General features: G+C 43.6%; 1 protein-coding gene across 6 annotated transcripts; it reads right to left on the minus strand.

Moving 5' to 3' along the window:
* Positions 1-1,013: 1,013 nt before the first annotated feature.
* On the minus strand, positions 1,014-68,252 carry cers4a (ceramide synthase 4a). Of its 6 annotated transcripts, XM_060846013.1 has the most exons (12): positions 68,163-68,252; positions 67,567-67,597; positions 34,576-34,749; positions 26,439-26,556; positions 21,710-21,828; positions 15,142-15,199; positions 12,927-12,977; positions 11,693-11,785; positions 9,166-9,294; positions 5,706-5,812; positions 4,086-4,242; positions 1,014-2,735 (listed from the first exon to the last, which is right to left on the minus strand). In XM_060846013.1, the coding sequence occupies exons 3-12, from the start codon at positions 34,746-34,748 to the stop codon at positions 2,562-2,564; spliced, it is 1,179 nt and encodes a 392-aa protein (XP_060701996.1). In that variant the 5' UTR covers position 34,749; positions 67,567-67,597; positions 68,163-68,252; the 3' UTR covers positions 1,014-2,561. The 6 variants fall into 6 exon arrangements, with proteins under 6 accessions (XP_060701996.1, XP_060701995.1, XP_060701994.1 ...); XM_060846012.1 differs by lacking the exon at positions 67,567-67,597; XM_060846011.1 differs by lacking the exon at positions 68,163-68,252 and having other exon boundaries at positions 67,513-67,574.
* Between the last annotated feature and the right edge of the window lie 75,927 nt (positions 68,253-144,179).

Below are 144,179 nucleotides of genomic sequence, written 5' to 3' on the forward strand. Positions count from 1 at the left end.
AACAAAAACAGTCTGAGCCTACTAAAAAATTTAAAACAAAAATCCATGACTCAATTCAAAGCATTCTCCTAGTATGCTGGTGACTATTCCTCAAAGACTAAACAGACTATATACTTGTCATGAATAATATTTGTTTAAGTTCACCCTCCATAAACTGGTTGCTGTAATTACCTACAGTGACAGGACTTCAAATCCATCTGTGTTCCACAATTAATGAAAAAAGTGCAAAATGTCAGTTTCAGTTCACCCCTTTTATTGGTCTAGACAGTATGTGAACTGATCTTAAAAGTGTGTTGCTGCAAAAGCACAGCAGGTCAGGCAGCAAAGGAACAGGAGAATCGACGTTTTGGGTATAAGCCCTTCTTCAGGAAACTGATTCTTGAAGGGCTTATGCCCAAAGCGTCGAATCTCCTGTTCCTTTGATGCTGCCTGATCTGCTGCGCTTTTCCAGCAACACATTTTTAAGCTCTGATCTCCAGCATCTGCAGTCCTCACTTTCTCCTAATATTTGAACTGATCCCAAACTGTCTAAAGATTAGCTCCAGGCAATGTATGATCAGTCATTCACTCACCAAAATACACCTAGGCAGTGACTATATAGCTGACAAACTCAACATGTTCAGTGTTACTGATGGAAAAAAAAACAAAATGTAAAAATTTTAATTTATTCAGAAATTTCAAAACAAGACTTATGATGATCAAATGACAGAGTCAGACACTATGTCAATCAGTTCCAGTAATTAATTCTTAGTGTACAGAGATTGGCTTTATATTTACAAAAACTGTAACCAAGACTGTCATTTGTACAAAGTCACTCAGTCTGGATTAAATTTAACTCCAAAAAAGATTCAACAAACATGAACAAGTACATGAGCAACCTAACAAAATGAGAAAATCGCTGCTGAAAATGTTTTGCTGGTTAAAGCACAGCAGGTCAGGCAGCATCCAAGCACCTTGGATGCTGCCTGACCTGCTGTGCTTTAACCAGCAACACATTTTCAGCAAAATGAGAAAATCCACAGGATCATTTCAGTCGTTTGTTATATTTCATGCAGTTCTTGGCTTTGTTCATAATTGCAAAAAAAGTTTTTCAAACTGTCCTGCAACAAGCCATCTACTGTTCTAAATTCAGATAATATTTAATTTTATAAAATTGATCATAAAGTCACAGGGGTTTCCAAACTTAAAACATGATTTTCTTTGAGCCCATTGTCCTCTCCCACACCATTGTGCAGGTTACATACAAAATATGCAGAAACGGATGCAATTTCCATCTTGAAGATATCCAATTTGAGGATTAGATGTGGCGAAACCAAACAGCAGGTATACTCAAATGTCCTACACATACATGCCATGGGATAGTGATCTATCATACCCCATCTTAAAATTTCATTTCTGGAAGACATTGTGTTACTGCATCATTTCACAAATATGAATTACTGTTCTTAGCTGAATTTTGCTATTTCTGGAGGCAGACTCATGTACACTGTGATAATGCCACAGAAACTGGAACACTAATGTTGTAATATTCTAATCTTTTTGATGAGCCAAAGTAATCTCCATGTGATGCCATCTTACCCACAGTGCACTGGAAGTAAGGGATAATGATCCCTCTGGTGCTGACATATTTCAGGCTCTCTACAACCTAAACCATTGGGTTGGGGGAAGGTGGAGAATTGCAAGAATTAAAACTGTCAAAGCACACATCTTTCCTTTGTGAGGACATGCTAACCCAAGTGCAAAAGTGGTGCAAAATGGATCTCAGTTGTATGACAGCACTTTGATCATTTCCAAACTGCATCACAGAAAACTAACCGAAACAAAAACTACTCAAATCTAAAGCTAAATTCAAATTTTAGCACGCCTTTTTTCAGCCCACTGATACACAAAATGTGATGTTAAATATTAACCATTCAAACACCAAATAAATTCATCAGTTCTGCCTCCTGAATAAAAAATAAATTGTAACACCAAACATTGCAATTATTTAGCTTAAGACAAAAATAGTTTAAATTGGGATCTGGATTTTCATGCCTTAGTGTCCCATGGAGTACCCCCCTCAGTTATTCAAACTTGTCCAAAGAATCCACCCAGACTATAGACGCACACCATCTAGTGTCCATTTTGAGAATTACACAGGAAGGTCCAAGAGAATTGATCACACAAAGGGCTGGAATACAAGAGTCGGGAGGAAAGCAAATTTTTAAAAAACTGTTCAGTTCCATAAAAATGTTTAAATAACTCCATCAATATCAAAAGGTTACTTAGATCAGTTCCCAAATTTTCCATCCATACGAAGGTTTCAACAGTGAATTGAGAACATGGTGTTAGGCACGTTTTGATAGGAGACAGAAGACCAATGGAAAATGAGAGGTTTAACAAAGTTCATGAAGGAGATGGGCCCATTGTCGCTGGCTTGTTGATTCTGCAACTCGGAGAATCTTTTCACAATGTATAGGGTGGATCTCAAAACTGGCAGATGTTAATATTCATCAGCAAAAAGCAGAGTAATTTTTTTTGAGTAACAGCTTCCAATCCATCCTTAGCGATGTAGCTACCTGCTACCTGGCTTTAGGCAATTTGTTCCTTTCATTTGATTTGCCCTTCATCCCATTTGTCATGTTATTTAGCACACCATTGTGATTGGATGATGCAAACTTTGTTTCCATTCTCTCATCTTCCTCATCCTCTGTCCCATCGCTTTCTTCATCATCACTCCTTTCATCCTTATCAATCTAAAAGGAGATGCAAAAATAAATGTTTCAGAGGGAGATTCTTCATTTTAAAACTCTATCATCTAGGCTACTCGTGCAAGATCCCAAACCCCACCCAATGTCCCTCTTCCAGAGGCTTTCTAGGATGTCCACACCATACTGTCAGTCTTCCTATTTCCATCCTGAAAACATCTCAGGAGGGAAAAGGAACTGCAGAGTGGAGTGGAGACATTCCTATTACTCTTCTTTTGGTGAGAGAATGATCTGTTCCTTCCCTTCAGGGAATCCAACATGGTAGTGGTGTGTACTAAACATGGAGTATTATTCAACCAAAGAGATCCTTGAGATCTCTCTGATACAATCTGCAATTTCTGAGAGAACTTTAAAATCTCAAGAATGACCTCTTGGATTTAAAAAGTCAAGTTCTTTGCAACCCTGGAAAGTTGCCTCTACTCAGCTCAGAATCCAAAGGGTCAAAGCAAGCCTCAGGGCATTATTCTTAGTTTTATCATTGAATAGGAAGGCATCACTTAGATAGTTGCAAGATTAAGTGTGGGGGAATTGGAGAGAGATCTAAATCACTCCTATAACAGCAGGAACAGTTCTGAACAGTACAAGCTCAGCTAAATCAGCCTTAAATCCAGCATGAGGGGAAGAAAAAAGTACTGGAAATGTTCAGAAGTTCAAGAGTTAGGAAAAGAAAAAAGGCAGGTGGACATCTCGTGCCAAATTGTTCAGGCTGCATTTTCACCGTTTCCTGCTATGGTTCCTATGGATTTCAGTTCCTTTTGTGCAGGAGTGAATATTTGCCATTAATTAGTATCCATTCAGAGGTGGGTGACATAAAAATGGACTAAAGGATGCTGTACCATTTGGAAAATAGTTTTAAAATGCAGTATGAACTGAATATAGGGTGGAGGGGGGAACTAAATCTGCACGTCATGAATGCTGTGCCAAGTTTAAAAAAAATTTAAGTCACCCAAGTCTTATTTAGTGACCTTCCCTGGCATTACAATTCTTGATGACAGCGCATCCTAACCCAATGGCAATTTATGAGTTGTCAAAATTGCTATGACAACTCTCACTAGGGCCTTTTGCTGATCTGTGGTTAACCTCAATGAGGACCTGGAGGTTTGAACAGTTACAGGATCACCTAACCTAATGTTGATCTGAGGCAATACTTTGAAGGTAGGGTCAAGCACCTTCTCCAAACTATGGTTCAAGTTGGTGAACAGCTGAGCCCTTTGTGTGGAGTTCAAGATCCTGTTGTGAAACAGACCAAAGTCAGTTTACCAACCCCAGTTGTGTTGCTGTCACCAGCAAAAGTCCACTTCGTATTTCTAATACATTTCAAATGTTGCACATCCTTACCTTACCAAGAAATATGAACTTGGCTACCATTCGCAGAATGAGATATGCCCAAAATATATGCAACAGCTGCAGGACCATCAGAAGAATATTGAAAAAATAGTAACCAAAGAAGGGCTGGAAAATCTCCATGGAGTGGTAGAAGGTGGTGTAAATTACCCTGCAAACAATAGTTTTCAACAGTTAACAAAAACAGATGGGCAGCAGGGAAAGTGTGTGTCAAACAAGCAAAGAGATTGAGAAATCAACTCTCAACTGTTGGCTCATGATTCATGGGCATAACATTCAGTTTAGTCTTGCCTTAAAAACTATACCTCTTTAGTGTCACAGGCTAATACGAAGGTCCGTGTATTCACAAGCATGTTGGTTAGGGAAGGAGTTAAAAAAGTGGCTGTGGGGATTCTGTAGAGCCAGACATGCACAAAAAGGTAAACTGGATATACTGCAGTTAAGTGCCATGTGGTTCAGAGTTAACATCTGCAGTTCCTTATTAAATTTGACTCCCACATGGCCAAGTATTAAATGGAGAGTTAAGAACCAAACACCTAATCACATTAAAGTTTGTAAACTGATAGTTTCCGGAACAGAACTGTTTCAATAACGTTTACCTGTCTAACCTCTAACTAATGCATTTGTCAACACCTGAACAGTTTCCAAAAATACCCACTACTCCTAAAATATAGGTTCACTTTATGGATGAATTAAGGCAAAAAAAAAACCCTTTCCCTAGCAGCACTATGGCTCTCAAAGTCTATAGCACCCATAATCAAATGAAAATTAATATTGTACAAAGGAACTGTGCCATCTAGCTGTGTTTTAAATATGGCCCAAATAGTTGCTGTACCAACAAGGGACTGATGGTGGCATCACCAAGCTTCCCTTGCCATTATACTCAACAGCACCACTTGAGACTTCAGTGCTATTGAAACCTCAAAGCAGCAACTTAAACGCTCCTCCTGCACTAACCACTGCCAAAGGCAGTAAATGAGCAGCATGGGCATCTTTGATGAAAGACCTTTACCCAAGGCATTAGCTCTGGTCTTCTCTCCACAGATGCTGCCAGGCCTTTTAATATTTCTCTAGTTTTTGTTTAATCTTTCAAGATTGGGTCATTTCAGGGAAGTAGCTAATTAGCACTTAGGGGATTTATTAAGATTTGCACTTCAATTTGAGTTCATCCTTAAATGGTTATCTACAATATTGACCATTCCTACTGAGCAATAAGCCAATGGAGACCTGTGTCTGTGTTGTATTTCACCTGACCTTGAATAATGCTGGTCAGAAATGTTAATCTATTTTCTGGGCTCTTTTCATAATTTGGTCTATGGCCAGGATACAAAACCAAGTACTGTCTAGCAAGAAGGAACCTGCAGGCAGAGGTCAGCATGCAGCAGCTATTATTCCAGATCAGTATATGAGGGGCCAAATACCTCTTTTTAAACTCAAGACAATATTGTGTGTGTCATGTCTAGTGTCCCATACAATGGTAATCAGCTTGGTTTTGTAGGAGAGGAGTTTTTAATCTCGAGTGATAAGCTGCATCCCTCATTGACACTGAGCCCTAGTTGACAATCCAGAATTACCCAACATGAAAACACCACACTAAGCAAAAGAAACACTCACACATTAGGAAAGATGATAAGTCGTGTAATTAGGAAGACAACAGCAAAGACTGCAAACAGCACGTCACAACTCCTGCGCCATCCTGCATAGTTCAACATTTTTGCACACTGCAAAGAGACAAAAAAAGTGGAAGAATGAATTCATTGAAACTAGCCTCAACGTTAGGATTTATTTCCACATTCCTCCTCCACCTTGATTTTGTCGATTCTAGTCTGCAGATTGGTCTTCAGTCTCTACCACAAACTATTCCTTAGCCACTGACTCCACACCCATCCCTGTCCAACATTTGCAACTGAACTGGACTCCTTGTAATGTTTGTTTGACCCAGAGAGGAGAGTTTACAATCTCATACCCTCTTATCGTGGCCACTTGATAAATGAAGAGAACAAAGATCAAGGGGTACAGGTCTGGAGTTCCTTGACAGTGGAGTCTCACAATGTGGTGAAGGCAGTTTTCAGCATGCTTGCTTTCATCAGTCAGAGCATCACGTATAGCAGTTGGGACACCTTGTTGCAGCTGTACTAGACATTGGTAAGGCCATGCTTGGAGTACTGTATGAAGTTCTGGTCACCCTGTTGTAGAAAGTATATTACTGAACTAGAGCGAGTGCAGAAAAGGTTTACTAGGATGATACCTGGATTGGAGGCAGAGAGTCGAGCGGCTGAGACTAGTTTCCCTGGAATGTCGGAGACTTGATGACCTTATAGAGGTCTTTAAATCATGAGGCAGAGATAAGGTAGCCATGTTAGGGGAGTCTAAAACTAGTAGAGCATAGGCTTAAGGAGAGAGGGGAGACACACAAGAAGGGTCCAGAAGGGCAAATGTTTCCACATGGAGGGTGGTGCGATGCTGCTGCTGCGCCGCCTTTAACAAGGTTGTCTCATCCTTGGTTTTTATTTTCAGGTGGTCATAAAGACATAGGTTCCGAAAGGTCTGGGAGTTCATCTAATTGAAGTAGCTTTTAAGTTTATGAAATACACTTGTACAATGAAGGGGAGTGGCCAATTCTCCCAGCTTCCTCTGGTTTGGTTTGGTTTGAGCAGGCAGTCAGTTGCAAAGCTGCTGGACCCACAGCAGCAGGTCCATGCTGATCCTCTCGCTGACCTCTCTCCTGCAAGACCCTGCATTTGATTTTGCCTTGTGTGCCATGGGGTGTTTATGGGGATTGTTGCAAATATTTGGGACAGCATCATTAAGTTGAGTTAATCTGTTGGGTTTTTGGATAGGTTAAGTTATTCTGTATTTTGCTCGGTTTCATTTGGTAATCTTGCAAATAAATTCTGTTTTGTTTAAAGCATGTGGTTGGGCCAGCTGCATTACTCCTGGAATATCCACTATAACTTTTCTAGTTGCTAAACTGGTGTAGAGTCCGGGCTACTTTGTAGAAATGTAGTGAGGGGGTCCGGCTGGTCCATAACAAGGAGTGTGCCTGGACCAGGCTGCTAGAAGTAACGATGGAGGAGTGTACAATTTTGTCATTAAGAAACATTTGGACAGGTGCATGGATAGTCTAAGTATGGAGAGATATGGACCACAGGTAAATGGGACTAGATTAATTGTGAAAACTGGTGACATGGACAAATTGGGTTGAAGGGCCAGTTTCCAGGCTGTAAACCTCTGACTCTGATTCTATGGCACTTACTTCCACCTCAGTGACTTCACTCATTTTTGCTTCACCTCAGCTCACTGACTGCTGTAAAACCTTTCAGATATCTTCCTGGCTGGCTGTCCACTCTCCTTTATCCAAATTCTGCTACTCCTATCCCAACTTGCACTAGATCCCACTCACCCATCAGCCCAGCGCTCACTAAAACTAAATTAGCTCCCAGTCTGATAATAACTGGCCTCATGGCACTTAGATTTGAACACAAGAATAAGAATTTCAAAGATCGGTCCATGGCTTCATCTGTCTCTATACCCCTCCATTGGGCACATTATCCTCTAATATCTGTGCTGCTCCGGTTTCCCCTCGCACCTCAGATCTTTGTTGGTTCCACCAGTGGAGATTGCGCTTTCAGCTGCTGAGAACCTAAAGCTCTGGCGTTTTCTCATTAAAACTGTCCAGTTGCTCCCAATTTAAGCCACCCCTTCAAACTTGAGCCTCTGACCAGGCTTTGGGGAGGGAAAATGGTATTTGACAAGTAAATGCACATTAATGCAGGGTGTTGTTTTGGAGTATTGCACAGGTCGGTCAGGAGGTTAGCCAACTCGGCATTAGGCCTTACCTGTTGACTCTCTGAATGACCCCATCACATATCTGAAAATTCTAAGATCTTCGATTTAGTGAATCAATCTCATTGCGGACCTTGTGGACGTTACAAAACTAATGATTTCTGGTGACAATTGGGGCCCGAGAAACAGCAAATATTGAGTAGACATGGGTATGAGCGAACTGTAGCTACCTTCTCCTACAACCCATCAACCCACCCTTGGGATCAGTCAATTCAGCACAAACTGGTGATCCAAACAAATATATTCTCTTCTAGGAGATAAGAATATTTGAACTAGGAGGAGGATTTGGCCAATCAGCCTCTGAAACCCGCTGCTCCATTTAGTATAAGCATGGCTGATCTCCTCACAGCCTCAACTCCACTTTCCTGCCCACTCCTCATAACCTTCAAGTGTTTTAATTTAAAAAATCAGTCTCACTCCATAAAAATGTATTCAGTGTTGCAGCATCCACTGTCCTCTGGTATGGACCAACTCCACAAATTCACAAGTAGTAACTGCACATTTTTATTGAAAATTTTTTTTTTTCCCCCAATCTATGACTTCATTCTAGATTCCCCCAGAAGAGGAAACATCCTCTGTAAATCTACTTTGTCAATCCCCTTTAGCATCCTTTAAACTTCAATTAAATCTATTAGATTACTTACAGTGTGGAAACAGGCCCTTTGGCCCAACAAGTCCACACCGACCCACCGAAGCAAAACCCACCCATACCCCTACATTTACCCCCTACCTAACACTACGGACAATTTAGCATGGCCAATTCACCTGACCCACACATCTTTGGACTGTGGGAGGAAACCGGAGCACCTGGAGGAAACCCACGCAGACACGGGGAGAATGTGCAAACTCCACACAGTCAGTCGCCTGAGGTGGGAATTGAACCCGGGTCTCTGGTGCTGTGAGGCAGCAGTGCTAACCACTGTGCCGCCCCTGAATGTAGGCCTAAACTCAAACTCTTCATAAGGCAAACGCCTCATCTCAGGAATCAACCTTGAGAACCTCTCTGACCTGTCTCCAAAGTAATCATACACCCCTCAAGGGGATCAAAACTGTACAATCTTACAGGTGTGATCTCACTAATACATTGTACAGAAGCAACACATCCCAACTTTTATAATCCATTCCTTTAGCAATGAATGTCAACATGCCAATGGTAGTTCAATAATCCACAAAGGAACCAGGAAGCTTGAATATGACACTTGCCCAAACTGACAGGTCAAAAGCTCACCTCCATAATATAGTCTGATGCATCATGGACCAGCATCACCAGTGTCCCCACCCGTATATAGTTTGCACAATAGGAGAAACCAATCAGAAAGATTGTGGCAATGTGATGAACGATCTGCTCCTTGAAGTCCTGCAACAGAAGAGATTTAAATTTAAGGTGAGAGCGCATCCGCTCAGATGGGGGTCTTAGAATCAAGTTAAAAACGGTCCATTGCTTTCAGTGATTGTCAATCTTACCAGTCAGAGATACTCCATCTCTCCTGGCAACTAGAATCAGCCATCCTTAAAGCATATACATTTCCCAGAGCTTCGGGCTGCTATCTGCTCAAAGGAGTTTGTATAATTTCCGTCAAGAAAAGGTGGGGAATGCTGATATACTTCAGCTTGGCAGCAGCCATGCAGGGAAACACAGGGTTACTACTTCAGACCAAGAACCGTTTAGCAGATCCTTGGTGAACCTGCTAAAATGAGCAGGAGCACACTCACTTGGTACAGCTGCAAACACGGAGTTAGTTTATTTTTAAGCCCACATTTATATAGCGCCTAAGTCACAGGGGCATGAAACAAAAAACAAACCGAAGATGCTGCAATCCAAAGTGGACAGGCAGGAGGCTGGAAGAACACAGCAAACTAAGCGGCATCAGGTGGTGCAGAAGTCAACATTTCAGATGTAACCCTTTCTCAGGATTGGTGTGGGGGGAGCTGCAGATAAAGGGGAAGGCGGGGGTGGGACAGTGAAGTGAAGTGGGGATAAGTGAAGACATGTAGAGGGTATGACCTGGTTGGTCAATGGGAGATGAATCCAGTTGGTAGCAGGGAACAGTGGAAGGAGGGGGAAGGGGTGAGAAGGGAATCAGGGGAGGAGGAGGGAGGTTATTTGAAATTGGAGAACTGTTCTCCATGGCATAGATGAGACAACATATCCAGTCAGATCTACATGAGACTCCAAATCCCCACAAAGCAACATGGTCGACTCTTAAATGCCTAGCAAGCTAGTTATATCTAATAGTTACAAAATCAGATTTAAAAAATTGGCTTGATGGCCAGCATTGACCACGGCATCAGAAATGCCAATGGTGCCTGCTGACCTTGCATAGTCATCCCCACTAACATCTGGGATATTTTCTCAACAACCTTTTCCTAAATGGAGGGAACGGTCTCTCAAGCTAGTCAAGTAGCAGCTAAAACAGTAACTATGTTCAAGACATCACTGTCACCATCCCTAGCTGTGTCTTGCCCTACTGATCAGACAAATCTACCAACGTCAACCTGGTGTACAGTCAAGAGGGAGTTGCCCTGGGAAATCTTCAGAATGGACCCCTGACCCTATGAAGTCACTGTACTCCAGAGCGAGCTGTGCCCCCGGCTACATTATCCCAGTACAGTTACAACATCCAGAATGAGAGAGAGAGATTGCCTAGATGGGTCTACAAGCAGCAGCACAATTCCAATGCAACCATTACTACCCCATCAGTTTACACTCAAATGTGATAGGTGTCACCAGTGGTATCAAGATACCCTTAAAAAACTGAAGGCCAGTGAGCAGTCTAGTGTTCTGCCAGAGCTATGCAATTCCTGATGTCATTTCAGCACAGGTCCAGGGATATACTCTGCTGGTCAGAGTCACTCCTAGCACCAAAGAAAGGTAGCTGGATCAATAGCTCATCCACAGAAGTTGCCTTAAATATCTTGGACTGATGAGAACATTGGGATTTGAAGCCTCAATGAGATTTTAAACGCGAGATCAACTGCAAACTTAGAATGGTTGACTTCAGCAAGAGCAACAGTCATTTGGACTGTGCAGTCAGTGGTAAAAAGGTGAAACTTTGTTCCAGTCACTGGCTCCATCCTTTGTGTAATCTGATGCTGAATTGGGATATTGATAGGTCACCTCATTCAATTGGTTTCTTTGGGGTTTTTGGTCTATAGAAACTAATCATGCCATGAAATTTCAAATATTCGCTTCCAAAAAAAGTTTTCACAAACTGTAGTGACCATTTGCCACAAGAGCAATTCAAACGATTGGGATCTTACTCCTCTAGGTCACAAGAGTCAAACGTAGAGACAATGGAATGATAAATAATTCTCTCTCAATCACAGATCCTGTTCAAGCTCATCAGATTAAGTCTATGAGCAAAGACCATACCTCCACCATTTCACATTTCCTCAAAGCTCACCAACCTGATGACCATCGCAGCAAGCTGATGCTGGTAGATAGCACTTCTCTCAACACCCATAGTCTCGTCAACTGACATCGCATCCTGCATGAATAGATTTCTCCCTCTAAATTATTGGGAAGCAGCGGCTCCACCACAAACACTGCTTCCTCACCAATTTCCACCAAGAGCCATGGACCAGGTGCTGGGGCTATGGGGAAACTCCTCCCCTGCTGTGCTCAGGCTGGTGAGGGAGGGACAGGTGCAGCACCGTCTTTACCTCTGCCTTGGGGTATCTATTACATTAAGGTAGCTGTATAAATGTCAACACGATGTTACTGTTGATTGGCAATTGATCAGGAAATCACTTACTTTCCTCTTCACATCCCATGAGACTCTGAAGAGGAGGGACCAGTAGAAAGCCAGTTCTATCATGTAGTACCAGTACTGGGAGGGCAGCAACACCTGAAACAGAATAGCTTCACTTTTTATGCTTTCAGAAGTTAAGAAAACAAATCAAGATGACAGCAAGGGAAGCAGCACACAAAATATTCTTTAGAAATAGAATGCAAATGAGAAAACAAAACTAAAAATACAAAACAATTGGACTTTATCCCCTGAAGGGGAAGAAAGTAATTGTAAAGCATTGACCAACTGGGATTGCCCTACGATTGAGCAGAGGGATGAGGCAGGAATTATGGGGTTTTCATGTTTTCTGTTTAATGGATTGGATGATAGATTGGAGAGTGCTAGAAATCATCCCAGCGCCTCCAAACTATTATGGCAGAAACAGTTACTGCGCAGCCTGTCAAATCCATGCTAGCTCTCCACTGCAGTAATCCGATCAATCCCATTCCCTCACTAGATGCCCATAGGTCTTGTAAGTTGGTTTGTGCCCAATTTCCTTTGGAATCATTGGCTGTCCCTCCTCCCACCACGCTCCAAAAGCATTTCAAATCACAATCATCCACTGTCCATCATTCACAGGATCCTCGCTTTCAAATAATTCCAGTTTCACACAAACTTTTCTTGACCAATTTCAATCCCTCTTTCCCAAAACGAGGCATTCTTCAGAGAGCACTCATTGCTTTAAATCAGGGTGAGTTGGAGTGAGCCCGACTGGGTGCCAGGTCATTTCCATAAAATAGGAAGTGGTTTGGGTTGTCACTACCAATAATTTTATGACCATCTCACTAAGTATTATAGAATTATGATGATCAAAACTAATGACCTGTACATTGGTTATGGGTCTGATTTTTAAATAAACATTCTATACAGCCACAAATCACCTCAAACTCTTTCTCCAATCTTCACCACAACCCAACCTTTTGGAGTTTGGTGGTCACCTTTGTGACTCTGCACCACTCCTACAGTTGAATCAGTCAGCGTATACATTGTACTCCAGAATCGAGATGCAGTGCAATTAGCACAGCACACAATGTAAGCTCAACATCCACTAACTTACACAATACGGATCAACAATACCAACTGAACATGCTGAGAACATTGCCAGGGGATGGGCGGCCTATGAGGGGATGGGGTGCAACAATTTAATCACCACTTTTTGGGTTGATGTATTTGCTTTGGAAAAGCAGGCAGTACATACTTGCTGAGGGTATCCTTTCCAGCATTCCTTTTGATCCCAAAACCACGGTTTCTGTAACAAAAGACAACATTGCAATAATTGACTGCTAGATTGAACATTTGGATGGAGGAAATGTTGATAAATGGATATGGTAAGTGGGCAATTGTATACAATTAGAGCCAGTATATTGGCTCAGGGCCAAAGAGTTACACACTTGAGCGAAATGACCCATTTCAGTGTTGAAAATTCTAGGAATTTCTACAATCCATTCTGGATGGCTCATCACAGCCACACCTTTTACTTTGACAGACACCTTCCTGTTCAATAACCTAAGTGAAGTTTAAGAACCTGTTACAGCCAACTGGGCTAATGCTGGAACCTTGAAGATTCCTTTCACAATATGGTGCTGCACAAGATTACACTGGGAAACAAACAACATACCCTCATCTTTTTGTCTGGTGTGTAGCTAAATTTGTTCAACAAACCCAGAGGAAGGCTTGTCCTATAATGTCAAATGTCACGATTTCATCTAGCATTAAGGTCTTTGAGATCCGTGCAATAATTCAACAATACCTTTCTCCCCCTTGAAAAACAGGAAACCTCTACTGATAAAATGTAAAATCAGCATATTATATTTTACATGAAACAAATTAGCAGGTGTACAACATGACAGGATCTATTTCTTATAGAATTATCGTGACATGGCTGTGTAGCTTCTCACTGCAGTGTGCTACCATTGTGGATGGATGTGTACCATGCATTATAAATATCTGGTGAAATACTTACAACAAAATCATTTTTCATGACAGATGATTGGCTACATGCAGCTGGGATCAGTACAGAAACTGACCCATCGGTCCAACCAGGCCATGCTGACCATAATCCCAAACTGAACTGGTCCCACCTTCCTCTGCTTGGCCCATATCCCTCCAAACATTCCTTATTCTTCATGTACCTATCCAAATGTCTTTTAAAACATTGTAACTGCAGTCAGCGCCTCCTCTGGAAGATCTTTCCACACTAACTACTGTGTGTAACAAAGGTTGCCCCTCATGTCCTTCTTAAAAATCTCTCCCCTCACCTTAAAAATATGCCCCTAGTGTTGAAATCCCCTATCATAGGAGAAAGATACCTGCCACTCATCTTGTCTATGCCCTTCAAGATTTTCTAAATCTTGATAAGGAACCCTCGACCTCTTACACCCCAGTGAAAAAAGTCCCAGCCTATCCCTATAACTCAAACCTTCTATACCCAGCAACATCCTGGTAAATCTTTTCTGAATGCTCTCATTTAATAATCTTTCCTATAACAGGGCAACAAGAACTGGATATAGTACTCTAGAAGAGGCCTCACCAATATCCTGTACAGCCTCAAAGTGACATCCCAACTCCTATACTCAAAAGGTCTGAACATTGAAGCAAGCATGTAAATGCCTTAACTGTCCTGTTTTCACAGGTTTTGTTTCATTGTAGTACACCACCACGGTTTGTGACATCATAATAAAATGGGCCAGACAGAACGCTATAGCATCTTTTCACAGACTCAAGTGGTCATTGAAAGATAACCCTTGATGCTGCGTCAGCGTTCAACTGGAGATAACAGTCTGCATGCTCTTGTACCATGCTCTCCCTTCATTCAACAATGCGTGGTGTATATGAGGTTGACTGGTAAGAGTGTGAGGTGGAAAAAGTGGCAAAACCTTAGAGGAAAACATGTTTGAAGGCAGACAATGCCAGCAGAGTTGTATCCCATTCCACAAAATTGCAAGCGGAATGATTTTCTTAAAAAGGTGAACACAAATTGGAGGAGAACAATCTATTAAAAATCAATGCATTCACAGTCTGCCATGCTCATGAAAGCAGACATGGTTAGCTTTATCCGAGCCTAATACAAAACATCTTATCGAGGAACTAAATTAGAACTTTGAACTGAATTTCATACAGTAAAAACTATAGTAAAACAAAACATGATAAAATGCTTCCAAGTTCCAAATGGTAGTACTAAAAGCCTGTCACTGACTTCTTGAACATTCTGCTTTGAAACATTCAGTGTTTGGCTGGGAAACAGCCGACGGTCGTGCTCTGTCACACTACATAAATAACCAGAAGTCACCCTGGTCTCCATAGCAATTCTAGCACAAGGGGGTGCAAGGACAGAATTGGAAACTGCCCGCCAAGCCCTTTAAAGCTTGGGCCTCTCTCCAACAATGCTGCCAAACAGTAGGATTTATACTTACATCAAGGAGCACACAGAGACCAGCAACAAAAGCAAGCAGGTAAAACGCAAACCTCCAACTGCAACAGAGGAGAAACAGTTAAGTGATTTCAGGCTGGGACTCAAGCACAAGACTCCAAGAGGCAAAAAAAAAAGCCCATTTGCATGGGTGTTAAACTTTTGCAAATAAACATTAAGCCGTTTATGTTTCACCGCCCATACTGCACAAGCCAAGGCAAATACAGTCATTAGTCAAGGATGTGGGGTGCTGGAAAAGCATAGGTCAGGCAGCATCCAAGGAGGAGAATCACTACTTCGGGCACAGGCCCTTCATCAGGAATGAGGGGGAGGTGGCTGAGAATGCAATAGGTAGATGGTGAGGGAGAAGGTGATAGGTTGGAGGGGAGATTGGGGCAGAAATATGGGAAAGGTGATTGACAGGTCAGGAGGGCGGTGTGGAGTTGTAGGCTTGGAACTGGGATAATGTGGTGGTGGTGGTGGGGAGGAGAGGGGAGAAATGAAACTGGCGACATCCAGATTGATCCCATATGGTTGCAGGGTCCCAAGGCAGAATATAAGGAGTTCTTTCTCCAGGCGTTGGGTGGTTAGGATTTGGCAATGAAGGTGGCCCAGGACCTGCATGTCCTTCGAGTGGGAAGGGGAGTTGAAGTGCTCAGCCATGGGGTTGGTTGGTGCGTATGTCCCAGAGATGTTCTGAAACGATCCGCAAGTAGACATCCTGTCTCCCCACTGTAGAGATGACCACATTGAGTACAATGGATCCAATAAATGACATTGGTGGAAGTACAGGTAAATTTCTGTCAGAAGTGGAAGGATACTTTGGGGCCTAGGCTGGAGGTGAGGGGAGTGGTGCGAGACCAGGTTTTGCATTTCCTGCGCTGGCAGGGGAAGGTGCCAGGAGTGGAGTGTGAGCTGGTGGGGGTGGGGAGAAGAGACAGAAAATAAATCTGGTGGTGGGGTCTGTTTATAGATGGCAGAAGTGGCAGAGGATGATCCGGAGGTTGGTGGGGTGGAAGGTGAGGATCGGGGGTTGTGTCGTGAGGGGTGGGGTTCAAGGGCGGAGGCGGTACGCTGGAGGGCAACGGTCAACAGTGTGGAAAGGGAAATTGTAATCTTGGAAGGTGGCCATCTAGCATTTTCTAAAGGTGGAATTGGTCAAATAGAGTCACTATCTTGATGGGGCAAATCTGTGAACTCAGGATGTAATGCAGATTGAATTTGATTTCTCCCCCACTTGCATCTCCATGACAAACACTTTAGTGACTGAAAATGGATCATAAAAATCACTGACAATTCCCTCCCACTGACCCTTTTATATCCTTGCCAACTTTGCGCCCAATCCTTTCCAATTTAAGAATGGAGGTCACAGATTGACAATCTTCTCATGAAAACTATTTCCATTATCCTTCTAGATTCATTTACTTGATATTTTTATCTTTCCAAATGGATATGGCAAGAGGTATTACTGAAAGATAGTGACACATGCGGAGGTTTGAGAAGGAGTTGCAGACAGATCACAGAGGGTGGAAAACGGATTGTGGTAGCATTAGTTGTCCCGAGACCCGAGGTTGGTGTGGGGAATGAACTTGGATATACAGCCAAGACAACAAGAGAGTTGGGGAAACAGAGCACAGGAAGGAGGTTGCTGAAACGAGTCTTTGTAATTTACTAGGAGAGATATTGGGAGAAACAGCAAGGAGTACAATTCAGTGGGAAGAAACTAGAAGAATAAACAGAAAATCAAATGATCAAATACAACATTCAAGTGCTCAAATAAATAAAAGACTTACAGAAAAAAATTCAAATTTTAGGATCAGACATTGAACAAAACTGTACATTAAAACTTCAGACAAGGAAATGGTTAAGGGACAGATTGTATTGTGGAAAGATTTTTATGGCCTTATTAACAATGAAAATTAAACCAACATTCATTCACTGGGATACCAGAAGGTAGGAATTTAATCACAAGAGAGATAAGATTCGTGGGCGGCACGGTGGCACAGTGGTTAGCACTGCTGCCTCACAGCGCCTGTAGACCCGGGTTCAATTCCCGACTCAGGCGACTGACTGTGTGGAGTTTGCACGTTCTCCCCGTGTCTGCGTGGGTTTCCTCCGGGTGCTCCGGTTTCCTCCCACAGTCACAAAGATGTGCAGTCAGGTGAATTGGCCAAGCTAAATTGCCCATAGTGTTAGGTAAGGGGTAAATGTAGGGGTATGGGTGGGTTGCGCTTCGGCGGGTCGGTGTGGACTTGTTGGGCCGAAGGGCCTGTTTCCACACTGTAAGTCTAATCTAATCTAATCTAAAGATACCAGGACTGTCAACTGGAGGTGAAGGAGTTTCATTAGAACTCTTGTAATGTTCAGAAACGACTGGGTCAGGCTAAACAAGAGAATAAAATCGAGGGTTAGTTGAGCTGAAATTTCCCAAACTCCCCCAAGAGGCTTTGGACCCAAGTGAGGTGCCTGGAAATTGCAAAGATATTGTATTCTCCGAAACCCATTTGTTTAAATTTAGCAGTGGCAAGTCATCAAATGCAAAAATTGACAATGGATTGAACTTTATCAGGTGGCACACAGACTCCCTCCCTCCTTTTACTGCTCCTCGGATGCTGCCTGAACTGCTGTGCTCTTCCAGCACCACTAATCCAGAATCTGGTTTCCAGCATCCGCAGTCATTGTTTTTACCTCCCTCCCTGGTGAGACAGCAAGGCTGGCTTCACAACGCAAAAGACAATATGCAATATGTTTGCATTTTTTATTCATCCACTGAGAATACCCAGCAATGTCCAGGTCTATGATGGGGAGGTGCTTAGGTGGACAAAGTTAAATCACAACACCACTTTATAGTCTAACCGGTTTATTTCAACATACGAGCTCTCAGCACATTGCTCCTTTGTCAGGTAACTATCTGTCGAAGGAGCAACACTGAAAAGTAGTACCCCCAAAGTGGGTGGCACAGTGATTAGCACTGCTGCCTCACCGCGCCAGAGACCCTGGTTCAATTCCCGCCTCAGGCGACTGACTGTGTGGAGTTTGCACATTCTCCCAGCGTCTGCGTGGGTTTCCTCCCACAGTCCAAAGATGTGCAGGTTAGGTGAATTGGCCATGCTAAATTGCCCATAGCGTTAGGTGAAGGGGTAAATGTAAGGGTATGGGTCTGGGGTGGGTTGTGCTTCGGAGGGTTGGTGTGGACTTGTTGGGCCGAAGGGTCTGTTTCCACACTAAGTAGTCTAGTCTAATCTAAACACGTTGGACTATAACCTGGTGGTTGAGATTTTTAACCAAGTCTATCGAAGCACAAAGCATCCCAGTGCAGCCACTTCACAGCAAAGCCAAAGCAGTTCCTGCAAATGAAAGCTGCTGGCCCCTTGAACAGCAATTACTGACGAGGCAACCAGTCATTGTATCCAGAGTCTGCCTTGCACAAACTTCCCAAAAATAGAACCTGGTCACCATCCTCAATTTGGAGGAATCAGCTGGATTTTAAAAATAAAAATTGGCTGCCCCTAGGAAGACCACACTAATGAGCATTCATTGCTACTTCTAGCAGTCTCTGTCCGAGAGCCTGGACCACAACCCTCCCAGAAATCTTCCACTTTTAAAAGGCTGGTGCAAAGCAAATTAAACGCTCTTGGAAAGAGGATGGTAAATAATGGGGACTCTTTGCGACAATGTATAAAGCAGTGACACCTGTTATTTTAAGGAAAAAGCAGACAAATTAAATCAGGTAAACGGAGTCCTCAGACAACGGAGTAATTGAATTCCTCTGGATTACCCCAGCAAAATCCTCTGCATAGCTGAAAGACTAAATGACTTCTTGCAGTAATCAGCCTTTACGAGAGCGGATTCGCACCTCTCCAACTCTTTCACACTGTGCAGTCAGAGACGTGCAGATACACAAGCCAGTCACACATCCTGGACTGCCTTGAAGAAACAAAGGTCTGTTGAGGGAGTGGAGCAAATAATGAAACTCAGCAACCTTGGAGATATTTATGAGACATGAACAAGCCTCAAGAGATTAGATCAGATTGGAAGTCATGAGCACAACTGATAAAAATAAACAAAAAGTACTGGGCTTTAAAGTAATTGGTTGCTGACAGTGAGGGTTAGTGAAACATCCACCTGACTTTGAAGCATACAGACAGCCAACCACAAAGCCCCAACACAGCAGGCTGGATTACTTGTTACACAGTGCTCCTTCCCTGGAGGGCACCGAACCCCTCCAGGCTAAATTCCCCCTAATACCAAAGTCGTACTGGGCTTAGCTTCATGGTCAGCTCGTATGCCAGGATCCTGCTCAGGGTTGCGCTTTTTCTCTCCCCCAAGATTAGATTCCCTACAGTGTAGGAAATAAGCCATTTGGCCCAACAAGTCCACACTGACCCTCCTAAGAATAACTCAGCTATACTCACTTCCCCCTGATTAATGCACCTAACACGACAGGCAATTTAGCATGGCCAATCCACCTGACCTGCACATCTTTGGACTATGGGAGGATACCGGAGCACCCGAAGGAAGCCCACACAGACACAGGGAGATGTGTGGATTTTGCACACAGTCACCAGAGGCTGGAATTGAACCTGGATCCCTGCTAACCACTGAGCCACTGTACCACCCTTCCGTCAGGTCCAGATACTGGCACATTTTTCAGCATTGGCATCACCAATCTATGATGTGGAGGTGTCAGCAATGGACTGGGGGGGGGGGGGGGGTGACATGGTCAGTCACATGACATCAGGTTTAGTCAGGTGACAAAGGAGCAGTGCTCCAAAAGTTTGATTTAAAATAAACCTGTTGGACTCTAACCTGGTGTTGTGAGACTTCTGCATCTGTGATGGTCAGTGATCGAGTGCCAGAATCCTGGAGATGACAGGCTGAGGCCAAATATAGCATCTTGTTACTGTGGTTGCATGGATTTTCAGGTTACAACCACCAGGATGGAAATATGCAATTTTCTTACCGCTTTGGTGACTTAAATCATACAATCCAGTTGGAAGAAATTTCCATCATGAAATATTCGCAGGAACTCTCTCCAATAATAGGAGCTTTTCACTTTACATATGGCCCAGTTTAAAGAATGTGAAACAGAATAAGGAACAGTATGACACTGAGAAACATTAATTTTAGGATCAGTTTGTAGACAGTCATTCCCAAGGGCCTACCACTCCCCACTCAGGTCCCCCTCCCACATTGCTGCTGCCTTTCCATGCTCAGCTTCCCCGCACCCTCCACTTAACACAGCAACTCTGTTCAGAATGCTCCCCACTTTGACAGCATCCATCACCCAAGACTGTACACACATCATCCCCTTCCTCCACTGTCCTATCCAATCAACACTCCATGCCCCTCATGCACACCTCTGCAACCCTAGCCATCCTACTTTTCTCAGCCAATAACCCTCTTCCCATTTACCCTGTGCCCACTCCACCAGCCAACCCCACCCCTCACTAATGCTGCTTCATTTCTATTCCTGTTTCCATTATGCTCTCACCCCTACAGTCCCCACACCCACTCTTCCCACAGCCCAGGAGCTGACCGTCCTCATGACCCTGCTCACCCCACACCCACTTGTCATAGCGTCAATTTCCTCTGCTTGTCTGTTGCATATAGCATTACACCTGCAAGCTTTCTCAGAAGTATCCCCCTAGTATTCCCCAAGGAAAGCAGACCACCCATTCAACACTTACACCACCATGGAGCCACAACACCACACCCCCTGGAAAAGGGGGCATGATAAAGGCCTGAGAGATTACACTGAAGAGACCAAATTAGAGCAAACTCCTACAGAACACATTGTTCATATTGCTCATTTAATCTTGCTCTGTAAAATCAGATTAAAATTTAATCATCCACTTGAACCAGGCGTTCTAATAGGGGATACAGTCTTTCCCTTGCCTGTCAATCCAATCCTCCACTGCAAGGAAATGCTGGAATGTCTTTTCTTTCTACAATAGACGTCAAATCTTGGAATAAATCTATCAAGAATCCAAAAACAAATATATACAACTTGGATTGATTGCTGCCAGACAAGTTCTTGGATACAGTGTATTTTGAATAGATCCATTCCATCAAATGAGAAGTTTTGGGGAAGTCTGGTCAAGGTCTACCTGAGCCAAGAGAGCGGGCAGGGGTGATCTCAACTCAGCATCTGATAGATGAAGGGTTTCAGCAGTAGCGGTGGAGGCAGGGATGGAGATGAGCAATCCCGTAGCATTGGGAGATAGGATCACTGCCTTCCCTCCACGAGCATCAAGTCAAATTCTAATCACTAACTCTGAACACAGATGGAACTGGATATAGTCAGTCACATAGCTTGGTCTCTTATCAGGCAACGTACTCCCTCAAGATGGTGCATTTAGCCCAAGTGACCACTTCCTTTCTAACGGTGTTTGAGTGTTACTCTGAAATGTGCAGAAAGATATGCATCCAGGCAAAGGAAAGGGAGCACTCCCACTCCGGAATGATTACAGATCTGTTATTCAAAGCTGATGTATCGGAGCCATGTCTATGTCTGATATTCAGACAAATCTATTGCCATTTGGTTTAAACTGTCTCAACATCATTCTCACCTGGCTTCGCAGAATTTCTGAGAGATGCTAGGTCGGTCCTGATTTCTTCGGTGCCGAAACCAAACCTTTAACTCCTGGACAGAGAGGTCGCAATGCTTGGAAAGGGCAAGGAGTTCATTCTATCATAAAACAGAATAGAACACACTGATTAACCTTGCTGCATGACCACTGGCTGTACTGGTAAGCAGTTAGACTCTGCACTGCCACGTGGCTTCGTACAGATAACGTGGCCACTCGGAACAAACTGGAACTTTGTTTCTTTGCCCCTCATTTTCATCACCATCGTATGGGAAAGCAAAGCTCAGAAATACATTCACGTGTGTGTTGACAGAGACAGCGGTAGGTGTGTTCTTGTGTTGGGTAACCATTTTTCCAACGGGATGTGGCATGCTAACTCAAACATCAAGGGGGGGGATCTCACAAATTAACTTAGAAAGTGCCGGGGGGGGGGGGTGGGGTCCTGTGGTGCATTGGTGTCCCTACCTCTAGACCAGGAGGTCTGTGTTCAAGTCTCATCTGCTCCAAAGTTGCAGAACATCTCTATACAGGTTGATTTAAAATACCTACACAGACCTGACTGTTTGATGGTTCAGGAAGAGTTTAGTGTTTCTCTAATGAAGGCCAAATTACTCCCAAATTCACTACAAATATTTTCTGATAAAAGAAAAACAGAAATCGCTAGAGAACCTCGGGTCTGGCAGCACAACAGAACTCTGCTTGCTTCTCAAGTTCTGTAGAGAAATCAGATTTCACACGGAAACAGACTCCGGTCCAATTTGTCTATGCCAACCAGAATAAATCTAGTCCCACTTTCAGCATTTGACCCATATCCCTCTTATACGCTTCCTTTTCATGTACCCATCCAGGTGCCTTTTAAATGTCTAAGTGTACCACATCTCCTGGCAGCTCATTCCATTCATGGAAAAGGTTGCTCCTTGGGTCCCTTTTAAATCTTTCCCCACCTCACTTTAAACCTCCACCCTCTAGTTCTGGACTTTCCCACACCAGAGAATTTACTCTATCCATGCCCCTCATGATTTTGTAAACCTCTAAGGTCACCCCTCAGCCTCTGATGCTCCAGGGAAAACGGACCCAAGCCTATTCAGCTTCTCCCTGTAGCTCAAATCCTCCAACCCTGGCAACATCCTTGTAAATCTTTTCTAAACCCTTTCAAAGTTTCACAACATTCTTCCTGCAGCAGAGGGGGCCAGAACTGCATGCCATATTCCAAAAGTGGCCTAACCAATGCACTGTACAGCTGTAACATGACCTCCTAACTCCTATACTCAATGCACTGACTAAAGGCAAGCATACCAAATGCCTTCTCAATTTGTTAATCTACTTGCAACTCCACTTTCAAGGAACTATGAACCTGCACTCGAAGGTCTCTTCGTTCAGCAACATTCCCAAGGAGGCAAAAGTGAGGACTGCAGATGCTGGGGATCAGAGTCTAGATTAGAATGGTGCTGGAAAAGCACAGGTCAGGCACATCTTAGGATGCTGCCTGACCTGCTGTGCTTTTCCAGCACCACTCTAATCTGCACAACATCCCCAAGGACCTTACTATTTCATGTACAAGTCTGTCCTGATTTGCTTTTCCAACATGCAGCACCTCATTTAATCAAAATTAAACTCCATCTGCCACTACTCAGCCCATTGGCTGATCTGGTCAAGATCCTGTTGTAGTGAGATAACCTTCACCTCCGGTGTTGGCATCATCTGCAAACTTACTAACAATGCCTCCTATGTTCACATTCAAATCATTTATATAAAAATGAATAGTGGACTTACTGATTCTTGTGGCATACCACAGATCACAGGTCTCAAGTCTGAAAAGCAACCCTCCATCACCTTGTCTGCCTTTCAGTCAGTTCTGTATCCAAATGGCTAGTTCTCCTTGCATTCGGTGTGATCTAACCTTGCTAGCCAGACTATGAGGAACCTTGTTGAACACCTTACTGAAATCCATTAGTTCACATCCACCACTCTGCCCTCAATCCTCTTTTTACTAAAAAAAAAATTAGTGAAACATTATTTTCTACACATAAAGCAGTGTTGACTCCTTAAATCAGTCCTTGCCTTTCCAAATACATTTGAATCCTTTCCCTCAGGATTCCCTCCAACAACTTGCCCACCACAGATGTCAGACTCACCAATGTACAGTTCCCTGGCTTTTCCTTACCACCTTTCTTAAATAGTGGCACCATGTTAACCAACCTTCAGTCTTCTGGTACTTCACCTGCAACTATCCATGATCCAAATATCTCAACAAGACACCCAGCAATCCCACCCCTAACTTCCCACAGAGTTCAAGAGTGGATCTGATCAGGTTCTGGGGATTTATCCACCTTTACCCATTTCAAGACCTCCAGCAGTTCCTCCTCTGTAATATGGAGATTTTTCAAGATGTCATCATTTATTTCCCACATTCTCCATCTTCCACGTGCTTCTCCAGAGTAAACACCGATGCAACATACTCATTTAATATCTTCCATTCCACACCCAAACGGTCTTGCTGATCTTTGAGGCCCTATTCTCTCCCTAGTTACCCTGGTCCTTAATTAGTTTGTAGGCTCCCGCTGGATTCTCCTTAACCCAAAGCTAGCTCACATCCCCTTTTTGCCTTCCTGATTTCCCTTAAGTATACTCTTCTAGGGAATCCCTATTTTTGTCTGTCCCTGACAAATGCTTTCTTATTCTTGACCAAAACCTCAATTACTCTAGTCATCCAGCATTCCCTCCACCTATTAGCACTGCCCCAGCAGGAAGGCCCCTGGGCTCAAAACATTAGCTCCACTTTCTTTGCATGGATGCTGCCAAATCTGAACTTCACCTGCCATTTCAGTTTTTATTTCAGATCTCCAGCACTTGCAGTTCTTTATTTTAGTGCGCTTTTTTCTCAAAAAGCGCTTTTATTCCTATGCTATTTCAACTCTCGATTTGTTAATCTGACTCCAAGTGGCTCTGGGAGATGTGTCTCATCCTGAATATTCAGATCCTCAGTAGGCCCACTCTGGCACACAGCCAACAAGTTGAATAAATATTTGTTCGAGGTCATCACAAGATCGACAGCTAGAGGCAAGCAGGAACTTCTCGCAATTATTCTTTTGTAGGGAGCACTGAGCTGCAACACTATGTTAAGAGCTGCCTATATTGGAATTCCAACACCCCAGGGATCCAATACCAATCCTGGGCCCAGAGAGCATGACATCTGGCAGTTCGTTAACAAAAATAGATCGGCTCAAAAGCAGACAAGACCACAAAAGTCAAAGCCATTCAGATACTGCACACCACAGGTGGCAAAACGCCAGACTTAAATACTCTCCCTCTTCTGTACAGTCGAGTCTCACATGGAATTCAGCTCCAGTTGGATCAGGTTACTCGCCAGGAACACAGGTGAATAATTTATCAAACAGAGCTAGGCTTTGAAATCGCCCCCAGTCAGACACGGTGACAAGTGCTAAATAGAAGCCACTCAAGTACAGCAGCCATACAGTCAACACTTCTGCTGATCTAAGCAAAACATTGCAACAAACACACCTCTTGATGCACCTTCTATACATTTTCCACAAAAGAAACTTACCGAGAGGCTATTTGCAGCCTATTTACTCGAGTCAATGAGCACTCAGGCCTGTACAGTGCGAACTGATTTCTTATTTGTATTGTCAGATCCTTTTTAAGAGCCATGCATCCATGGTGCCATTTTTGCACAAATGTCAGCATTCTGGCAACATGGACCAAAGTCCCTGAACTCAAAATATTAACAACTACTTCTCTGTAGATGCTACAGGACCAGAATTTCTCTCGCACTTTCTATTCTTGCATGTTCCCTGATGTTTCTCAGTTCCCCCAGTGGTCTGCCTTAGAGCAACAGTGCTGTGCTCCTAAGTCTCCTGCTTCCCACATTACAGGAGGAATGTGACCTTTTCAGAGCTCAGGGTCAATGTCACAGCCTTACATTTGGTTTTCTTCAAAAACAGAAATAGTACAATACCTGCTGTGTGCAATAACAGCTTACTTTTCGTCTTTATAGTCAGTCTTCTGGATCGTAAAACAAAAACATTTCTACTTTTGAGAGATGGGAGATTCCAAGTAACATCTAAGAGCCCACAATGATAATGATTTCAGTGAGTCCCTCTCTCACTGCACCCCCCAGGTCATCTCCTCTGCACAGAAGCTCTTCCTCATTTCCCCTCCCCCCACCTTGTCTCAGTCGGTTCCCTCAACTCAGCACCGCCCTCCTAACCTGCAATCCTCTTCCTGACCTCTCCGCCCCCACCCCACTCCGGCCTATCACCCTCACCTTGACCTCCTTCCACCTATCCCACCTCCATCGCCCCTCCCCCTAGTCCCTCCTCCCTACCTTTTATCTCAGCCTGCTTGGCTCTCTCTCTTATTCCTGATGAAGGGCTTATGCTCGAAACGTCGAATTCTCTATTCCTGAGATGCTGCCTGGCCTGCTGTGCTTTGACCAGCAACACATTTGCAGCTGTGATCTCCAGCATCTGCAGACCTCATTTTTTACTATCAGAGGTAAGCATAGTCCTCTGTCTACTAATCCATTTATGTCATTAATCAGGGTACACATCCCTATTCTGGTTATCTGATATAAAAACTGTTCTTTTGCTTTGAAGATTTTTGGAAGTGTAGAATAGAGAATTGCTTCATTAAAATGCAAGCCCTTCCCAAGCCAGTGTTTAGGTTAGAGTGAATAAAAAAACTTGCCCACCTCTTTCGGACATGTGCTCTGCGACGTATACACCTTCTCCAAGGTCGGCTTAGGAGAGGCTCTCTTTCTGGGTTTCTCCTTCACACCCATCTGCTTGCTCAGAGGCAAAGCAATCAACCTGGATATGCGGCAAAAGGTGAGACTTATCAATGCAATAGCTGCAGTTACTAACAGTTTAGCAGACATCCACAGCAGAGTGCAGGGTCACTTGTGTTGGAACAATAGAAAGTGCCTCACAATAGTAGAGCAATGACATAAGAGCAGGAGTAGGTCAATGAAATCACTTTTCACCATTCAGTAGGACCGTGGCTGCTGTCCTACCTTAGCTTAACCATCCCACAACATCTCCATTTCCTAAACCTTCAAAAATTTATTCATCCCAAACTTACCATTTAACGACTGAGTCTTGCGAAGGAGAATTCATAAAATCACAATCCTTTGAGTGAGGATATTCTTTATCTTAACTCTAAAATGGTCAATTGCTTATTTTAGAATGAAATGCCTAGTTCCAGATTCTCCAACCAAGGAGAGCATCCTCCCAGTGTCTATCCTGTCCAACAGCTTTGGCAGTGAGTACGCATCAAAAATAAAGCTGCATTTTCTGTAAAGCACTACATGGTGCTGAGGGGTTGTGGAAAATGCCATATAAATGCAGTCTTTTCTGGTCTCCCTCCCATTGGAAGGATGTTGTGAAACTTGAGAAGGCTCAAAAGATTTGCAAGCGTTGGAAGGCTTGAGCTATAGGGAGAGGCCAAAATGGCTGGAGCTGCTTTTTCTGGAGCTTCAGAGGCTGAGGGGTGATCCTATAGAGGTTTATAAAATCATGAGGTGCATGGATAGGGTAAAAAGACAAGGCCTCTTCCCTGGGGTGGGGGAGTTCATAACCAGAGGGTATATGTTTAATGTGAGAGGGGAAAGATTTAAAAGGGACCCAAGGGGCACCTTTGTCATGCAGAGAATGGTGTGTGTTTGGAATGAGCTGCTCAAGGAAGTGGTGGAAGCTGGTACAATTACATCATTTAAAAGGCATCTGGATGGGCATATGAATAGGAAGGGTTTAGAGGGATATGGGCCAAGTGCTGGCAGATGGGCCTAGATTAAATTAGGATATCTGGTCAACATGGACAAGTTAGACTGAAGGGTCTGTTTTCATGCCATACAGCTCTATGACTGACTCTAAACTCAGCTACCACAGAGCTGACTGTGATACAGATCATTCCCTGGTGTGCAGAGTTGGGATGCAATCCTGGAATTATTTTTCATTCTATCCAGAAATGACATCCTCAATGTCAGCTGTCCTGATAACCCAGATTAAAGTCAAAGTCAATAGTTCCTCAGGTCCGTTGAACAACAGCTCAGTGTTTGATGTTTCAGTAAATCACCTTTCATTCTAACTGAATAAATTATTGGCAAACTCTACTTGTAGAATCTACAGAACTTTGGTTCGCTCCTTCAAGACTGGGAAAGCATGCATTACCAAAGGGATGTAAAATACACCGTACTCTAGGTTGGAGGGGTTACCAGACAGTGTTAACTGATTTCTCTCCATAGATGTTACTGGACCTGCTGAGCTTTTCCAGCAACTTCTGCTTTTTGTTCCTGCTGTTGTGCGCTCTAGGTCTGGTCAGTCCTGCACAATTGAGGCAAGATTTCTTTTACTCATACTCCAATTCCTTGGTTTAAAGTAGTTATAAATCATTTGCTTTCCTAATTGTTCCCTGTACCTGAAGTTAGCTTACTGGGTTGTGCACAGGGACACCCAGATCCTTTTGAATACCAATGTTTCACTATCATTGGAATATCTTCTACTTTCCCACTTTGTACTTCTCCAGTTGATGGATTCCATCAGCAATGCTTTTGACCACCCGCCGAACCACCCATATTCCTTTGCAGCCACATTGCAGCTCACTTCTATGTATAAATAGCAAATCTGTAAACATTAGTATAGGAGGATTCTGATTAATCCATGGAGCACAGGAAAGATTTCTGGCTGTAACAGCTGCTCTTTGAGCTATTTTAGGTGCTGGAGGTGACTTCCTCAAATTCCAGGAGTAGCAATTACTGTTCTATCTGCTGTTGCATAGTTTTGGAACTTGGGGAGGCAGGGGTTGGGTGGGAAGGGAAGAGTCAAAACGACAGTTTTAAAATGGAGAAAAACAGACAAAGGAAGCACATGGTGAGGACAGTGCAGGGAAGAGAAACAGGCACAGCAATGAACCTGCACAGTTACTGCCTTTGCTGTTTGAATTCATGTAACGTGGGACTTGAGTGCACCTGGGAAAACTAACAAACAGTGAGATTCACAACTGACCTCAGGAACGGTTTGGATGAAGTTCAGAGCACAGAAGCAAACAAGTGTATTGTATTGTTTTTAAGTGACCTACAGAAAGTATGCAGTATTAAGTAGAGTGGGTTCTTTTTTGATTATACGTTTTTTGAGATATGGCTCTTGATTAAACTTAAAATAGAAGCCATAACTATTAATTTAACCTAGGACAGTGTTTTGTAGAGGAATAAGAGTTATTTTCTGGGTCTGTAGATTGTGAAGGAGCAAAAATGGTCTTTGGTAGAGCAATATGCACTTGTCAGATGTGGGAGTTTAAAAAGAGTTTAAGGGCTACTGCGGATTATATCTGCAATAAATGCTGTTGGTTGTGAATCTCATCAGATCAAATGGATCGGTTGGAGATCAATCTGAGACTGGTATAGTTGAGAACAGAAGTGAGTCAGAGACAGTCAGGGACAAGGTAGGACTAAAATTAAAACTGCATTTTTTTCAATGCAAGGGGCCTAATACGGAAGGCAGATGAACTCAGGGCATAGTTAGGAACATGGGACTGGGATATCATAGCAATTACAGAAACATGGCTCAGGAATGGGCAGGACTGGCAGCTTAATGTTCCAGGATACAAATGCTACAGGAAGGATAGAAAGGGAGGCAAAAGAGGAGGAGGGGGAAGGTGACATTTTTGATAAGGGATAGCATTACAGCTGTGGTGAATGAGGATATTCCTGGAAATACATCCAAGGAAGTTATTTGGGTGGAACTAAGAAATAAAGGGTTGATCACCTTATTGGAATTGTATTTATAGACCCCCTAATAGTCAGAGGGAAATTGAGAAACAAACTCGTAAGGAGATCTCAGCTATCTGTAAGAATAGTAGGGTAGTTATGGTAAGGGATTTTAACTTTCCAAACATCGACTGGGTCTGCCATAGTGTTAAAGGTTAGATGGAGAGGAATTTGTTAAGTGTGTACAAGACAATTTTCTGATTCAGTATGTGGATGAACCTACTAGAGAAGGTGCAAAACTTTACCTACTCTTGGGAAATAAGGCAGGGCAGGTGACTGAGGTGTCAATGGGGGAGCACTTTGGGGCCAATGACCATAATTCTTTTTGTTTTAAAATAGTGATGGAAAAGGATAGATCAGATCTAAAAGATGAAGTTTTAAATTGGAAAAAGGCCAATTTAGATGGAATTAGCCAAAAATGTTCAAAATTGGGGCAGATGTTCGCAGGTAAAAAGGACAGCTGGAAAATGGGAAGCTTTCAGAAATGAGATGACAAGTATCCAGAGAAAGTATATTCCTGTCAGGGTGAAAGGGAAGGCTGGTAGGTATAGGGAATGCTGGATTGTTAAAGAAATGGAGAGTTTGGTTAAGAAAAAGAAGGAAGCATATGTAAGGTATAGACAGGATAGGTCGAGTGAATCCTTTGAGTATAAAAGGAAGTAGGAGTATATTTAAGAGGAAAATCAGGAGGGCAAGAAGGGGACATGAGATAGCTTTGGCAAATAGAATTAAGGAGAATCCAAAGGGTTTTTACAAATACATTGAGAAGAAGGGTGACCAGGGAGAGAATAGGGTCCCTCAAAGATCAGCAAGGTGGCCTTTGTGTGATGGGGGAGATACTGAACAAGTATTTTGCATCAGTATTTACTGTGGAAAAGGATATGGAAGATATGTAAAGTAGCAAAATAGATGGTGACACCTTGCAAAATGTCCAGATTACAGAGGAGGAAGTGCTGGATGTTTTGAAATGGGTAAAGGTGGATAAATCCCCAGGGCCTGATCAGGTGTACCCGAGAACACACTGGGAAGCTGGAGAAGAGATTGCTGGGCCTCTTGCTGAGATATTTGTATCATCTATAGTCACAGGTGAGGTGCCGGAAGACTGGAGGTTGGCAAACGTGGTGCCACTGTTTAAGAAGGGTGGTAAAGACAAGCCATGGAACTATAGACCAGTGAGCCTGATGTCAGTGGTGGGCAAGTTGTTGAAGGGAATCCTGAAGTACAGGATGTACATGTATTTGGAAAGGCAAGGACTGATTAGGGATAGTCAACATGGCTTTGTGCGTGGGAAATCATGTCTCACAAACTTGACTGAGTTTTTTTTGAAGTAGTAACAAAGAGGATTGATGAGGGCAGAGTGGTAGATGTGATCTATATGGACTTCAGTAAGGCGTTCGACAAGGTTCCCATGGGAGACTGGTTAGCAAGGTTAGATCTCATGGAATACGTGGAGAACTAGCCATTTGGATACAGAACTGGCTCCAAAAGGTAGAAGACAGAATGGTGGTGGTGGAGGGTTGTTTTTCCAGACTGGAAGCCTGTGACCAGTGGGGTGCCACAAGGATCGGTGCTGGGCCCTCTACCTTTTGTCATTTACATAAATGATTTGGATGCGAGCACAAGAGGTACAGTAAGTAAGTTTGCAGATGACACCAAAATTGGCAGTGTAGTGGACAGCAAAGAATGTTACCTCAGATTACAACAGGAACTTGATCAGAATGGCCAATGGGCTGAGAAGAGGCAGATGGAGTTTAATTCAGATAAATGTGAGGTGCTGCATTTTGGGAAAGCAAATCTTAGCAGGACTTATACACTTAATGGTAAGGTTCTAGGGAGTGTTGCTGAACAAAGAAACCTTGGAGTGCAGGTTCATAGCTCCTTGAACGTGGAGTCACAGGTAGATAGGATAGTGAACGTGGTATTTGGCATGCTTTGCTTTATTGGTCAGGGTATTGAGTACAGGAGTTGGGAGGTCATGTTGCAGCAGTACAGGACATTGGTTAGGCCACTGTTGGAATATTGGTGTAATTCTGGTCTCCTTCCTATCACGTTTCACGACATCCTTCTGAAAGGGTTCAGAAAAGACTTACAAGGATGTTACCAGGGTTGGAGGATTTGAGCTATAGGAAGAGGCTGAACAGGATAGGACTGTTTTCCCTGGAGCGTCAGAGGCCGAGAGGTAACCTCAGAGGTTTACAAAGTTATGAGGGGCATGGATAGGATAAATAGGCAAAGTCTTTTCCCTGGGGTTGGGGAGTCCAGAACTAGAGGGCATAGGTTTAGGGCAAGAGGGGGAAGATATAAAAAGGGACCTAAGGAGCAACTTTTTCCACACAGAGGGTGGTATGTGTATGGAATGAGCTGCCAGATGAAGTGATGGAGGCTGGTACAATTGCAACATTTAAAAGGCATTTGGATGGGTATATGAATAGGGAGGGTTGGGAGGGATATGGGCTGGTGGGACTAGATTGTGTTAGGATATCTGGTCAGCATGGACAGGTTGGACCAAAGGGTCTGTATCCATACTGTACATCTCTAGGACCTCGATGACTATATGTGTTTGATCTGAGTGAACACAATCTGTGCAGTGGAGGCTGACTGCATCTTTGATATGGCTTATGTTATTCACTTAGACCATCATTGGATTCCTAAAGCTTCATCTCCAGGATTGCTCTCTCAATAACAGCTCAGTATAGACTGAACTCCTGACTGTGCTTAATATACCATTTGCAATATTGGATTCAGCCAGTTAAACAAAATAACTCAAGATAAGCCTTTAAATTATAGTGCATGAATTATTTGTTTGGGTCAACTTACTTACAAATTCTCACTAACAAGGCATTAATTATTCAAATGAAATTTTAACTAGTGCTGTATGGGATGGAAGTGTGTGTCATGGTCACTGGATGGAGTAGTAAAGCAGCAACTAAACCAAATATCCAAGATAATAAAGGCCTAGTATTTATATACAGGTCACAGCTTTCTATCCCGAGATGATCACTCTGTGGTAGCCAGTTCTATGAAGCATTGCTTGGTGAAGCCAGAGAGTGCCCTACTCTGGCATGGCAGAGTGTCACATATGCTGGAGGAAGACATGGTGTTAAAAAGGTACAGAACTCCTTGACCAGCCAGACAGTGACTGCCTTCCAGCTGTCAGTGTCAACAGCTGCAAACTTCACATCGGAGTTACAGGTGTCCTGATAGCAAAACATCCAAGTGGCCAGTTCACAATAGGGGTCTTTGAGGACATGCCCATCATCAGATGAACATGGCCAAACTAGAAATCGTTGCATTAACAAGAGTGTGTTTACTGATGGAATTATCACCCTCCAGGACGTCAGTTGGCAACTTAATCCCGGGCACCTTTTGGCAACACTTGGCTGCAAAAGATAAGAACCATTCCTTCTGCCTATCCAAATTGTCCAGGTCTCATCACTGCGGACAGAGTGCATAGAGGATGCAGGCTAGGGAGACCCTCAGTTTGGTGTTCAGCTTCTGCACTGTATGCATTGATTCCAACATAGTGAGACAGATTGCTGGTGATTGTGGAGCCTAGATATGAGGGGCCATCAACAAATCTCCACTCAGTCTCAGTCTAGGTTTAGTGTTAAAGTATTTTAGGTGGAATTTGAACCAAACACTATCCAACACAATTATAACAGACGTTTCTCCCAAGATGAAAATGCTAGATTCCACACTGCTTCTGCTTCCCTGCATCTTCATTTAAAAAAAGGACTATGGTGTATCCTATTCTAGCCTTCTCATGGTGTTCTTCTGTGGACTCAATTATTACGACACAGGAAGCAGCCCATTCTGTGTGCACACTGGCTCTCCAAACAGACATCTCATCCAGTGAGCAAATCCTATGCAATATTCCATTTTTAACCACTTAATTCCCTTTTGAATGCCTTGATTGAACCTGCCCCCCTCTCACACACAGGCAATGCATTCTAGAGCCTAACCATTCATTGCATGAGTAAGGTTTTCCTCCCATCCTTTTTACTTCTTTTACTAATTACTTTAAACCTCTGCCCTCTTTCTTAATCCTTTCTGGGCAGCCAAAGGTTTCACATTATTTACTCTATCCTGATCATTCAGGATTTCCAAAACTTTCATCAGATCTCCTCTCAGCCTTCTCCTTCCTGGTGTTATAACACGGGGTTAAACACCTCTGCTAATTTAAACCAGCAACACAGATAAGATTCATGCCATGCAGGAGCAATCTGTTAAAATTCAAGGGGCAAAGTAGTATCCTAAAGGTCGCTATTGAAAATATAAAAGTTTAAGAACTTTATTCTTTAAGTCTAACAAAATATTAACTATAACTCCTTTTTCACACCTACCACCTCCCCCTCTATAATGCTGATTTGATTAAAAAATCCAAATTATGATTGACAAAACAAATCATGTTTCAGAAACCAGTCAGCTTTGCCGTGTCTCCTCGGTAGATTTTCCTGTCTTTTCAGGGATTCTGTGTCCTCAGTCTTCAATAGATAAAAGGTACCTTTAAGAGAGCAGGTCTTTCTGCAAGCTGTCTCTCTAGTTGTTGGTGCTATCTGCTCTTTACCATTCTAACTGTTCAAAATCTGACATTTATTATACCCTAAAACACAGATCATTTAATTGATTTAGTCTTGTCAAAACTACCCCCCCCCCCCTCCATATTTGATTGGATTTTGATAAGTTTGGGCATAATTTAAACTGATTGACCAAATTTGAGTTTGTGTATCCTGGCAACACAGCTCTTAGTTGTTCCAATCCACTGTTACATTTTGAATTTACTCAAGTGTTTGATAGCTTTTCAATGCTCGTAAAAAAGGTATAGTACACCCACATCTTCATAAACACTGAACAGTCCCAACATCTCCAATCAATCTTTCCATCTGAAATGCCTTATCCCAGGAACAATTTTTGTAAATTCTTCTGCACTCTCACCAATGTATTCATACCCACCCTAAAATGTAGTGCCCAGAACCGGACTTAATAGCCCAGCTGAGGCCAAATCTGGTTTTATACATGAGGACAGGCCAAAAAATGAAATGAAAATATTGCATATTAGTGATACCTTTCAAACAGATAACGGACAGCAATAAACACAAATGCGTATGGGATCGAGATGAAAAGGTCACGAGGCCGTGGATATCGGTCATGATCTGAATCTTCCATATCTTTCCATGTGATTCCTGGAGGAAGCCAATACTCATGATGCCACAGCCACTTGTCCAGGAAAGACGACATCCTAGAGACAAAACAAAACACAGGTGGTCAACACTAACTCCTTCCAGTTCACTGTCTTACACTTCCTTGGAATCCACCTCAATCAGTCTTGGATTTTTGAAGTGTGAACCAGTTTGTATTTGAGTCTGAGTACAGGGCAGAGTCCTACTTATGTTGAAGTATGAAGGAGCTCAATCTCAAGTAGGCCACAAGAGAGTGCCAAACACCAAGGGTGGCTCAGTGGTTAGCACTGCTGCCTCACAGCACCAGGAACCTGACTTCGATTCCAGTCTCATTCGACTGATCTGTGGAGTTTGTGTTCCCTGTGTCTGAGTGGGTTCCTCCCACAGTCTAAAGATGTGCAGGTTAGGTGAACTGGCCATGCTAAATTGCCCACTGCGTTCAGGAATGTGCAGGCTCAGTGGATTAGCCATAGGAAATGCAGGGTTACAGGGATAGGGGAAGGGAGTGGGTCTGGATGGAATGCTGTTCAGAGGTGGGCATGGACTGGACTGAATGGCCTGCTTCCACACTGTAGGGATTCTACAATATACAAGCAAAATTCCTGGCTACATATCTGGGTGATGGCTCTAGACATTAGTTTAGGAGAGATTTATTTTATATAAATTACTTTTCCAGAAATATACTGATCTTCTATTTTCACCCTATTTGTTCCATACTAATGAAACCATGCAAAGAGACATTTCAGGACTTCAGCAGCAGTATTGACACTCCAGCACACTAGAGTGCTACACTTTCAGAGGTGTCATCATGCATTATTAAAACAGGGGCCCAATCTTGCTTACCTCAGAGTGAATGCAAACATTCCTGCAGAATTATTTTAAGGAGCAGGGGAGTCATTCCCACTGTCCTGATGAATATGTATCTCAACCAACGTTACAAACAAAAGACGGTTAGTTCACCACTACATTGCAAGTTGGCTTTTACATTTCCTGCATTTACAACAATGACTACATTTCAGGAAGGACTTCAATGGCTATAAACTGCCTTGAGATGAAGTTGTCATGAAGGATGCTAAATAAATGCAATTATTTCTTTTAAATATTCATAGTATCTTTAAACTATTTCTCTCCAATGGTTTAACTTCCAGTACAGTCACTCTGATTTAAAGAACATGAACATGGCAAATGTTCACACTGCCTAAAATGATGTGAATACGGAGTAGAGAGCGCAAATCTTTAATAGTTAAACCCTTGCCACAATGAACCACAAGTGAATACCCCAGAACTAGTGAGTTCACTCTTTGCCACACCTGAACGTTATTTGGGGTTCACCAACTAAAGAAATCCCAGTTGAGGAACACTACTGGGGAGATTTGCACCAACAGCTGACCAGGCTTTGAGCCATCCCACAGTGATGCCCCTCAACTGTCAAGAGTAAAAACTGAAACCTTGCTCAAGTGCCAGAGAGACTGGCACCATGGCATGATAACCTAACTAAGGCATTAGTGTCTGAAGGAGATGGGAGAGAGTTAAAAACCCAGGCGAAAAGGTTTAAACATTTGTTTTAAAAAACTGTGGATGCTGGAAATCGGAAACAAAATCAAATTGCTCAAAAAACTCCAACCAGGCAGTACCTGTGGAGAGGGAGCAGAGTAAGCCTTTGAGTTCCAAAAGATTTTGAAGGGTCACTGGATTAGATTAGATTACTTACAGCGTGGAAACAGGCCCTTCGGCCCAACAAGACCACACCGACCCGCCAAAACGCAACCCACCCATACCCCTAGCTTTACCCCTTCACCTAACACTATGGGCAATTTAGCATGGCCAATTCACCTGACCCGCACATTTTTGGACTGTGGAAGGAAACCAGAGCACCCGGAGGAAACCCACGCAGACACGGGGAGAACGTGCAAACTCCACACAGTCAGCCCCCGAGTGGGGAATTGAAGCTGGGTCTCTGGCGCTGTGAGGCAGCAGTGCTAGCCACTGTGCCACCGTGCCGCCCACTGCAACGTTAACTCTGCTTTCTCTCCAGAGATGTGAAACCTGAGTTTTTCCAGCAATTTCACACTCCGGTCAGGCATCTGTGGCAAGAAAAGTATTTCAGGTCTAGTGACCTGTCTTCAGAATCTTCCAGAACCAAAAAAAGGTTTACTCTGCTTCCTTTCCATGGATGCTGCCTGACCTGAGTTTTTCCAGCAATTTCAGATGTTTTTAAGAATGAGTTTTGAGAGAGACGCAATAAACCCATGCTCAACCCGCTTACAACAAACCCAAGGTCAATTAAAGCATGTTTATTCATTCAGTCAGGCTTAAGTACAATATTCAGTTCCCCATTCCCACCCACACCAATGCTTTTCTTTACAGTAATTAATTACAGGTCACTTTCTATTGGTTTCTTGCTGAACCAGTTCTCGTCCACATTTATTTCACAGCATCACAATACCTGCTGTTGAAACATTGCAGCTGAGGAGGAAATAAAACATTTCGGACTAGGGCGGCACTATGGCACAGTGGTTAACACTGCTGCCTCACAGCGCCAGGGACCTGGGTTCAATTCCCACCTCAGGCGACTGTGTGGAGTTTGCACGTTCTCCCCGCATCTGCGTGGGTTTCCTCCGGGTGCTCCGGTTTCCACCCACAGTCCAAAGATGTGCGGGTCAGGCGAATTGGCCGTGCTAAATTGCCCGTAGTGTTAGGTAAGGGGTATTGGTGGGTTGCGCTTCAGCGGGTCGGTGTGGACTTGTTGGGCAGAAGGGCCTGTTTCCACAGAGTAATCTAATCTAATCTAAACTCATGCTCATGATACTTCACTGCTCCATTGATTAAATATTGGAGACACTGGAAGGAGACCCTCTTATTTCCCATTCCTTAGATATACAATGGCTCAGTGGACAAGTATATTGCAGGATATGGCAAAGAGCCACTCTCAGCAGAGTCACAGGCTGCAGCCCAGATACAACTAGTGAAGCTTGGAGTGTGAAAAAGGCTATTTGACCTCTCAGGTTTGTGCTAGTTCTCTACTAGAACGATTCAAAATGCTCTGTTGGTTTCCTGTAGCCTATCTGCTTTCTCCCTTTAAACATAACAGTAGTTTAAAGAATGGGATGGTGTCTGCCTCAACCACTCGTTTGATCTGTGCAGAGTTAAGGCACATCAACCAGACAGGAAATACAAACAGGTAAAAACAATGATGCTGGAAACCAGATTCTGGATCAGTGGTGCTGGAAGAGCATAGCGTTCAGGCAGCATCCAAAGTACAGCGAAATCGACATTTCGGACAAAAGCCCTTCATCAGGAATAAAGGCAGTGAGCCTGAAGCGTGGAGAGATAAGCTAGAAGAGCAAGCACCCAGTACAGAACGGAAAAGGGAATCAGGCAGGGCTATGAAGACTGATAAGTGGTACCATCATACAGAGATAGGTGTGCATACATACAAATCGACAAAAAAAGAAAAACTAATAACTTTGAATTACATTGTACCAAAGAAAAACCTGTGTTGAGAAAAAAAGCATCAGCAAAAGGCACTTCTGTAATGGATTTGGGAATTTTAAATAAAAAGATTTTCAGATTGCATATGCAATTTAGTTTGTCCTGCTGTCAAAATGAAAAACCAAATTATTTTGCACACAAAACTGCAAATAAGAATCACATTGAAGGTGCAACTAGGCCCAATGGTCCATTAGTTGTGACACTGGGAAAGAATAACTGAGAAACCTGCAAGGTGCCACTGAGTTCAGCAATCTTTGAAGATGCAAGTCAGGTCGGGTCAAAATTTAGATCCAAAAATGTTTGTTCTTCTCCTTTAATACAGAAGCTTGTGAGTTCAGGCATGACATGCTGGAACTAATCCAAGCTGACACTGAAGTGCAGAACTGAAGGATTACTGCATTGCCAAAAAGATCACCTTTTTAATGAGGTACTAAAATAAAGCCCCACCTGCCTGCTCACAGATTGAAAAGAAATTTAAGTACACATTCTTCCTACAACCTAATATTCTTCAAATCAATGACTAAGACAAATTAGCCAATCATTTGTTTAGTGCTGCTATTACGCTCTAACCAAAAAGGCAGTGGTATTTATACATAAATAATGACGGAACTACAGAACGTAATTCACACAAAGAAATAAAAGGTGGTACATTATCTCCTGATTTCACAGCATCCCACTTGCTCTTTAAAGATTGTTGACGTGTTGCCTTTGCATCTCATTTAAATGTTTTCCATTGCTGCTACATGAGCAAGTACAATTTTTCCTTCCATTTAATCAGGGCAAGGTCACCAAACCTCAATTTCCTCTGTGCCAAGCCCAAAAAAAAAAGTCACTTTACCCAAACGCAGCTATGTTTAGGCCATTCACTTTGTCACTTAGAAGTAAAACTGCACTTTTCTTCATTTGACAGAAAACATTGTTCAGAACGTACCTCCCCCTTCACACCACAAACAAATAACTTCCGTATTCCAGTTTGTACATTTGTAATCTCTCGCAGCTATAAAACATGCTAAAGCACACCTTACTAATTTGAGAAGTTTAATTTCCTTTCCATTGTTTGGCATTCTCCAACATACTCCCAGTATGTTAATCAATCCCACAATATTCCTCAGCTCAACTCAAAAAGGGGCCAGTATTTGGATTACTATTTAAACCCTCAAAAAAAAAGTGACAGTTTTAAAACTCTTACTTCAATCACCTGCTGCAATAAAGAGGAAAAATAAGCAAAGTGTTCAGAGCAGCCGTGATTATCTCTGTGAATGCAGCCAGAAATGAATCAAAACATGGATGCTGATAGTATGAACTGGAATCAAAACCACTTTCAATAACAATGATGAAAGTGCAAGAATTGATAATATTGCTGAGTTTAAACCACACCTGCAGACAACACAAGGAGAAAGATGGATCAAAATTCAAAATGATTCAAACTCCACATCCAATTGTCAGACTTTATCTCCTTATCACAGAGTTAAGTGTAGAGCAGGCAGGTACAAATTATCTACATGAGGGACTAAAGATTACACCAGCACCTTTAGTGATAGCACATTAAAATGGTGCTACAGAGAAACCTCGTTGCTGCCAATTGACAACGTTTCACTGGAAGAGTCGGATGGTGCAGTGGTAGTGCCCCTATCTCAGAGCCATGAGTCCTGGGTTCACATCTCAATCTGTGTAACAGCATCTCTAACCTGGTTAGAAAATCTAATACTTCACTTGCAGCAATTCCTCAGAGATAAAGGACATTTTGAGGAGTAAAACTTGAGCAGGTCAGAGATGCAACATTGAGAAATTGTGTAAGGGGCTAATGGTATGAAGTGGGACATCTCAGCCATATTCAAGATGCCCAAAGTCCACCTGATGAAACTTTATCAGCGTTGATCAAATAGGAATTTGATTTTGGCATTATTTCAGCTCAAAAATCAGCCAGCACAGCTGAGTATTTTTTCCATACAATAACTCAAGGCAGAAAAAAAAGGTACCTCTTAGATCCTTATTTGTTCCAGTCAAGGCACTTTCCTTTCCCACACACTATCCTCGGCTTAACCTCATTCCAGCAGCCATTATCTCCTGAGATTGTCTTTGGAGTCTGGGGCTACCAACCCTCCAGGACTGTACTGTAGTCAACATAATTATCACATTTAAAACTCCATGCATTTACAAAGTGACTAGTCTTTTTTATTCAAATTTGATTACAATGTAGTTATAAAAGTATTGGAGATGAGAAAAGTGACTGTTTAATTTGGTAGGCCTTTGGAGTTAGGAGATTACTTAATGAAACCCCTTGAAATATATCCTAAGGATGACAATCCGAACTTCAAGATTGCATAAATCCTCAAATAGATCAGCAAGTAGTGTTCTCTGGCGCAAATAGGCAAAAAAAGTTTACCCCTATTCCATGGTGGGGGCGTCCAACAAATGGCAGTTTGCACAATGGTAGGATGGGCTTGATGTTTACACCAGCTGATCATTTTCACTTTGCTACTTGTAACTGATAGACAAATGAGTTGAACGTTGTGTAATATTTAGTGCCCGGACTAATTTGTTTTGCAATTTCCTGCATGTATCCAAAAAAAAATTGTTACTGTGATTGGGTTAGGGTTAATAAAATTGAGTAAAGTATATACACAGTATGATAACTAGTGAAAAGCAACAGAAGGAAATTTAATCCTAAAAAGGTAGTGAAATTGCAATCCTGGGACCAGAGATGGAGTCAGATGGTTTAAAATGGAATGAAAATAGCTTGCGATAACAGGAATTCTGCACAATGTTGGATTCACCCAGAGCTTCTGTCCAATGGAAAATAAGGTCAAAATAAGGTCTCAATTCATAACTTGCTTTTGTATGAAATAAGGAGGAAGTGATTTGGTCCCATTCCTTATATAATAGGTCTTAAACTATGATATTTACAGCATCAGATACAGGACCCAAACCCAGTCACTCATCCATCATGCCATACAAGCCAAAGGACCTGACTTAGGTGAAGTAGATCATTGTTTTTTGGTGGCTGAGTTTTGTTTTTAGAAATAGAAGAACTAAAACCATTCTAAGTAATGAATCCACTGACCAAGTTTGGAGGTATTAGACCTCTACCTGCTTTTCAACCTCGCCAGAAATCTGTAGTCCTCCGATTCTAGTGTCTGGTGAGTTTAAGAAAATGGATTATCTTGGTAGGGTACCTGTATCTTAGTCACTAACGTCTGGAATTCTCTTCCTAAACCATCGTACTTCTTTCCTCTCTTCAGCTATTCCTTGAAACCTTCCTCATAGGCCAAGCCTTTTCACCTTCCTTAAGCAGTTCTGTTCATAACTGAGGCAGAATTTATTTCTCCAGTTAAATAAAGGTTGGAACAGTTCTCTCTAAAATTACAAAGATTTTGATCAATTAGGTCCATGGGCAGAAGAGTGGCAGATGGAGTTTTATTTGGATTAATGTAGGCATTGCATTTTGATAATAAAAAAGGCAGGCTTAAAATTAAAAGGCCTTGGGTAATGTTGTGGGATAGAGAGACCTAGAGGTTTAGGCACAAATACGGTAGTTATGTTTAAAAGACATTTGGATAATTAGATGAATAAGAAACATTGGAAAGACGTGGACCAAGTACAAACAGGTGGGGCTAGTTTAGTTCAGGATTATGGTCAACATGGACTCGTCATCCCAAAGGCTTCTTCCATGCTGCCTCTGATTAAAGAATTGTAAATTATCCAATTTTCTGTTGCAGAAGAACAGGGATTACAGTTTGAATGTTGGTCTTTAAAAGGTGGCCTTCTCCATTGGAGAATCAATCCTTTTTGTTACAGACAATGAAGATTTAAACTTTGCTGTTCAATTAAAAATTTGATTCAGTTAAAGTCAATCTGTGAAGAATATTACTGAAGTTAACCTTTACTGCAGGCTTGTACTAGTTACAGTACAAGCATTCACCTCCCAGAGTTTCATTCTCTTCCCTGGGACCTTTCACATTAGGCAATACATTAGTCACTGGGCTGCATTATATGCTCAAGTAAAACCCCAATTAATAGCTTTCATGGCATATAATTAAACAGTTTATATACAATTAACACTTCGAATGCTTTAGATTGTGAACATTCGTGAGAAATGTGTCATGCACCCAGCCTACAGCAGAAAGTTAGGAGGAAAACCAAAGTAACTCAAAGAACCAATGGTGTGCTGTAAGGATTGGTGCTGGGTGCGCTGCTTTTTGTCATTTATATAAATGATTTGATGTGAACATGAGGTATAGTTAATAGATTTGCAGATGACACCAACATTAGAGGTATCGTGGACAGTGAAGGTGGTTACTTCAGGGTACAATGGAATCTTGATCAAATGGGCCAAGGAGTGGCAGATGGAGCTTAATTTAGATAAACTTTAGGTGCATGCTGGTAAGGCAAATCAGGGCAGGACTTACACACTTAATAGTAAGGTCATGGGAGTGTTGCTGAATAAAGAGAGCTTGGAGTATGGATAGATACAAGAGTGACGAAAGTGTTTTGTATTTTGCCTCATTTGGTCAGTGCGTTGGGTATAGGGGTTGGGAGGTCATCTTGCAGCTGTACAGCACATTAATTAGGTGACTTTTGGAATACAGTATGCAATTCTGATGTCCCTGCTACAGGAAGGATATTGTGAAACTTGAAAGGGTTCAGGAAAGATCTACAAGGACATTGCCAGGGTTGGAAGGTCTGAGCCATCAGGAGAAGCTGAATAAGCTGGAGCTATTTTCCCTGAAGTGGAGATTGAGGGTTGAGCTTAAAAAGGTTTATATAATCATGAGGGGCATGCATCCACGTGGTCTTTTCCCCAGGGTGGGGAAGTCTAAAACTAGAGGGCGTAGGGTTAAGGAGAAAGATTTAAAAAGGGACCCAAGGAGCAACTTTTTCATGTGTGTGGAATGAGCTGCCAGATGGTGGCAGAGGCTGATACAACTACAATATCTAACAGGCATCTGGATGGGTCTATGAATAGGTCGGTTTACAGGAATATGGGCCAAATGCTGGCAAATGGGACTAGATTAGTTTAGGTTGGCATGGACAAGTTGGAGCAAAAGGTCTGTTTCTGCACTATACTATGACTAAGACTAAGATGCTGGAGACCTGAAAGAAACAAAATGGAGAAACAAACTCTGGCAGCATCTATGAGAAGAAAGCAGAACTGTTCTGAAGAATCAGACCTGAAACATTAACTCTGCTCTCTTCCAATGGTTGCTATCAGACTTGCAGAGTTTCAGAAGGAAACCCAACTCCACATTTTAAGAATCATCTTATATCCATCGTGTGTTGCCAAATTCCTGATTGCAAGAAGTCTGTCAAATCCCAAATGAGGCCAGTCAGTTCCCTGTGAAACAAAATATCCCATTATTAACTGGAGAAGATGCCAGTTTTACAGGAAACTTTGGCCTTGCCAACTTATGGTGCAGCAATTAATATTTTTATACATACACTCTGTGCCCTCCCCTCTGTGGAGATACAGCTCTTTGGGCACAGACTTAGTCCATCACTCTCCAGTTCAGAGCTGAGGTGAGAGAGTATTTACCAGAAAAGGTGTGGATAACCAACATGAGCTAGACAAAAGGCCATTCATTTATAATGTCCATTAGTTTGGTTTACTTCCCAAGATGTGATCAGGCTAAGGCTCTGTGCTAATGCCGAATCTGGGATATTGAAAGCAAGGTTATTTTTAAGAGGGAGCAGATTGGCGATCAGTCTAAACTGCTGGCTGTTTTCTTTTCCAGTTAGAAAGCATTTTTCACAAACTCCAGGCCGAGACAACGCAAGATCAGTTTTGAATCTGTGTGCTGGGGCCAAACCCTGTTTCCATCCCCAGCTAGGAAAGTCTTTAACCAGCAGGGTTAACACAACAAGCAGAAATCACAACATTGCAGTAGTCAAGGCACCACCCCGACAACCTTTGAACTATAACAAAGTAGCTGGGTTCAGTTAAGAATCTTCTAGAAGCTGATCTTAGTCTGTCCTTTTTCACTCTAAAACCCAAACACCACAACAGGTTCTTCTATCAAAAGATCAACAGAGTGGCATTTCAGACCCCATTCTCCTACCCCTCTTGAAATTGGGGTCTCTCTGGATTTGTTCTGGTACACAGACCAAGCAGTTTTCAGCATATAATGTCACCAGGCAACTGGGGATTGGTACTAAAACTAAACTGAATCCATCTTTCATCCAAAAAGAGATGTACACAGGAGGACCCCCCACCCCCCACACTCATCTCCTCACTCTCAAACAGATAACTCACTCCCCAATGCTGCTTTGCCACCAAAGTAGACAACACAAAAGACAGACTTTCCCAAAGTGAAATGCTCTCTTACTCTTTCTTCCCACTTGCGTCTCCCCATATTTGTTGAGGGAATAAAGCCCAGCCATTTTCCATCTGGTTTTATTTCAGTTTTCGTGTAAAGATTCATGTTAAAATGAGGCAAAGGGGATCACTAATTCATTAAGCCTTACAATAACATTTGGATAAAACAAGCCCTTAAATAACAAAGCCAAACAAACAAACAAACAAAAAGGTACTGAGCTGAGGGCAAAGAATCATTTAGATCACTTTAATGCTCATTTCAGAAACCTCGAATTAAAAAGCACTCTTTAAACCTCTTTGCATCTTCTGGTCAGTACTGGTTACTTGTCCTTTATTGTAGTTGACAAAGAAAAGGGCCTAGAAACTATTGGGAGTGGAGGAAAACAAATAAACCAAGCTTGGACTATTTTCTTCCAAAATTGGAATGTGAAAACATGGTGTGAATGAACAAAGATTTTTTGAAATCAATTAAAAATGTAAAAACAGAGTCCTGGTCTTCATTTATCCTGTACTGCCCCACTTCCTTCCCTACATATCCTGAGCATATTTCTGGAGTAACAGATTCAATGTACCATTATGCACATGTTCAGTTTCTAGTCCATGATATAAAAGCACATGGAACTGGGCTTCCAGATACATCTTGTACTCGTTTGTGCTCGTAGTCTGTTTACTTAATAAAAGATTGATGTTCATGAACAGGGGCGCACTTTTTAAAATCACCTAGATACAATATTACTAAAATGATAGCAAACCCTGGCCAGCAGTAAACACACTGTCTGAAGAGAAGCCTAGCAGTAGCTGAGAGATGTAGTGCATGAAGGTGGTGGCCAGCTCAGCATTTCACCTGCAGAAGAGAGAGAGAGAAAGTCTGGGAACAACAGAGTAGCACACAGACTTTAAAAATGACCCAGCCACCAGGCTAACCTAGAAATGCAAACAGTATTACAGGAGACATGGACTTCATTCTGGTGAGCAACAGGTTTTACCAGGCCCACACTGCTACAAGCTAAGGGCTACAATAAAAGTCATTTTATGACAGTGGACCACAAAACAAAAAATTGCATTCATAAAACACAAGGTATCCAACTTCAAATGCAACTTTATAAAACTACTTGAGGGCAAATCATAGACAATGATAATCAATATTGGAGTGGGCCAACATTAATGCAGATGAACACCATTTAAATTGGATGTCGGAGCCTGTACTGTCACATGACCTTAAAAATGGTTATTATCCTGTAGCCTTCATCTATCAAACACCAACACTCAGGGGGACCCTTTGACCAAGTTAAAGAGTCAACTTCAAGCAATGTTAAGACAAAGGCCAAAAAAAACCCAGCCACGTTCACTGCTAAATACATAGACGCTCTGCACAAATCTCTTCTTTAAAGTGGAAACAGTCAAACAGGAACCAGAAAATAAATTTGAATATCAAATTTAAAAAACTCATATGGAGAAACAAAACATTGTCTACCACATCACACTGAAAGTAGATGCTAATCCCATCTGCTTGATCACAAAGTCCCATACCTAAATTTTGAAAAAGGTACAAAGTAAGATGGAGTCTAGGTTTCAAAGAGTTACTTCCCTTCTCTCAAATCTGACCCAAGTGGTCCCTGCTATGGTGCCAGTTTTTAAACTGAATGGATCCACTATTATTTGCATAAACACAAATTTGAACAAGGTATTACAATGAGATACACTCAATGACTAACCACCTCCATTATCCCTTCTGGACGCCATTGTTTCATTTGTCTGCCTTTTGGAATCTCAGCTAGACCTTAGATTGACCATTGAGCAGTGTCCATATTATATGGAATGTGGCATTTGCCACATAATATTCTCAGCCATTGGCCCATTAAAAAGCACAATAGGAAGAAAGGGTGCAGGGTATCTTAAAAACATTACAAGTTGCTACATTTAATGGCAGTGTGAATTTTCAAAACCAACATTGAGTCACACTATTCGAAGGAGGGAGTACAGCAAACCTACAGAAGACAGGAGTCAAACAGGAAATTTCTGCTTCCCATAAATCATTGTTTCTGGGCATTGGGGACCAGGTGGGAAGATTCCTACCTAACCCAGGTAAAAATAACCTCTAGTGCAAGTTTTGATACAAGACCAGGGACTGGACAGTCACAGAAGGCCAGGTTCTTGGCATTGAGTCAGTGCTAACCACCGAGTCATCTCAATGTCAACTAAAAGCCAGTGGAAGTGGCAGCTTGGGATCTGCATTGTGTATTTCCCACCTTGATTGGGCATGGTACAAGTAAGTGACCAGATGCTGTTGCAAGCACAGGCACATTAGCCTGACTGCAGTTGACTGATCAGGAAGGGGTTAATGCACCATCTAACTGAACACATCAACTATCAGATCCACAGCAATCCAACAGTGGGTCAGAACAATAACAGCTACCTGCAACCACTCACCCAGAAGCACAGCTCCCTGGTAAAACATTACCTAAATGAACAGCCAACGACATCACCACAGATCATTAAGAGACATGAGCATGACAAAGGTTTTGTGAACAATGCGCACACAGATGGATTGAAATCAATTGCTAAGGCCTGATAACAGTTGCATATGATTGAGAACTTAGGTAACTAAAAACGATAAGTGGCAAGTGGTTTTTCCTTCTTGTGTCAGGAAGAGGATGTTTGGATTGAAATGCAATCACATACAAATGTCAGAGTCTGCCAGTCACATGACCTCTATGGTGGGGCACACACCCAGTGGAGACATCAAGATGCACTTCAACAGTCCTCATGTTGAACACACTGCTGAGTTGTAAACTTGAAACACTCATATATAGTCAGAAAAGTGCTCTTAATTATATACAAACAGTCCATTTTTAAAAAAAAACAGGTTTCAAACAGGACAATCACCGTCACACCTCATTAGTCTCACTGTGAATACAAAACAGTTTCCTGAATTAAGCTAAACAAATTGGGACTTTTAGAGATTTCATTTTACTCAGGCAGAGAGCAAGATCATGTGATATTGTGTCTCAGAAAGTAATGCATTGTGTCTCAGTAGCATTCTCACAAGGGCACTACATTGGACAGCATGGTGGCTCAGTGGTTAGCACTGCTGCCTCACAGCACCATGGACCCAGAATCAATCTCAGCCTCAGACAACTATGTGTGGAGTTTGTAAGATCCCCTCATGTCGGTGTGGGTTTCCTCCCACAATTCAAAGATGTGCAGGTTAGGTGGATTGGCCATGCTAAATTGCCCCTATTGTTCAGAGAGGTAGAGGTTAGGTGAATTAGTCAGGGGGTGGGGATGGAGGTGATAGGTCACAGGGGATGGTGGAGCAGATAGGTGGGAAGGGAGATTGGCAGATAGGATAGTCATGGGGACAGTGCTGGGCCGGAAGGGTGGAGCTGGGGTAAGGTGGGTGGGGGGGGGAGAAAGAACGGGGAATTGAGGAAACAGGTAAAGTCCACATTGATGCCGTGGGGTTGGAGTGTTCCGAGGCAGAAGGAGAGGCGTCCTTCCTCCAGGCGTCGGGTGGTGAGGGAGCAGTGGTGGAGGTGGCCCAGGACCTACATGTCCTAGGCAGAGTGGGAGGGGGAATTGAAGTGTTTGGCCACAGGACGGTGGGGTTGATTGGTGTGGGTGTCCCAGGGATGTTCCCTGAAGCGCTCTGTGAGGAGGCGTCCAGTATCCCCAGTGTACAGGAGACCACATCGGGAGCGATGGATACAATAAATGACATTGGTGGATGTGCAGGTGAAACTTTGGACGTGGAAGGCTCCTTTGGGGCCTTGGATGGTGGTGAGGGGGAGGTGTCGACGCAGGTTTTGTAATTGCTGCGGTGTTGGTGGTGATGGTGTGGCGGGGGGGGTGGGGGGGGGGGGGTGGAAAAGAGAGGGAGGGATGGGTGCATGGTCCTGACCAGGTAGTCACGGCAGGATCGGTCTTTGCGGAAAAAGTAGACAGAGGAATATATATCCTTGATGTTGTCCATTTCGAGGTGGCAGAAATGTCTTCAGATGATGTGGTTTACGCGAAGGTTGGTAGGGTGGAAAGTGAGGACCAAAGGGGTTCTGCCCTTGTTAGTTGGATGGGTGGGGTCTGAGGTGCGGGATGTGGATGAGATGCATTAGCGTGCATCTTCAACCATGTGGGAAGGGAAATTGTGATCTCTAAAGGAGGTGGTCATCTGGTGTGTTCTGTGGTGGAACTGGTCCTCCTGGGAGCAGATACAGCAGAGGCAAAGGAATTGGGAATACAGGATAGCATTTTTGCAGGAGGTAGGGTGGGAAGGAGGTATAATCCAGGTAGCTGTGGGAGTCGGTCAGTTTGTAAGAAATGTCAGTGTCAAGTCGAGACTTTAATGGAGATGGAGGGGTCCAGAAAGAGGAAGGAGGGGTCCGAGATGGTCCAGATGAATTTAAAGGTCGGGGTAGAATGTATTTGGTGAAGATGATGAACTGCTCAACCTCCTCGTGGGAGCACGAGATGGCGCCAATGCAATCTTCAATGTAGCAGAGGAAGAGGTGGGGAGTGGTGCCGGTGTGACTATGGAAGATGGACTGTTCTATGTAGCAGACAAAGACAGGCATAGCTGGGAGCCCATGGCTACCTCTTTGGTCTGGAGGAAGTGGGAGGATTCAAAAGAAGAAATTGTTAAGGATGAGGACCAGTTTGGCCAAACAGATGTGTGTGTCAGTGGAAGGGTACTGTTGGGGAACATCTGGAGAGAAAAACTGAGGGTTTGGAGGCCCTGGTCACGGCAGATGGAGGTGTTGAGGGATTGGGATGCCTATGCTGAAGAGGAGGCATTGGGGGCCAGGGAAACTGAAGTCTTGGAGGAGAAGGACATCATGGGTGGTGTCTCGAACGTATGTGGGGAGTTCCTGGACTAGGGGGGATAGGACAGTGTCGAAGTAGGTGGAGGGGAGTTCGGTGGGGTAGGAGCAAGCTGAGACAATGGGTCGGCTGGGGTGGTCTGGCTTGTGGATCTTGGGAAGGAGGTAGAACCGGGCAGTGCAGGGTTCTTGGACTAAGGTTGAAAGCTGTGGGTGGGAGATCTCCTGAGGTAAAGAGGTTCTGTATGGTCTGGGAGATGATGGTTTGGTGATGGGGGTGGGGTCATTGTCAAAGGGGTGGGAGGAGGTGGTGTCCTCAAGTTGGCATCTGGCTTCAGTGGTGTAGAGGTCAGTGCACCAGACTACCACTGCACTCCCTTTATCTGCTGGCTTGATGGTGAGGTCAGGATTGGAGTTTCATTTCCAACTGCCAAGACATTAACCGCATCAAACTGTCTACCCCCCCCCCCCCCCCCCCCCCCCACCTCACCCTCAACACAGAACCCACCACTCCTTCTGCTCCAATCCCAACCTCACCATCAAACCAGCAGATAAAGGGGGCGGTGGTAGTCTGGCACACTGACCTCTACACCGCTGAAGCCAAACGCCAATGCGAAGACATCTCCTCCTACCGCCACCTCAACCATGACTCCATCTCCCATCACCAATCACCAAACCATCTCCCAGATGATACAGAACACCACCACCTCAGGAGATGTCCCACCCACAGCTTCCAACCTTGTACTCCAAGAACCCCGCACCGCCCGATTCTAACTCTTTCCCAAGGTCCACAAGCCTGACCACCCTGGCCGATCCATTGTCTCAACATGCTCCTGCCCCACCGAACTCATTTCCACCTACCTCCATACTGTCCTATCCCCCCTCATCCATATGTTTCAGACACCACCCACACCCTCCACCTCCTCCAAGACTTCCGTTTCCCCGGCCCCCAATGCCTCATCTTCACCATGGACATTCAATCCCTCTACACCTCCATCTGCCATGACCAGGGCCTCCAAGCCCTCTTTCATCCTCTCCAGACATCTCCAACAGTACCCTTGACATTCGTTTGGCTGAACTGATCCTCACCCTTAATTTCTCCTTAGAATCCTCCCACTTCCTCCAAACCAAAGGGGTAGCCATGGGCACCCCAGCTATGCCTGTCTTTGTCAGCCATGCAGAAGAGTTCATCTTCTGTAGTTACACTGGCACCACTCCCCACCTCTTCCTCCGCTACTTGATGACTGCATTGGCACCACCGCATGCTCCCGCGAGGAGGTTGAACAATTCATCAACTTCAACACATTCTACCCCGACCTTAAATTCACCTGGACCATCTCTGACACCCCCCTCCCCATCTCCATTAATGACAACCGACTTGACACCGACTTTTTTTTTACAAACCCACCGACTCCCACAGCTATTTGGATTATATCTCTTCCCACCCTACCTCCTGCAAAAATGCCATCCCGTATTCCCAATTCTTCCACCTCAGCCGTATCTGCTCCCAGGAGGACCAGTTCCACCACAGAACACACCAGATGGCCTCCTTCTTTAGAGACCGCAATTTCCCTTCCCACGTGGTTGAAGATACCCTCCAATGCATTTCATCCACATCCCACCCTTCCAACTGTAACAAGGACAGAACCCCCTCACTTTCCCCCCTACCAACCTTCGCGTAAACCACATCATCCGACGATATTTCTACCACCTCCAAAACGGACCCCAGAGATATATATTCCCTCGCCACCTCTGTCCACTTTCTGCAAAGACCATTCCCGCCGTGACTACCTGGTCAGGTTCATGCACCCCCCCCCACCCCCTCCTTGCAGGAATTGCAAAACCTGTGCCCAATCATCCCCCCTCACCTCCATCCAAGACCCCAAAGGAGCCTTCCACATCCAAAGTGTCACCTGCACATCCAATGTCATTTATTGTATCCGTTGCTCCTGATGTGGTCTCCTCTACATTGGGGAGACTGGGCGCCTCCTAGCAAAGTGCTTTAGGGAACATCTCTGGGACACCCGCACCAATCAACCCCACCATCCTGTGGCCCAACATTTCAACTCCCCCTCCCACTCTGCCGAGGACATGCAGGTCCTGGGCCGCCACCACCACTGCTCCCTCACTACCTGATGCCTGGGAGGAAGAATGCCTCACCTTCCACCTCAGAACACTCCAACCCCACGGCATCAATGTGGACTTCACAGTTTCCTCATTCTCCCCCCCCCCAAACCCCACTTTACCCCAGCTCCAACCTCATGACCTGTCCTACCTGCCGATCCCCCTTCCCACCTATCCACTCCACCCTCCCCCTCTGACCTATCACCTCCATCCCCACCCCCCATTCACCTATTGTACTCTTTGCTACCTTCTCCCCAGCACCATCCCCATCCCACCTTTATCTCTATAACCTGGAGGCTGCCTGCCTCTATTCCTGATGAAGGGCTTTTGCCCGAACGTCGATTTTCCTGCTCCTCGGATGCTGCCTGACCTGTTGTGCTTTTCAAGCACCACTCTGATCTAAACTCCGGTTTCCAGCATCTGCAGTCTTCACTTTCACCCACTTCCAAAGAGTTTGATCGGTCTAAAACTTAAGATGCTATAAAGGCAAGTTCTTTTTGTGACAACCCCCATTTTTCTGCCTCATTCTCAGTGAAATGGGGAACTACCTGTTTTATTACACATGAAGGTTGTCAAATAATGAAACAACCTGGAAGATAGAACAGAGACTGAAACAATTTAAAATGAAACCCTGGAACCTGCCACATCGAGAACCATCTCAACTTCTCCTATCTGAAACCTCTGACATTATGTCCTTCCTCTTCCTTTAATCCTCCATCTTGACATTTGGACACTCACACCAACTTCTGCACAAGGGGTTCTGGGAACAACTGAAAAAGATTGGCAAGTTCTCCAGAGGTTTTTCTTTCAGCTTCCAGCTGGAATCTCCAAACGGTGTCCCCGAACCCATTGTTTGCTGATTTACTGCCTTCTCTCTCAACCTCTTTTCAAACCTGTGGGACTTGGCTCTCGCTAAAGGTAACTTCCAACACGATTATAGGGTCCAACTCCAATTGGGTAGGAGGGGCTGAAGAGCAGAATGCAATTGAAATTTAATTCATGCAGCTTTAGTAAAAGCTGAATGATTTAGAAAGGTCTTGCAACTTAATTGATTGTTACTTTTGAACAACATGCATTGTTCACACTGTTGACTTAATCTCAATGCTACCTCCTTTTAAACACTGTTGTACATAAGTATCTAAGGCTGCCATTCTCATGCTAAAAACAAATAATGATTATTCATACAAAGCTACCAACTCACCAGGAAGTATCAGATGTACTCATTTGTTTCTGACTTACTGGATCAGGCATTGAGCAAGCAATGGTCACACCCAGTGATTACCTGGAAAAAGGAATGATTTGGAGGTGCTGGTGTTGGACTGGAGCAGTTAAAAATCTCAACACCAGGTTTAGTCCAACAGGTTTATTTGGAAGTATTAGTGCAAACCTGTTGGACTTACATCCTGGTGTGGTGTGAGTTTTAAACTGGAAAAAGGAAGACTGAGTGGGGATGAGTGGTTATAACCACAGGGAAATAAAGGATAAAATGAAAACAAAAACGACAATTGGATGCAGCTCTGCCTTCCTGAAGCTGCTCTGCAGTTTAACCCTCTGCTTACACACCACTTAACATTCGAAGCATTGAACAGTAAACAAAACTCTAGAGTGGGATCTTTAACCTAAACTATGAACATGAAACAAGCTATGTTGTGGTTCTGTTCGCCGAGCTGGGAATTTGTGTTGCAGACGTTTCGTCCCCTGTCTAGGTGACCACCTCAGTGCTTGGGAACCTCCTGTGAAGCGCTTCTGTGATATTTCCTCCGACATTTATAGTGATTTGTATCTGCCGCTTCCAGTTGTCAGTTCTAGCTGTCCGCTGTAGTGGCCGGTATATAGGGTCCAGGTCGATGTGCTTATTGATTGAATTCCTGGAAACATGGCACTCATCCACAGATTCAATCAATAAGCACATCGACCTGGACCCTATATACCGGCCACTACAGCGGACACATGGAACTGACAACCGGAAGCGGCAGATACAAATCACTATAAATGCCAGAGGAAATATCACAGAAGCGCTTTACAGGAGGCTCCCAAGCACTGAGGTGGTCACCTAGACAGGGGACGAAACGTCTGCAACATAAATTCCCAGCTTGGCAAACAGAACCACAACAACGAGCACCCGAGCTACAAATCTTCTCCCAAACTTTGAACAAGCCACTTTTTAAAAATTCTCATCCACTGAATTAAAGATGTTTCTATGGCCTCACAGCTCCCATTCTTTAGGATCTCCTCCAGCCCCACAGCCCTCTAAAATCTCCTTACTCCTCCATATCTTAAGCATTTGATTCTTTACACAACCAACATTGGGGGTCAAGCCTTCAGCTTCCCACACCTGAAAGTCTGGAACTTCATTCAACATTTCAGTTAAATTACACAAAATCTACAAGTGCATGCGGTTTTTTTTAAAAAAAAGGAGAAAGTGAGGACTGCTGATGCTGGAGATCAGAGCAGAAAAGCGGAGCAGGTCAGGTAGCATCCAAAGAGCAGAAGGATCGACGTTTCGGGCATGAGCCATGCTCATTCCTGAAGGGCTCATGCCCGAAATGTCGACTCTCCTGCTTCTTGGATGCTGCCTGACCTGCTGCGCTTTTCCAGCAACACATTTTCAGCATGCGGTTTTTCGTATAACAAGCTGAAGACAGATTAGATTAGATTACTTACAGTGTGGAAACAGGCCCTTCAGCCCAACAAGTCCACACCGACCCGCCGAAGCGCAACCCACCCATACCCCTACATTTACCCCTTTACCTAACACTACGGGCAATTTAGCATGGCCAATTCACCTGACCCGCACATCTTTGGACTGTGGGAGGAAACCGGAGCAAACCCACGCAGACACGGGGAGAACGTGCAAACTCCACACAGTCTGTCGCCTGAGTCGGGTCTCAGGCGCTGTGAGGCAGCAGTGCCGCCCACAAAATAGGGGAGCAAAAGGAATTTTGAGATTCAAGGAAACATTGTTAAATGCTGCATGTCAGACTAGGAAAGAGAAAATATGACAACACTTAGTCTTACAAGGACATAAAATTAAAATACACTTTAACCAAATCTGGTTTGGATCATAATACAATGTACAATTCTGGTTGTAACCTTACTTAATGGTTTGGAGGACTTACAAGGGTATAACAGAACAGAGATCACAGCTACCAGGAAAGATTAAACAGATTGAGATTTTATAGAATACAATCAGAAAATCTTTTTCAAAGTTATCAGAGGCCACATAGTTACTAATAAATTCAACTGGAAAATTAGAGAAATTTCTCCGCTATGGAAGTGGAACTTGCCAGAGTCTTAGAAAAAGAAAACTACTAGAAAAGTGCAGGAGGTCTGACAATAGGTGCAGGAGTAGGCCATTCTGCCCTTCAAGCCTGCACCACAATTCAATATGATCATGGCTGATCATCCTTGTTCAGTATCCTGTTCCTGCCTTATCTCCATAACCCTTGATTCCACTATCCTTGAGCACTCTATCCAACTCTCTCAAATGAATCCAGAGACTGGGCCTCCACTGCCCTCTGGGGCACAGCATTCCACACAGCCACCACTCTCTGGGTGAAGAAGTTTCTCCTCATCTCTGTCCTAAATGGTCTATCCCGTATTTTTAAGCTGTGTGCTCTGGTTCGGGACTCACCCATCAGCGGAAACATGTTTCCGCCTCCAGAGTGTCCAATCCTTTAATAAATTTTATATGTCTCAATCAGATCCCCTCTCGGTCTTCTAAACTCAAGGGTATACAAGCCCAGTCGCTTCAGTCTTTCAGTGTAAGGTAATCCCTCCATTCCAGGAATTGACCTCGTGAACCTACGCTGTACTCCCTCAACAGCCAGAATGTCTTTCCTCAAATTTGGAGACCAGAACTACACACACTACTTCAGGTGTGGTCTCACCAAGGCCCTGTACAGCTGCAGAAGAACCTCTTTGCTTCTAGCCTTCTTCACTACCTGCTGTACCTGCATGCTTACCTTCACTGACTGGTGTACAAGAACATCCAGATCTCTTTGTACTACCCCTTTACCTAAATGAAATCCATTTAGGTAGTAATCTGCCTTCCTTCTCTTGCCAAAGCGGATAACCATACATTTATCCACATTAAACTGTATCTGCCATGCATCTGACCACTCACCTAACCTGTCCAGGTCACCCTGTAATCTCCTAACATTTCACCCTGCCACCCAGCTTAGTATCATCAGCAAATTTGCTAATGTTATTAGTAATACCATCTTCTAATGTCATTAATATATATTGGAAAAAGCTGCACTCCCAGCAGTGATCCCTGCAGTACCCCACTGGTCACTGCCTGCCATTCCAAAATGGAGCCATTTATCACAACCGTTTCCTGTCAGCCAGCCAACTTTCAATCCAAGTTAGTACTTCGCCCCCAATACCACGCACCCTAATTTTGTTCACTAAATGTCTGGCAACATCTGTGGAGAGGAATCAGAGCAAAGTTTAAGGTTGAGTGATCTTTCCTCTGGTAAAAAGAGAGGTCTGCAGATGCTGGAGATCACAGTTGAAAATGTGTTGCTGGTTAAAGCTCAGCAGGTCAGGCAGCATCCAAGGAATAGGAAATTCGATGTTTCGGGCATAACCCCTTCATCAGGAATGAGGAGAGTGTGCCAAGCAGGCTAAGATAAAAGGTAGGGCAGAGGGACTTGGGGGAGGGGCGATGGAGATGTGATAGGTGGAAGGAGGTCAAGGTGAGGGTGATAGGCCGGAGTGGGGTGGGGACGGAGAGGTCAGGAAGAAGATTGCAGGTTAGGAGGGCGGTGCTCCTTCCCGCTCCTCCGCCCTTGAGCCCCGCTCCTCCAACCGCCACCAAGACAGAACCCCACTGGTTCTCACCTACCACCCCACCAACCTCCGTCTACAACGTATCATCCGCCGTCATTTCCGCCACCTCCAAACGGACCCCACCACCAGGGATATATTTCCCTCCCCTCCCCTATCAGCGTTCCGCAAAGACCACTCCCTTCGTGACTCCCTCGTCAGGTCCACACACCCCACCAACCCAACCTCCACTCCCGGCACCTTCCCCTGCAACCGCAGGAAATGTAAAACTTGCGCCCTCACTTCCCTCCAAGGCCCCAAGGGATCCTTCCATATCCACCACAAGTTCACCTGTACCTCCGCACACATCATCAATTGCATCCGCTGCACCCGATGTGGCCTCCTCTATATTGGGGAGACGGGCCGCTTACTTGCGGAACACTTCAGAGAACACCTCAGGGACGCCTGGACCAACCAACCCAACCACCCCGTGGCTCAACACTTTAACTCTCCCTCCCACTCCACCGAGGACATACAGGTCCTTGGACTCCTCCACCGGCAAAACATAACACGACGGCTGGAGGAAGAGCGCCTTATCTTCCACCTGGGAACCCTCCAATCACAAGGGATGAACTCAGATTTCTCCAGTTTCCTCATTTCCCCTCCCCCCACCTTGTCTCAGTCGGTTCCCTCAACTCAGCACCGCCCTCCTAACCTGCAATCTTCTTCCTGACCTCTCCGCCCCCACCCCACTCCGGCCTATCACCCTCACCTTGACCTCCTTCCACCTATCACATCTCCATTGCCCCTCCCCCAAGTCCCTCCGCCCTACCTTTTATCTTAGCCTGCTTGGCACACTCTCCTCATTCCTGATGAAGGGCTTATGCCCGAAACGTCGAATTTCCTATTCCTTGGATGCTGCCTGACCTGCTGTGCTTTGATCTTTCCTCTGAACCACTGTCTTAGAGTTGTACAGCACAGAAACAGACCCTTCAGTCCAACACATCCATACCAACCAGATATCCTAAACTGATCTAGTCCCATTTGCCAGCATTTGGTCCATATCCCTGTAAACCCTTCCTATTCATACCCCCATCCAGATGGCTTTTACATGTAATTGTAGTAGCCTTCACCACATCCTCTGCATGAAAAAGTTGCCCCTTAGGTCCTTCTTAAATCATTTCCCCCCAACCCTAAACCTATGCCCTCTACTTCTGGACTTCCCTAGCCTAGGGAATGAGCTATTCACCCAATCCATACTCATGATTTTGAGCCTTTTTTAGGTCACCTCTCAGCTCTGACACTCCAAGGAAAAACAGCCCCAGCCAACTCAGCCATTTCCTATAGTTCAAACCTCCAAACCCTAGCAGCATCCTTGTTAATCTTTCCTGAATTTTCAGGTTTCACCTCATGCTTCCTATAGCAGTGAGACCTGAATTGAACATATTATTCCAAAAGTGGCCTTACCAATGTCCTATACAGCTGTTAAGATAATATTCCAACTTCTATATTCAATTCTCTGACCAATAATGGTCAAGTATACCAGACACCTTCACTAACCTATCTACCTGTGACTTCACTTTCAAGGAACTATGAACTTACACCCCAAGGTCTCTGTTCTGCAACACTCCCCAGGACCTTATAATTAAGTGTATAAGTCCTTGCCTTACCAAAATCCAACATCTCACATTTATCAAACTATAGACCAGTGAGCTTGATATTGGTGGTGGGCAAGTTGTTGAGGGAATCCAGAGGGACAGGATGTACATGTATTTGAAAAGGCAAGGACTGATTAGGGATAGTCAACATGGTTTTGTGCATGGGAAATCATGTCTCTCAAACTTGATTGAGTTTTTTTGAAGTAGTAACAAAGAGGATTGATGTTGGCAGAGCGGTAGATGGGGCGTATATGGACCTCAGTAAGGCATTCGACAAGGTTCCCCATGGGAGACTGATAAACAAGGTTAGATCTCATGGAATACAGGGAGAACTAGCCATTTGGATACAGAACTGGCTCAAAAGGTAGAAGACAGAATGGTGGTGGTGGAGGGTTGTTTTTCCAGACTGGAGGCCTGTGACCAGTGGGGTGCCACAAGGATCAGTGCTGGGCCCTCTACTTTTTGTCATTCACAAAGGATTTGGATGTGAACATAAGAGGTACAGTTAGTAAGTTTGCAGATGACACCAAAATGGGAGGTGTAGTGGACAGTGAAGAGGGTTACCTCAGATTACAACAGTATCTTGACCAGATGGGCTAAGTAGCAGACGGAGTTTAATTCAGATAAATGAGAGGTGCTGCATTTTGGGAAAGCAAATCTTAGCAGGACTTCTATACTTAATAATAAGGTCCTAGAGAGTGTTGCTGAACAAAGAGACCTTGGAGTGCAGGTTCATAGCTCCTTGAACGTGCAGTCGCAGGTAGATAGGATAGTGAAGGTGTGTTTGGTATGCTTTCCTTTATTGGTCAGAGTATTGAGTACAGGAGTTGGGAGGTCATGTTGTGGCTGTACAGGACATTGGTTAGGCCACTGTTGGAATATTGCATGCAATTCTGGTCTCCTTCCTATCAGAAAGATATAGTTAAACTTGAAAGGGTTCAGAAAAGATTTACAAGGATGTTGTTAGGTTTGGAGAATTTGAGCTATAGGGAGAGGCTGAACAGGCTGGGGCTGTTTTCCCTGGAGCATCAGAGGCTGAGGGGTGACCTTATAGAGGTTTACAAATTATGAGGAGCATGGATAGGATAAATAGACAAAGCTTTTACCCTGAGGTGTGGAGAGTCCAGAACTAGAGGGCATAAGTTTAGAGTGAGAGGGGAAGATATGAAAGGCACCTACAGGGCAACTTTTTCACAGAGGGTGGTACAGGTATGGAATGAGCTGCCAGACGAAGTGGTGGAGGCTGGTACAATTGCAACATTTAAGAGGCATTTGGATGGGTATATGAATAGGAAGGATTGGGAGGGACATGGGCTGGGTGCTGGCATTTGGGATATCTGGTCGGCATGGATGGGTTGGACCGGAGGATCTGTTTCCATGCTGTACATCTCTATGACAATGACTCTAAATTGCATCTGCACACCTCTTCCTCCTCCACCACACCCCCAATACTTCAATAAGAAAGCAGTGAAAGGACACTACATGAATAAGAGTCAAGTGAATAGAAGGATATGAAGATGATCAGAGTTCAGGTAAAGAATAAGGGGATGTGTGTGGATTAAGTGAACCATTTGGGCCCTTCCTCCCCTTCATGGTGCTACTGAAATTGCATTTCTGACTAAATTTTGGTCACCTGTCCCACCTCTAGTCAGGAAACACAATTGTATAAAATCAGTCCTGTGAAGCACCTTGGGACATTTTAGTTTAATCTAGTTAACAAAAGTTAAAACTTGTCCATTTCCAAACTGAAGTTTCAACCTACCTTGTGTGCTCACTCTGTTTTTCTCCCGAGATTTTAAGAAAATGATAATCCTGCAATGGCAGCACTTCTTGTTGATACCAAATTGCCATAACATGAACTCTCTCAAATCATTGCAGTAGGAGGCAGATCACTGCACTTGCTCACAACGGCCTTTGCCTATCATGAACAACGTGTATACATTGCCTATAACTTCTGAAAATCAGGGCACAGCCAATGTTAGTAAACAGCAGTCTCAAGCTGCATGTAGAACGGAATATTGTGCAAACAACCCTACTAATGCCCTTAAGGCAAGTATTCACTGAACCAATGGAAACACAGGACTTCAACTAACATACTCCTGAAGCAAGAGGCAAAGGTACAAACAACTCAGACATGTCGTGCAACCATGTTTTTGGTGCAAGTACGGCCATTGTTGCAATTTGAATGACTAATACACCATTGCTGCTTGACATTTTGAATTCAGTTTCGAAAATTCTAAAAATTATTTTAAAAAGTCAAGTCTCCTTTTGTGGATTTTGGTATTGGTTTAGCATTTAGACTATTAACACATTCTATTTACAGTCTGAAGAGTTTGCATACAATTTGTGAAGATTAGTAATAGCACATGCTGACAGAAGAGAACACTGGGGCCTAGACAGCAGGGAATCTCCAGGAAAGGACATTTGGCCTGCTCTACAATTACTCAGCTTTCCACAGGTACCAGGATTACTGACAAATTGTTATTAATGAATCCTTCTAATCCTCCACATCTCAAGACTATAAAATACAGGAACAGAAGTAGGTCATTCAGTGCCTTCAACAAGATCATGGCTGATCTGATTATTCTCGATTCTACTTTCCTGCCTTATTCCCACAACCCTGATTGGATATCTGGTCTATTGCAGCCATGAATATACATGACCCAGCCTGAACAACCCTCTGTCAAGAATTCCACAGACTTTATTAAACTCAAAGAAATTCTTCCTCAATTCATTCTGAAATGGGTGACCCCTCACTTGGGCATTTTACCCTTTGGCTTCTAGATAGTTTCCCCACAGGAGAAAAACAACTGTTCCGTATGTACTCTGTCAAGCCCCCAAAAAACCATGTTTCAAAGAGTCTCCTCTATTACAGTACAGGCCCATTTGTTCAATCCCACATCATAAGAAAACCCCTCCAAGCCCAGGATCAATCTTGCAACCTCTCTAGAAATGTTAAAAAAATCACAACACCAGGTTATAGTCTAACGGGTTTAATTGGAAGCACACTAGCCTTCGGAGCGACACACCATTAGGTGATCGCTCCTTCATCAGGTGACTATCGTTGCTCCGAAAGCTAGCGTGCTTCCAATTAAACTGGTTGGACTATAACCTGGTGTTGTGATTTTTAAACTTTGTACACCCCAGTCCAACACCAGCATCTCCAAATCATCTCTCTAGAATGCTTTTCTTATCCCAACTGTCTTATTAGGATTAGCCAGCCCTCCATCCATGCTAACACGCAACCTCCAATACAACGGGCTCTTATTAAGAAGCCCAATATGTACTACACTATTGAATGTTGTTTGTAAATATGTTTCATTATCCTGCCTGTTATTTCCTCAAAGGAATTCTAATACATTTTTCAGGTACAAGTTCCCTTTCCTGAAGCTCTGTTTGTTTGTGTGATCCTAAGTGCTTTGCTGTTTAGATGATATTTACATTACTCTAGTGAATTGTAAGATCAAACTTACAGGCAACCAGAGAGAAAAGATGGATTTTCACAGCATTTCAGTTACTTCCTAGTTGATGGATACAGACTTCCCCTATTTACAAAATGTGTCATCTAAATGGTATTTGTCCCATACACTTTTCTCAAAGATCATTCAATGGAATTGCACAGGTGGTGCTCATTCAGCCAAACCATTTTTGCTTCACCTCCACACAAGCAGTACAACATTCCTCAGGGTTTACTTTCAACCGGTCACCACATTCGCTTATTCTCATTACGGACAAAACTGCAGATAGAGTCAGAGTTACACCGCGCAGAAGCAGACCATTTGGTCCAACTCATCTGTACTGGCCAGATATCCTAAACAGATCTAGTCCCATTTTCCCACATTTGGCCCATATCCCTCTAAACCCTTCCTATTCAGTTATCCATCCAAATGCCTTTTCAATGTTGTAATTGTATCTGCCTCCACTACTTCTCCTGGCAGGTCATTCCATCCATACACCACCCTCTGTAAAACGTCCCCCTTCAGATCCTTTTTAAATCTTTTTTCCTCATCTTAAAACCTATACCCTCCCCTATTCTGGGAAGGCGACCTTGGCTATTCACCCTATCCATACCCCTCATGATTTTATAAACCTCCGAGAACCCCCACCCAGCCTTCCAAGCTCCAGGGAAAGTAACCCCAGCCTATTCAGTCTCTCCCTCGAGCTCAAATCCTTCAACCCCAGCAACTTCCTGGTTGTGAAACTTGAAAGGGTGTAGAAAAGACTTAGATTTTTCCTACAGCAGTGAGACCAGAACTGAACATAGTATTTCTGAAGCGGCCTAACCAATGCCTTGTACAGCCACAGTTGGAAAGTGTGGTGCTGGAAAAGCGCAGCAGGCCAGGCAGCATCCGAGGAGCAGGAGAATCGACGTTTCAGGCATCAGCCCTTCTTCAGGAAGGCGGCGACTTATGCCTGAAACGTCGATTCTCCTGCTCCTCAGATGCTGCCTGGCCTGCTGCGCTTTTCCAGCACCACATTTTTCAACTCTGGTCTCCAGCATCTGCACTCCTCACTTTCTCCCTGTACAGCCACATGACCTCCCAACTCCTATACTCCTGGAGATCTGAAACAAAAACAAATTGCTGGCAAACTTAAGTTCGTCAGCATCTGTGAGAAGAAAGCAGAGTAAATGGAGTCTGGTAACTCATTAGAACTTAAATAATTTACATCATCTCTGCTCCAACCAGCTGTGTTCATGTAATCCACAGCAGGAACATCTTTTTCCCATTCTCCACTTTAGTTTGCTTAGATTTAAGCTTTTATCTATCCCCTCATTCTAGGCCCTTCAACAATTGGAAGCATTCTGTTCTTCTATATACTCTACTCCATCTCTTCATAATTCTAAACACCTCCAAAGACACTAATGCTCTTCCTAATATTTCCAAGTCTGTCTTTTGCATTTCCTCATGCCAGACAGCATTGTAACGAACTGCACTGTATTCACGTTGTCTCATTCCTTTACATTGATGCAATACTCCCTTCATTAATGACTCTGCAAGTAAGTAGTCTCACATTCCAATAGTCTAGGATCCGAGTGCCAATTTCCCCTGCTCCTTCAGTTATTGCATTGACCTCGCAAAAATGTAAGCCTTTCCTATTGGGATTTTAAAACTTCATATAATAGTTGCTCCAGCTTTGACTCATTAAGCTAGATGCATCATCTCTCCTTATTGGCTAGCAAACAACAAGGAAGTCTTGAATCATTTAGGAATTTCATTTCCTTTTCTCTATTGATTCCCCATCTGCTGAATAGAAACTAGTTATCTTTGTTGCAAGAGGAGTTAAATGCACTGACTCAGCAGTAACTCCTGGAGTATTCCACATGGATGGCACCTGGATGGAGGAGCAGACTGGGCTGAGGGTGTGGAAAATGGGGAAAGAGACAAGAAAAAGTAGCATAACAAAAGGGAACATTAAAGTCCAATTGTGATAATTGGCAACAGTGGTCATGATATCCCATAGAGTGGCCTGGGTATGGTGTCGTTCAGAGGGCGAGAGCCTGGTGGGGCATTGCTCGATTGGGATGTTAATCCAGGGCATGGCCCTGCTGCAGCCTTCTACTCAACTTCACAGCAAAGCAGCTGCTTATTCCACAGAAGGAATTATTCTGTAAGAGGACTAAGTGAATCGTGCCCCTTGCTCACATCATAGGGTGCTGTGAAGTAGGTTTGAGAGACTTTCAATGGCGTAGGGGCTCTACCTTTTGCTACATCCCGATTCTCTACACCCTGCCACCCATGCTTTGCAACTGGCTATTGATCAACCTTCAAACTTGGAAGTTGCTCCAACTATCCATCAACAGACGAGGGTCTACAGGGAAGCAACTTGGTGATCCATAAGCCTTCAAACTGTATCCACTGTAAAAATGTTCCTACCTTCTCCACAGTTTTTCCAGACCATTCAAAGCACTAAAATGGGGGTTAGACTGTACAAAGTCTTTGTGCAAAATGGGATATAATCATTCAGCCAAATGAAATGCACCTCCAGATTTGCATTGATTTAAATGGTATTGCAAGTTTGGAGACCAGTATTAACAGAAAGCTCAACATCAATCCTTTTAGACTTTATCTAACATCAGTATCACTCAAGGGTTGACTGGATTGGTCCAATAGAAGCTTGCTAGCCTTCATTCCTTATCCTGAACATTGCCTCTCTGCTCTCAGCCCTGCCTTGGCACACCCAGCCCAGACTCCTCATCCATCTCCTCCTCCTATCTGAATGCTCATCAGAACTAATTGCTGATAATTCAGCCAAATTAAATCTCCCGGCAAAGTCCACTTCCCTATCTCTTCCCTGGCAGGGAAAGATTTTCTCCTGCACAGCCTTGTCTAGGTACTGAGTGCAGGAAACACAATGAACAAAAATTTAATGGTATTTCTCATCCACAATTATCTGAAAGACAGCACACAATTTGAATACAGATTCAATCTTCCTTGCCAATTGACACACTCAAGTGCATTGGGGCAGACGATCTGGATAGGTCTCCTTTCCTCACTGTTAAACGCTGGATGTCTTCAACATTAAATGAAGGTACCATTACTAATTTTGCTGGTGTCCTTGGAGCAGGAGCACACCATGAATTACTGAATAACAGCTCACCCCATTAAAAGATGCAATCCCTACAAGCTGATCCTGTGCTTGTGAAGTGGTTCCCTGATGGACTTGTTTCTAAAGTCTGCAAACTTGATCAAATTCCTCTCCATTCCCCAAGTAAAACAGGGAGTGATCTGTGACCATGGTTTAAAAATAATGACAAAACCTGTTTAATAACAACTGGCAACATTTCTGTGCTATGCACAGACAATGACTTGTGTCACAAAAACTCTGCATTTATATAGTGACTTAAAACATCTCAGATTGCCTGTTCCTCAGAGATCCTTCGAGGATTTTGTAAAAGTATGGCAAGAGCTGCTTACTTACAGCAGAAATTCAACAGATTAGCAGTCCACTAATCTGCTATTGGAGGAATAAGTGTAGCTACATCAGAACTGAGCACTTAATCTTTAATCATCTGGATAACTGGAACAGGCAGAGTGTTTTGTTTTAATTTTTCATTTCTGACTGCTGAGAGCTCCCCTCAGTGGGTCAGACTCAACTCTGGAGGCTGTTTAAAGTCTGGTTGAAGATTTGTAGCTCGGGTATCCGTTGTTGTGGGGGCTGTGTGTAGCATCTCATCTCTGCCACCCCGGATGCTACTAAGCTATTGGGAACTGGTGAAGGGTAGCCACATACCAAGCAGCACGTGCTAGTGCACAATCCAAACCTTCAGCGTGTTAACATGTAAAACACAACACACCCTAGGTAGGCAATGTATTCTGGAAAAGCTTCTTGCATTTGAGCGTGTTGAAAAGACAACACAAAGATTTCATTATCAGGATGCCAAATATCCATTCAACAGTCCAGTGTTTAATTAAAACAATGGAATGTCTCATCCAGAAGTTGTTTTTAGTTAACAAGGACCTTGACATTGAAGAAAAGAATTAAGTGCCATGATCTTAAATTCTTTGACCCTTAAATTGTCTGCCTATTGTGGAATTCTCTCTCTCAAACACCACATTGACTGCTTTGACCCAAATTTAGAGTGGTTCAGAATAACTGAGTTTCACAGAAGTTTTCAGAATAACAAACAGCCCACTAGAGACTGAGTTCACTTTCCAATGATTGTTCACGTGGGATAAGCAATGGGGCTTTAGCCCTGCAGGGATCAGGAGTGACTTGGCTACCTGAACTGGCTTCTCGCATCTACCAGCTCGTCTGATCTAATCATGAGCATGTTGTCCTAGTGGAGTTCTTCTGAATTGTGGGTAGGCCCTATCTCACGGTGAAGAGATACTGGCTCACAATGATGGTCTGATGGAAGATTGATGTTGAAAGCTGGGCATCAGAGACACAGTACCAAGACTCAGGGATGGAATTTGATTCTATTGTCTAGCAGTCTATCAGTTGAGCTAATGTCAATGTAAATAATCACTGCTTACCTCCTTTCCATCCATTCTTACAAAGTGATTAAATCTAACAAGCAGATCAGACATCAGACTTAAGTTGTCACTCAGCACACAGACATCTAAAGGGTTAACTCCACAAATTGCACAAGCCATTCCCTGAACATTGAAAGTTAAGGGGTGACCTAATTAAGTGCCAGTGATTGATGGAGTTAAAGTTGATAATCCTAGCAAAGAAACAAACCTCTCAGTGGGCAGTTCGAGAGCTAGGACTGCAGATGCTGGAGATCAGAGTTGAAAAGTGTGGTGCTGGAAAAGCGCAGGTCAGGCAACATCCAGGGAGCAGGAGAAGCAACGTTTCGGGCATAAGCCCTTCATCAGGAATGATCTCCAGCATCTGCAGCCCTCACAATCCCTCCTTCAGGAAGGAGAACATGCCTAAAACGTCAATTCTCCTGCTTCCCAGAGGCTGCCTGACCTGCTGTGCTTTTCCAGTGCCACACTTTTCACTTCTAGAGCTAGGTGATTTAGGGATTGCAGAAAGATCTCAAACAAAGGTTGTGGGAAAAAAAACATTTTTCCATCTAAAAGCTGTTGAGGCAAGGAGTGGGGCACTGCAATAGAGCTGTATTTGTATTCAGATGCTGCTTTGGAAAAAGAGGTAGGTTGCTGTGAATTATTAAAATGATCATAGCAAATGGTCAATAGAGTTAAGGTATAGAGCAGCCTCTTAATTTAGCAATGGAACAGTTTTAAAGCATTAGGTACCCTCCTCCTACGTTATGAGCAACACAGATTATGAGCAACACCCCTGACCATGTGGTTCACCCAATAGAGCAGTATCACAGGGGAGCCCAAGTTCAACATGAAATGGCAAATTTACAACCCAGGTTCAAATCTCACACGCTCCAAAGTGTATCATAGAATCCAGACAGTGTGGAAGCAAGCCATTCAGCCCATCTACTCCACGCCAACCCACTCAGACCCATCCCCATACCTCTGCATTTCTCATGGCCAATCCACCTAACCTGCAATCTTTAGACTGTGGAGGAAGCCCTCGCAGACACCAGAATGTGCAAACCCCACACAAACAGTTACCTGAGGGTGGGATCAAACCCAGATCCCTGGCACTGTGAGGCAGCAGTGCTAGCCACTGTGCCGCAGCACATAACATCTCTAAACAGGTTCAGTAGAAAACAGCTACATGCCCAGCTTTCAACATCAATCTTCCATCAGACCATCATTGTGAGCCAGTATCTCTTCACCATGAGATAGGGCCTACCCACAATTCAGAAGAACTCAACTAGGACAACTGATATCCCAGGAGTGCCAAAGAACAATATCCCTGATTAGGCTTACTCCTCAAAGTCTTCAGTTGGGGCTTTAAGCAAGCAACTTTGGCCAGTTTCCCCTTCCACAGGGTCAAAGCTAACACCCCACTTTCCCTGAAATTGGATCCTTTATCTTGACACCTCTATCATGGATTTAAAACAATAGGAAACACTCTCTCTATTTCTAGGGGTGTGTGTGTGTGTGTGTGTGTATTTGAAAAGGAGAACAAGTCAGAGACGTGTATACAATATTAACTGAGTGATAGCAAAGTGCCTTTTGCTCCTCAGCCAACCAGTCAGCTTTCAAGAGCTCTGGCCTCATACCAGTAGAGAGAGAAATAAGAGTTCACATTTGTATTCTGGTTAGAATGTACCTCATTACATACGCAACTGCCCTTCGATTGATGGCTACATCAACACACCCGTACCTTGGGACTCCAGGGCACACCAGTGCTGCCTCTGCAGGGAGAAAAGCAACTCTTGTATCTAACCATTTCACTTTAATATTAGGAACAGCGCGAATGTTCTATAAAGTGGGAGTGCAAGTACAAGGTTGAAAGGGAATCAGACGTAGCTTGTCTGTTAGTTTACCAAAGCTTCCAAAAGCAGCATTTTAAATTTACAATTCAAACTCAGGGTTGAGTAGGGGAGGGTTAATTCCCCAGAACTTCAGGTACAGGACTGAAAAAGGATACTCACCTTGATATTAAAACTAAATAAATACAAGGGGAAAATATTCACAACGCACATAAGTTAGAAACAACTAAACAAAACTATTACCCATCTGAAACTCCTTCCTTGCTTGCTCATTCTATTTTCCCCACACTCTCTGTTCTCTCCTCCCTCATGTCGATCATTTCCCTCTGTACCTCAATTTAACCTTTTTTTCGATTTTTTTCTCTCTCTTTTCACATACACCCTCCCCATCTGAGGCGAACTCACCCCGGCTCCAGCTGTTTCCCAAGTCACCAAAACAAACAGAAAGGTTACGGTCTGAACTGATGAGATGAAATTTCTTACTGACCTGCCGCTTCCAGCTGATGGAACTTCAGGACACAGACTGCTTTCTACAATCGAGAGGGCGGAATAAAATCAGAAGGCTAGAGACGGGAATGCAGGTAGGAAAACAGCCTGGACAATACTGAGCTAAACTCAAGCTGCCACCTAGTGCGAACTCTGTAACTCCCAACCGCCCACTAACGGGGGGAGGAGACATGCAATTCCCAATCATTATCTAACGGATACAGCTGGGACTGGGAGGACACTGACATTCACCTGGACCCGACAGTACAGACATACACGTGGAACACACACACACACAAATGCTTCGGGTATTCAGGAGCTCTGGCCTCATACGTGCAGAGAGAGAGAGAGAGAGAGAGAGAGAAACAAGAGTTCACATTTCTAATCTGGTTAGAATGTACCTTATAACATACATAACGGCCCTTCGATTTGGAACACTGAGGGGTACACCAACACACACCTGTACCTTGGGACACAGTACACCAACACACATCTGTACCTGGAGACTGAGGGGTACACAAACCAATACCTGTACCTTGGGACTGAGGGGCACACCAACACACACCTGTACCTTGGGACACAGTACACCAACACACACCTGTACCTTGGGACACAGTACACTAACACACATCTGTACCTTGGGACACAGTACACCAACACACACCTATACCTTGAGACTGAGGGGTACACAAACCAATACCTGTACCTTGGGACTGAGGGGTACACCAACACACACCTGTACCTTGGGACACAGTACACTAACACACATCTGTACCTTGGGACACAGTACACCAACGCACACCTGTACCTTGAGACTGAGAGGTACACAAACTAATACCTGTACCTTGGGACTGAGAGGTACACCAACACACACCTGTACCTTGGGACACAGTACACCAACACACACCTGTACCTTGAGACTGAGGGGTACACAAACCAATACCTGTACTTTGGGACTGAGGGATACACAAACACACAGCTGTATCTTGGGACATGGGTACACCAACACACACCTGTACCTTGGGACTGAGGGGTACACCAACACACACCTGTACATTGACACTGAGTGGTACACCAATAGGAAGGGGTTCCTTGGAACACAGGAGAACAGCAATATGACTTCCAACAAACATCTTTAATGAAAAGCTGTCCTAATGTTGACCATTTAAGCATTGTGAATCTTTGTAGAACTCCTCATTCATTATTATCCTTTAATCTGCCATCCCTACCTGGTCTGGCCTACATGTGACTGTAGGCCCATAGCAATCTGGTTGACTCTTATCTTCCCTCTGGGCAATTAGGGATTGGTAAATAAATGTTGGTCTGGACAGCATCACCCACATATTGTAAGATGTAGAAGTAGAAGTAGACAATTCAACCCATCAAATCTGTTCCATTATTCAATGTGAACAAATGAAAACACTCCTGTGCTGTGGGACTGGGGATAACACCAACATACAGTTGTACCCCATAAGTGGATAAGAAGGTATTTTCCTCCTTCCCACCTCCTGTCCAGGTTCCTCTTGGATTTTGCTGACTGTTGTTGGGGATCAGGCTGCGGGTGGCCATTTTCATGTGTGGGATTGCAGTGAGGAACTGAGGAGGTACTGCAGCAAAAACCTGTCCTGTTCTCAAATCCATATGCATCCACTTTGCAGCTCTGTTATTGAGCTGGGGCCCTAGGATCATTCTCCCCTCGCCTATGTGGTACTGAGGCCAATTGCACCAGTCTTACTTCATACCCGGTTGAAGTCAACCAAGGTCGTCACAAAGCTGGACTAAAAGGTGAGTCTGTTTGCCACGTGGGCCTCAATTATTGACTGTTCTGACCCAGTTTATGGATGTGTGGCCTTTTTAATCTCCGTGAACATTGAATAGGAATGCCACTCACTCAGCTGTTCGCTTTTCCCCATTATCCCATTCCTGCTCCATGAAATGCAATTGTCATTCCTGATTCACTGCTTTTCAACTTTACACGTTTTCCACAATCAGCACGCTCCTTCTATCCCATGTCCCTTAGGCTAACCTCACCAAGCCCTGTCCTATTCTATTACTGTTCTCCAGCTAAGAGGGTGATACTGAAAGGAAGTTCAAAGTGATGGTTCTGTGGGTTTTCCATTCTTCTACACTGTCACAAAACTTGAGAACATACACATAAGGAATGGCAAAGGCCATTCGGTCCATTGAGCCTGCTCCATCATTCAATAGGATAATAGCTTCTCTGATAGGGTCCAAATTGCAAATGGATTGGCTGTGCTGGGACCAACCCATACATTACAGGAGCAGGGAATACGAAGCTGAGTACCAAACATGGAGGAAGGTGTTCATGTTCAGAAATGATTAAACTCAATGAGAACTAGCTAATTGGATACAGAACTGGCACAGTGGGTGGTGGTGGAGGGTTGCTTTTCAGACTGGAGACCTGTGACCAGCAGTGTGCCACATGAATCATTGCTGGGTCATCATTTATATAAATGATTTGGATGTGAACATAGGAGCTATGGTTAGTAAGTTTGCAGATGACACCAAAATTGGAGGTGTAGTGGACAGCGTAGAAGGTTAACTCAGACTATAACAGGATCTTGATCAGATGGACCAATGGGCTGAGGAGTGGCAGATGGATTTAATTCAGATAAATGCGAGGTGCTGCATTTTGGGAAAGCAAATCTTAGCAGGACTTATACACTTAATGGTAAGGTCCTGGGGAGTGTTGCTGAACAAAGAGACCTTGGAGTGCAAGTTCATAGCTCCTTGAAAGTGGAGTTGCACGTAGATATGTTAGTGAAGAATGCACAAAATCAGAAGTTGCTGGAAAAGTTCAGCAGGTCAGGCAACATCCGTGAAGAGAAATCAGAGTTAACATTTCAGGTCTGGTGACCTTTCCTCAGAACTGGGAAAAATGAATAAGTAAGGTATTTGGTATGCTTGCCTATATTGGTCAGAGTATTGAATATGAGTTGGGAGGTCATGTTGTGGCTGGACATGACATTGGTTAGGCCACTTCTGAAATATTGTGTGTAATTCTGGTCTCCCTCAATGAAGGATGTTGTGAAACTTGAGATGGTTCAGAAAAGACTTACAAGGATGTTATCAAGTTTGGAGGGTTTGAACTGAACACCCTGGGGCTGTTTTTCCTGGACTGTCAAAAACTAAAGGGTGATCTTATAGAGGTTTATAAAATCATGAGGGCCATGGATAGGGTAAATAGACAAAGTCTTTTTTCTGGGGTGGGGGAGTCCATGAGGGCATAGGTTTAGGGTGAGAGGGGAAAGATATAAAAGGGAGTGAGAAGGGCAACTTTTTCACACAGAGGCTAGTGCTTGTATGGAATGAGCTGCCAGAGGAAATGGTGGAAGCTGGTACAATTACATTTAAAAGGCATTTGGATGGGAATGTGATTCAAAGGATTTAGAGGGATAGGGACCACATGCTGGCAAATGGGACAAGATTAGTTAGGATATCATGTCGGCATGAAGGAGTTAGACTTAATGGTGTGTTTCCGTGCTGTACATTTCTATGACTAAGAGTATTTTGCATCAGTGTTAGAAGATATAGAATGTAGGGAAATAGATGGTGACATTGTGAAAAATGTCCATATTACAGAGGAGGAGGTGCTGGACGTCTTGAAATGCATAAAAGTGGATAAATTCCCAGGACCTGATCAGGTGTACCCTGGAACTCTATGGGAAGCTAGGGAAGTGATTGCTGGGCCTCTTGCTGAGATATTTATATCATCAATAGTCACAGGTGAGGTGCCGCAAGACTGGAGGTTGACTCACGTGGTGCCACTGTTCAAAAAAGGTGATAAGGACAAGACAGGGAACTATAGACCAGTGAGCCTGACGTTGGTGGTGGGCAAGTTGTTGGAATGAATCCTGAGGGACAGGATTTGCATGTATTTGGAAAGGGAAGGACTGATTCGGGATAGTCAGCATGGCTTTGTGTGTGGGAAATCATGTCTCACAAACTCGATTGAGTTTTTTTATGAAATAACAAAGAGGATTAACGAGGGCAGAGCGGTGGACGTGGTCTACATGGATTTCAGTAAGGTGTTTGACAAGGTTCCCCATGGGAGACCGGTTAGCAAGATTAGATCTCATGGAATACAAGGAGAACTAACCATTTGGATATAGAACTGGCTCAAAGGTGGAGGGTTGTCTTTCAGACTGGAGGCCTGTGACCAGTGGAGTACCACATGGATCGGTGTTGGGTCCACTACTTCTCATCATTTATATAAATGATTTGGATGTGAGCAAATCTTAGCAGGACTTATACACTTATTAGTAAAGTCCTAGGGAGTGTTGCTAAACAAAGAGACCTTGGAGTGCAGGTTCATAGCTCCTTGAACGTGGAGTCACAGGTAGATAGGATAGTGAAGAAGGCATTTGGACTGCTTTCCTTTATTGGTCAGAGTATTGAGTACACGAGTTGGGAAGTCATGTTCCAGCTGTACAGGACATTGGTTAGGCCACTGTTGGAATATTGCATGCAATTCTGGTCTCCTTCCTATCAGAAGGATGTTATGAAACTTGGAAGGTTTCAGAAAAGATTTACAAGGATGTTGACAGGGGAGAGGCTGAACAGGCTTGGGCTGCTTTCCTTGGAGCATCGGAGGCTGAGGGGTGATCTTATAGAGGTTTATACAATCATGAGAGGCAATAATTTATAAATAGACAAAATCTTTTCCCTGGATTGGGGGAGTACAGAACTAGAGGGCATAAATTTGGGGTGAGAGGGGAAAGATATAAAAGAGACCTAAGGGGCAACTTTTTCACACAGAGGATGGTACATATATGGAATGAGCTGCCAGAGGAAGTGGTGGAGGCTGGTACAATTGCAACAGTTAAAAGGTTTCTGGATGGGTATATGAATAGGAAGGGTTTGGAGGGATATGGGCTGGGTACTGGTACGTGAGACTAGATTAGGTTGGGATATCTGGTCGATATGAATGAGCTGAACTGAAGGGTCCGTTTCTGTGCTGTACATCTCTATGACTCTGTGACTCTATGAGTCCCGGGGACTGTAATGAAGTAACTATGTGGAAGATGACATGTTGTTCCTCCAGCGGCAGTCATGAGACAGGAATGTGGTTTCAGAGAAGTGAATAGTTTTGTGTCCCATTGTTTAAAAGCAGCAGGTCGCTGGAGGTAAAATGAATTGAAGTGGGAGGGTACAGAGTGGGGGATGGGCAGTAAAACAGTGTCAGCACCAACAGGGAGGTGGTGGTGTCAACATGCAACATTGTGTAAACAAACAGCAGTCAGGTTTGCTGACAGAGACCAGTAGAGATTCACAACAGGGGAAGAGGTAACCTGACTGAGGTCTTAAAGATTATATTAGGTTTGATAGGACAGAGACGGGGAAGTAGTTTCCAATTATGGGGAGTTCAAAATCAGGGGATATTAGTATAAAGTAATGACCGATAAATCCCATAGGGAATTCGGGTGAAAGACTTCACCCAGGGAGAGTGGTGAGATTGTGAAAACTGCAGCAGTTGCAGTAAAAACGCACCGAATTCTGGTGAAACTCAGCAAATCTGGCAGTAGCTTCAAGACTCAAAATGTTAACTCTGCTTTCTCTTCACGAATATTGTCAGACCTGTGGAGTTTTTCCAACACTCTGTATTTGTTTAGGATGAAGCAGTTGCTGTTAACTGTAATCAGATCAGTGGAAGGGCCTCCTCCTTCTCTAGTTAAAGGTGCAGGAACAATAAACTAATTCATAAATTTACCAATCAGATCAATATGCTGTTATGGTGTTGATCACAGTGTCCAGTCAGCACGGTGTCCACCAATCGTAAAAGCTCCTATATTGAAGATTGTAGATTAGAGTTCACTGATGTGGTAATGGTATGGTCTACTCTACACTGGGCATCCGAACACAGAGTGAGAAAATGCTTTACAGAATCCCTTAACTTAATTCACAAGCATGAGTTCACAGGTAAAGAGACGGCTGAAGAATGGGAAGCCTTCAGAAATGAGATAACGAGAATCCAGAGAAAGTATATTCCTGTTAGGGTGAAAGGAAAGGCTGGTAGCTATAGGGAATGCTGGATGACTAAAGAAATTGAGGTTGAAAATGTGTTGCTGGTTAAAGCACAGCAGGTCAGGCAGCATCCAAGGAACAGGAAATTCGACGTTTCGGGCCAGAGCCCTTCATCAGGAAATTGAGGGTTTGGTTAAGAAAAAGAAGGAAGCTTATGTCAGGTATAGACAGGAGAGATCAAGTGAATCCTTAGAGGAGTATAAAGACAGTAGGAGTATACTTAAGAGGGAAATCAGGAGGGCAAAAAAAGGGGACATGAGATAGGTTTGGCAAATAGAATTAAGGAGAATCCAGAGGGTTTTTACAAATACATTAAGGACAAAGAGATAACTAGGGAGAAAATAGGGCACTTCAAAGATCAGCAAGGCGGCCTTTGTGTGGAGCCGCAGAAAATGGGGGAGACACTAAATGAGCATTTTGCATCAGTATTTACTGTGGAAAAGGATATGGAAGATATAGACTGTAGGGAAATAGATGGTGGCATCTTGAAAAATTTCCATATTATAGAGGAGGAAGTGCTGGATGTCTTGAAACACATAAAGGTGGATAAATCCCCAGGACCTGATCAGGTGTACCGTAGAACTCTGTGGGAAGCTAGAGAAGTGATTGCTGGGCCTCTTGCTGAGATATTTATATCATCGATAGTCACAGGTGAGGTGCCGGAAGACTGGAGGTTGGCAAACGTGGTGCCACTGTTTAAGAAGGGCGGTAAAGACAAGCCATGGAACTATAGACGGGTGAGCCTGACATTGGTGGTGGACAAGTTGTTGGTGGGAATTTTGAGGGACTGAATGGACATGTATTTGGAAAGGCAAAAACTGATTAGGGATAGTCAACATGGCTTTGGGCATGGGAAGTCATGTCTCACAAATGTGATTGAGTTTTTTGAGGAAGTAATAAAGAGGATTGATGAGGGCAGAGTGGTAAATGTGATCTATATGGACTTCAGTAAGGCGTTCAACAAGGTTCCCCATGGGAGACTGATTAGCAAGGTTAGATCTCATGGAATATATTGAATTAGCCAGTTGGATGCAGAACTGGCTCAAAGGTAGAAGACTGACGATGGTGGTGGAGGATTGTTTTTCAGACAGGAGGCCTGTGACCAGTGGAGCGTCACAAGAATCAGTGCTGGGCCCTCTACTTTTTGTCATTTACATAAATGATTTGGAAGCGAGCATAAGAGGTACAATTAATACGTTTGCAGATGACACCAAAATTGGAGGTGTAGTGGACAGTGAAGAGGTTTACCTCAGATTACAACAGGATCTTGACCAGATGGTCCAATGGGCCGAGAAGTGGCAGATGGAGTTTAATTCAGATAAATGTGAGGTGCTACATTTTGGGAAAGCAAATCTTAGCAGGACTTATACACTTAATGCTAAGGTCCCAGGGAATGTTACTGAACAAAGAGACCTTGGAGCGCAGGTTCATAACTCCTTGAAAGTGGAGTCGCAGGTAGATAGGATAGTGAAGAAGGCATTTGGTATGCTTTCCTTTATTGGTCAGAGTATTGAATACAGGAATTGGGAGGTCATGCTACGGCTGTACAGGCCACTTTTGGAATATTGTGTGTAACTTGAAAGGGTTCAGAAAAGATTTACAAGGATGTTGCCAGGGTTGGAGGATCTGAGCTACAGGGAGAGGCTGAACAGGCTGGGGCTGTTTTCCCTGGAGCGTTGGAGGCTGAGGGGTGTACAAACCTTATAGAGGTTTACAAAATTATGACGAATGAGACTCCAGGAATTCTTTCAAGGTGCCAGCAGTGATTCCAATGTGCTCACTGAACTGGAACAGTCATCACATGGATCTGTAGAGGAGCGACCAAAGAAGATGTCAACATGGACCCCACCGAAGGGCCGCTGCCCTGGGCTTGACATGTATGCTCAAACTGTCAGGAAATATATAAATGCCAGATTCGTCAGCCGTACCCACAAGGTAGAGCAAAACATCACCTGCTCACAACGCAGTGCCATCCAGGCTCTCAAAACCAATCACAACATTGTCATCAAACCAGCAGATAAAGGAGGAGCCATTGTCATTCAGAATAGAACAGATTACTGCAAGGAAGTGTACCGACAACTGAACAACCAGGAACACTACAGGCAACTACCAGCTGATCCGACCAAAGAATTAAACACATTGATCAGGACTTTGGCTCCAGTCCTTCAGAGTTCCCTACGCGCCCTCATCCCACGTACTTCTCGTGTAGGCAACTGCTACTAACTTACAAAGGTACATAAAGCCAACACACCGGGACGTCCCATCGTGTCAGGCAATGGGACCCTATGTGAGAATCTCTCTGGCTTTGTTGAAGGCATCTTGAAACCTATTGTACAGGGGATCTCCAGCTTCTGTCGCGACACTACAGATTTCTTACAGAAACCCAGCACCCACAGACCAGTCGAACCGGGAACATTCCTCGTCACAATGGACGTTTCCGCACTCTACACCAGCATTTCCCACAATGATGGCATCGCGGCAACAGCCTCAGTGCTCAACACCAACAACTGCCAGTTTCCAAACACCACCCTACAACTCATCCACTTTATCCTCGATCACAACGTCTTCACCTTTGGCAACCAGTTCTTCATCCAGACACATGGAACAGCCATGGGGACCAGATTTGCACTCCAATATGCCAACATCTTTATGCACAGATTCAAACAAGACTTCTTCTCTATGCAGGACTTCCAACCAACATTATACACCAGGTACATTGACGACATTTTCTTCCTCTGGACCCATGGCGAGGAGTCACTGATAAAACTACACAGTGACATCAACAAGTTTCATCCCACCATCAACCTCACCATGGACTACTCTCGACTACCTGCCTTGTTCTTGGACACATGCGTCTCCATCAAGGATGGACACCTCAGCACCACACTCTACCGCAAACCCACAGACAACCTCACAACGCTACACTTCTCCAGCTTCCACCCAAAACATATTAAAACAGCCATTCCCTATGGATAAGCCCTATGTGTACACCAAATCTGTTCAGATGAGGAGGAACGTGACGGATACCTGGAAGTACTCAAGGATGCCCTCACAAGAGAGGAGTATGATACTCAACTCATTGACCGCCAGTTCCAACGTGCCACAGCAAGGAAATATAATGATCTCCTCAGGAGACAGACACGTGCTGCAATTGACAGGGTACCCTTCATTGTTCAGTACTTCCCAGGAGCTGAAAAACTACGCCATGTTCTTCACGACCTGCAACACATTATCCATGAAGATGAGCACCCCACCAAGACCTTCCCCACAATTCCACCACTTGCCTTTAAACAACCGCCAAACCTCAAACAGATCGTTGTTTGTTTGTAGTAAGCTGCCCGGCTGTCAGGACAACTCCATACAACCCTGTCACGGTAGCTGCTGCAAGACGTGTCAGAGTGTGGACATGGATACCACATTACACGTAGGGACACCTCCCACCATGTACGTGGCAGGTACTCATGTGACTCAGCCAACGTTGTCTATCTTATACGTTGCAGGATGCCCTGAGGTGTTCACCATTGCACTATACACACACACACACACACACACAGGCACTCCTATACACACACATACACATGGACACACATATACACAGATACTCACAGACACCCTTACAGACACACACACACTCCCACATTCACACAGGCATCCTCTCAGAGACTTAGACCACTCTACACTCATGTACACACACATATGCACACTCTGTCACAGACTCTCACAACCCCCCACCTCAAACACACACAAACACACACACACTCCATACTCACACATACACCCCCTCACAGACTTAAGACACTCTACACTCACTACACACACATATTCACTCTCTCTCGCACTCACAACCCCCAACCCAGACAGGCCCACACACACACACAGACCCACATACACACATATATTTTGTGGGGTGAATTTGTACTTGCAGAGCTACATTGTACTTTGCTCAAAAACTGCATGACTAATGTAAAACTCTGACCTCAAAAACTGCATGAATTTATGTAAAACTCTATTATCTTACTTTTTAGATTAGAATCAATCCAAACATCATGGCACAGACAGAGAACACAGGGAGCCAACACCTTCAACATATTGTCTAGCTATCACCAATTGTTATAGTTAACCTGAGAATGCAACTTTTAAAAAAAGGTTTTGTGAGTTACACATGAAAGAAGTGAAACTATCATGGTATTCTAACAGATGAAAGACTCAACAGACAATCAAGGTATTTTTCAATGTATAATTTCAGTTACATCACACTGTAAATATTTGCTATAAATTCTGTGTTTTACAATCGTGTCCACTACAATCACCTGATGAGGGAGCGATGCTCCGAAAGTTAGTGTTGTGTGATTTTTTAACTTTGTACACCCCAGTCCAACACCAGCATCTCCAAATTACAAAATTACGAAGGGCATGGATAGGGTAAATAGGTAAAGTCTTTTCCCTGGGGTCAGGGAGTCCACTACTAGAGGGCATAGGTTTGGGATGAGAGAGTAAAGATATAAAAGAGACTTAAGGGGCAACTTTTTCACACAGAGGGTGGTACGTGTATGGAATGAACTGCCAGAGGATGTGGTGGAGGCTGGTACAATTGCAATATTTAAGAGGCATTTGGATGGGTATATGAATAGGAAGGGTTTGGAGGGATATGGTCCGGGTGCTGGCAGGTGGGACTAGATTGAGTTGGGATATCTGGTCGGCATGGACGAGTTGGACCGAAGGGTCTGTTTCCATGCTGTACATCTCTATGACTCTATAACTTCCAGTCATTTGCCTTTTTAAAATAGAGTCTCATTGTTTACATTTCAATCTGAGATCTGCTGCAGTCTCCAGTGGTGTTCATGCCAGCTGGAGGAACAGCACCTCATTTTTCATTTAGGTACATAAACCTTCTGGGCTCACCTTTGAGTTCAACCAGCATGAGCTCTATCCTTCAAGTTGTTTTCCCTGTCACCGCACTCCAGTGCCTGGTTTTCTTGGTTTTGCTTTCAACAGAGCCAACCTTTTCTGTGATTAACATCAATAGTTGCTACCTTCTCCAGACTTACACTCTTCTCTCCAACATACCACTCCTTTTACCTATTGTTCTGTGAGTCCTGTGAATCTCACTTTCCCCCACTCTCTAACCTTATCATTCCTTTTACCTTTGTTTCTGTACTACTTTCTCCTTCCCACGGTATAAATCCCATCACTTTTCCAAATCTCTCCTCTGTTCCAGTACTGTCATATTGCACTCAAAGTGTAAACTCTGTCTTTATCTTCACACATTCTGCCAGACCTGCTGAGTTTCTCCAGTAATTTCTGTTTTTATTTTGGATTTCCAGCGATGCAATATTTTGCTCTGGTCCCTTCAGCATCTTGTATAGATATCAATAAGTTTGCCTGTCATTCTTCTAAACTGCAGAAAATATTGGCTCAATTTACCCAGCGTCTTCTCAGGAGTGAAGGGACTAAACTTTAATTGTACTGCCACCAAAGCAAGTAAAGCCTTGTTTAAACATGGAGTCCAAAATTGTACGCTGTATTACAGATGTTGTCTCACCAAAACCCTGTACAAGTTTGGTGAGATTCTCCATTCCTATACTCTAATTGTCTTGCCAACATTAAAGGCCAACATATCATCTGCCTTTTTAATCTTCACCCTATCATTAATGATTGTACCTTCATCTCTCAAACTCTGGGATTCTCTCCCTAAACTTCTTTATCTTTTCTACTCCTTTAAGATGTTCTTCCAACCTACTTGCTTCACCAAGTTTCCAGTTGATGCCTGAATGTTTCTCTCTAAAATCGGGGCTAATGTGAAGTGTCCAAGGCTCAGCACAAAAGCTCTGTCATCAATTTTGGCTCTGTCATCAATTCACGGAAAAACCACAAGAGGGCAGGCTCTTCTCACATGAAGCAATCTTGAATGAAAGCTTCCTCACAGATAAAGAACGGGCACTTTCCTCACTCATTCCACTTGAAGGGCTGCAGAAATAACAAAATGACAGGATTATTTTGTGTACTCCTTCTCCAAGTTTCAGTGGAGAACCCTCAGGTGCAAATTTACTCCCTTAGAGAAGCTGCGTCATTAGAAGGTGGACATTATTGTGACTCCAATCAAATTCTGGGGAATGGTGTTATCGCCATGCCAGGGATGAGTGGCCGGCTTAGTAATGTTTTCCAGGGCCTTCCTGTCCCCACTGTCTGACCAAACAGCATGCTCTCTCTGCTGAGAACACTCAGGGGAAAGACAGGCCTCAGTCTGATTTGACTTCGAGAAATTACTCCCTCTGCAACTTCCTCTGCCAGAGGTTTACGAGCAACCTTGAAAAGTGCCTGAAACTGTGTCTCTGTGACCATAAGACAACTTGGGTCTAAAGGTGATGTGTGTGTCATGGACGTCTCAACTCCACACTACCTCAGGGTGATGATGTGCCTTTGTATGAAATAGATTCCAGCCTGAATACATTCACTCCCATAAAGACCACTCGGGGTTGGTTGGCTCACCAGCTGGTTTGCAATACAGTGTGATACCAACAGCATGGGTACAATTCCCACACTGGCAAAGGTAACTGCCCTTGCCTGAGGTGTGGTGACCCTCAGGTTAAACCAGGCACTCTCTCTATTGAGTAAGCAGGCTGTGGTCCAGTAGGTCTATGGTGACTTGATCATTACCTTAAAGAGCCTTGCAATTGCACTCCAGATAAGTTGTCAGTGTCTGGAAATGCAGCCCTTGGAAGGGTGGGGGAAATCAAAAGGGAATTGGGTAAAATGTCAATGCAGAAAAGATTTGCAGGGCTATGAGAAAATGTAGGAAAATAAGACTAACTTGATAGCAATCAGGCTGTTTTAGATTCAGTATTTTGTAATGAGAAAGGAATAGTAACCTTACTGCAAAGTAGCATTTGGGAAATGGTGACTATATTGTGGCATGGTGGCTCAGTGGTTAGAACTGCTGCCTTATAGCACCAGGGACCCAGGTTTGATTCCAGCCTTGGGTGACTGTCTGTGTGGAGTTTGCATATTCCCTCTGTGCCTGCATGGGTTTCCTCTGGTTTTCTCCCACAGTCCAAAGATGTGCAGGTTAATGAATTGGCCGCGTTAAATTGCCCATAGTATTAGGTGCATCATTCAGAGGGAAATGGGTCTGGGTGGGTTACACTACGGAGGGGTGGTGTGGACTGGTTGGGCCGAAGGGCCTGTTTCCACACTTTAGCAAAACTAATCTATTATGGTAAAATTTCACACAAAATTTGAATGTGATATAGTACTTTCTGAAAGTAGAGACTTTAATCTGACAGAGGAAATTGTTAATGTATGAGGAGAGGTAGCTAGGATAGTGAAGAAAGTATGTTTACCTTGATTTGTCAGTGCATTGAGTGTAGGAGTTGTGAGTTTATGTTGTGGCTGTACAGGACATTGGTTAGGCCAATTTTGGAATATTGCACTCGGTTCTGGTCTCCCTAGGACAGGAAGGATGTTGTGAAGCTGAGAAAAGATTTCCAAGGATGTTGCCAGGGTTGGAGGATTTGAGCTACAGGGAGAGGCTGAACAGGCTGGGGCTGTTTTCCCTGGAGCGTCGGAGGCTGAGGGGTGACCTTATGGAGGTTTAGAAAATCATGAGAGACACAGTTAGGGTGAATAACCAAAGTCTTTTCCCCAGAGTAACGGAGTCCAAAACTAGAGGGCATTGATTTAAGGTGAGAGGGGAAAGATTTAAGAAGGACCTAAGGGGCAACTTTTTCACACAGAGGGTGGTACGTGTCTGGAATGAGCTGCCAGAGGAAGTGGTGGAGGCTGGTACAATTACAGCATTTAAAAGAGACCTGGATGAATAGGAAGGGTTTAGAGGGATATGGGCCAAATGCTGGTAAAGGGAATTAGATTTATTTCAGATATCTGGTCAGCATGGACAGGTTGGACTGAAGGGTCTGTTTCCATGCTGGACAGCTCTTTAACTCTATGGCTCTTGCAGCAAGTTGGATATGGTAGATTGAGAAAATACAGTAGAACATTAGATGGTAGTTAGGCAATAAGTATTATTTAAAGAAATATGACCATGATTTATGTGTGAGTTTACTTCCAGCAGGGTGGAAGTGACGTGACATTAGCATATTAACCCTCATGATAGAAATTTGATTTGGATATAATGGTATTGTAAAATTAGTACAGGCACTCTTACACACTGCTTTTACAAGATCTGGAGATACTGGAGAGGCATAGTAAGGAAGTTGGAGGAAATCCTGGGAATTGAGGTCAAGGTGGATCCGGTATTTCTTCTCCTAGAGCTGCCAAACTTGCTGTCTCTAGGGGAACACGGGAAGAGGCTGTGTAACATTCTTACCCCTGTGCAAGGAAGAGCATTCTATTGAATTGGATATTGGAAAAGCACCCAGGTCTTATGGGATGGCACTGGCTGGTAATGGAGCATCTCCCCCAAGACTACCTTACAAATATAGTGCACCACAATACAGGGCAGCTCTTCAAGATGTGGCGGCCCTTTCTAAATTACATAGATGCAGACATATTGGCAATATTAACCAGGACTATGGTATAGCCGTGGGAGTTAGATTGGGCAGCCCCATGGGGCCCTGGGATGGGGAAGCTGGGAAAATACAGGTACAATGACCAGTGCTGTCAGGGATGGGAGCTTCGGTGGCGGTGCGGTGAGTGAAATAAAAGAAAGTAATGTGATGTAATTTAATATAAAATTTAACTTGAATTCAACTTAATTTAACTTTTATTTAATTTGATTGTAGTTTAGTTTAAGTAGATATGTTTGTTCTTTTGGAATAGTAGGTAGTTTATTATTAATAGTATTGTGATATAACACGTTGTACCACCTCTATCCTTTTGTATTCTGGTTTTGTTTTCTATATATATAGTTGTTTTTGTAAAAGATTTGAAAAAGTTTTTAATAAAAATAATTTTTTAAAAAGTATTAGTTACAACAGGGCAGCATGTTTCTAGTACAATATAGTTCTTCAAGTGGTCCAAAGTAAGATGAAGTATGAAATCTTTACACCCTTTAGGTTACACCTTGTGACACTGTGATGATATCATTACAGGGAGAAAGTGAGGTCTGCAGATGCTGGAGATCAGAGCTGAAAATGTGTTGCTGGAAAAGCGCAGCAGGTCAGACAGCATCCAAGGAGCAGGAGAGTCGACATTTCGGGCAGATTCCTGAAGAAGGGCTTATGCCCGAAACGTCGAATCTCCTGTTCCTTGGATGCTGCCTGACCTGCTGCGCTTTTCCAGCAACACATTTTCAGCTGATATCATTACATGTCTATTACAGGTTTACTGGCATGCTGACCGTGAAATATAACACTGTCTACAACAGATTTCTCTAGGGCACAAACACCCTATGGGAAAATTGAATCAATTATGTGGTTAGCAAAAAATGGTAACAATTGCATTAGACCAAAGGAAGTGATTTATACAGATGTCAGAAAAAGTGGTAAGCCTCAGTATTGGGACAAATGTAGAACCCAGCAAAGGAGGTCAGGCAAGTGATAAAGAGAGAGGAAAGTGATTATGAGTGCAGACTACCAAGGAACATAAAGACAGGCTGTAAATTCTTCTTTAGGAATATGAAAGAGGAAGGGTTAGCTTGGACAAATGTAAATCCATTACAGGTTGTTATGAGCCAGACAAAACCCCCTCAAAATATAATAAGGAGATAGCCTTGACCCTAACGTTTTCTTATTTTAAAGGTAAGTATAAACTGTTGCATTCCAGATGCAATTTGACTGGTCAAACTCCTAGGCTTGAAAAAAAAACACAGTATTATTTTCACAGTACAGTTAAAAAAGAGATAAAATAAAAAGAAAAGAAAAGAATTGGCTTAACCGTAATTCTATTGAAATGTTTGCTAAAATGATATTAATATTAACGACCACTAACTAACTGTTCCAATATAGTAACATCCCATGAACACACCCTTGGCAAAGGCAAATTCAGTAAAATAGATTGTCTTACATGCAATTCTAGCAGCAGGCAGAGAACCTCAGCTTTTAGTTGCAACAGATATAGGAAAAAGAGCTTCCATATCCAGCTTCAAGACTCCAGCAGCTGTTACTAAAGGCTAAAACTAAAAGTCCTGGTTCTGTGGTAGCTTGACCCACCCATTCAGGCTCCTTCTATTGTTCCTACTTAAAAAGAAACCCCAAGGTCTCACATGATGTCTACTTTATTGGCACTGCTGTACACCTCGGTCTTGACCTTCATAAAAATACCAGGACAAACTGCACTTTTTAAAGTCATAATAATGTCACACAGGTAGAGACAGGAGAGAATTTATAGTGCAGACTAGCAAAACAGAGGAAAAGCTAAATAATTACTTGTATTATTTGAAGATACAGAAGATATATGAAGCAGCCAAGGGACTTGTGAAACTGAGGAACTGAACTGAACCAATATTAGTGAACAAGTACTTCCTGAAATGTTTGCTACATCTTGAAAGTTGGTAACTGTCTTAAACCAGGCGAAAGTGAGGATTGCAGATGCTGGAGATCAGAGTCAAAATGTGTGGAGCTGGAAAAGCACAGCTGGTCAGGCAGCATCTAAGGAGCAAAACAGTTGATGTTTTGGGCATAAGCTCTTCATCAGGAATTTTTGTCACATTCCTGATGAAGGGCATATGTCCGAGACATCGACTCCCCTGCTGTTCGGATGCTGCCTAAACCTGCTGTACTTTTCCAGCGCCACACTTCTTAACTCTGCTAAACCAGATGAGCTATACCCCAGTGTAGGTGGGGTAAAGTGGGTGACTGTAGGGACATTGGATGCATTAATGATTATCCATCAAATTACTCTTGATTCTGGATAGATTCCTGCAATCTGGAGAGTAGCAAATGTAACCATACCCTTTAAAAAGGGAGGAAGAAGAAGACTCGGAGAATTGCAGAGTTGTCAGTTTGAAGGAGCTCTCAAAAAATGTTAGAATCTATTAGAGCAGATAGGATAACTGGACACTTGGGAAATACAGTAATGGTCGGATTGGGCAGAGGCAACGTGGGATTCATGTAAAGGGATTCCTGTTGGACAAGCCTGTTGGACTTTCTTTTGAGGGTGTTGACCATACCATAGATAAGGAAGAACCAGCGAATGTGATGTATTAAATTTTCATGATGTTTTTGATAAGGTCCAGCATTGGAAGTTAATAAATATAATTAGAGCGTGAGGAATTGGTAATAACATTTTAGAATGAATTGAGTCATAGAGTCATAGAGATATACAGCATGGAAACAGACCCTTCGAACCAACTCATCCATGCCGACCAGCTATCCAAAACCAATCTAGTCCCACTTTCCAGCACCCAGCCCATATCCCTCCAAACCCTTCCTATTCATATACCCATCCAAGTGCCTTTGAAATATTGCCATTGTACCAGCCTCCACCACTTGCTCTGGCAGCTCATTCCATACACGTACCAACCTCTGAGTGAAAAAGTTGTCCCTTAGGTCTCTTTTATATCTTTCCCCTCTCACCCTAAACTTATGCCCTCTAGTTCTGGACTCCCCCACCCCAGGGAAAAGACTTTGTTTATTCATCCTATCCAAGCCCTTCATGATTTTATAAACCTCTATAAGATCACCCCTCAGCCTCTGACGCTACAGGGAGAACAGCCCTCACTTATTCAACCTCTCCCTATAACTCAAATCCTCCAACCCTGGCAATATCCTTGTAAATCTTTTCTGAATCCTTTAAAATTTCACAACATCTTTCCAATAGGAAGGAGACCAGAATTGCATGCAGTATTCCAACAGTGGCCTAACTAATGTCCTGTACAGCCGCAACATGACCTCCCAACTCCTGTACTCAATACTCTTACCAATAAAGGAAAGCATACCAAACTGGTACATTAAAAGTGGAGAGTCAGGATTAACAGATGGTTCTGTAGTTGGCAGAATGTTATTAGTGGGATGCTGCAAGGATCACATCTCTTCATAATCTATATAAATGACCTGGATGCGAGGACTAAATGTAATTCTTCCATCTTTGCCGATGATGTAAATGTGAGCAGTGAGGAAACTCCAAGTAATTGTGAGATGTGGAGATAATGCGGGTAAGTGGTGTTGAGTTAGATATTCAGCCATGATCTGTTTGAATGGCAGAGTAGGCTTGATGGAATGAATGGCTAAATCCTGTTTCTGTAGTCTCCTACAAAGAGTTGGTAAAGGTATGGTGGGCCAAAGCACTTCCTTCTGTTCTGTTGATTCTATTCAGTTAAACTTGAATACATTGACCCTGACTTCAGGTCAACCTCTCAGGTTTGAAATAGGTAAGTCTGTTTTCTTATTTCCCTTTGCTCAGATATCCCCACGATGACTACGTGCAAACTTTTAGATTAGATTAGAATACTTACAGTGTGGAAACAGGCTCTTCGGCCCAACAAGTCCACACCGACCCGCCGAAGCGCAACCCACCCATACCCCTACACTTACCCCTTCACCTAACACTACGGGCAATTTAGCATGGCCAATTCACCAGACCCGCACATCTTTGGACTGTGGGAGGAAACCAGAGCACCCGGAGAAAATCCACGCAGACACAGGGAGAACGTGCAAACTCCACACAGTCTGTCGCCCGAGTCGGAAATTGAACCTGGGTCTAACCACTGTGCCACTGTGCCGCCCACAAAGCAGAGACACACCAGACAAATGACCGCACACAGGCTCAGCAACCTCACCCACAATCACAAAACTGCAGTGTCCTTCTGACCAGCAGGTGGCAGCAAATGCTCACTGGGATTACATACAGTTCTAGCTCAAGGTACATGAGGTTAAACAGATAAAGATAAGGTTGGGCTTTAGGTTATTTAATCAGTTTAAAATGTTGTCACTCAAAGGAAATAAAACACTTGTGGTTTTATAATCACTTAATAGTCACCTCTGAATTGTCCAAAAGTGCCTTAACAAACAAATCAATATTTGTTGCAGTTTATTCAGTTATAAATCAGGGGAAAGTTGCAACTGGTTATGTGAACGACGTAAAATCTACTCTGAGTCTGGCCAGCCCATCACCTGCCAGCCCCATGCTTCACAGATGTTCCCTGTTAATGGTGAACTCTTGCACATTAACCAAATGACTGACCAGACTATGTACTTACATTCCCTTTGAAGGGCTTATGCCTGAAACGTCGACTCTCCTGCTCCTCGGACCTACAGTTCTTTTCCAGCAACACACTCTCAACTCTGACTCTCCAGCGTCTGCAGTCTTCACTTTCCCCTATGTAGTAACCAGCCCAGAACAGGCATCAATCTGTCCTTCCGTTGATGGCTCTTTGGAGAGCTGGAGGGCACCATAAACATTGGCACCCAACTGGAATCCATGCCGTGCATCTTGTGCATCAGAGCTACAGGGCAGTCAAAGCTGCAGAATGTCACATACATTGTGAGCATGTCAGTGCAATCTTCCTGAGTGCTTTGTTGCTGTATCTGAACTTGCCTTGATCATTCCTCTCAGACCTTCAAATCCCTGAGCCAAAATGGTACTCATGAACGATGAGCCCATCGGGGCATTCCAACTCATGGGTACACTCTTCCCACTGTTGATGAAGAGAAGTCAGTATCAGCTTGTGTCTCCTCAGTCCCCTCTCCCTGCACTCAGCTGAGCAAGGCCATGTCTGTTCCCCACCACACCGCCCAACCCCCCGCCTCACTCGGGGCTCAGGGAAGTACCATGCTCTTCACCCAGTGCCCACCTACAGGACCCACCAGTGTTTGTGTGCCTGTTGGTGTAAGGTGTCTCTGAGTGAGTGTTGGAGCTGGCACTGCCGCTTCCATCTTCATGTGAGTTTCCTGGTGAACTCTCTCTGACATTGTCATGTTCTGCCTCTACAACTGTCATGGACGGAGACAGAACAGGATCATGAGGACCCTGCACAGTTGAGACATCCCAATGCAGAAAATGTTTTGCCAGGCTGTCACATGGGCAGAAATGCACTCTATCCCCTTCATCTACAGAATTCAACAGATTTTCACCATCTCTGATAGATACTCCTGTCTTCATCACCACTCCATCTGTGCCTATACTATTCGGCATGTCAAATGCCAACTCTTTTATCGCAGTATGGCTGATGGGATGGGGCATTCTCCCTCCTGTGTGAGCCATCTCCCTGGCATTGTGTGCCACCTTCTCCTGGTGTGATTGTGAAGAGAGCTCAACCAAGCTCACAAACCTATAGCTGAACGAGTAAAGATGCAAGTGACGATGTCTGAACTCAAGTAGTTAGGTCATATACTGCCAGGGAAAGGAGTTCACTTGGGTCCTGACAAGGTGAGAGCTGGAGCAGAGTTTCAGCAACAAACACATGTGAAAGCAATGGAACAATTTGTTGGATTTGTGACTTACTTGGCAAAGGTCTTGCCTAATTTATCATGGGAATGTGGACCTTTACTCAAGGTCACTGCTGAGGACAAACATAGGCAGTACAGGGGCACAGGAAAAAAAAAGCAATTTTCACAAGAATCAGGCAACTGATCTTGACAATGGCAATGCTGAGGCCATTGCAGTGTGACACAACAGGACTTGGCACAACCCTTATGAAGCCATGACAACCAATGCATTTGCATTCACAGCATGAAAGCAAGCAGAACAAAGATGGAGGAAAGGTGGTTGGCTATTGTGAGCATCACCTTCTGATAAAATCTGACCGCAAGCTACTTCCTTAAAGAATCTTCCTCAAGCTGATTCTAGCCATTCCAAACAATCTGCGCAAAATGTTTTTCACCTGCTCGGATATCAGCTGGATGTAAGATAGATTCAAGGGGCAGAGGGTTATAATGCTGACATCCTGTTGAGAGCAGCACTCCCTGTGAAACCAGTTGAGGTTGTTAGGACAGAGTGTAATACATTCCAGATTCAATGGGAAGCAACAGTTCAATATTCCCTGGAAGCCATCAACACAGCAGAGACATTTGTCTGACTCTAATGTTTTTTTTTCTGGCTAAGTGCGAGTTTAGATTAGATTCCCCTACAGTGAGGAAACAGGCCCTTCTGCCCAACCAGTCCATACCAACCCTCCAAAGAGTAACCCACCCAGACCCATTTCCCTCTGACTAATGTACCTAACACCCTGGGCAATTTAGCATGGCCAATTCACCTAACCTGCACATCTCTAGACTGTGGAATGAAACCGGAGCACCCAGAGGAAACCCACGCAGGCACTGGGAAAATGTGCAAACTTCACACAGACTGAGGCTGGAATTGAATCTGGGTCCTTAGCGCTGTGAGACAGCAGTGCTAACTACTGAGTGAGTTGTAATGAATTTTTTGGAAGGTAATTCACCATGAGATCTTGCAGTTTTCTTGTTGCACCCTATCCAACTGATCTCATTAACTACCTACTCTGGCCCAATGGTGTCCCTTACATCCAATTCCGGCCCCAACTTCCCCATGCACCATTCCTGGAATAACTCACTGCTCAGCAGATACCACTCAAAAGGCCAGCATTCCTTGTACCTGTGCCATCTTTGCACGGCCGCAGTGCACTCTATCGTGTATTCCTGTCCTGAAGCTGCCTTTCTTACTCAAGGATGTTCCTGGAGGATGTCAGAAAAAGCTCAACGTGTCACCGTGATTCTCCAACAGGAATCATGATGACTTGGTACAAAGGAGGGCCGTCCTCTTCCTGGAAGGAGGCAGAGGAAATCTTGTCACCAGAGCTTGACACCCAGGCCAGCGCCATCTCCATGATCCAGAGGAACTGCCAACAATGCTGTTAGAAGGTGAATCACCCTCTCCACCCTGCCAGGGTAAGTGTCTTTCTCTTTTATCTGCTATCTCACACTCACTCCATCCCTGCAACTGTGCCCACCTCCCATCAAATCTCATGGCCTCGCACTCTCACTATTGTCTGCCACATCTTCCCTTGTCCCCTTTCAGACTCCCTGATCTCTCACACCACTGACCCTGCATGGTCTCTGCACAGCACCCTCGCTCCCAGCTTCCCATACCACCTGGCACATCATCCACGTGCTGTCTCCTTACTGCCTCGGAACACCTCACCACCTTTCACCCATCTGCACTGGCACTAACAGCCATGCCATTGACATTCATCTCATTCACTTGCTCCCTTTCTCTCACTACAACAGGAGACAATCCAGAACACCACAGAGAGAGCCCATTTGGATGGAGGGGTGCCTGACATTATGTTGCTAATTCCATTGAGGAGAGAATCCAGCTCCTCACAGAAACATTCATGTTCTATTGACCAAGTAAACACCATTCTTCGCTCCACGGTAACTCCCACAGTAACGCTGTGGTCAGTCTCATTCATTGAACACCATGTCCAACCACTGGCTGTGATGCCTGCTCTCTCTATTATTTCACAGCCACCATCTCCACAATGAAACACCCAGCTCCTCCAAACACCATCTCCTCAAGCTCTGAGGAGGAGAGTGCCAAGACCCCAGAGGAAACATTGGTTCAGCTGCCTCCTGCACCTCCCCATTAGCTCCAATACTGACCCCTCAGTGGGAGCACGGGTTGTTGACAGTGAGGGTACACTATCTGGTGAGCGTCTCATTCTGACAACTCTGTAGGTGGCACATCCCAGGCCATGGTACTGAAAGGATTACTGGAGACCAGGCAATTGCTGAGTTCCAGGCAGGACAGGACCCTGGAGTGTTTGCAATCAGGAACTTTATCTGCATGCAACAGTGAAAATGGACTGGCATTAATTTCAATAAAGTTACTGATTATCCTTTCATCAAATTGTTAGTCTCTCTGTGTAGTCTCAGAAAGTGCTGTGATAGTATTAGGCATTATTTCATGGCCACAGCTGAAGTTCCACAGATTGGGGTCCACTATAAGAGCTGTGATCCAGCTCCCTAACTGTAGACCCCCTGCCCTAGACCGCCTTGAGCCAATACATGACCATGGCCAATCCCCTGGACTGATATCAGAGACATGCCCTTGGTTTACTGTGCCAGGCTGGTCTGACTGCTATTGTGGATCATCAAATACAATCATTTAGAGGGCCAGAACTTTGTATCCAATGATATCAAAATTACTGGCATGGCATAGAGAGACCTAGGGGCTCAGGTACAGAATTATTTGGAAGTTGCATCACAGATCGACAGGGTAGGCACTCTTGCCTTCTTTGCTCCGACCTTTGAGTATAAGAGTTGGGGAATCATGTTAAGGTTGTACAGGATGGTGCTGAGACCTCTTCCGGAGTATTATGTGCCGTACTCCAGGTATAGGAAGGATAGTGTTAAGCTGGAGAGGGTTCAGGAAAGATTTACTAGGGTGTTGCTGGGAATGGAATGTTTGAGATATAAAAATAGACTGGAAAGGCCAGGACGTTTTTCACTGGAGCGTGGGAAGTTAAGGGGTGACCGTATTATAAAATCGTGAGAGGCGCAGATAAGGTGAATGACAGGAGTCCTTTCCCTAGGGTGGGAGAGTTCAAATTCAGGAGGCATATTTTTAAGGTGTGAGGAGAAGGATCTAAAGAGGGCATGAGGGGCAACATTTTTACGCAGAGAGTGGTCCATGTGTGGAATGAACTGCCAGAGAGTGTGGTGGATGCAGTTACAGTTACTACATTTAAAAGACATTTAGATGAATAGCCAGCACAATGTTCGTGAGGTGCCATGAGGAGTTGGCAGATGGCTGATGCCAATGACAATGGGGTATGTGCCGATTGATCGGACTGATGCCCGTTGATTGTACCCTGAGATGCTGTTTGATCCTTAACAACATTGTTTGGAGCGCGTGGGAGCTGAATGGGCTCAGTGTCCAGTCTGGTTTCCGTGGTGATTTCCTCAAAGTCTGGCTGGTTTGATGGTTAGGAAAAGATAGGAAGCTGGATATGAAGGTACGTTGGCCTGCCCACAAGGGATTTAACATGTAATAATCCCCTTTAACTGGCAACTGGCTGTTGCCGAGTGAGAAATTCACCTCACCGCTCATGAAAAGTGTAAATGTTGGAGCGAGATGCTTCCAACCTCAAGGTGGGCCTCAACACTTTATGTCCAATTCTGCCACAAATCTCACTGTAGCCCACATCACTTAGTCCCCTGTAGGAGCCTCCCCAGTGAATCTGAAAGGCAAAAGCGCTTTGCTTAAACCAAACAAATTATGTAACAAGATCCAACTCTCCATGTGCTGCAGGAAGTAGTGATGAAAGGGTGGCTTGATCCCACTGCTTTAAGAGAGTATTGGCCGTAAAGAGACAACATGATAGCCTAAGATGGCAACTTGTATAAAAGGAAATCGGACTGTTATTTCAAAGGAGATGAGTAAAGATATACTCTGTCACATCCTTGCGTGCCATAAAGGAATTGAATCTAGTTTGAGAACAGTAAAAGAAGTGCTTTACTAGCGAAATGTGAGTTATGAGATTAAAGATCAGTACAGTGCTAGTAATGAATATCAAGCTGAGCAAAGTGAAGAGCCATTTATGACACATGACGCCCCAGATAGACCATAGACAAAGCTTGGTATAGTGCCAGGGGGAATTGATAACTATTCTGACAGCGGGGAATTAGACCAACTGATGTCAATGATTACCAGTGAAATTATTGAATGCCTTCCAGACATAGTACTAACTAACAACTACCCTCAATTCACAAGTGGTGATTTCAGCCATTTCATAAAGGATTGAGAAATTCAACTCTGTATGTCATCACCGCACTATCCCCAGTCAAATGGAAAGGTAGAGGTGTCAGTGAAGGGATCACAAAGAAATTGAGCACAGATTTGTACAAGGCAATTTCTGAGTGGAGAAATACACCCCACTGAAGACATGGAAAGTTGTCCAGACCAGACACTAATGCCACATTGCATCCAAACTACCCTTCCAATAGCGAAAGGCTACAGAAGCTAGAAATAATAGCAAGCACAAATGACAAAGTCAAGGTGAAATGACAGAAAGGCAAATTAAATTTGATTAAAATGCCAAGTCTGTGCTATAGCTGAATGCCGAGGATCCAGTCAGAGTGCAAACCTTTAACAATCAAACCAGAAGTCAGCCAATGTGGCAACTTGGGACCCATGCCAATCAGTTGTCACCTCAATTATATGCAATGAGTATGAACTACAAGGGATCATATATTTTTCTTTTTTGGCTTATAATCTGAAATGGAAATCAGGCATTGCTATATGGCTGAAATTCTAAGAGATTTTGCAACTTGGAAAAATCAAGTGGGGCACATTTCATTCGTGCAAGGAAATGGTTTCTGGAAGCAATGAAATTGCAAATTTGAGATGTAATGGTACCGAAAGACTCTGAGTTGAGGAATGACAGTCTGGTGATGATTCTTTGAGCTACAGTTTGCTATAACTGTAGGGCAGGAGAGACATCCAGAGCCGACAACCTGAAAACATCTCACTCTCTCTCTCTCTCCCACTCTTCTTCCTTAGAAAGGTCAAGAAAAGGTAAAAAAAATGTTCTGACAAGAAAAGATCTAAATCCACACAATCCATTATCAATGTGAAGAACAACTATCGTGTCACAGACAACAAATTGTCATTATTGTTGAAATCAAAAGAAATGTGAGAGACAATCCAGCCTACCTTGAGATCTGTACATTTTAAATATTGTTCCCGGTCTATTTTCTCCATCCCCTATAATATATCAAAACATCTATCTTTTGCCTATCTTAATTGTGAACAGCGAGCATATTTAGGGATTGTAAAGGGATGTAGTTGAGTCATGTACAATAATAAATTAAATTAATAATTTTTCTTTTCCTTGACAATCGTTCAAGTGGAATTTGTTACAGTAAACAGGATTACTTTTAGTAAAGGTGGAACTTGGGGGGGGTGTGTGAGTTAGTTTTGTCCTGAATAACAATTGGTTAGGCAAATGGGCCATTTTGATAGTCTCACTAGGATTGCATACATTTTATGTTAGCCTGTTGAACTGTGGGGCATAATTATAGGTGCTGTGAAAGTGAGGACTGCAGATGCTGGAGATTAGAGTCAAGGTTAGAGTGATGCTGGAAAAGCGCAGCAGGTCAGGCAGCATCCGAGGAGCAGGAAAATCGATGTTTCGGGCAGGAGCTCTTCATCAGGGACTTTCCTGATGAAGGGCACCTGCCTGAAACGTCGATTTTCCTGCTCCTATAATTATCGGTGCCCTTCCCAGTTAAGCTAGGACAGAATGGTTGGATTTATCGTCCCACCTGCAGACAGCTACATACCGATAAAGACATTGTGTCTTCACTGAAGATGATAGATCAGCAAGAAATGAGCTCACCATCCCTGTACAGCCTACAGGATGACAATCCATCCCAAATGGATGCCATTCCTGAGCAACAAGTTACCATGGCAACAGTACTCACCACAGGAATCAGACACCCCAGAGAAGAAACATCACATGGTTAGATCATCATGGAATACAGGGAGAACCAGCCATTTGGATATGAAACTGGCTCGAAGGTAGAAGGCAGAGGATTTTAGTGAAGGGTTCCTTTTAAGACTGGAGGCCTGTGACCACTGATGTGCCACAAGGATCGACTGCTTTTTGTCACTTAAATAAATTATTTGGATGTGAGCATAAGAAGTATAGTTAGTAAGTTTGCAGATGACACCAAAATTGAAGGTGTAGTGGACAGTGAAGTAGGTTTCCTCAGAGTTCAACAAGACTTTGATCAGGTGAGCCAATGGACTGAGGAGGAGCAGATGGAGTTTAATTTAGATAAATGTGAGGTGCTGCATTTTGGAAAAGCAAATCAGGCAGGACTTATACATTTAATGGAAAGGTACTGGGGAGTATTACTGAACAAAGAGACCTAGAAGGGCATGTTTATAGCTCCTTGAAAGTGGAGTTGCAGGTATATAGGATAGTGAAGAAGGCGTTTGGTATGCTTTTTTTATTGGTCAGAGTATTGAGTATAGGAGTTGGGAGGTTATGTTGCGGCTGTACAGGACATTGGTTAGGCCACTTTTGGACTACTACATTCAATTCTGGTCTCCCTGCTATAGGAAGGATGTTGTGAAACTTGAAAGGGTTCAGGAACGATTTACAAGGATGTTGCCAGGATTGGAGGGTTTGAGCTATAGGGAGAGGCTGAATAGGCTGGGGCTGTTTTCCCTGGAGTGTCGGAAGCTGAGGGGTGACCACATAGAGATTATAAAATCATGAGGGGCATGGATAGGTTAAATAGACACAGTCTTTTTCCTGGGGTTGGGGAGTCCAAAGCTAGAGGGCATAGGTTTAAGGTGAGAGGGGAAAGATATAAAAGAGACCCAAGGGGCAACTTTTTCACACAGAGGGTGATGCCTGTATGGAATGAGCTGCCAGAGGAAGTGGAGGAGGCTGGTACAATGACAATATTTAAAAGGCATCTGGATGGGTGTATGAGTAGGAAGGGTTCAGAGGTTTATGGGCCAAGTGCTGGCAAATGAGACAAGAGTAATTTAGGATATCTGGTCAGCATGGACGGGTTGGAATGAAGGGTCTGTTTCCGTGCTGTACATCTCTGTGACTCTATGACACCTCATGTTATTATTGCTGGACTGTTAATCCAGATAACCAGATAACATTCTGGGGACTCGGATTCAAATCCTGCCACAGCAAATGATGGAATTTGAATCCAATAAATATCTGGAATTAAGAATCTGAGGATGACCATGAATCCATTGTTGATTGTAGGAAAAATCCATCTTGTTCGCTAATGTCCTTTAGGGAAGGAAACAGCCATTCTTACCTGGTCTGGTCTCCATGTGACTCCAGACCCACAACAATGTGGTCGACACTTAACTGCCCTCTGGGCAACTAGGGATCGGCAATAAATGCTGGCCAAACCAATGATGCCCTCATCCCATGAATGACTAAAGAAAACTCTCTCACCCTAGGAAGGAGCAGATACCTGGGGAAAAGACAATGACAACAGGCATGCTATCAATAAGAGACCTTTATGATTTAAAAATGATGTGTGCAATGCATGAGCAAAAACCGATGGAGGTGGAACTGGCTAAAATATATTTTTTCCATGAATGCAATTTTTTTTAATCAAAAGGGGGGTATGTAGAGAAATGCAATTGTGCTGTTAATGTCCGGGCTGGCTTGCCATAGTCATGTAACTACAACCTCTGCTTTGTGTGCAGTCTGTGGGAGCCATTGAACACACATTGCTTGCAACACATTGCGTATTTAATATTGAGCCAATTACAGACTAAAAGAAAACTAAGCCCAGTGTCTTCTCAGGCTGTGCAGTTTCAAATCAACAATTAAAGTAGCTTCTTATCAGAGCTAGGCTAGTTTGATCTGATCCTGACCCACTGTGGTCAGAGGCCATTTTGGGAAGCTTAAATCTACAAAGAACCAAATGCAGTTAACAGGAGGCTAAGGTCAGTGCAGCTCTGTACTAGTCTGCCATAGAGAATTAACCCATGTGTCCATTCATGTGATGGCCAGTGTAAGGACCCAGTCAGATTCTGAAGGACAGAAGACCAGTCATGTTTATACTGTAGCCAAGACTTCAGCCTGTCACCACATGGGCCTGAACTTATGTTGACAGAAATTACTTGAGCCCTTAGTGGGTATAAAATGGAAAACTAAGCATATGGGCCAGAAGCCAAGATTGAATTGGCTGAGAGTCCCACGAACTTTTTTGTTTGGCTAGGCTACTTTCCAAACGTAAAAAAAAATTACAAAGCCCTTCTCACAGTCACTGGGATATCAGACTTACAAATCCTTCCTGTGTAATCTGATCTGCACAGTGCTCACTTTTCCACCGGCTGTTTCAATGTGAGGCTGCAGTGTCTCCTTGCTGTAACGGTTTTACCAGTTTACAGCGTGTGTCTCTTTATGTCTGTAAGTGTGTGGCTACATGTTTTTTGTATGTATCATGCTTTCCTGCACAGGAGTGTTTGCTGAGCTTATATGGATACTCATGGATTTTTCTGTGCTTGAGTGCATTTGCGCATGTCTCTCTGCACACGTGTCTGCATCTTTATGTGGCTTTTACTTTTTAAAAATCTCATTCAGGGAATGTGGCCTTCACTGGCTGGGCTAGTATTTATGGCCATTCCTTTATTGCTCTTGAGAAGGTGGCAATAAGCTGCCTTTGCTGCTGCAGTCCATCTGAATATGCAGTGGTATACTTTCAAGTCAGGATGGTGAGTCATGTGGAGAGGTATTTTAGGTGTTGGCAATCCCATGCATTCACATCCCTTGTCCTTCAAGATGGTAGTGTTCATGGGCATGGAAGCTGCTGTCTAAGAATCTTTAGTGAGTATCTGCAGTACACTTGTAGGCAGTACACAATGCTGCTACCTAGTGACCTTAGTGGACTGAATGGATGCTTGTGGATGTGGTGCCAATCGGGTAGGCTGCTTTGTCCTGGATGGTGTTGAGGTTCTTGAGTATTGTTGGCGCTGCACCCATCCAGGCCAGTGGGGAGTGTTCCATCACACTCCTGACTTGTGCCTTGTAGATCATGGACACACTTCGCTGAGTCAGGAGGTGAGTTATTTCCAGCATTCTTCCCAGCCTCTGACCTGCACTTGTAGCCACAGTATTTAAATGGCTGATCTAGCTCAGTTTCTGGTCAATGATAACTTCCAAGATGTCTTTTTAATAGGGTGGGGTTTGGGGAGTGGACGGCAGTAAGGCAAATTCTGTGACGGTAATGCCATTGAATGTCAAGGGCCGATGGTAAGATTGCCTCTTGTTGGAGAGGGTTCTAGCCTGGCACTTGTAGGGCATGAAGATTACTTGCCACTTATAAAAACCAAATCTTGATATTGTCCGGGTCTTGCTGCATTTGGACCTGGACTGCTCGGTATATAAGGAGTTGAAAATAGTGCTGAACATTGCTCAATCATCAGCAAACATTCCTGATTCTCTCCTTATGATGGAGAAAAAGTCAGTGGCCTTAGGACACTGAGGACTCTGCAGAGATATCCTGGAGATAAGATCCTTGATCTTTGACAACCAAAACCACCTTCCTTTATGTCGGTTATGTTGCCAATGAAGAGATTTCCTCACAATTCCCATTGACTCCAATTTTATTTGAAATCCTTGAATCCAACTGCAGTCAAATGCAGCTCTGATGTCAAGGACCCTCCACTGAGCCTGTCCTGCCCTGGTGATGGTGTTGGATGGGATATTCATATGAGGCTATGTGTATGGCTGTTTCTGAACTAGTCTGTGAGGCTAGGCACAAAAATAGGCCACAGTTGAGGCACTGGCAGCTTGTCCATTTCAGACAGTAACTACTCTGCAGTAACACAAGTCTCTGGTGGAATGAGTCCTTCTGCTTGTGATGGAGGAAATCCATTGATAGAAAATGCAACATGTGGATATTGTAACTGTCACAAAGAGAATAATGTGGGGGAGAGTTGGAAAGAAGTGTTGATACAAATAATCCAAATAATTTAGACCGAGCATATTGTATATTTAGACTGTGGGAGTTTCTGGAATTCCAATCAGCATTGTTATGATGATGCTGTGCTGTAACATTGAAGGTTGTGTTTCCATCAAGGCACATTCCAAAGGAACAAACAGATGCACAAATGAAGAGCTGTGATTCTGGAAGCTTTGTCAAAGAGGCTGCTCAGTAGTACATTGAAGGGTCAATGCTTTCTGAAGCCCTGCAGATATAGTGATGGCTACAGCCTCACAAGGAGCATCCCCAAATCGAGGGACAACTCAGCAGTCTTCCTCAGGGAGTAGAACCCTTGACGTCATCCCCCTGTCATTGGTGAAGGACCAATTTAGCAAGCGTTTGTTTGTGGTCAGCAAGCCTAAGTCCTGTAAATAAGCCCCCATGCCCTGCAGTGGATGGAGGGATCATATGTTTGTGATGTCCCAAAATCAAAAACCAGGAAAAACCAGTGGATTTACCAACCATCTATTAATTTCTACCCAATCAACAAGTTAAACACAGAAAGGACTAGTTGCCCATGAAACTCCAAGAAAATCAATGGATAAATGAGGAAATGGAGTGTGCGGAGGAATGGGGGGAGCTAGCTATTGCTGGAGCCCTCCCGAGATTAACATTGAAGAGTGATTCAGCTATCGCACCAGGTGGAATTCAGCCTGCACTGAACACACCAATGTGCAGGAAACAAAGTGTAGAATAAAAAACATCTGGGGTTTGCCTCATTCATTCGAGGACTTCAGTAAGCCAATATTTATGTCTGAGGAACAGCCTGCACTAACCAGGAAGTGACTGTGGCAAGATATCCAGCACAGCCCACAGCAAAACGAGTATCAGAGCCAAGATCTCTCTCAGCCTCTTCAGCTCTCTTTTGTGTTATCGCTTTTTGGGGCAGAGAAATATTTGTCTGCACATCCCTCTGAAACTTTGGCTGCGTCAATGAAAATCTGGTTTATTTTCTCTGTAAACCAGGGTCTGCCAAGATATATAAATAACCCATTTTCAACAAGATCCTGCGATTGAAACTTCACACTAATATTTATTAGTATCCCAGAACTCAATCCAAATAACACTACAAATACTGTTCCTGTGTTCAATACATGGAAAACATACTTGTGTTTGGCATGCAGAGTCTGGATTGATAGATAGTATCTGTAGTGATTCCTTTCTTACAAGACCACATTCCTTGGTGTAATACAATTGTAAATTGGTTCCCAAATGTTCTGGACTCAGTTGCGTTGCCCAATTAGGGACTGATTCAATGCAAAGTGCTCCTGGGCCTTTGAGCCCTGCCCTGGGTAGAATTAGCTGACCACTGATGATTGTAAGAGTAAAAAATGAGGTCTGCAGATGCTGGAGATCACAGCTGCAAATGTGTTGCTGGTCAAAGCACAGCAGGTTAGGCAGCATCTCAGGAATAGAGAATTCAACGTTTCGAGCATAAGCCCTTCATCAGGAATAAGAGAGAGAGAGCCAAGCAGGCTGAGATAAAAGGTAGGGAGGAGGGACTAGGGGGAGGGGCGATGGAGGTGGGATAGGTGGAAGGAGGTCAAGGTGAGGGTGATAGGCCGGAGTGGGGTGGGGGCGGAGAGGTCAGGAAGAGGATTGCAGGTTAGGAGGGTGGTGCTGAGTTGAGGGAACCGACTGAGACAAGGTGGGGGGAGGGGAAATGAGGAAGCTGGAGAAATCTGAATTCATACCTTGTGGTTGGAGGGTTCCCAGGCGGAAGATGAGGCGCTCCTCCTCCAGCCGTCGTGTAGTTGTGTTCTGCCGGTGGAGGAGTCCAAGGACCTGCATGTCCTCGGTGGAGTGGGAGGGGGAGTTAAAGTGTTGAGCCACGGGGTGATTGGGTTGGTTGGTTCGGGCGGCCCAGAGGTGTTCTCTGAAGCGTTCCGCAAGTAAGCGGCCTGTCTCACCAATATAGAGGAGGCCACATCGGGTGCAGCGGATGCAATAGATGATGTGTGTGGAGGTACAGGTGAACTTGTGGCGGATATGGAAGGATCCCTTGGGGCCTTGGAGGGAAGTGAGTGTGGAGGTGTGGGCGCAAGTTTTACATTTCCTGCGGTTGCAGGGGAAGGTGCCGGGGGTGGAGGTTGGGTTGGTGGGGGGTGTGGATCTGACAAGGGAGTCACGAAGGGAGTGGTCCTTGCGGAACGCTGATAGGGGAGGGGAGGGAAATATATCCTTGGTGGTGGGGTCCGTTTGGAGGTGGCGGAAATGGCGGCGGATAATACGTTGTATTGCGCAGGTTGGTGGGGTGGTAGGTGAGAACCAGTGGGGTTCTGTCGCCATTTCCGCCACCTCCAAACGGACCCCACCACCAGGGATATATTTCCCTCCCCTCCCCTATCAGCGTTCCGCAAGGACCACTCCCTTCGTGACTCCCTTGTCAGATCCACACCCCCCACCAACCCAACCTCCACCCCCGGCACCTTCCCCTGCAACCGCAGGAAATGTAAAACTTGCGCCCACACCTCCACACTCACTTCCCTCCAAGGCCCCAAGGGATCCTTCCATATCCGCCACAAGTTCACCTGTACCTCCACACACATCATCTATTGCATCCGCTGCACCCGATGTGGCCTCCTCTATATTGGTGAGACAGGCCGCTTACTTGCGGAACGCTTCAGAGAACACCTCTGGGCCGCCCGAACCAACCAACCCAATCACCCCGTGGCTCAACACTTTAACTCCCCCTCCCACTCCACCGAGGACATGCAGGTCCTTGGACTCCTCCACTGGCAGAACACAACTACACGACGGCTGGAGGAGGAGCGCCTCATCTTCCGCCTGGGAACCCTCCAACCACAAGGTATGAATTCAGATTTCTCCAGCTTCCTCATTTCCCCTCCCCCCACCTTGTCTCAGTCGGTTCCCTCAACTCAGCACCACCCTCCTAACCTGCAATCCTCTTCCTGACCTCTCCGCCCCCACCCCACTCCGGCCTATCACCCTCACCTTGACCTCCTTCCACCTATCCCACCTCCATCGCCCCTCCCCCTAGTCCCTCCTCCCTACCTTTTATCTCAGCCTGCTTGGCTCTCTCTCTCTTATTCCTGATGAAGGGCTTATGCTCGAAACGTTGAATTCTCTATTCCTGAGATGCTGCCTAACCTGCTGTGCTTTGACCAGCAACACATTTGCAGCACTGATGATTGTAGCACGATGGACAATAACAATTAAAAGGAGACAATGAGGACTGCAGAGGCTGGAGATCAGAGTTGAAAAATGTGGCACTGGAAAAGCATAGCAGGTCAGGCAGCATCCGAGAAGCAGGAATGATGAAGAGCTTATGCCCGAAACATTGACTTTCCTGCTGCAACTCTCTCCTACTTTTATAACCTAAAATGACGTCGCACCTTTAATGTAACGAAAGATCTCAAGGCCCTTCACTGTGGTTTTGTTAAAAATAGATGCCAAGCCAAAAGAAGGGGCCATTCAAAGGGACACTATTGGGCACCAAAGCTGGAGCTGGGTTCCTGCTCCTGAGCAATGTATAGTGCCCTCGGATATACCTTTATAGACAAATGACATCGATTTCTTGAGCATTTTTTTGTCATCTCAGAGCACCTTTGCAGCCAATGATGTACTTCTGAAATGCAACAACTTGTTCATTCTAGAAAATGTGGCTGTGGATTGGTGCATATCAGGTTCCCACAAACAACAAGGTGTTAAATGATGATATAAGCTATTTTCAGGGACAGAACTTTCCCTTTAGAGGCTAATGTGTGGTGTTGAATATGTTGGATAGTGTAATTTCTACCAATACCATTATCCCTCCTGATCACATGCTTCCCAGGTCATTCAGTTTGTGAGTGAAATGTTGTGTGAATTCATACTTGGCAAATCGTACAGGGAGAAACCGGAAATTCTCTCCACTGGCTGGACTTTCTGGGTTCAAACTGTCTGACACTGGGAGGTGTAGGGAATGTTGGATGACTAACGAAGTTGAGGTTTTGGTAAAGAAAAAGAAGGAAGCATATATCAGGTATAGACAAAAGAGATTGAGTGAATCCTTAGCAGAGTATAAAGGTTTATAGGCGAATAGAGTACAAAGGTATAAAGGGTAGAAAGAATATAAAGGCAGTAGGAGTATACTTAAGAGGGAAATCAGGAGGGCAAAAAGGGGACATGAAATGGTTTTGGCAAATAAGGTTAAGGAGAATCCATAAGATTTTTACAAATACATTAAGGACAAAAGGGTAACTAGGGGAGAATAGGGCCCCTCAAAGATCAGCAAAGCAACCTTTGTGAGAAGCTGCAGGAGATGGAGGAGATACTAAATGAGTATTCTGCATTGGTGTTTACTGTGGAGAAGGACATGGAAGAGAAAGAATGTAGGGAAAAAAATGGTGACATCTTGAAAAATGTCCACATTACAGAGGAGGAGGTGCTGGATGTCTTGAAACACATAAAAGTGGATAAATCCCCAGGGGCTGATCAGGTGTACACTAGATGCTTAAAGACCAGTGAGACACCAGTTCAGATGCTGCAAATCAGGACCTTCCGCTCAGCCTGAATTGGTCACTCCTGCAACACAGGAGATGCCAACAAAAAAATACCTTTTTGTTTCCTTCGCCCCACAGCCTATGCCCTGAAGAAATGGCCAAACTGGAGCACAGAAAGAGGGGAGCATCCTCTTCCTGCTGAATAGAATCAAGATGCCATCATGTCATACCCATTCCAGTGTATGTATCACGTAACGTTAGGTTGCAAATAATTAAGAAAGATAATGGAGTGCTTTCCTTTAGTGTTAAACAGATTGAAATAAAAAAAAGCTTGCAATGCTTTAGTTATACAGGGCATCATGAAACCATTGGGGAGTACAATTTTGGGTCTCCTTATTTAAGGAAGGATGTAAATGAATTGGACACAGTGCAGACAGATTTTACTGAATGAAAGAGTTGTCTGTCTTATGACAAAATGTCGGGCCGACTGGGTTTGTTTCCACTGGGGTTTGGAAGAGAGAGGTGACTTGATTGAAGTTTATTAAATCCTGAACAGGATGGATGTCGAAAGGATGCCTCATCTTGTGGGTACGTTCATAATTAGGCAGCATGGTTTAAAATTCAGGAGTTACCTTTTTAGGTCAGAGATGAGGAGAAATCTTTTTTTCTCTCAGAAGGTTGTGTGATTTTGGCACTCTTTGCCTTAGAATGTGATGGTCTTTTTTAAGGCAGAGTTTGAGAGATTGTTTTTAGGGAATGGAATTGGAGTTTGTGGAGTTATGTGGAAATGTGGAATTCAAAAGACAAACAGATCAGCCATGACCTTATTGAATGACAGAGTAAGCTTGAGGGGTCACATGTCGGCTTTTAGTCCTAATTCATGTTCATACAATGTTAAAACTCACTTGACACCAGATTATAGCTTCTGGATCAGTGGTGCTGGAAGAGCACAGCAGTTCAGGCAGCATCCAACGAGCAGTGAAATCGACGTTTCGGGCAAAACCTTTCATCAGGAATGAAGGCAGTGAGCTGGAAGCCAGGTTATAGCTAGCTACCTGACAAAGGAGCAGTGCTTTGAAAGCTTGTACTTTCAAATAAACCTGTTGCACTATAACCTGGTGTCATGTGCTTTTAAACTTTGACCACTCCAGTCCAACACCGGCACCTCCACGTCATGTTCATACAGTGATATGGCTCTGATTTCTGTCTCTCACCAGTTAACTTTTTACGCTTGTCACCCCAGGGAGGGGAATATTCCACACCAGAGGTTGACTGAGGGCTACAAATTGACCAAGATAACCTGGAAAAATTAAATTGTTTTCTGAAATAACTGCCTAGAGACCAGTGTCTCGTCACCAAGTCACTCTGTTTACTTGTGAACAGTACACTGACTGTGGTCAGCCAGCTCAGAGTCAGTCCCCAGAAGTCAGGAGATTCCAAATCCCCTGTTTATTTTTTATTTTTTTTTATGCTCCGTTTATTATTTATTTTTATTTTTATTAACCCCACACTACCACCTAACTTATTTTTCCCCAGCACCCATGGTGTGTGTGTGTGTGTGTGTGCAGTTGTGAGGCACAGTGAGAGACACAAAGTGCACGAATCTTTATTCAATTTCCACCACCAGGAAGATAGGAAAACACCCGAGTGGCCAGTGACAAGCAGTGCCCTTCACAGAGGGCACTGCTGTGTGATCAAACAGAGAAGGGGAGGGCAGGGATTAAATCAAAATAGAGTTGGAGGGGGAAATGATGCACTCCACTCCCTGCGGTGCCCACCTCTCCCTGAACAACTCCAGGGTGTTGGTGGAGATCGCATGCTCCTTCTCCAAGGACACCAGGGCTCTAACGTAATCCCCTGTTTTTTTTTGTTTTCCCCAGCACCCATGGTGTGTGTGTGCAGGTGCGAGACGCAGTGAGAGACACAAAGTGCACAAATCTTTATTTAATTTCCACCACCAGGAAGATAGGAAAACACCGAGTGGCCAGTGACAAGCAGTGCCCTTCACATCAAAGGGCAATGCTGTGTGATCAAACAGTGAAGGGGAGGGCAGGGATTAAATCAAAATAGAGTTGGAGGAGGAAAAAATGCACTCCACTCCCTGCGGCACCCACCTCTCCCTGAACAACTCCAGGGTGTTGGTGAAGACCGCGTGCTCCTTCTCCAAGGACACCCGGGCTCTAACGTAATCCCCTGTTTATTTTTTTTTTTTTTTTTTTTTTTTTTTTTTTCTTTATTTAATTTCCACCACCAGGAAAAGTAGGAAAACACCCGAGTGGCCTGTGACGAGCAGTGCCCTTCCCATCAAAGGGCAATGCTGTGTGATCAAAACAGTGAAGGGGAGGGCAGGGACGACACTCTTGTTTATTTTTTTTTTAATTAACCCCCACACTACCGCCTAACTGCGGTAGTGCTTATTTCTTTCCCAGCACCCATGGTGTGTGTGTGTGTGTGCAGCTGTGAGACACAGTGAGAGACATAAAGTGCACAAATCTTTATTTAATTTCCACCACCAGGAAAAGTAGGAAAACACCCGAGTGGCCTGTGACGAGCAGTGCCCTTCACATCAAAGGACAATGCTGTGTGATCAAAACAGTGAAGGGGAGGGCAGGGACTAAATCAAAATAGAGTTGGAGGAGGAAAAAATGCACTCCACTCCCTGCGGCACCCACCTCTCCCTGAACAACTCCAGGGTGTTGGTGAAGACCGCGTGCTCCTTCTCCAAGGACACCCGGGCTCTAACGTAATCCCCTGTTTATATTGATCAGCCAGAGCTACCTGTTTGGCTGGGGTTAACAGCCTCAATTAAGGACCTTATAGTCAATGTTATCCACCTGGTTCCAATCGCTACATTTTCCTTCAAATAGTGCTGTGGGATCTTTTATCTCCATGCAAGGATACATCAAGGAATTGGTTTAACATTGCACCTGAAAGGCAGTATATCTGATAGTGCTACATTCCCTCAATGTTGCAATGGTGTCAGCTGACATTATACGCTTGAATGGGGTTGGTTAAATCAGTTGGCTTACAATGTAGTGGAATTCCAACAGAATGGATTCAATTCTCACACTGGCTGAGGTTATATGAAGGGTTCTCCTTCTCAACCTCTTTTTTTGTCTGAGGTGTGGTGACCTGCAAGTTAAGCCACCACCAGTCACCTCTCTCTAATGAGAGAGCAACCCTAATGTCTGGTTAAACTATGGCAACTTTACAAACTTTTAGCCTTGAATCTCAGGAGATGGGTTTGAATGCACCTCCTACAGAATGACCCTCACAGTAAGGCAAGGCTGACACATCAGCATCAAGTATCACACCTTTCTTTGTTTAACTAGAAACATACTGACCTAAGCAACAGTCCTGGATGCATTTAAAGAGTGGTCCCCATTCTGACTATGGACAATACTTATATTCCAATCGATCCAGTATTACAGACCTGATGATACTGCATATCTTTCTGAACTCTCGGGACTTCTCCCCAATCCTTGATTCCCTTTTCTGGTGATCTGTAATATAAACCAAACACTTTACCTTTTCGCCCAGGAGACGTGTTGATACAATTATGCATTTGATGAGTGTGGCAGCACGGATTTGTACTCTGAAGGGAGGAGTGTACTGTTAGTCAAACCCCAAGTCTTCACAAGCCACATGTAAAGTCTAAACATTTTATCTCATCACCAAAATGGTAAATGTGTTTATCTTTTGTCATACAGTCAAGAATAAAATAAACATTGACAAGACATTTTTAATTAACTTAAAGATAATTTGTTTATTATAAGCAAACATATTCTTACAATAAGTGGCAAAACTGATTGACAACTAAGCTATTAAGAAGAGTTGAACTATATCCCCTTAATCTCAAACACACACACAATAGACAATGAAATCTAACCTTGTAGAATGATATGGGTTGTTTAAAAAATAAGGAAAGATAAACACTACAGTGGGCAAAGATCCAAACTCAAAGGATAAAATGGAAAAACCTCTCACCAATTAATTCACTGTCCATGAGGTTGAAATTATGAAAGCAGCTGAATCAATAGATCTTAAAATTAGGCTTGATTTCAGGAGACTGTCAGTTAAAAACCATGATATTTGACTTTGTTAGGTCCCCACTGAATTCCAGCTGAGAGAGAGAGAGAAAGAATCTTTGTTGGTTCTGCCACAGGGTTTTTTGTCTAGTTTTCAAAAGAAACAGAATCTTCAAGTTGGAGATAGGTAAAATGGAAAGAAAGAAACACCAGTTCAGAGGCTGTTTCTAGATAACCTTCAGTACAGGTTCACTTCCAAACAAGTTTATCCAGCAATTAAAGCCTTCTCTCCATAAAGTCATTTGACTTCTTGTAACGACCATACACCTTAACTTTTGACTTTTCAATTCCAATAACTCACGTGGTAAGCCCTTTTCAAGCCAGAAATTGTCCAAATATTTCCATCTCTACCAGTTTGCTTCATATAATTACTTTGCATTATCAATCATTGAAAGGAGATTAATGGAATTAAGTCTGGAAATATATAAGTAATCAGATCATTAGACATCATTGTTAGTCAGATTGCCCATCTCAATGTGAAATCAAATAATCATGTTTTAAAAATATAAATAAAAGAACAAATGTTTCAAAGAGAAAAGGATTGCATGCAGTCCAGGAATTGGTCATAAGGGAGAGGGATTTATGTGTTGGGGGTAGAGATTTAATATGGAACCAGCAAACTTTCCTCCACACTTGGCTAACCGACTGACTTACCTTCTGACCCATGAAGCCTTGTCTGTCTGGCAAATAAAAGGGTGATTTCTGTCAAAGCTGTAATGTCTCGGTAGAAAACAGACTTGTTTCAGCAGACTGCCACTGCAGTCTGGACTGTGTACTCAGGAACTGTGACACCTGGCTAGACATACAGCTGTATTATAAGTTAAATTTTATTTTATACACTTTTTGCACAGATGGAATCGCTGAATGTATAGTCCATCACTTTGAACACTTGGCTACAAAGGTAATGAACTAAGGAAGTGTGATTGGAAGCAGTGGCCTATCTTTAATGAGATTGGATTGACTGTAGGATGAAGCAGACTAGCTGGTGCACACATGTATTTTACTGACCTCAGATAGAGCTCTAGGAGACCCAGAATGAAGACAGCTGCTGAAAGGAATTCGCTTTCAACATGTTTTGTGTTGCAGAAAAAATAAATTCAACCTGGGTAGAATTCTGGTTTCTTATAAATGCCCAAGTTAAGAGCCAAAAAAACAACAGTACAATGTGTCTCTCCCTCTCAACGTGTCCCTTTGTCTCTCTGTGTGTTTCTGAGTATGTCCCTCTTCCCATCTGTGTCTGCTGCTCTTTCAGCTGGTGTCTTTTTTCTATCTATCTCCGTCTGATTCTCTCTGTCTGCCTCTCCATCACTTTTTCTGTTTTTATCTCTCCATGTCTTTGAGTCTGTGTGTGTGTGTGTGTGTGTGTGTGCGCACGTGTGTGTGTGCGCACGTGTGTGTGTGTGTGTGCGTGTGTGTGCGCGCGCGCGTGTGTTTGAGTATGTTTGTGTGTGTGTGTGTGTGTGTGTACGTTTGTGTGTGAGTACGTTTGTGTGTGTATGGCTCTCTCTCTCTCTGTTGATAACTCTGTCTAGTTTTCTCCCTCTTGACTGAATCTTATCTAAGAGTCCATTATACTGAGACTTTTGGATGGTTTTTCACCATGAGACCTAACAAGATTTCACACAACAGCTTACCAAACTCACCTCATTAAATCCCACTCCTCCCCTATAATGTTCCTCCCTTCCTCCTCCAATTCTAGCTACATCTTACCAGGCACCGTTCCTGGAACAGTTCGCTGCTCAATGGATATCCACTGAAAGACTGTCTTCCCAGGTGCCCATGGCAGAGTTAAAGAGCCATTATACACCAAGACAAGCACTGGTATTGCGAAGCTGTCTTGATCAGTGATGGGCAGTCATTCTGAAGATGTCAGAGAAGGTGGTGCCATGAATCTCTAACTCAGACCCAGGTGTTACAAAGGAGGAGCAATCTCTTCCCAAGCGGCCACCAGATCTGGGCCAAGAAAGGCTTTGCACCTCTTCACTATCCAGTTTTGCTTCCGTGCTATTTGATACTCTAAAAAGGCCATATTTAGCATGTAAGACTGTCCCACGTGAATCATTCTGTTTCTAAACATCCAGCACCCTCACATAACTAGAATAAACATTCTGCACCATCCATACATTTGTGTGTGGAAATAAATATGAGATTGAGAAGTCAATGACTGAGGAATTGAAGTTAAGCTCGGTGATTTACCAAGTAATCGGTTTCTCATGTCACCATTTCGGACAGATAGAGGGTTCTATTAGTGTTAATGAAATTTGAAATTGCTAACAATACATTGAAAGTAACAACGGTAAGTTAAAGATTTCCATCATTCCAACTGGAATTTTCCAGAACTTGCTTTAAGTGGAATAACTAGCCAGTGGGTTTTATTGTGGGCATCCATTCACTTTGAGCTAATTTGTGCTCCTTCTGGATTTCTGTAATAAAATACTGGCGGAGTGACTGACAATTAGTCATCAAGTCAACTCTCCTTGGGTGGGTCAAAAGGTTGTAAAGTAGTTGGGTCCTTGGACAGGGACAAAAAGTGGGGTACATCTCACTTTCTTTGTCTTGTTACATCGTTGGACGTGTTCTGGACTACTTCAACCTTTTAGATATTATACCACTCTTTAAACTGAGCCCCGACTGACTAAACCATCGAGAATGTTTCTTCCTTGCCTTGAGAGTTTGGCACCTTAGTAGCAAACTGGATTTGGTCGTTGTGTCCAGGTGCCGGACTGTCAGCACACCTTCTGTAAAGTGACACTTCAATTCTTACAAGTGACAGAACCTCACAACATTTAAAATTCAACATATGGAATATTAAATGAATAATGAGAGAAAGTGAGGACTGCAGATGCTGGAGAGTCAGAGTCGAAAAGTGTGGTGCTGGAAAAGCACAGCAGGTCAGGCAGCAACTGAGGAGCAGGAGAGTCAAAGTTTCAGGCATAAGCCCTCTATCAGGAAATGAATAATAGGCAGTTTGGTAAAAAATAAAACACTGATATTGTATCTTTTATCTTATGCAGGTAAATAAAAGATAATAACACTAAAATTGAAAATAATTTATGAAGACACAGTAACTTTTGTCTTGGTTTTAACTATACTGCTTGCAGCTTTGTTGTCTCATTCAATATAGAGCTACGTTTCTGATCCCAGTGAGTCTCCATGATAAAGACCAACTCTCTGCAATGTAACTTAATGTAGCAATGCCAATCCATCCTGCACTGAAACTGTACCTCTGCCATGACAATTCCAATGCTTCCCTGATCCGTCTCCTACATGTAAACCTCTGTAAACGTAGGTTCATTCCGAATTCTCCTCGTTTGATTACCCTTTTTTTGGTTCAGTAACTTTTCTCTCTCCCTTTGAGCCTCTGAAGCAGTTTGGGATAGTTTCCAAAGTTAAAGGTACTGGTGTCGTAATGTTCCTCAGGAATATCGAAAAGTTTTAAAACAGCCTCTTGGATCCTTAAAGATGCAGGAATGTTCTCTTTTCATATTCTGAACAATGACTATTTGGGATTTCCAAGGATTTTGAGTCATTGATCTCTGCAATTTAAAAGGGAATTGCCAATTAACTACAAGCTGAACAATGTCTGAACAGTTGGCTGTCTCTTAGGTCTGGTCTCCACAAGAAAAAGCTTTGCAAGGTTATATTAGAACTAGGTTAGTGCAAACCGCTGACCCAGGAGAGTCTATTTAACTCATAATGAATGAGTTTTGATACAACTCCTCTTACAGATGGTAACCAGTGTCCAATTAACTTCCTTCTTTGCAAGCAGGCACACATCTGCTCTATGTTTTTTCCAACCTTGATTTTGTGTCTTTTAACTTTTTTTTCTTGAAGTAAATGCCTCCCCTTTGTTAATAATGAGACTTGGTACAGACCCTTTATCATTTAACTGTCTGGATTATAGGTTTCAGACTCTTCTAATCAAGGCACCTCTCCCAGGCGATCCTGAGCCTCAGGCTGCTCCTGTTTCCAGGCCTCTCCTGGAAAGATCTTACCCTGCTGCCAGGCTTCCTCAGACACTGCTGCCAACTCTGGCTGGATGCATGGCTGGTGGTTTTATCACTCACATCTAACAGCCATATCCACCCAACAAACTCTTGTTCTCCAATTTATTTTAGACCAATAAACAAAGTGTTCACAAAAACTGCACTGTTTTCAAAACTCCAATGGTACTTTTTATTGTTGCAGCAGGAATTAATCCTTTGTGTCAAGAGACTCCAGGGAAACCCTGGAGTGTTGGCAGCATTACTTTGATCGTGTGGCTGTGTCCAGCCTTCTCCCCTCTGGCCATTTTCCTCGAAGATTGTTTTCAGTTTCTGTCTGATTCTAAAGCTGTGGACAATGTCGTGAATGCAAGTTTGTAAAGTTTCATCAAATGTTTTGTTTCAATTTTCTTTGTTTTCCCCAACAGCATCAGATTTCCATCTCTGTAACAACAACTGATTTCACACCTTTGACTGAAACCCTCACCTTTGCCACAATGTTCACATTCCAATACATTCCTGAATGACCAATCCCTCACTCTCACCCAAATGTATGCTGTCCCTGTCCTACCTCTCAATCATTTCCACTCATACTTCAACCCTGTGCTCACCGATCTACCTCCTCAGTAACCAACCCCTTGATTTTCAAATACTGTTCCTTATTTTCAAGCCCTTCCTTACCTCTGTTAATCTCTTCCAATGGGATCTTGATCAGATGGGCCAATGGGCCAAGGAGAGGCAGATGGAATTTAATTTAGATAAATGTGAGGTGTTGCATTTTGGTAAGGCAAACCAGGCCAGGACTTGAACAGTTAATGATAGCGCCCTGTGGATTGATGATTTTATAAAGGTCACCTCTCAGCCTCTGACACTCCAGGGGAAAAAAACCCAGCCTATTCAGCCTCTCCCGATAGCTCAAAACCTTCAACCCTGGCAACATCCTTGTCAATCTTTTCTGATCCTTTCAAGTTTAACAACATCTTTCGTATAGCAGGGAGACTAGAATTGCATGCAGTATTGTAGAAGTGGCCTAAGCAATGTCCTGTACAGCTGCAACATGACATCCCAACTCTTACATTCAATGCACTGACCAATGAAGGCATTTGTACCAAAAGCCTTCTTCAACACACTGTCGGCCTGCGACTCCACTTTCAATGAACTATACACATGCACCCCAAGGTCTCTTTGTTCAGCAACACTCCCCAGACCTCAACCATTAACTGTGAAAGTCCTGCCCTGGTTTGCCTTACCAAAATGCAACACCTTGCATTTATCTAAAATAAAGTCCACCTGCCACTTATGAGGGGCATGGACAAGGTGAATAGCCAAGCTCTTTTTCCCAAAACTGGGAAAAAGGGGAGTCCAAAACTGGAGGGCATAGTTTTAAGGTAAGAGGGGAAAGATTTAAAAGGGACCTAAGAGGATGGTAAATGTATGGAACGAGCTGCTAGAGGAAGTGGTGGAGGCTGGTACGATTGCAACATTTAAAAGGCATCTGGATGGGTATATGGATAGGAAGGGTTTAGAGAGATATGGGCCAAATGCTAGCAAATGGGATTAGAGCAGTTTGGAGACCTGATCATCATGGACAAGGGTCTGTTCCTGTGATATATAATTCTATGACTCTATAACTTTGTAATATCTACACTCATACATTTCTGGCCTCATGAGCATTCTGATTTTAATCACTGCAGCATTGCTAGGGTTGCCTTTAGCTGCCAATTCACTAATCTCTGAAATTCCCCCCCAAACCTCTCTTCTATCACCTATTCTCCATTTTTTAGATGAAACTTAAGACCTTCTTATTTTGACGATCTATCCTAACATTGCCTTCTGTGGTTCAGTGACTTATGTGACATTGCAACAATCTATGAAACACCTTGGATTGTGTTATTTCATTAAAAAAGGTCCTAGTTAATCATCAATATATTAATGACTACAAGAGCAGATCAGAGCGTGTAAATTCTGTGGTGAGTGACCTATACCATCTACCACAAGGAACAGGTCAGGCCAGTAACAAATCACTCTCTGTTGGCCTGCATGAGTGCAGCTCCAAAAGTGCTGAGGAAGCTCAACACCATCCAGGACAAAGTAATCCAATTTACCTTATCCACCACCTTAAACATTCTGCCCTCTCACTGGCTCAGTGGTAAATACTGCTGCCTCACAGCACTAGGGACCCGTGTTCAATTCCCGCCTCAGGCAACTATCTGTGTGGAGTTTGCACCTTCTCCCCGTGTCCAGGTGCTCCAGTTTCCTCCCACAGTCCAAAGGTGTGCAGGTTAGGTGAATTGGCTATGTTAAATTGCCCGTAGTGTTCAGTGCATTAGTCAGAGGGAGATGGGTCTGGGTGGATTGCTTTTCGGAGGGTCGTTGTGGACTTGTTGGGCCGAAGGGCCTGTTTCCACACTGTAGGGAATCTAATCCTGTCTCTGTTGCACAGCAGCAGCAGTGACTTGCATTGCAACAACTTGCCAAGCTCCCTTAAAAGAATATTCTAAATTTGCAACCTTAGAACTTGGGAGGGCAAGGATAGCAGACACATGGGAGCATCAGCAGCTGCAAGTTTTTCTTTGTTTTTCTGGCAATGAGAGGGTGACTAACTGCAATATTACCACCCACTGTGATGATGTCATACAGATGTGGTCAGAATAAAGAAAAGGAGCTTGTAGGAGACAGACCGGGAAGGGGTGGGGTGGGGGTGGTGGTGTGTGGAGCTAGTGTGCTTTTAGCATTCTCTGTACTAACATACAGTGTTATTGTAAGCTGCAATTTAGCTACATATAATGTTTACAATAAAATTCTCGTTAACTAGAAAGGTGACTATCCCAATCCACATTTGATCACTTTGGGATTGATGTTACCCACATACAACATCCTCAAGTCATACATTATTCTAACTTGGAATCAGTTATCCATATACCACCATTTGTTCAGAGTCACTTCATCAAAACCCTTGAACCCCCTTCATAGTCTCTGCACCACAAGGTGATGCACAAGGCAACTGGGAATGGACATTAAATGTTAACCTTGTCAGCCCTGTTCACCCTCAAAGAAGAATAAAATATACATGCTGTTGTTATAATTTCAAGAAAGAATGTATGTTCTTTTCCATTTAATCAAAGTCTTTCTTGGTCAACTCCACACAGCCAGTTATCCAAGGCTGGAGTTGAACTTGCGACCTTGGTGCTGTGAGGCAGCAGTGCTAACTGCTGAGCAGTACAGTGGCTCAGTGGTTAGCACTGCTGCCTCACAGCCCCAGGTTCGATTCCAGCCTTGGGTGACTGTCTGTGTGGAGTTTGCACATTCGCACATTCTCCTCGTGTCTGTGTGGGTTTCCTCCCACAGTCCAAAGACGTGCAGGTCAGGTGAATTGGCCATGCCCATAGTGTTAGGTGTATTAATCAGACGGAAATGGGTCTGGGTGGGTTACCCATTGGATGGTCGGTGTGGATTTGTTGGGCCGAAGGGCTTGTTTCCACACTGTAAGGAATCTAATCAGTAAAGATGATCAAAATGACCACTCAAGTGTGCTGTCATGTATGAATTGAGCACCACAGCTCTCCCTGATAAATGAAAAGTAAAGAAGGTCCTTTCTCTTTCTGGATCTCTCAGGCCCCAGATCCATTTTCTACAAGTTCAGTCTCATCAAGAGTACAAACAGAAATTGCCACATCTATGGAGAGAGAAAAACAGAGATTATATTTTGAGTTCAATACAGATTCTTGTTTGAAACTGAAGCAAGAGGTTAAAAAGTGCTGGAGTTTATACTGTAGGAAAAAATGAGAAGCAAGTAGAACAGAAGGGAAGGTCAGAGGAAGGTGTTCCAGAGTAAAAGGCTGAAGCAGTTGTGTGATAGAGAGGCAATACCACTCCCTTTGCCTTCTGTTCAGTGACTGATTCCCCTGACCTTCCTTCCTGCTCCACCTCCTCCTCCCCGACATTTCTACCTTGTCCACCACCCTTCAGTTCTGAAGACGAGCCAGACGAGATTCGAAACATAAATTTTGCTTGCATCTGCACAGACATTGCTAGACCTGCTGAGTTTTTCCAGTTTTTATTTCCGGTTTTCCATATCGTGCATTTTGTTTTTGCTTTTGTTGTAATTCGAAAGCTGTCAGAATTGCAACCAGACCCCAAGGGCCTCTTTAGAGCTTGATGCCACATTTACAGTAGGATCTCAATGTCATTCGTGGATGCCCCGGTCATCTGTTAAACACTCTGGTTGCAGCTGTTCAACCAATGGGAAAGCATCGGAACTGGAGAGGGTATGATGCTGTCCCAATGAAATTGCCCGTCAGCCTGATTTACATTGGGTGGTTAGAGTCTATGTTACACCATTAGTATTTCAGATATGAGAATTTTTGTCTTGGCAAAAGCCATGTATCAGCAATTTTCCATATGTGAGAACGTTAACAGGCAAGGGTCCAACTCAAACAAATATTTCAGTTTTTCTCCCTTTTAAATGTATCTCATGGACGTCCTGACAAATGGCCTTATTGTCCAAAAAAAAAGAAGAAAGATAGGGAATTAAATAATGATGTACAACTGGTTCCCAAATGGGATGGATAGAATGCTGAATGCCCCCAGAGATAGATCAATGCAGTTTTACTTAACGACTTACAGTTTTCAAGAGGGCTAAAAATGTTTTCCCTGCTGACTGATATTTTTTGACAGTTTAAGAAGGAATGATAGGTCAAAGGTCATAGGTCACAGACCACTATTTGTTTGGGGGAACCCTGCTGAGGCCCTTTATGTTCCTTTGTACAATGTTCCTGTTCTAGCTGTTTGCATTTATACCTTTGCTTCAATGTCTGTTGAAGTTGTGCAGAACCTTTTGCAGTTCTAGCGGTTGAGTAAAAGAGAAGTGACAACTGGAGGGTGTTAGAGTTAAGCAAATGTCCAAAAGAAAGCTGAGTTGCATCAAAAAAATGTGGACATTTAATTTAGTGTTTCCCACTTGGTCCATGCACACTTTATATCGGAGAGTTAAGCTGCACAAAGTAGAATTATAGAAGATACATGGAATTGATGGAGCAGAAAAGGAGCCTTGGCCTGGTTACCTTGTCCCTGCTTTCTCTCTGAAAGTGTGCCTGCTAATCACACTCTCCTGCATATTTCCTGTGACTATGCATTTGTTTTTTCTTGACAGAATTGTCCAATTCCATTTTTAAAACTATCTTCGGCTTTCATTTGCATCCAGCAGTACGTTCCAGAACCTTAACATTCATTGACGAAAATAATTTTTCTCTATATCATTTCTGGTTCTTCTGCCAATTTCTTTAAATCAGTGTCTTCTGGTTCTCTCCAAAAGATAAAGGAAATAAGTACGAAAACTATCACGAGAGAAAATGGGGCTAAAGGCTGAGAGCTTCCCTGGATCCGATTGGCTGTAGCTTAGGATTTTAAAGAAGACAGCAGAGATTGTAGTGTGCTGGATAATATTCTTCCAAGAATCCTTAGATTCAAGAAAATTCCCAGAGGATTGAAAACTGACAATGTAATACCCTTATTAAAATAGGGAAGGAGACAAATTAGGAAACTATGGGACAGTTAGCTTAACATCTTTCCTTGGGAAAATGTTAGCGTCAAAGTACAGTATTTAGAACCATGTAATACAATCCAGAAGACTCATGGCTTCATGAAGAGGGAATCATGACTGACAAATGTATTATAATTTCTTGAGGAGGTGAAATGCAAGATAGATAAAGAGGATAGATGTAATATATTTGGATTTGCAAAAGATATTTAATGAGGTACCACACACCAAAATAAAACTGCTAAATAAGATAAGAAACCATTGTGTTCGGGGTAACATATTAACATGGGTAGAGGATTAGCTAACAAATACAAGCGAGTTGGGATAAAGGTATATTTTCATGACGTTAACATGTAACTAGAATATTACCACAGGGATCAGTGCCAGACCCACAATTGATTACAATACATTAATGATTTAGTTGAGTGAAGTGAATGCACTATTGGTATATTTATGGATGACACATAAATAAGTCGGGAAACAGATAGAGAAGATGGCATAGAGTGCAGAGGGGTATAGATAGGTTAATTGAGTATAGACAAAAACTTGGCAAATGGAATATAATGTTAAAAAATGTGAGATCATGCAATTTCACAGGAAATTTCACAGTGGGTAATAAGGAAGACAAATGGAATGTTGGCCTTTATTTCAAAGGAAATGGAGTGAAATCTTGCTAAAATTATACAAGGCTCCAGACACTAATACAGTGAATAGTTTTGCTCCCCTTGTCTAAGAAAAGATATACTGGCATTGGAGGTAGTCCAGAGAAGGTTCATGAGTTTTACTTGGGTCATGAAGAACTTTCTTATGAGGAGAGGTTGAGTAGATTGTAATTTTAATCATTGGAGTTCAGAGGAGAGAGAGGGAACCTTATTGAAATATAAGATCCTAGAAGACTTGATAAGGTCAATACAGAGAGAATGTTTTCCCTTGTTGAACAGTCTGGGGTCTAGAATAAGTTAGTTTTTAACCAGTTTTTGCTATTTATGTCAGGAATAAGTATTGTTTACAATAAACAGATTAATTCTGAGTTTATTAAAGAAACCTGGGGAAAGTCTCCATTGTTCTGGATAACAGTAATAACAGGAAATGATTTGGCCACTTTGGGAACTGAATTAAAACTTTTATATGAATGTGGAGTATTGGGGCTTGGTTTCCAGCAAACTCTCCAGTTAGAGTCGTAACATTATACTCAAGCACTAGTCAATATCTTCAGGGTGAAACTGTGCCCAAATGAGAATCGGTACCTTTATGTGAGCCTCTAACCCAATAAGAAACAATGGCCTCAGGTTTTCTTTTGGTTAGGTGTGAGTTGTGTCAAGGTTTTCAATGTTAGATTTCTTGAAGTTTAGTCAGTTTGGCACATTCAGTAAGATAGGCAGCTGATTATTAAAGTGGCGAGTTGGACCGTTAATAAGACATTTAATAAGCAAGAATGCCCCTTAATTGGCAACCTGCTGTTACCTAGTGAGAAACTCACTTCACTGCTCAGCATAGGCAGAAAAGACACAGCGAAATGCTCCCGACATTGAGAAGGCACTCACTGGTTTCCTCATCCAATTCTGCCACAAATCTTGGCAAAGACCATGTTGCTCAGATCCCTATAGAATTCTTCCCAATAATGTCAGGGTGAACCTGTACACCCAGTGAGAGACGGTACATTCAGGGTGAACTCGCACACCAGTGAGACACAGAATGTTCAAAGTGAACTTATAGCCCAGTGTATCTTTGAGGAGAATCTATAGCACAGAGAAAGCCAGTATCTTGGGAAAAGAAAAGAGGAGACGAATTGGAGAGAAAGAAATAACAGAAAGAATGTGTGCTGAACAGATGTTCTGTTCTGTAAATGTTGTAATTTATGCCTGATCCACACAGATATGATAAAATGGGACCTGGGTTATATCTTGATTTACAGAGCTCATGTGATATAATCTCAGGAATATAGGAATAAGGAGGCTCTAAATTTTAGTTAAAGTGTTCCCAGTGTTGCACTCATTTTGCATGCTCTGTGAGTTTCACAGAATATCAGATTCATGAAGCACGCTGTAGGGAGAATATTGTTCTCCCACTTCATTTATTGTTCATTTCACAACATTCATTTTCACTTCAGCAAGCACCATATTTGTCATGTTTCCACTGCCTGTTTATTCAGCTGAGGTAAGTATGAAGTTTAAAAGCACTCTGGAATTTGACTCACAATTTGGAAAGTCTAGAAGTTTATTTTTAAAGTGAATCAATTTAATTTGGTTAGCATCTCATCAGCTCTCTGTTACGTGGGGACTTTGAGCAATAATGATCCAGTACTGCCTTTGTTTCTGGATGTGATATGTTTGTTTTGAGATGTTAAAATGAAACTCTTTGTGAATTTTGAGGCAGATGTTCTCCCAGTATCTTGATCAACATCTCACAATCTTTAAGGCCATTAAAATTAGATTGATTGATCTAACTTCTCGTGTTATTTATGAAATTCTGCTGTATGCAGGATAGCTGTTGTGCTACAAAACATTGGTAACAATGGGCAGAATCTTATTAGGGACTGAGTGATGTGGACTGTGGTAATATTTGATCCCTAGTTGGAAAAGATTACATCGGGAGCATCTTCCTCCATGCTTTGTACTTTTTCCAAGTGGTGAGGTGTGTAAGGCAGCAGCAAGCTGCTGATTAAGAGGAATTTTGCTTGTTAAATATCTTGTTAAAGCCCAACTCATCTCATTAGTATTGAGACCCAGAACATGGACTGGGCCAGGAGGTACCTCTGGGCTTTTGAGTCACTATCTACCTGGACTCAGAGCATCCCCACAGTGTCTCTTGCGTTGCATAGCATTACCTTCTCTTTTTGTGTTTTTACTCCTCAGACAGAGATATGAGCATCATATTACACCCGCCTTGTCTTGCAAATGTCAGGGCAGCTCCAGAATGGCAGCGTGAGTCTGTGTGCATGACAGAGTTTTAAAGATGGCACAGGTGCAAGGAATACTGTGAGTTTTGGAATATCTGCTGAATGGCAAGTTATTGGGAACAGCATGTGGTAAGATGGGACAGGAATTGGACAGAAGAGATACCTTAGGTGATTAATGTGGTGAGTTTGATAAGATAAAGTGAGAGAATAAAAGCATTCTGGGTAATTCAAGATGGAGAATGGAAAACATTGTGACTGTAAGAGCTGCTCCTTTTTTGAGGTATTTTAGATGTTGGAGGTGATTTCCTCGAATTTCAGGAGTGGTAAATACTGTGTTATACAATGCGATATTGTTTTGGAAGTTTGGGGGAATAAACCTCAAAATAACTTTAAAAAGAAGGAAAGCTGACAAAGGTAGAGACCCATGAGCAGAGAAAGAAACCTACACTGCTGTGTGACTCAGCAGTTGATCTGAACAGTTACTGCATTTGCTGTTTGAGATCAAGTATCTCTGAACATCGGAGTGTGTCTAAGAAAAATTAAAACAGCAAAGTTCACAGCTGACTTGGAGGAGCCTGTGTGGGAGAGCTTACAGCATGGGAACCGATAAATGCATAACTTTTAAATGTAACCTTGCCATAAATCTATCATAGAGAGTAGAATGGGTTATTTTTTGAATATATGTTTTATTGAGATCTGTTTCTTGATTAAGTTTTAAAAATGCAAAACAGAGGTACTAAGTTAGTCTGGAGCAGTGTTTTTTTAGACCAGTAAGATTGTGTTATTTTCTGGGTCTGTAGATTGTGAAGGAAAAAAGATGGCCTTTGGGAGAGTAATGTGCTCTTCCTGATGGATGCGGGAGATTAGGAAGAGTTTGCTAGTTACTGATGATTATGTTTGCAGGAAGTGTGTTTGGTTGTGAATCCTCTCAGATTGCATGGATCGGTTGAAGCAGCAGTTAGAGGCAATGAGGAATTTACAGCAGTTAAGGGGTGTGATGGATGGTGGTTGCAGAAAGGGAGAAAAACCACTACAGTCAGGTAGATGGGTTACCTCCAGGAAAGATAGGAGGGGTAGGTAGGTAGTGCAGGAGTCTCCTGTGGCTATCCCCATCTCAAACAAGTATGCTGCTTTGGAAAATGTAGGGGGTGATGGACTCTCAAGGGATTGTAGTGAGACAGGCTTGATGGGCGGCACGGTGGCACAGTGGTTAGCACTGCTGCCTCACAGCGCCTGTAGACCCGGGTTCAATTCCCGACTCAGGCGACTGACTGTGTGGAGTTTGCACGTTCTCCCCGTGTCTGCGTGGGTTTCCTCCGGGTGCTCCGGTTTCCTCCCACAGTCACAAAGATGTGCGGGTCAGGTGAATTGGCCAAGCTAAATAGCCCGTAGTGTTAGGTAGGGGGTAAGTGTAGGGGTATGGGTGGGTTGCGCTTCGGCGGGTCGGTGTGGACTTGTTGGGCCGAAGGGCCTGTTTCCACACTGTAAGTCTAGTCTAGTCTAATCTAAAACAACAAGGGGTACGTCAGGTTCCAAGTGATCACTTGGGATAGGGGACCCTTTAGTCAGAGGCACAGATAGATGTTTCTGTGGTTGACAGCAAGAAATCAGTATGGTGTAATGTCTCCCTGGTGCCAGGATCGGGGATGTCTCAGAGCGGGTGCAGAAGTTCTCAAAAAGGAGTGGGTCCAACAGGAGGTCATTGTGCACATTGGAACTAATGACATAGGAAGCGAAAAGGATGAGATTCTGAAGGGAGAATATAGAAATATTAGGCAGGAATTTAAAAAAGAGGTCCTCGAGGGTAGTAGTATCTAGATTACTCCCAGTGCTATGAACTAGTCAGGGTAGGAATAGGAAGATAAAGCAGATGAATACATGGCTGAAGAGCTGGTGCAGGGGAGAAAGGTTCACATTTTTGGATTATTGGAATCTCTTCTGGTGTAGAAGAGACCTGTATAAGAAGGACTAATTGCACCTGAATTGGAAATGGACTAATATACTGACAGGGAGATTTGCTAGAGCTGTACAAGAGGATTTGAACTGGTAAGCTGGAGGGGTATGAACCAGGGAGATAGTGAGGAAAGAGATCAATCTGAGATGGGTACAATTGGGAAAAGAAGTGAGTCAAACAGTCAGGGCAGGCAGGGACAAGGTAGGGCTGATAAATTAAACTGCATTCATTTCAATGCAAGAGGCCTAACAGGGAAGGCAGATGAACTCAGGGCATGGTTAGGAACATGGGACTGGGATATCATAGCGATTACAGAAACGTGACTCAGGGATGGACAGAACTAGCAGCTTAATGTTCCAGGATACAAATGCTACAGGAAAGAAAGAAAGGGGGATAAGACAGGATGGGAATGGCATTTTTGAAAAGGGATAGCATTAGAGCTGTATGTAGGGAGGATATTCCTGGGAATATGTCCAGGGAAGTTATTTAGGTGGAACTGAGAAATAAGAAAGGGTTGCTCATCTTATCTGGAGCAACTGGCTTATACTGAAGCTTGAAGTCTACAAAAACCTTTCAGCATCTGCCTCCCTGATGCCATCCATTCAGTCTCAAACTATCCCTGAATCCACTGACAGTCCAAACTATCCCTAATACGTGCACTGGAATCAAAAAGACCATTACTCAATCTGCTAATTTAAAAGGATTACTGAGGAAAGTGCACAGATCTGACCTGACCCTGTAACACCTGTCAGAATGTATTGGAATACTATTGTCTGACACACTTTCTGCAATCTCTCCCGTTGAGGACCCAGATTAACTGAAGTGTGAGAACCAATAAACCTACCATCGTCTTACACTGACTCTGCGCTTCATTGTACTTTAAGATTTATTTCAAAAATAATTTTGATCCTCTGGATTGTTTATGTGATTATTTTTATGTGCTTGGCTCTTTTGCTAGCGTTCCTTCCTTCACCTTTGATGTGTTTGTCTGGTTATGATCCGTATTCATGTGACAGAAAGCCGTTACTAAGCTGTGAGCACACAGAAATAGGAGCAACTTTAGTGAGGAGGTTAATATGAACCTTTACAAAACTTTGGTTCAGTCTCCGTCCAATTCTGAGCATATAGAGTCATAGAATCAAAGAGATATACAACACGGAAACAGACCATTCAGTCCAACCTATCCATACTGACCAGATATCCTAGATAAATCTAGTCCCTTTGTCAGCACTTGGCCCATATCCTTATAAATCCTTCCTATAAATATACCCATCTAGATGCCTTTTAAATGTTGAAATTGTACCAGCCTCCACCACTTCCTCTGGCAGCTCATTCCATACACACACCACCCTCAGCATGAAAACGTTGCCCCTTAGATCCCTTTTTAATGCTTACCCTCTCAACTTAAACTTATGCCCTCTAGTTTTTGGCACCCCAACTCTGGGAAAAAGATCCATGCCCCTCTTGATTTTATAGACCTCTATATGGTCACTCCTCAATCTCTGATGCTCTAGAGAAAATAGCCCCAGTCTATTCAACCTCTCCCAATAGCTCAACTCTCCAACCCTGACACCATCCTAGTAACTCTTTGCTGAACCTTTTCAAGTTTCACAACATCCTTCCAATAGAAGGGAGACCAGAATTGAATGCAATATTCCAAAAGTGGCCACAACATGACCTCCTCCTGTACTCAATGCACTGACCAATAAAGGGAAGCATACCAAATGCCTTCTTCATTATCCTATCTACCTGGGACTCCACCTTCACGGATCAATGAACCTGCACTCCAAGGTCTCTTTGTTCAGTAGCATACTTTACAAAGGAAATGCAAGCCTTAGAGAAAGCATAGAAATGATATACAAGAATGGTTGTGGGAATATGGAATTTCAGTTTCATAGAAAGATTGGGGAACCATGGATTGTCATAGGAGCATAGAGTCATACAGCACAGAAACAGACCCGTCAGGCCAACCAGCACATGCCAAGCATAATTCCAAACTAAAATAGTACCACCAGCCTGCTCCTGGCCCCATAGACCTCCAAACTTTTCCTGTTCATGTACATATCTAAATGTCTTTTAAACATTGTAATTGTACCTATGTCCACACTTCCACACGCAAACCACCCTCTGTGTAAAAAATCTGCCTCACATTGACTTTTTAAAATGTCACTTCTCTCCCCTTAAAAATATGTCTCCTCGTCTTGAAAACACCATCCCAGGAAATGGGCACCTACTTTATTTAAAGATTGACAGGAAAATTGATATAAATGTTCAAAATTGTGAATGATCGCGATAGATTACTTAGAGAGAAACTGCCCCCTTCTTAGCAAAATGGTTTAGAACCAGAATCTACAGATTTTAAGTGTTTGGCAAAAAAAATCCAAAGGTGACATGAGGAAAAAACTTTTTTGACAGCGTGTGGTAATGATTGGGAATGTTTTTTCAGGGAGTTTGGCGGAGGCAGTTTCAATCATGGTTTTCAAATTGGAATGAGATAAATACTTGAGGGAAAACAAATTGCTGGATCTTAAGGAAAGGGCCAGGGCCAGTTGGATTGCTGTTGCAGAGAGCCAGCCAATGTTCCCTTTAGGCAGCAGGCCCTTGCCACTGTGCAGCAGCTCAGAGACTCCACACCTGCTGATTGTATCAATGCATTGGCGTCTCCTTTTGGGATCCATTGTCGTGCACAGTGCACAGAGGTCCATGCAGAAGAACAATCAATTAGAGGGATTGTTGGAGCTGATACGGACTTGATGGGCTTGATGGCCTCGTTCTGTGCTGTAAGCAATCTACCCACTGCTATTCAAGAGAAGACATTTCTCCTTTTCTTCCTCCTAACTAATTGACTCATTATTTGGAAACCTTAGCCCTTCAGACTAGGCTTCTCAATCAGAGGAAACATCCTCCATCATTATCTAAAGTTAAGAATTTAATGCTCAGTCTTCTAAATTCTTGCAAACAAAAGCCTAGTCTATTCCAAACCTCTTCATGGGTCAATCTCCTGAACCCAGGACTTAGTCTTAGTGAACCACTGTGGCACTCCTTCAAGCATATCCTTTCTTCGCAAAGGAGAGCAAAGCTGTGCACAATACACTAGCTATGATCTCACCATGTCCCATGTAATTACAGTAAGACTTCCTCATTCTTGTACTCCAATCAATTTGCACTTCTGGCTAGCATATAATTTATAATCCTAATTGTTTGCTGGATCTGCATATAAATTTATTGTAATCGTGTGCAAAAATAACCAATTTTCTCTGAATACCAAACTTTCCCAATATCTTGCCATTTAAAAGCATTTTGTTTTTCTATTTTTCCTTCCAACTTGGTTAACTTCACATTTCTCTCACAATATATTTCATTGCAATATTATTGTCAACTCACATGTCCTAAACTCCCTTGCAGCCTCTTTGTGCTCTCTTCACAACTTACCTTTCCACAAAGCTTTGTATCATGAGCAAATTTAGATACATTGCACTTGGTCGCTTCATTTAAGTCATGACTGAGATTGTAACTAGCTGAGGCTCAAGCACTGACCCTTTGATACCTTTATAGTTTTAAACTTCCAACCTTAAATGGCTATTTATTCCAGATCTCTGTTTACTGCCCATTAACTGGACATGTGTAGACTGTTTCTTTGTGATTTGATTGTGCTATTGTTCAAAATACCTGAGATTGTCTCAGATAGCTGAAACGTATGAAATTTATTCACAAATTCACACCCTGCCTCATAAACTAACACACCCTCGTTAATCAATGTTGAATATTTTGGTTGGTATAACTGCAACATAAACTTGCAGAACATCTCTTCTTGGTGCAGTCCAGAGCCAGTGGATTTACTGGCATTTCAGTATGATGGACAGAGGATAGAAAACAGTTGAAAATGTGTTGCTGGTTAAAGCACAGCAGGTCAGGCAGCATCCAAGGAATAGGAAATTCGACGTTTCGGGCATAAGCCCTTCATCAGGAATGATGAATGAAGCCCTTCCTGATGAAGGGCTTATGCCCGAAACGTCGAATTTCCTATTCCTTGGATGCTGCCTGACCTGCTGTGCTTTAACCAGCAACACATTTTCAACTGTGATCTCCAGCATCTGCAGACCTCATTTTTTACTAGAGGATAGAAAACTAATAGTTGAAATGTAATAAAATGTGGTAACCTTCAATATTCATGTTCCAATTGTGTTTCTGAAAGAGCTCAGTGAATGAATAGTTGTAATACTTTAATAGTGGTATCTCTTTGTGGCATCTTCAAATTTTATAGTGAACTCCAAAGGAAGAAGTAATTTAGTACGGTCTGGAAAAGGTGATAGACTTGCTCCATATTTATACTTTGTAGGTTTTGAGGGGAGATGCCAAGGTGGTTTCTAACTGTCACTTTGTGGACATCAGGCAATGTCATCAACATTGTGGGCGGCACGGTGGCACGGTGGTTAGCACTGCTGCCTCACAGCGCCAGAGACCCAGGTTCAATTCCCACCTCAGGCGACTGACTGTGTGGAGTTTGCACGTTCTCCCCGTGTCTGCATGGGTTTCCTCCGGGTGCTCCGGTTTCCTCCCACAGTCCAAAGATGTGCGGGTCAGGTGAATTGGCCATGCTAAATTGCCCGTAGTGTTAGGTAAGGGGTAAATGTAGGGGTATGGGTGGGTTGCGCTTCGGTGGGTCGGTGTGGACTTGTTGGGCCGAAGGGCCTGTTTCCACACTGTAAGTAATCTAATCTAAACACAGGAGCAGGCCATCCAGTTCATGAAACCTGTTCCATTGCTCAGCATCCAGGTCCCATCTACCCACCTTGGTTCGGAAACCATAACCCCCTCACAAATGGTTGGCATTCTCAATTTTTAAAATTGACCGCAGCCTCAACAGCTCTTAGGTAATATTCCCAATTTCGACCATCCTAATTAGCATACTGCCTGACATTAGCCCTGACTAGTCTAGCTTAGTTGTGAAGATCAGGTTCCCTCATTCTGGACTCTTTTATCAGAGGAGATAGTTACTCTCTAACTATCCTATTAATTCCTTTACATGTGCTTAAACACCTCAATTATTTACTCCCTAATTAATCCATTGTAAATTCCTTTGACAACTTTTCATACTTATTACATATGCTAATTAATGTCATGCATTATTTTGTTTCTTGTTTCGAATTTATTCACCTCCAGTCTGTGATTTCTATTCATTCTCTTTTTTAGTGTTTAAATTAACCTCGGTCTCTGTTTCTGGCAACACAATTCTCCTCTGCAATGTGTCCATCTGTTTCTTTGCTGACTTTCATCTTCCCTTGGCTCAGCACAATATGAACTGTTAAACTCCTGACGCATGAGCTATTGATACAGATCATTGGGTGAGCATTCTTCTGTAATTCACACAACATCAGTTTCCTGCCTTAAAGGCATCTATACATGAGAACAACCCGTCAGATAGCACTCAAGATAATTTTATTGGAGACTTGCCCAAAATATTTTGCCTAGGTGAAGACATTCCAAAGCTAATCAAAAAATGTTGGATCTGTAGGAGTTCTTAACTGCATCCTGTATAGACATCATCATATACACATCTGTCTGAGCACATTGTTCCATGTACATCAGTGCATTGTACAAGACTGCTTTAGATTTTGATTCATGATTCACAGTTTGTGATTCCATTTCAGGTTTCACTTTTTTAATTGCTAAGGGCATTAGTGGATGTCTTAGACAAATAGAGAGTTTATGGACTACAATGCTCAACTCGTGTTGAAGTTTGGCACCAAGCCGTTATGTAGGCATGTAACCCATTGGGTTTTGAAGAGAAGTGATGGCTAGATTTGAACATCATTGAAAAAGAGACATGCAGTTGAAATTTTACATTTGCACTCATCAGGACAGATGCTCGAATGTCAAGTTTCAATTGGGAGCAACAATTTATACTGCATAAGAAAGTGGAGTTGACTGTTTGGCAAGTTGACTCTGATTGATTGAAGTGTTGTCATGGAGAATGCAGCCGGGAGTAATTTTCCCTTGCAATGCACAGATGAAATTGGGAATAATGCAGAATGTTAGAAAATGCTGGAAATATTCAGATAAAAGTATCTGAACAGAAATGATGATGGCCCTTCATTAGCCATACTTGATCTTGAGATTGTCCAAACCTAATCTCTAAATTACCCATGTCGGATCCCTCAACATCATCCTGAATTGCCTGATTAACACATCTCATCCTCATATTATCTTACCTGATCTCCAGCATACCACCCCCAGATCCCCAGAACTCTTGAAAAAGACTTGATGGAGTATATTTCATGAGCTCAAGATGTCTCACAGCGCGTTACAGGCCAGTGAAGAACCTGAGAAGTCAGTGAAGTCAAGTGTAACGCAAGGAAACACAGCAAAGAATTCATACACAACAAACTCACACAGATGACAATGTGATAATGGCCAGATTGTTTCTCAGAGAGAAATATTGGCTTGGACACTGGAGATAACACCCCTCCCTTTCTTTGAAAAATGCCATGGGATCTTTTATGTACACATAAGAGAGTAGATAAGCAAAGTTTATCACCTCTTTGGAAATACAGCAGCTCCACACTCGCTCAGTACCACACGAAGTGAGTGTGTTTAAATCGGTGGAGTAGAAATAATCTAATCTAAGTAATCTAATCTAATCTAATACTTTAAAGCTAAATTGCCCATAGTGTTAGGTAGAGGGGTAAATGTAGGGGTATGGGTGGGTTGCACTTCGGCGGGTCGGTGTGGACTTGTTGGGCCGAAGGGCCTGTTTCCACACTGTAAGTAATCTAATCTAAACCCATTGAAGTCTGTTGATGCAGCTGAGACTGCTACCAGCATAGACTGACAGTAATCCCTAATTCCATCAGTTAACATACTTGCCTGATTCCCATATTACAACATCAGATCCCTGGGGATTGGCATCCAATAAAGATATTGTAGTGTAGGTCTGCCTACACTTAAGCCCATTTACCAAGGTCAGGACACTTAAACTAGGATTTGTTTCTGCTCAGTCACGTTCATTAACTAGGTGAATCTGTATGGGTGGAATTTTTGATAACTAGTGTCCATTGTCATATGTGATTGGAGATTTTACATTACCATGTGTGTTTGATATGTGTCTACAAAATATATACAGTGATCAGCATGAGTGCGTGAATAATTTACAGTACAGGACTTTCTGCTAAAAGGCACATTTCATTAATGCAAATTCTCTATAACATGATTGACAAATTGGTGTTTCTAAAGCACCAAGTATTAAAGTTCAAAGTTTGGGATAGGATTTGTAGCTCGGGTGCTCGTTGTTGTAGTTCTGTTTGCCGAGCTGGGAGTTTTTGTTGCAAACGTTTCGTCCCCTTTCTAGGTGACATCTTCAGTGCTTGGGAGCCTCCTGTGAAGCGCTTCTGTGCTGATTCCTCCGGCATTTATAGTGGTTTGAATCTGCCACTTCTGGTTGTCAGTTGCTGTCCGCTGCAGTGGTCGGTATATAGGGTCTAGGTCGATGTGTCTGTTGATAGAATTTGTGGATGAGTGCCATGCCTCTAGGAATTCCCTGGCTGTTCTCTGTTTGGCCTGCCCTATAATAGTGGTGTTGTCCCAATCGAATTCATGTTGTTTGTTGTCTGAGTGTATGGCTACTAGGGATAGCTGTTCGTGTCGTTTCATGGCTAGTTGGCTAGTATTAAAGTATTTATTGGTTATAACGCCACTCTGGCCCCCTCAGTTTAAATGGTGCTGCTATTACACGATTTTCTTATAACGTGGGATTGCTTGAGAATGGAACTACCATGTTACAGCAGAATTGACTGTCTTGTGTATGCATGCACAGAAAGGTTCAATGAGAGGAATCCTGTTGATGTGATATACATGGACGTTTGGAAAGTGTTTGATACAGTGCCACACAACAGACTTTTGAAGAAAGTTATAGGTCATGAAACACAAGGAATGTTAGCAATGTGATTCAAAATTGATAGAGTGACAGCAAACAGAGAGCAATGGTCAATGCATATTTCTCAGCCTAGAGGAAGCTTTGTAGTGGAGTTCCCTACAGGTCAGTATTGAGATCCTTGCTTATATTTGGTCTGGATCTTGGTATGCAGGGGACAATTTCAAAGTCTGCAGATGGTATGACATTTTGAAGAATTGTGACCTGTGAGGATGATTGTGTAGAATTCCAAAAAGACATAGACAAGTTGGTGGAGTGGGTAGATAGGTGGCAGATGGGGTTCAATGCAGAGAAGTGTGAAGTAACACATTTTGGTAGGAAGAACATTATCAGACAACATAAGAAGTAGGGTACAATTCTAGAGGGAATGCAGGAGCAGAAGGAGTGGGCTTCATGATGCACAGATCACTAACAAGAGGCAGGACAGGTTGAGACAGCAATTAATAAAACATACAATATCCTAGATTGTATTAATAAAGCTTAGAGTGCAATAGCAAAGAGGTTGATATTGAATTTGTATGAGACACTTGTTAGATCTCAGCTAGAATGCCATATACAATTGTGAGCGCTGCATTATGGAAGAGATATGAATGCATTGGAGAGGGTGCTGACAAGATTACAAAGAATGGCTCCAGGGATGAGAAATGTTAGTTATAATGAGAGATTGAAGAAATTGGAACTGTTATCTTTGGAAACAAGAAAGCTAAAAGGAGATCTGATAAAACTTTTTAGAACATAAGGGGGTTGGATAAAGTGGCTAGAGAGAATCTGTTCTCACTTGTGAAAGGGCGGCACGGTGGCACAGTGGTTAGCACTGCTGCCTCACAGCGCCAGAGACCCGGGTCAATTCCCGACTCAGGCGACTGACTGTGTGGAGTTTGCACGTTCTCCCCGTGTCTGCGTGGGTTTCCTCCGGGTGCTCCGGTTTCCTCCCACAGTCCAAAGATGTGCGGGTCAGGTGAATTGGCCATGCTAAATTGCCCGTAGTGTTAGGTAAGGAGTAAATGTAGGGGTATGGGTGGGTTGTGCTTCGGTGGGTCGGTGTGGACTTGTTGGGCCGAAGGGCCTGTTTCCACACTGTAAGTAATCTAATCTAAAACAAGAGGGCTCAGATTTAAAGTGATTTGCAAATGGAGCAAATATGAGGAAAGAAAAACCCTCTGTCACACAATAAGTAATTAGGGTAAGGAATATACTGCATGGACATGTGGTGGAAGGAGGTTTAATTCAGATATTCCAGAGGGGTTTGGATGAATATTTGAATAGAAATAATATGCAAAGGGGAAATAGCAGGAAATTGTCAGTAAGCAGTGATGTATACTTGAAAAGTCATTGTGGACCATGCTGGGTTGCATGGACTCCAATTATGCCATAACCCTTTTATGTTTCTGTGATATGTAGGAAGGGCACATGATAGTGTGTGTATTTATCATGCCTGTATTGTGTACACTGTACTCTGGGGTGTTTATCATGTGTATGCAGGGCATGTTTTACTGTTAGTGTTTCAGCAGGATACACACTTGTTATGCAGGATATGTAAACATTAGTGGTTCTTGTTCCAGTTCCCTGGCAATAAATTGAATCTCACTGATACAATTCACAGAATGCAGCCTGGGATTAATTTGGAGTGGCCAGGTACATGTGCGTGTTGTGTTCTGTGAAGTTCAAACATGAAACGTACACATTTCAGCCAAAACTTTGCCGTCCCCACTTCAAAAGTAGATTTTGTCGTGTGTTGGTTCTGTGAGTAAATGTTACAACATTTCTCTGGAATGTTTGTCTACTTTCCAGTACCAGCCTTCTCCAAATCACTACAAACTGAAATTAATGACATGTTCTTTTGAGCAGACAGCTCTCCCTGTGGAACAACTTGTAAGCCTTGCCGTCTGGTAAAACATTTACAATGGACTATTGGCTTTTCAAATCATCATTGCTGTTTGTTTAAAGAAAGAATTAGGTGGAAGGTTTTGGCTCAGGAACAAGTCTTCAGGGAGCCCTGCTTTGCCCAATGTGACTAGCCTGCCATGCCAAACATTTTCCATGCAATTTACAAGACACAGTACCTCTGTGAGGCTGCCATGTCTCTTCGTGACACTCAGCTACATTAGGCAACTCTTGTTGGGTGTATTAGAAGTGTATGCATTTGAGTTTGGATGAAGCAGGATAGAAGGGGACTCTTGTGCAGCATGAGCACAAGAACAGGTCAGCAGGGCTGCATGGTCAATGAAATAACTTGACGAAGGCCAGCATCCCATTACCAAGACACCCTTTATTTACCCGCACACAGTACATGGACTCTGACCTGCTATCTCAGAGCCAGTCCCTAAAGTGAGGAGAATCCCTGAGGCTTCTGTTTGTACCAGTCAGCCAGGGCTCCCTGATTGGCCCAGGTTAACAGCCCCAATCAGGGAGCTCATACTCAATGAGATCCACCTGGCCAAACCCGTTCCGATCACTACATCCTTTCCTGCCCAACTCCAGGGATATAGGCCTGTTCTTTCTCTAGTCGCTTCTGCTGGGATATTTTCGCCCCAAGTCCGATTACTCTGACTGGGACACAGGTGGCATGTACTGGCCTGTAGCCTGTCTCTTGTACCTGGAGCAGCTCAGAAAACATTCCTCCTCTTTGGGCGGCACGGTGGCACAGTGGTTAGCACTGCTGCCTCACAGCGCCTGAGACCCGGGTTCAATTCCTGACTCAGGCGACTGACTGTGTGGAGTTTGGACGTTCTCCCCGTGTCTGCGTGGGTTTCCTCTGGGTGCTCCGGTTTCCTCCCACAATCCAAAGATGTGCAGGTCAGGTGAATTGGCCATGCTAAATTGTCCGTAGTGTTAGATAAGGGGTATGGGTGGGTTGCGCTTCGGCGGGTCGGTGTGGACTTGTTCGGCCGAAGGGCCTGTTTCCACACTGTAAGTAATCTAATCTAATCTCTTCCTCAGGTGGTAACGGTGTCAAGGCTGTGTTACGACTGATCCACGTCGAACTCTGAGGTTTCTTTGATGCTCAATGAAGGGGGAGAGCCCACGGTTTCTGACAGCCTTTCTGCCAGTTCTGAGGGGGCAGGTTTTGCTCCTGCCCCGTGTGCGAGGTTGCAGCTTTCATATGGTCCACATGTTTGTTCAGGACCGCCTCACCTACCTGAATGTTGTATGTCACTGGACCTGACCTCGTGTTGACATTGCTTGTACCCATGCAGGGCCATTTCTGTGGTTTCGACACCAAACTCTGTCACCTGAAGTAAATTGTCTCTCTCGCTTAGAGGAGGCAAATGGCTGGTATTGGCATTCCTGATGCCATTTCACTCTCTTCCCCTCAGTGTTCGGGAAGATCTGTTTCAACCTGGTGCAGCGTCTTCCCCCCCATTAGCGACTCTGCTGGAGCTATCCTTGTAATTGTGTGAGGGGTGGTCCTATAATCAGCAGGAACTGGAACAGTTTGGTGGTATGGAGTGAGGCTGTAGGCTGTTTGGTTAGCCTGCCTTCAGTGTTTAGACTGTCATTTCCATCATGCTACTGGACGATGGATGGTATGGAGCTGTCGGAACATGCTGAATGCCATTCGACTTCAGGAAATACTCAAGTTCCCAGCTGGTAAAGGACATCCCATCACCCATGACCAATCCGTGTATTGTAAAAGGTGCTAGCAACCTTTCAATCATCATCCCTGGGTTTGCTGAATGAACTTTATGCACGTCCAACCAGTTTGACTGTGGGTCCCCAATAACCAGGAAGATTGAACCTGCCTCAGGCGACTGACTGTGTGGCGTTCTCCCCGTGTCTGCGTGGGTTTCCTCCGGGTGCTCCGGTTTCCTCCCACAGTCCAAAGATGTGCGGGATCAGGTGAATTGGCCATGCTAAATTGTCCATAGTGTTAGGTAAGGGGTAAATGTAGGAGAATGGGTATGGGTGGGTTGCGCTTCGGCGGGTCGGTGTGGACTTGTTGGGCCGAAGTGTCTGTTTCCACACTGTAAGTAATCTAAGCTAATCTAATCTAAAAGGACCTGCATAATCAATGTATAACTGAATTGAGGGTTTACCCAGCTACTCCCACGAATGTGGGGTGCTGCTGGCATTAATTTTTGTCCTTGTTGGCACTTTGGGCAACATCCTGACAACACAGCTACATCAGCATCCAATCCTGGATACAGGACAGAACTCCTTGCCAACCTCTTTATTTTGAAGCTCCCAATAATAAAATGCTGTCCCTTTATGGTGATCTGGTCTCATTGGGTCTAGAAAGGTATTTAATTCTGGCTGTGCGGGCTTTTTGTTTCCTCCATCACCACCAGCTGTTTTTGCCAGGACCAGATGTTTTTGTATCCATAGTCTGATATCGTCAGTGGTGACTGGAAGGGGTCCAGAATGGACACTTCCAGGGAAGGCACCACCATTGGTCTATCTGCCAGTGGGAGGCAGTTCACGGTGTCCACTTTTGTGACTTGGCCTCCTGCATGGTGTTCCAACCTGTAATTGTGCACACTGAGAATAAGGACCCACTGCTCAATTCAACCAGAAGTTATGAGCGACATGACCTAGCCTTCTTTAGGTAGCACCAGCAGAAGTTTGTGGTCTGTTACTATTACAGAGTTACATTCATAAAGTTATTAGTGGAACTTCCTCACAGCAAAGATGACCGCTGTTACTGGCTGGGCATTCCATGAACTCACGACTCACTGAGTAAAGAATCTACCTCTAACATCTGTCCTATACCTACCACCCCTTCATTTAAAGCTATGCCCCCTCGTAATAGATGACTCCATACATGGAAAAAGGTTCTCATGGTCAACCCTATCTACATCCCTAATCATCTTGTACACCTCTATCAAGTCACCCCTAAACCTTCTTTTCTCCAATGAAAACAGCCCCAAGTGCCTCAGCCTTTCCTCATACGATCTTCCTACCATACCAGGCAACATCCTGGTAAACCTCCTCTGCACCCGTTCCAGTGGCTCCACATCCTTCCTATAGTATGGCGACCAAAACTGTTCACAATACTCCAGATGCAGCTGCACCAGAGTTTTATACAACTGCAACATGACCTCAGGACTCCGGAACTCAATTCCTCTACCAATAAAAGCCAGTACACCATATGCTTTCTTCACAGCACTATTTACCTGGGTGGCAACTTTCAGAGATCTGTGTACATGGACACCAAGATCCCTCTGCTCATCCACACTACCGCGTATCCGACCATTAGCCCAGTACCCCATCTTCTTGTTACTCTTACCAAAGTGAATCACTTCACACTTACCTACATTGAACTCCATTTGCCACCTTTCTGCCCAGCTCTGCAGCTTATCTATACCCCACTGTAACCTGCCACATCCTTCCTCACTGTCAACAACTCCATCGACTTTCGTATCATCCGCAAACTTGCTCACCCAACCTTCTAGCTCCTCCTCCAGGTCATTTATAAAAATGACAAACAGCAATGGTCCCAAAACAGATCCTTGCAGAACACCGTTAGTTACTGCACTCCAAGATGAACCTTTACCATCAACTACTACGCTCTGTCTTCTTCCAGCCAGCCAATTCCTAATCCAAACCTCCAACTCACCCTCAATGCCATACCTCCGTATTTTTTGCAGTAGCCTACCATGGGGAACCTTATCAAGCGCCTTACTAAAATCCATATACACCACATCTACTGCTTTACCCTCGTCCACCTCCTTAGTCACCTTCTCAAAGAATTCAATAAGGTTTGTGAGGCACGACCTGCCCTTCACAAAACCATGCTGACTATCCTTGATCACATTATTCCTATCCAGATGTTCATAAATCCTATCCCTTATAATTCTCTCTAAGACTTTGCCCACAACAGAAGTCAGACTCACCAGCTTATAGTTACTAGGGTTATCCCTACTCCCCTTCTTGAACAAGGGAACCAAATTTGCTATCCTCCAGACTTCTGACACGATACCTGTAGACAGCGAGGACATAAAAATCAAGGCCAATGGCCCTGCAATCTCCTCCCTTGCTTCCCAGAGAATCCTAGGAAAAATGCCATCAGGCCCAGGGGACTTATCTATTTTCACCCTTTCCAGAAATTCCAACACCTCTTCCCTACATACCTCAAAGTCATCCATTCTAATTAATTGTGACTCAATATTCACATCGGCTACAATGTCCTGTTCCTGAGTGAATACTGACGAAAAGTATTCATTCAGTGTCTCCCTAATCTCTTCAGCCTCCACGCACAACTTCCCACTACTATCCTTGACTGGACCTATTCCTACCCTAGTCATTCTTTTATTCCTGACATACCTATAGAAAGCCTTTGGGTTTTCCCTAATCCTACCAACCAAGGACTTTTCGTGTCCCCTCCTTGCTGCTCTTAGCTCTCTTTTTAGATCCTTCCTGGCTACCTTATAACTCCCAATTGCCCCAATTGAACCTTCATGCCTCATCTTTACATAGGCCGCCCTCTTCCCTTGAACAAGGGATTCCAATTCCTGATTAAACCATGGTTCCCTCACACGACCCTTTCCTCCCTGCCTGACAAGTACATACTTATCAAGGACACTCAAAAGTTGCTCCTTGAACAAGCTCCACATATCGATTGCGCCCTTCCCTTGAAGCCTACTTTTCCAAGCCACGCATCCTAAGTCATGCCTCACCGCGTCATAATTTCCCTGCCCCCAGCTATAACTCTTGCCCTGCAGTGCACACTTATCCCTCTCCACCACTAGAGTAAAAGTCACCAAATTGTGGTCACTGTCCCAAAGTGCTCACCTACCTCCAAGTCTAACACCTGGCCTGGTTCATTACCCAGAACCAAATCCAGTATGGCCTCACCTCTTGTTGGCCTGTTTACATATTGTGTCAGGAAACCCTCCTGCACACATTGGACAAACACCGACCCATCTAACGTACTCAAGCTATAGCTTTCCCAGTCAATATCTGGAAAGTTAAAGTCCTCCATAACAACCACCCTATTACTTTCACTCTTCTCCTGAATCATCCTCGCAATCCTTTCTTCTACGTCTTTAGGACTATTACGAGGCCTGTAGAAAACTCCTAACAGGGTGACCTCACCTTTCCTATTTTTAACCTCAGCCCAAACTACCTCAGATGGCGAGTCTTCATCCATCATCCTTTCCACTGCTGTAATACTATCTTTCACAAGGAATGCCACACCTCCCCCTCTTTTACCCCCACCTCTGACCCTACTAAAATATTTAAACCCTGGAACCTGCAACAGCCAATCCTGTCCCTGTTCTACTCATGTCTCCGTAATAGCCACAACATTGAAATCCCAGGTACCAACCCACGCTGCAAGTTCACCTACCTTATTTCGTATATTTCTCGCATTGAAGTGTACACACTTCAAGCCACCTTCCTGTTTACAGGCACCCTCCTTCGGGATTGATGCCATGTTCCTAACCTCCCTACACTCCAGGTCCTGCACCCTAAAGCTACAGTCTAGGTTCCCATGCCCCTGCAGAGAAGAGGGACAGACATACAGCAAGATGAAGAGGGACAGAGATATAGCAAGGTGGAGAGGGACAGAGATACAGCAGGTGGAGAGGGACAGCGATACAGTAAGGTGAAGAGGGACAGAGATATGAGCTGAAAATGTGTTGCTGGTTAAAGCACAGCAGTTAGGCAGCATCCTAGGAACAGGAAATTCAACATTTCGGGCCAGAGCCCTTCATCAGGCTCTGGCCCGAAACGTCGAATGTCCTGTTCCTTGGATGCTGCCTAACCTGCTGTGCTTTAACCAGCAACATTTTCAGCTCTGATCTCCAGCATCTGCAGACCTCACTTTTTACACTAGGGACAGAGATATAGCAAGGTGACGAGGGACATGAGACACAGCAAGGTGCAGAGGGACACGAGATACAGGAAAGTGCAGAGGGACACAAAATACAGCAAGGTGAAGAGCAACAGAGATTCAGCAAGTTTAAGAGGGACAGAGATACAGCAAAGTTTGTGAGAAGATTTGTAGCTCGGGTGCTCGTTGTTGTGGTTCTGTTCGCCGAGCTGGGAGTTTTTGTTGCAAACATTTTGTCCCCTTTCTAGGTGACATCCTCAGTGCTTGGGAGCCTCCTGTGAAGCGCTTCTGTGCTGTTTCCTCCGGCATTTATAGTGGTTTGAATCTGCTGCTTCCAGTTGTCAGTTCCAGCTGTCCGCTGCAGTTACTGGTATATAGGGTCTAGGTCGATGTGTTTGTTGATAGAATCTGTGGATGAGTGCCATGCCTCTAGGAATTCCCTGGCTGTTATCTGTTTGGCTTGCCCTATAATAGTGGTGTTGCCCCAATCGAATTCATGTTGTTTGTCATCTGAGTGTATGGCTACTAGGGATAGCTGGTCGTGTCGTTTCGTGGCTAGTTGGTGTTCATGGATGCGGGTTGTTAGCTGTCTTCCTGTTTGTCCTATGTAGTGTTTTGTGCAGTCCTTGCATGGGATTTTTTTTGTGAAGAGGGACAGAGATACAGCAAGGTGCAGAGAGACAGGGATACAGCGAGGTGCAGAGGGACAGAGATACAGCAAGTTGGGGAGGGACAGAGATACATTAGGATTGATGGTGAAAGAGGCATTTACAGATTACCGGAGTCTGTTACCCTCTCTCCCTCCCCCCCAACCCATCTTTCTTTTTTATTTGTTCTCCTTTTTATACTTCCTTTTCTTTCATCTTCCTTCAAATGTCTTTTGTTTTCCTTATTGATATAACTTGTCCTTTCTGTTCTTTCTCTTTACCCCTCCCTTTTCTTCCTGCTTTTGCCATATCCTCTCTTTTGTTCTGAACTAACAACCAACTTAAGATAATCAAATACGATCATAACATGGTTCATTTGTGTTGGTAAAATGCAACTACATCTGTTCTCATTCTCTTAAAACAAAAGGACTATAGGTGCTGAAGACAGCTATAAAACCCTTACCTCTGCCTGGTCAAGATCAAGTAACATGAAGGCGTCTTTGGTTCAGTGTAGTTCAGTGGTTTGATACTGGAGGAGCGAGGTGCGCATGAACAAAGAGAGAGGGGCTAGAAACAGGAGGCAAGAAGGGAGGGTGGGGGGGGGGTGGTGGGCTTCCTAAAAGAATGGATGAAGAAGGAATGAGAAAGAAACTGGAGACAGAGAGGATGTGGCAAAAGCAGGAAGAAAAGGGAGGGGGAAGAGAAAGGGCAAGTTATGTCAAATGAGGAGAAGAAAGGACTGTATTCAAGCCCTGCACCTATTTTGAATTACCTGGGAACTTCAGAGGTCATAGTGCCTGATGTCTTATTTATGGTAATGTCTTGGCTAATCACATATGGCTTGCTGTCAATTAGCATTGCTTTTCTCTTGTTGTATAAATTGTTGTGATTGTTTAAAATTTAGCATTCTTACATGTGTCTTGGTGAAAGCAAGGCAAACAGCTTTGGCACAATATCTTTCTTTTCAGCAATAGTTAAGTTTTGTGTCGCCATACAAATTTCAAGGACTGTTCTGGGCATGCATGGGAGAAATGGTCACTAGCTAAGGTATTGGGGATAGTTAGTGTCTGTGGAACTGAACTTCAGCCAGAGTAGCTTCAGGAAATCAGAGGGAGTAGGTCGTGTTGGGGTGGGGGAAGGGGAGAAGGGGAATCAAACAAATTGATTAAAGCTAGATTGAGTTATGATTAGAAAAAGTGAGATTCAGGACTTTGATTGGGAAATGTCTGGAACAAAATGTCCTTTCTCCTTTTGCCAGTGTGCATAATATTAGGATATAAAACTTAACTGAACTCAGATGGTTTCTGGACTTTAAATGAGTCAGCGGATTGGTATTAGGCTCACGAGTGCATATCTTACCCTCATGTAAGAGCCAGAATATGCTGTGCACTGCTGAGGTGTTAAGTGGGAGCCTGGAGCGGGAAATAAATTAGAACAACAGCTCAGATACACTGTGCTGAAGATAAAACCTGAAGGGAAAAGATTTCAACAAGAATCTTCATTTGACTGGAAACTCTCACATCCCAAAATTATCTTGATCACGGCCAGAGAAATCAGCATTAAAGCATCTGTTTGTAATTTCAGATACAAATAGAAATACAAAACCATTCAGATCTATAAACTGTTGTCATCCCATTCATCATTTCTTTTGAATCGCTCCTTTTTAATGTCTTAATTTTTCTGAATGACCCTTCATTCTGCTCCCTGACACACATGCCCTCTCTCTATGTGGATCTCAAACTTGTGGTCACTACCATCTATGTTACCAAAGTGAGCCCTGTCTGGTCAATTTCCTCAGTAGCCTCCTGCCTGATCCAAGCTCTGATTGTACCTTCGCTTTGGTACAGAATTTAGTTACATCTGGCTACAGACCTCACAGTTTTCTGTCCTATTTTAATCATATTTTATCCAGCTTTTTTTCAACGTAACAGCAACCCTGGCTTAATTGTGCTAATTCAGCAATTGCTAATAATAACAACATGACATTATACAACACTTTCACTGTAGTAAAACATCCAAAAATGATTCATAGTAACATTACCAAACATAATTTGATGCCAAATCATACAAAGACCTGGTAGGACAGCGGATCAATAGCATGGACACTGGGATAGGGTTTAAAGTGCACCGCACTGGACGACAAAGCGTTAAAGCTGGTTGCAATTTCAAATTTTAGGGCCAAGGTAGTGGAAGGCCTGGCCGCCACTGGTGGCATGATTGAAACTGGGGACACACAATGAGGAAACATAACTCTTCGATCTCCATTTCATTTCAAATCTTCTCATTTTTCCCTTAACTCGTTTCTTGCTCATAGTTCTGCTTAAATCAAACGATCTCATGCATTCTTTTCGGCATTTTATGAACCTGGAACACCTGCTCTTCATAAAACAATTTTGGATCTGCAAGACTCTCTTTATAAAGTGGAACCTTGAAACTGTGCTGTGGAATTTTAGCTGGAGAACACTTGGTACATTTGTCTGCAATTTCATGTTGGTCTCGTAACAAGCGTTAACCTTTGAGATTGAACTGATTACGTCCTCCATTAAGGTAGTGAACGGGAAATTTCAACAGAATATTAAAGCATTCTTACACTAATGTTCCACAGTGTAATTTCAAGAGACAAGCTTTAAACTGTTGTTTGCCTTTGGACTCTGTTCAATTCTGCAGACAGCAGGATGCCTGTAATTGTACACGCTACTCCAAGTAGGGTTGTGTGAGTGAGTTACAGAGGGTTAAAGTATTAGTGGCTCAGTCCCCACAGCTTGTTCTCTGGAATGTTTTTCTAGCAAGAGCTGGGGTGAACTGAGTGAAGTTGCCTCCTATTAGATTTCCTGATTCATGATGACTGAGACAGCACCTTCTTGCCCACAATAAACTACCTGCTGTGTGGTAAAAGCAGCGAAGGGCGGATGACTGCAATCTGGTGCCGTCATTTCTTCCACTCTGTTTCACATTGGGCCTATTCAGCATACTTGAGGTTTCCTAAAGCCCTCTTGGTACAGTACTGTCACTGTTTATTTGAAAGCTCATAACCACAGTCCTCCAGTGAGGTACCACATCTCATTTAGATCAGGGTCTTCGGGAAACCAAGATACTCATTGAGTATTTCTTGTGGGAATTTTAAAGGCAGGATACCAGATCTTCATGATGAGCACCCTGGGATCTTAATCATTCTGTTGCATAGACAGTCAGGGCCTTGTCTGAAATTTCGGGCCTGTTACACTGAGGGGCTGTCCTCACTTAGCCTCTGCTGTCTGCTTCAGAAGCCTGAGATGACTGGTACCTGACCCCCTATGATTCTCTTTTACTTATGACTATAATACCACATATGGGAAGTTATTAAATTAAAGAGCTGTCAATATTTTCTAAACCTTCTTGGCAGTTTTCTTAAGAGAGACCAAAGCAAGTTAAAAATGAGCAATAAGGTTCAGAACATTGAAACTTGCAGGTTTATATTTTTGGAGTTTCATAATGTGAAAATAAGTTGTTAAAACAGTTTTACCAACACATACGGGTCAGCAAAAACCATAATGTCACTTTAAATTAGGGCTCTTGATTTATTACCCAGATTTGAAAGCTTTAATGCACATTTAGATTATTTATTTTTTCTTCAGACGGTCCTGAGGGCATGGAGCAGATGCTTTAGATTCTGTCCTGTGATACACACAGTACCTGTTTTCATGAGTGAGCCATCAAAGTAAATAGTCCTATAATTCACTTAATCTCCCCCGCAACACAAAATTAAAAAGCAGATTTGCTAGCCAGCCTTAGGGTCAGACAGGCAAACAGAACTGCTGCTGACCTGCTGTCTCCTGCAGTCCTCCTGTTGCTGAGATTGTACAAACTCAGACCTCTCTGCCTTACCGGGCAGGAGACTCCTTTGGCTGCTTGCTAATTATGAGCCTGAGAGCGTCAGTCATCAGTGGGTCCCACAAAACCCAACACATCAAAGCCCCATTAGTGCTGTCTGAAATGTGACGTCAGCTTTTCCTAAACAGCTGGGCTTTTGCTCCTGATTTATGTTCAATGTTTGCTTTCGGGAAGGGAGGCTGTGAAGCAGCAACCATTCCTCTTCGCACAGTCTCTGCAAGCCTATGTCGCCAATCTAATTGGTGACTCCTAAGCACATTTGGAATGGCAGTCGCCTGCCCCCTCGTGAGATTGCAGAGCTGTTCCTGTTTGAAACCTGTGGGGGATGGGGGCAGAAGGAAGGGGTGAGGGGTGGGGAGGGGGTTGAAATTCCACTGCTCAGGGATCTAATTGGTTTGTAATGTGACTGCACTCACAACGCTCGGAAAAGAGCTGCTCTCCTTTGAAAGATACAATCCTGCTTTTCATCTTCTTGTCACTGACCCTCCCCATTATCGTTAGACCAGGGCTGGGCCAGCTTTGAAAACATTAGGCTACAGGTATGCTTTCAACACACCGACCTGTTCATCCCCAATACTGTCAGTTATACCTTAGCAAGCATGATCAAGAAACATATCAGCAACAGTTCAGGGTTCAGCACTGACTGGGCAGATTAACCATGGAATGCATACAGAAAATGGAACAGCTTGCTCTTTGCTGTGAGAGTCAATGGAATGTGGGATGGGGGTTGGTTTTGGGCTGTGTTTGAGATTGTTGTCAAGGTAATCATAACCTTCACCAAACTGGTCATCTACATGATGTTGAGCTCCTTACAGCAATGAAGAACTAGGCCTGAGAAACATGTTGAGCATCATCCATCTCATTAGGCACAAACTTCAGGCCTCAAAATTGTTCTCCACCAGTGTAAGCAGAGCGCGGATTCTCCACCGGTGTAAGCAGGGAGCAGATTCTCCACCAGTGTAGGCAGGGAGCAGATTCTCCACCAGTGTAAGCAGGGAGCGGATTCTCCACCAGTGTAAGCAGGGAGCGGATTCTCCACCAGTGCAGGCAGGGGGCAGATTCTCCACCAGTGGAAGCAGGGAGCAGATTCTCCACCAGTGTAAGCAGGGAGCAGATTCTCCACCAGTGTAAGCAGGGAGCGGATTCTCCACCAGTGTAAGCAGGGAGCAGATTCTCTACCAGTGTAAGCAGAGAGCGGATTCTCCACCAGTGTAAGCAGAGGGCAGATTCTCCACCAGTGTAGGCAGGGGGCAGATTCTCCACCAGTGTAAGCAGGGAGCAGATTCTCCATCAGTGTAAGCAGGGAGCAGATTCTCCACCAGTGTAAGCAGAGAGCGGATTCTCCACCAGTGTCAGCAGAGAGCAGATTCTCCACCAGTGTAAGCAGAGAGCAGATTCTCCACCAGTGTAGGCAGGGGGCAGATTCTCCACCAGTGTAAGCAGGGAGCGGATCCCTTTTAAAGCTGATCCCTGAACAGGATTTTCGTCCCCAGCCTATCACTTTGTGACGTCTGGAGGTTTCCACGAATGACGAGGTAAATTCTAACCAGATGATGAGGACAGTCAGATGTTGGATCTCTCAATGACATTCAGGGTCCCACTGTATTGCTGAAACCTGACCCTGGCAGCACTATGATGTCATCAGCTGACCAGAGCTCCAATAAACCGGGGAGGGTACATTGGTGGAAAAGATACCTGCACAAACTTGCACTGGGGAATTCAGCGATAAACTTGCACTGGGGAATTCAGGACAAACTTGTACTGGGGAATTCAGGGATAAACTTGTACTGGGGAATTCAGGGATAAACTTGCACTGGGGAATTCAGGACAAACTTGTACTGGGGAATTCAGGGATAAACTTGCACTGAGGAATTCAGGATAAATGTGCAGTGGGGAATTCTGGACAAACTTGCACCGTGAAACTCAGGGATAAACTTGTACTGGGGAATGCAGGACAAACTTGCATTGGGGAATTCAGGACAAACATGCACTGAAGAATTGAGGGATAAACATGAACTGGGGAATTCAGGACAAACTTGCACTGAGGATTTCAGGGAAAAACCTGCAATGGGGACTTCAGGGATAAACTTGCACTGGGGAATTCAGGGATAAACGTGAACTGGGGAATTCAGGACAAACTTGCACTGGGGATTTCAGGGATAAACTTGCAATGGGGAATTCAGAATAAACTTGCACTGGTGAAATCAGGATAATCTTGCACTCGGGATATCAGGACAAACTTGCACTGGGGAATTCAGGATAAATTTGCACAGGGAATTCAGGATCAACATGCACTGGGGAATTCAGGACAAACTTGCACTGGGAAATACAGGACAAACTTAACACTGGGGAATTCAGGACAAACTTGCACTGGGGAATTCAAAATAAACTTGCACTGGGGAATTCAGGATAAACTTGCAATGTGGAATTCTGGACAAATTTGCACTAGGGAATTCAGGGATAAACCTGCACTAGGGAATTCAGGATAAATTTGCACTGGGGAATTCAG

Source organism: Hemiscyllium ocellatum, chromosome 28, assembly GCF_020745735.1.
Source record: "Hemiscyllium ocellatum isolate sHemOce1 chromosome 28, sHemOce1.pat.X.cur, whole genome shotgun sequence".
NCBI lineage: Eukaryota > Metazoa > Chordata > Chondrichthyes > Orectolobiformes > Hemiscylliidae > Hemiscyllium > Hemiscyllium ocellatum.

Excerpts from the sequence above, each read along its gene's own strand:
- cers4a (XM_060846011.1), bottom strand. Across the intron at positions 12,978-15,141 it reads GTCTCTGTGTGCTCCTTGAT|AAACCGTGGTTTTGGGATCA; the intron begins GTAAGTATAAAT and ends CTTTTGTTACAG. Across the intron at positions 2,736-4,085 it reads AGTTCATATTTCTTGGTAAG|ATTGATAAGGATGAAAGGAG; the intron begins GTAAGGATGTGC and ends ATCTCCTTTTAG.